The 137,751-nt window shown below is 46.8% G+C and overlaps 9 protein-coding genes across 26 annotated transcripts in view; 5 read left to right on the forward strand and 4 right to left on the reverse strand.

The window, feature by feature from the left end:
- Nucleotides 1-593: 593 nt before the first annotated feature.
- GTPBP1 (GTP binding protein 1) lies at nucleotides 594-20,095 on the reverse strand. Of its 5 annotated transcripts, none has more exons than XM_050323542.1 (13): nucleotides 19,882-20,095; nucleotides 14,358-14,469; nucleotides 11,747-11,927; nucleotides 10,385-10,733; nucleotides 9,818-9,941; nucleotides 7,770-7,884; nucleotides 7,165-7,309; nucleotides 6,840-7,022; nucleotides 5,887-6,022; nucleotides 5,176-5,354; nucleotides 4,496-4,693; nucleotides 3,333-3,374; nucleotides 594-2,899 (listed from the first exon to the last, which is right to left on the reverse strand). In XM_050323542.1, exons 1-13 carry the CDS (start codon nucleotides 20,074-20,076, stop codon nucleotides 2,807-2,809), a joined length of 2,052 nt encoding a protein of 683 aa, XP_050179499.1. In that variant the 5' UTR covers nucleotides 20,077-20,095; the 3' UTR covers nucleotides 594-2,806. The 5 variants fall into 5 exon arrangements, with proteins under 5 accessions (XP_050179499.1, XP_050179501.1, XP_050179503.1 ...); XM_050323544.1 differs by lacking the exon at nucleotides 19,882-20,095 and adding an exon at nucleotides 18,485-19,750 and having other exon boundaries at nucleotides 14,358-17,284; XM_050323546.1 differs by lacking the exon at nucleotides 19,882-20,095 and adding an exon at nucleotides 16,931-19,750.
- Nucleotides 20,096-21,122: 1,027 nt separating this feature from the next.
- JOSD1 (Josephin domain containing 1) lies at nucleotides 21,123-31,144 on the forward strand. Its single transcript, XM_050323579.1, has 5 exons — nucleotides 21,123-21,193; nucleotides 21,563-22,391; nucleotides 27,010-27,138; nucleotides 27,254-27,448; nucleotides 28,734-31,144. Exons 2-5 carry the CDS (start codon nucleotides 22,207-22,209, stop codon nucleotides 28,831-28,833), a joined length of 609 nt encoding a protein of 202 aa, XP_050179536.1. The 5' UTR covers nucleotides 21,123-21,193; nucleotides 21,563-22,206; the 3' UTR covers nucleotides 28,834-31,144.
- Nucleotides 31,145-31,362: 218 nt separating this feature from the next.
- On the reverse strand, nucleotides 31,363-33,260 carry TOMM22 (translocase of outer mitochondrial membrane 22). Its single transcript, XM_050323586.1, has 4 exons — nucleotides 33,096-33,260; nucleotides 32,892-33,010; nucleotides 32,474-32,591; nucleotides 31,363-32,105 (listed from the first exon to the last, which is right to left on the reverse strand). The coding sequence occupies exons 1-4, from the start codon at nucleotides 33,204-33,206 to the stop codon at nucleotides 32,031-32,033; spliced, it is 423 nt and encodes a 140-aa protein (XP_050179543.1). The 5' UTR covers nucleotides 33,207-33,260; the 3' UTR covers nucleotides 31,363-32,030.
- Nucleotides 33,261-33,380: 120 nt separating this feature from the next.
- On the reverse strand, nucleotides 33,381-36,784 carry CBY1 (chibby family member 1, beta catenin antagonist). Of its 3 annotated transcripts, XM_050323585.1 has the most exons (5): nucleotides 36,669-36,784; nucleotides 35,790-35,930; nucleotides 35,016-35,121; nucleotides 34,816-34,931; nucleotides 33,381-33,952 (listed from the first exon to the last, which is right to left on the reverse strand). In XM_050323585.1, exons 2-5 carry the CDS (start codon nucleotides 35,895-35,897, stop codon nucleotides 33,872-33,874), a joined length of 411 nt encoding a protein of 136 aa, XP_050179542.1. In that variant the 5' UTR covers nucleotides 35,898-35,930; nucleotides 36,669-36,784; the 3' UTR covers nucleotides 33,381-33,871. The 3 variants fall into 3 exon arrangements, with proteins under 3 accessions (XP_050179542.1, XP_050179539.1, XP_050179540.1); XM_050323582.1 differs by lacking the exon at nucleotides 36,669-36,784 and having other exon boundaries at nucleotides 35,790-36,120; XM_050323583.1 differs by lacking the exon at nucleotides 36,669-36,784 and having other exon boundaries at nucleotides 35,820-36,064.
- A 3,391-nt stretch (nucleotides 36,785-40,175) lies between these two features.
- Nucleotides 40,176-66,846, forward strand: DMC1 (DNA meiotic recombinase 1). 8 transcript variants are annotated; one of them, XM_050323573.1, is made up of 17 exons: nucleotides 40,176-40,209; nucleotides 41,720-41,755; nucleotides 44,978-45,098; nucleotides 54,718-54,818; nucleotides 56,480-56,570; nucleotides 57,205-57,249; nucleotides 59,462-59,608; nucleotides 59,894-59,976; nucleotides 60,586-60,638; nucleotides 61,525-61,566; nucleotides 62,767-62,839; nucleotides 63,449-63,540; nucleotides 64,052-64,125; nucleotides 64,222-64,336; nucleotides 65,118-65,178; nucleotides 65,725-65,841; nucleotides 66,320-66,846. In XM_050323573.1, exons 5-17 carry the CDS (start codon nucleotides 56,514-56,516, stop codon nucleotides 66,387-66,389), a joined length of 1,029 nt encoding a protein of 342 aa, XP_050179530.1. In that variant the 5' UTR covers nucleotides 40,176-40,209; nucleotides 41,720-41,755; nucleotides 44,978-45,098; nucleotides 54,718-54,818; nucleotides 56,480-56,513; the 3' UTR covers nucleotides 66,390-66,846. The 8 variants fall into 8 exon arrangements, with proteins under 8 accessions (XP_050179530.1, XP_050179528.1, XP_050179531.1 ...); XM_050323571.1 differs by having other exon boundaries at nucleotides 56,483-56,570; XM_050323574.1 differs by having other exon boundaries at nucleotides 44,978-45,078; nucleotides 56,483-56,570.
- A 2,198-nt stretch (nucleotides 66,847-69,044) lies between these two features.
- On the forward strand, nucleotides 69,045-88,312 carry DDX17 (DEAD-box helicase 17). The gene is made up of 13 exons (XM_050323547.1): nucleotides 69,045-69,401; nucleotides 73,337-73,487; nucleotides 75,377-75,476; nucleotides 75,614-75,747; nucleotides 76,395-76,460; nucleotides 76,750-76,891; nucleotides 78,230-78,390; nucleotides 78,479-78,651; nucleotides 78,965-79,075; nucleotides 79,539-79,600; nucleotides 79,994-80,053; nucleotides 84,259-84,498; nucleotides 85,188-88,312. The coding sequence occupies exons 1-13, from the start codon at nucleotides 69,358-69,360 to the stop codon at nucleotides 85,709-85,711; spliced, it is 1,968 nt and encodes a 655-aa protein (XP_050179504.1). The 5' UTR covers nucleotides 69,045-69,357; the 3' UTR covers nucleotides 85,712-88,312.
- Nucleotides 88,313-88,326: 14 nt separating this feature from the next.
- KDELR3 (KDEL endoplasmic reticulum protein retention receptor 3) lies at nucleotides 88,327-104,099 on the reverse strand. The gene is made up of 6 exons (XM_050323589.1): nucleotides 103,964-104,099; nucleotides 94,340-94,475; nucleotides 93,278-93,378; nucleotides 92,582-92,740; nucleotides 92,020-92,272; nucleotides 88,327-89,133 (listed from the first exon to the last, which is right to left on the reverse strand). The coding sequence occupies exons 2-6, from the start codon at nucleotides 94,428-94,430 to the stop codon at nucleotides 89,093-89,095; spliced, it is 645 nt and encodes a 214-aa protein (XP_050179546.1). The 5' UTR covers nucleotides 94,431-94,475; nucleotides 103,964-104,099; the 3' UTR covers nucleotides 88,327-89,092.
- On the forward strand, nucleotides 99,789-116,370 carry KCNJ4 (potassium inwardly rectifying channel subfamily J member 4). 5 transcript variants are annotated; one of them, XM_050323555.1, is made up of 4 exons: nucleotides 99,809-100,278; nucleotides 112,025-112,115; nucleotides 112,681-112,856; nucleotides 114,082-116,370. In XM_050323555.1, exons 3-4 carry the CDS (start codon nucleotides 112,834-112,836, stop codon nucleotides 115,409-115,411), a joined length of 1,353 nt encoding a protein of 450 aa, XP_050179512.1. In that variant the 5' UTR covers nucleotides 99,809-100,278; nucleotides 112,025-112,115; nucleotides 112,681-112,833; the 3' UTR covers nucleotides 115,412-116,370. The 5 variants fall into 5 exon arrangements, 4 of the variants coding, with proteins under 4 accessions (XP_050179512.1, XP_050179516.1, XP_050179513.1 ...); XM_050323556.1 differs by lacking the exon at nucleotides 99,809-100,278 and adding an exon at nucleotides 100,322-103,589; XM_050323558.1 differs by lacking the exon at nucleotides 99,809-100,278 and adding an exon at nucleotides 100,322-103,578.
- A 16,327-nt stretch (nucleotides 116,371-132,697) lies between these two features.
- CSNK1E (casein kinase 1 epsilon) overlaps nucleotides 132,698-137,751 on the forward strand; it is a 23,707-nt gene continuing 18,653 nt past the window's right edge. The window contains exons 1-2 of the mRNA XM_050323564.1: nucleotides 132,698-132,908; nucleotides 137,003-137,090. Coding sequence (XP_050179521.1) covers nucleotides 137,015-137,090 — 76 coding nt within the window. The 5' untranslated portion in view covers nucleotides 132,698-132,908; nucleotides 137,003-137,014. The remainder of the gene's footprint in view (nucleotides 132,909-137,002; nucleotides 137,091-137,751) is intronic.

Here is a 137,751-nt window from a genome sequence, read left to right on the forward strand (position 1 = left end):
GCTGGCCCTGGACCAGCCATCACCAGGAGAAAGGCTGTGTGGGCCTCTGCTCCAGCTACCACCAGCTCCCAGCCCAACACTTACCTGTGAAAGGGCTGTGCAGGGCAGAAAAAGCCTTCATGAACCTCTGAGATAAACTGATGAGGCAGAAAAAATCTCATTCCAAACACTGGGGAGTCTTGCTGTGTTTGCAGAAACAAGTGAGGTGCAAGTCCTAGCGAGGGCCCAGGGAGCACACTATGCAGGCAGTGCAAGTGCTGTGCTAAAGCTGCATCCTGCAGCAGAGGTTCTCTGATGGAGCTGGCCCCAAATGATTTGCTATAGCTGCTTTCCACACGCACTCATACACATCTCACACAGCTCACACCACACTGCTGTTCTCATTTAACCACTCTGCCACCAAGGTGCACTAAATTTTGTTCAGAGTAAAAGCTGTCAGCAGCAGCTCTCTTGTGCCATGCCATGCCCTCCCCTGCCGTCACTGTGAATGCAGCCTCATTTTGTAGCCAGCAAAGGAGGCTGGTGCCAAGCAAACCTCCTTTGTCTGGCTTTCAGCCTGGTTTTCCAGAGTGACAAAAAGCAACAAGACACACTTTTAACTTGGAACAAACTTTTTTAAAATTTATTTTATAGATCACGCCAGCCTGAGTGATCTTTAAATGCTGGTCACAAAAGAGAGATCACACCACCTCCTTTGCACAAATTGAAGTGAACCTTCTTTCAGTCTCGGCAGTCTCCTTCATTTGGAGCACAAGGAATGGAGAAAGAGAAAACCGCCTGGAGCTCCCTGCTCCCCTCAGAAGCAGAGGGCAGTGAAATCAGATGCAGTTTGATGCTGCTACAGGGCCAGAAGACAAACAAACCAGGCCCTCATGCCCTGCTTAGCCACACCTCACACCCCCTCACAATGCGGGTGCTATTAGTGTTGTAGCCGCCTATAGTTCCTCCCTTGCCAGGAGAGTGCTGGTATTTAGGCACATAGCTTGGAAAAAGGACTGTCTGACCTCCCCCTCCCACCCATGCTCAAGTCACTGCAGTCTCTAAGGCAAAGTACCCTCATCTCCAAACTACGTTTCTCACCTCTCCCGTGCCGCTTAATGCTTTTGGAGTGCTGGTGTTGGCATCGGGAGAAGCGCTGTGCCCCCTGATCCTGCTGCCGCTCGGTCGGTGTGAAAGCCTCACCTCGAATCTCAAGGTGAACTGGAATGAACTCCACACAGGGGCCACAGAGTAAGAAACAAGAACAACCCGCTCAGGAGGGACAGAAGCTTTACAGTCTCTCTAATTAAAACACAAGTCCTTCATTGGAGGAGGAAGCCCTCAGAGAAACCGAGGCTGACCACACCTGCTGGGGAGAGCCATGATTTGCTGAGGATGCCACCTCCTCCTCCTCAAAACGCTACCACACTCCCACAGCTCACCACAAGCTGGCAGAGCATAATTCCTATCCTCACCAGAGCCAAGCGAAGAGGCAGGGTTAGAAGGGAGATCAAAATACGTAGGTAATTGATCACTTGCACAGCTCAGGGTTAAAAAAACATTCTAACAGTAATTTGTAGACTATCCTTGCAGGGCCTTCCTGGAGAAGTGAGAATTTGTCGTTAAAATAAAATACAATCTTAAAAAACAATGAAATTAAAAGTCACAAGAATTACTATGTACTTCCAATCCTGAAAGCACTTCTATAAATTTGGTACCAATTCATCACTGCCCTCTTTGGTCAAGAGGAGAGAAGACAAATCCTACCTCTGCCATTGCGAAGTTTGGCCACTGAGTTCCAAGAAAGATTTTGAAAATCTTGTAGTAAAAAAATCAAGGGGAGGTCACGTTAGCCTGGTGTCTCTGTTCCAAAGGTATATTGCCACCTGCGACCTCTGTCCGTCGAGGTGAGAAGGCTTTCTCTGGCTCAAGGGACAGACTGAGTGTTCCTGCACTATATTCTTAATACTGTCAATTGAGATGCTGCAGCCTTGAGAGGCAGGTTAGATTTGCTTCCATGTGCACTGAACAAACACTCGGAGAAGCAGCACAATGGGAAGGGGAACAGGATGGGCATACATCTGCCCACTTAACTCTGTTGCTAATTAAAATCTTAAGTGCTATCAACATTATTTGAGAAGGATATTTAGCATAGGATCCCTGAATTTAACATCAAGAACTGCTTTGCAATTTGTTTCCCTCTTAGATCTCCAACTAAAGAACTTTCTTACCATCTTCTTCAAACTTCAGTCACTACAACATTAAATTAAATCCGCTTAGAAATAGTTCAAGAGGGAGGGAATCCAGAAACATATTTGGCACAGGGCCACAGTGGTGAGGAAACAGTGCCCCATGGAGCCATCCTAAGCAACGTGTTTTAACCTTTGCAAGTCTGAAATTTCAGGCGTTTGATAACCCCTGGATCTGAGACAGCAAACAGGGGGAGAGCAGCAAGTCCTGTGGACAGAAAAGGGTGAGGGAGGAGGGAGGCAACTAACTGGCTCTTTGCAGTTCTATCCAGACTCTCCTCTCATCTTCATGCACACAAAATATAATAAAAACTAATAAGAATAAAAACTAAGCTCATGATGTACAAAAATGTGTCAACAGGTGGAGGAGGAAGGTGTCAGTTACTCAGTTCTCTGTGTCTCATCACCTTCATTAGCTTATAAATTATGCTCCTCTCCATCGCTTCCTTCAGGGAGGAGGGACGATTCTTCTGCAGCCAATCAGCTGGGATGGGTTTTGGTTTAAGCTGCTCTGGATCTTTTGGATAAGAAATGAAGAGAAGGGGAGGAATTCCTCAGAGAGGGGAGGAATAAGAAATTCAGCAGCCACTGGCAGGAGTCACACAGGCTCCCTGAGATTTCACTTTATGGCGCTGACCCCCACGTCGCCGGCCTCCTCCTCCGACTTTTGACTGAAAAACAAGAAGACTGACTTTAGTGCAAAGGGACCCCTTAATCAACACAGCAGGAGCTCAGATGGATCATGCACACATTCAGACAGCGGGAGGGCAGTTGTGACTGGCTGGCTTCCTACCACTGCAGGAAGGAGGTAAGGCAAACAGACACACCATGAGGGAAGGAGGAGAGACAGATGCACCATAAAATTCTGCCTTTCAAGCTGGGAAGGATTTGATTTCCCAATATTTGAGTGCTTCACTCCCAAAGAGAGCCAGCAGGTGGCATGGGCTTCAGCATCCAGGAAATCAAGACCTCAGGCTCCCTTGACTTTGTGCAGAATGGAAGGAGAGCCCCCCGCCCCCCTACCACAGCTCTCTGGTTGATCTGACTGCGTTCCCAACCTCAGGCCAGCAAACCCACTGTTCTTCTTCGAAATCAGCCAAATACCTTATTGCCCTCACGGATATGGGGCTCTTCATCCAGGGCAGGCTGAGTGGAAGCAGCAAGGAGAGAGAGGAAGAGGTAAGCAAGAACAAAAGCAAGAGTCTCAGGGGGAGGGATGAAACAAAACGCAAGCTGGGAGCACTACTTACAACCACAGTGATGCTACAACAAGACAAGGAGGAGATGGAGGACTGGTGTGAAGACCCAGGCACGTGCAGAGGGAGAGAACCCTTGCCAGAGGGCTCTTTCAGTAGCCAGCATGGCTAAAGATTCGACCAATGGCAACTAACATAGTTAGTTAGGAAGTTAAGAAGGGGAACACTTCAAGAGACCAGGTCTCTTAACAGGGTCAGTTCCTGAACCTTTCACTTATTAGGTAAGTACACTAAAAGGAGAAGATCTGTCTTCTATCAGTAATAAAGCTGATAAATAGCTCCCAGAACCTGCAGTTAGAATTGAGTTTCCATTTCTTTCAGGCCAAAAAGGCTAGGTATCCTTCATTAACAAGCTGAGCTGAGAGGTCCTAACCAACAAAACAACCTGGATAAATTTCTCTAGGGAGAGATAAGCCTTTCCTTCTCCTTGGATATCTCCATCCTCCCTCTTTGACAGGGCAGATGACCTGTGACTAATACTCAGCTTCTAACTTTCTAGTGTAGGGATATTCTACATCTCATTCAGACATCAGAGACCCATTCTGTGACTGGCTGTTTGATGCTTCACTAGTTCAGCTACTGGGTATGATGGAGACACATCTTCCCTGTGAGCACAGTCGTACTGACAGGTTGCGAAGAGAGGTTGTGCAGTCTTCCCTTGGAGGGTTTTAAGACATGACTGGATAAAACCCTGAGCAACCTGGTCTGACCTCACAGCTAATCCTACTTGGAGCAAGGGGTTTGACTAGACATTTCCTGAGGTCTAACCTGAATCGTCCTAGGACCTTCAGCAGCTGTCTGCTGAAAGGTCAGCCATAGGGTCAGTCATCAGAGAATTAAAATTTCTGCTGTGAGACTACTTATATTTCTATTTGTTTATGTGGCACACTGAATCCCAAGGAGAGTTCAAGGTATGAGCGCATAATGCCTGTGCTTTAGAGTGCCTTTCCGCCAGCAGGGGGAAATCAGGATGCAAACAGCTAGGACTGACATGGTGTTTTCCTCACTCACCAATGGTTGCAGGGCAGTAGCTGTCAGTGGTGCTGCAGCTGTTGAGGGGGCCTCGTCCCCAGCTGGTGGGCCTCCAGCTGCCATCCCAGCGGCGGGAACACCATCCTCTCGTTTTGTAACAGTTCCCTTCTTGGTCGACTGCATCTTGATCTGCTGTGGCTTGGAGTTCATTGGTGAGTTATTGGTGGTCTGGAGTAACTGCAAATTGCAAATGGAGAGGCCAAAGTCAGCATTAAAACAGCTAGGCTGATCTGGCAAGGTTCAGTGCTGCTTTTTAACAAAAAGCCTCAGGAGAATTTATACCAATAGAATGTAGCAGCTATTCAAAGAAACCTAGGCCTCTAAGATGCCCTCAAGAACTCTTACCAGGAGGAAAAGGCCACTCCACCATCCACAACATGACTCAAAGGGACCAGCTACAAGATGTCTGAAAGAGACTGAGCCTTAAGAACCAGAGGCCTGGTTTACCCCCCACCTTCACATTCCTTCACTCGCACCAGCTAAAGATCCACCACATGACGAAGCACACTGGTCATCCAGAACCCATGTCAGGGCTGATGTTTGTAATTGAAGGACAGCCTCTTCCCTCAGTTTTCCAGAGCTACCCAAATTCTCCTGCTGGCTTCTCAATGTAAGAAGTAGCTAATGGGCAAAACCAAGTTGGACTCTTCAGCCTTTACCTTAGTGATGGTACCCACAGCTTTGGTGCGGCCTTCACGGAAGACCAGCCGCTGGTCTATATGCAAGTATTCCGGGGTTTTGATGAAGCGAAAGTGCACTGTGGCTTTGTCCCCTGTTCGCAGGCAGTCCTTGTCCATGCTGAGAATCGTGGCCGTCTGGCGGATGCTGCCACAATGCACTGCGAATGTAATGCACAAAGGCTTTCAACAGCCAGTGCCATTAGTGGAACGAGCTCCAGACAGACATCGAAGGCAGCTCGTGGCCCTACAGCAAAGACTACTCGAGTCACGCAGCTGCCTTTGTTGAACCCTCAAAATGAAAACACTATGATCTAGAACAGCTGCCTTCGAATGGTGCCTGTCCTGAAGCACCCTAAACAGAATTCTACACACCAAGCAGCTCAGCTAGAGGGCAGGACCCAAAATGAATCTTTCCATCAGCATTTGAAGGTGAAGAATCTTTGCACCATGGAGATCCACCTCAGGCAGGCTCCAAATACACTTGAGGGCAGACATCTCCTTTTTACCTCCTCCACTCTCCTCTGTCAGCTCCCTCCCCTCTCTCTCACACATTGCTGGGAAAGGCAAAACCAGGAACTGTGGCATATATTCATGTTGACAGAGCCTTCAGGAGCAGAATTATCTCAGGCTAGAGCTGATACCAACTGCTACCACCGGGAAACAAAGACGAGACAACACTGAGGCACGTACCCATGGCCTGATATCGTGGGCTGATGGTGGTGGGGTGATGGAGCACCAGAATCTCTGCTTCAAACTCCCACGATGCTTGTGGATTCAGGCGGGGTGACACCATTACCATGCCTTTCCGGATGGAAGAGCGCTTGATCTGGAAAGCAGAGACACAAAAAACTTCAGCATGATTCTCCAGGGAAGAAATTTACTTCTCTGGCTGACTGCATCCAGAAGGGTCCTAAGAGATTTCACAGATATTATCTCACGCTCGCCAAAAGGCAAAACAAGAACTGTTAACAGTATGTTACATATGTGATGTTATGTAAAGGTGGTGAAAATCAAGTTTAGCTGAAGTTTCCAAGGCAGCTTCAGTTAGAGTGCTGGGAATGCTGGACGCTGACACACGTACCTCACTGCTCCTTTAAAAGCAAAACATACATTCTGGTTACACATTACCCAAGCAGATCATCTCTCTAAGAGCACGACGTCTGTTAACACAACACGATAAGCCTGAACACATGAAGTATGGTGTAGTTTAAACTATATCCCCTCAAAATAACTGGAGCCTCTATTGACAGAAACCTTTTCGGAAGGGGAATTTCATCAATTTTTGCTTATTTTTAAATCCCAAATCATGCAGTTGGTCTTACAAGCCAAGAGGAATAGTGTAAATATACTACTCAGGATATTAATGCAGTTCCAGCACAAAAGGAGACTTTTCTTGCAGTACCTTCACTTTGTTAGATATCTCCAACACTATTTGTCATTGCCTAGGGGCACTGCTATGGCCTGGCAGCTCTCAGGAGGAACAACCAGGATGTAGAATCCACAGAAGTTCTATGGGATTTTATTCCACTGCAAAGTGAGGCAGCTGAGGTTTGCAGAAACAGTCTTATTGTAGCTGATCTCTGAGAACACTTGAAAATTAGAGGGTGGTTCCTTTTGTGGGGGTCTAGAGAAGATCATCTCACCTTCTTCAAAGCAAAGGAGGCAGTCTGGCCTCCTCGCACTTCTTTGACAGGCATTCTCTTGCGGTGGATGGACTTGACAGCAATAGGTAGGAAGTTGCCAAGGGGATCTGGCCCCAGCAGAAGGGTGTCATTTAGCTTGATGAGGCCTCTTAGTGTCGTCCCAGAGACAACTGTTCCTACGCCCTATGCCAAAGGAGAAAAAACAGTAATTGGGGTTACTCAGGCAGGCAGACAGAATAGCTCTAGAACTCCCCTCTCTAGAGAAAATACCTTCTTCGACCTGAAAGAGGGAACAGAACATTCCTCCAAAAACCAGGCCCCTTACCGGGACAGAGTAAGTATCATCTATCTGGAATTCTGCTGGCTCTTCTTCCCTGTAACTGGTCCGTGGAGACAAGAGATTAAGAAACATCTTCAGCAAATCTAGGTTCTCCCCGGTAACATTTGAAATCTGGAAAATCGGACACATCCTGTAAAGGAAAATTGATGAAAATGGAGTTAGTTCACCTTCCTACCCAGGTTTCCACACGTAGGGAGACATCCAAAATCTTGGGACTTGAATTCAAAACACAGTGCTAGGAAGGGAGAGCCTGGCAAGCAGTCAGATGCACAACACCCCATGTTTGAACACCTGCAACATTGCCTCTGCCTTCTAATGACATTTGGAATAATGTGTAAGGTTCCAGGACTGAAGGAAGCCGAATGCCCTGCCGTCTTCTGCAGACTGCCCAGAAGCAGCCTCTCACTTCTGTTTCAGAGAGGGGAACACAAGCAGGTCAACCTCAGAATCAACACACTCTTATGGAATCAACACACCACATGGCAGATGCAACCTTCACACATCTAGACAATGGGACTCTCTTTCTGAATCTCCTCACCCAGTCTCCAAATAGGATCGAAAGAGAAATGATTCTCCTCTACTCCCGTTACCTCTCTGAGCTGAAGTTGGAGGCTGTTACAATGACATCATCCTTGCTCTGAACCAGCACGGGAATCTTCCTGCACCCTGGGGACTTCAGCAGTCGCTGTAACAGCTTCAGGGTTTCTTAAAGGGTGAAATGAATATTGTTAGGGCAGCATCTCCCGTCTTTACAAATCACTTTTGTGGGGTCTCTCCCTGAAGGGAGACGGGTGCTCTGGCCACAAATAGACAGGAGAAGATGGCTAAAGGTGAGACTATGAGTTTGCTGCAGCCCAGGTAGGACTTAGGAGCCATTCCATCTTCCATTTCATGCCAGCTAGCCTGCTGCCAAGCGACACCATACACGAACAGACAGACAAGTTTGCATCTGCAAGTGCAATGCTGTGAAGTAGACATTTTATAGCTGTCTATTAGTAGCTTTAAGCAGTTACAAGGTATTTCCTCTTCCTATAAAGGATTTTTCATATTGAATTAAATGAAAACCATCAGGACTCAGGAACAGAAATATTTGAGAACATGTGATTCAGAAATCAATTTTGACCAAACACACCTCAATACATTTTTCCTGGAAGTCAGCTTGCCCTAGGAGGTTGGAGAAGCATGAAAGAGGTAAAGATCACCATTGTAGACCAGAACAGTGTGGGTGGACCAGATTTGGAAATCACTGTTTTGGGGTAAATCTCATGACTCATAACTTTCATCTTTTGCCTCTTTTTCAAGTATTTTCTAAGCCTCGCATCTATGAGCCAGCAGGGGCATTACCTGGTGCACTGGCATCAGCCTCCTGCAAAGTACCTTACAATAAATGAGGAAAAACCAAAAAAGGGTAGTAAGGACTTAAAAGAGCAGGTTATTTATATTCTACAATTGTCATCCAATTAGATGGGTTTTTGTGAACAAATGATTGCCTATGGAAAACTAATGTTTTGGATATTGAAACACAAACATCTAATCATGCCATCTGCTCTTCACAGTTACACTTGAGTCAAATCTTGTGTCTTTACTTTAAACAGAGCCTGTCATGGGAGTGGCTTCTCCCAGGACCAGCTCTTCTCTTCTCACATGGAACCAAATGTTCTTCTTCCTTCCCGGTTATTACCTTATATTCAGGCCTTACATTTATTTGCCAAGTAACTACTCTAGAGATATTTAGATTATCTTCTGTTCACATGCTTGTATTTACCTGAAACATATTTGGGATTTTTACAGTAATGAACTCAGTACTGGGAGCATTCACTTGCCTGATTCTTAGGACTGGTTATCAAAAAAATGAAAACATTCTTCCAATTAACTAAAGAATATTCCTGTGAGGTGTAAGAAATGCTTAAAGAGAATTTCAAAGGTGAGAGTTGGTCACTGCCTGAAAAAATATCAAACATGGGTTAATGGGTCACTGCTGGGGTTAGAGGTGCTGCTTTAACTGCTGCTGAGAAACAAAAAAAATCACTAGCCCCTACTATTCATTGCCATCCCTGCCTGTGTCTAGTCCTGTCTCCCATTCTGCTACCATAGCCCACACATGCAGCTGCTTCAAACCACGATTTATTAAGTGTTGGTTGTTCAGACAGAGGAAGGAGCTGCTGAAGTTACACCAGCATACCTAAGAAGTGCCCAGGTGAGCAGGATGTAACAAGCAGCTGCCCCTTCGTTACCAGCTGCCGGAGAACAAGTCCGGTCACAGCGTCAGATCACACTCAAACTATGGGCAAGGAGGAGAGCAGCTTTCAAAAGAACTTCCAGATTTTTTCTCCAGGTTTAAATACCCAGAGAGAAAGCAAAGCCCCAACCCCAACTGTATGCTGCTCCTCTTAGAGTAGGAAACACTTTCAGGTTGCCCAGCTGAGTCCCCCAACATGGGTATTTTTGACATGGTGACTCCAAGTGAAGCACCTGCAAAACGGGCAAGGGAAAAAGGATAGATTGCTGGAAGGTGTTTAGTATGCAGTCAAAATCAGATAAAGCAGTTTTTCTCCAGCAGTAATTCCTGAACCCAAGCAGAGGACAGCAGCACATACAGAGGTAAGAAACAGCCCTAGAGAGAGCCTAGAGGACTCACCTTGCAGGATGTTGGCCGGGCACATGTCAATCTTGGTCACCACAACAAAGACGGGAACATTAAGCGCAAGCGCCAGGCCCAAGTGCTCCTTGGTCATGCCAACAATCCCAGCGTTACTGCCAACCTATACCAGGGATATAAGACACAGGGATGTAAATGTTCCTCCTGCTGGGTTACAGAGAAGACCTTGTGCCAGATGTGCAGTAGACTGTGATTAGATTGTAGATGTACACTGTGACCGTATGAGCAATCTCAGCTCATCTCAAATGCTGTTGGACGCTGGCAAAGGACTCATTTCTCCCAGTTTTTAACAAGGTTTTCTAGAATTTAGAAATCTTTCCATTTTCAAGAATCACAAACCTTGGGACTGTCTGGGATTGACAGCTTTGTGGCACTTGCCTCAGAGTCCTGGAGAGACACCCACAGAGACTTCTGCTCCCCAGCAATGCGAGATGCTGCCTCCCTCCATAACCCCACAAGGACTTTGCAATAGGAAAGAAGTCGAGGCTGTTAAAGCTGTGAACAGCCCCACTCCAGCTGGTATGGCACATCTTTCTTGCTACCTACCATAAGCATGCAGAAATCAGGTAAGTGGCCAGTCATGCCAAAGACGGTGGTTTTCAGGTACTTTTCATGACCAGCCAGGTCAATGAAAGTAATGACCTTGGTGGATTTCTCACAGATCTTTGTCCATTCCAAGCTGCCACCGTGGCTGTCGGGCTTGTTCACCACGTTGCCCTCGCTGTCGAAGCCCAGGATGTCATTGCCCACGCTGCTGGTGCGGCCTGACTCAATCTCGTGCTTGTGGCGGAAGAGCTTTTGCCGAGCAAAGCCTCGGCCATTGTCTAGCTCACCGTGAGTCAAGACACCCAGCAATGTGCTCTTTCCTGCGTCCACATTGCCAACCACTGCTACCCTGGAGGGGAAAGGAAAAAGAAACCTGGTAAAATACAATACCTGAGGAAACAAACAAGCAAGCAAAAAACCCCAAACATCACTGCTCCTGCGAATAACTGTTTATTTCTCCCTATCCTTTAAACAGAGATTAAAAAACGTTAGGCCTTCACAAGCAGAGCAGAGATTCTTTTACAGTTATTTATTAACAGCAGAGATCATAAACTCTGGGGACTGGGATGCAAAAGACTGTGGAAACATGTCACTGGTGTTCAGCACAAGGTCAACTGAACCTGACATTGCCTGATGCCATACAGAGTGTCTCTCTTCCACCTCCTTGTCTCTGTAATCCAACATATACACTGTGGCAATTCAAAAGGAACACTAAATCCCAACCCGATCTAGAATATCTCTGCCTTTCTGACATTCCTTATGTCGCAATAGCACCAAGTGCTAAGTAGAGCACAAAAATGGAAATTGTTGTTCCCAGAAAAGGAAAAGCTCAAATAATAATGAAATGTTTTAGGAGAAAACCATCTCCTACAGCAAGCTGTTTCTTTGACTCTGATCAAGGTGGCTATTATGGCTGTTGGCAAATGTTGGAAAGCCACTCCATCCAGGTCTGGGCAGACCCTCAAGTCATGTTATATAAGCTAGTACATGTCCATTAAAAGGTGACTTGGATCATCACAGTCTTGGAATAGAACTGATTCCTTAGTCAACAGCATTGTGTTCCAGCAGTGTGCATATGTGCACATGCATAGTGACACATGTGCACATGTGACTCCCTCACCCAGACAGCAACAGCCCTCTGCTAAACACAGGCAAATTTTCACCAACTGTTTGTTCACAAAAGAGACTGCAACAACAAAAAGGCAATTTCATTAGCAAGGAGTGGTCAGGCTCAATTCCCTTTGTTGGGTAGCTACAACACCCAGACTCGAACCGGCATTGCTGGCTCAGCATCACGGACTGCTCACACAGTAAAAATGCAGCTGAGCTGCTGACTAACCCTGGCTCCACCTGGCTCCTCACCTGACCTCCAGGAAGTCGTTGTCACCCACGCGTTTCCGAACGAGGTAGTCGCGCACCTTGCCCCCTGCCTCCTGGTGCTCCCGCAGGAGGATCACGTCTGCCTCGATCTGCTCTGCCATGCTCTTCAACGTGGCATAGGACGCTTCCATGTCTGCCTCACTCAGACCGTATTCAGTCCCATCTAGCGTGGTGTTGAGGAGAAAGAAGAGTCAGTGAGCACCACCTCGCAACAGCCAGCAGCAACATCATCCTGCCTGGGACCTTCACACCGATCAGGATTTATACATGGACTGGAGATGTCAGTCACGTACACAGAACAAGCATCCTTTACTCAAAATAAAAAGAGATGGTTTTCACTCTGAGTCTTAAAAGACGCTAGAAAAGCACCATCTTTCACCTAGAGGAGTTTTCACAATTTTTACAAGCAAATACTTATGGACTGGCAAGAAAGACACATTTTTGTCTAATTCCCTTACTTCACATGCTTGAAGGTACTTTGTGTCCTTCAGTCAGACGAAATATCTCCTCTCGCATTGCAATAAAGGGTAAAGCGTTAACGAAATGAAAGCTCTGACTGAAATATCACCACAATTAACCAGGGAACGTGGGACAAATGTTAACAATCACCTTGTTTTATAAAACCACACCCCAAGTAAACGCTTTCTGCAAGTCTGGCCGGCACAGCAATTTCTTCAGCCCCCACGTACTCCAGTTAAAACAATGTTTTTGGCCTTCATCCTGGTACTTGAAAAAAATGCTGACAGCACATGGGACCAGAAAAAACCAAGGAGGCAGTGCTTCCTCCGAACAGCTCACCCAAGCAAAGAGCCAACAGTCTGATCAAGCCAGTGGCAACTACCTAGACAATGTCAAGGCCACCACAGCCTCTTTCCTAACCCAGATGCTGTGAAGGTACACAGATTTCAGGCCAGAATCTCCTCTGTGGGTAAAAAAAATCCACAAAACAACAAACAAAGTGGAGGGCCACACTGCACCTGAAGGACCAAAGCTACTGGGTGTGTGCGTGTTCATATGCATGGCTGACTCATCACCTGGTAAGCAGTAACTGCAGTTTGCACAAACTAATCAGCATGTTAACTACTACACAGCTCCAAAACTAGCAGTTACTGGGTGATTTCCAACCTAGCTCATAAGCCGGCTGAGAAGCTGTTGAGATGGTGAGGAAAACAAAAAGCATCATGGCTGGAGTTTTGGGTCATAGAAGGGGAACAAGACGTAGGGGACAGGAGAGGGTAAGAGCCAAGGGAGAAATGGAAGAGTTGCCACTGGTGAAGCAGTGAGCTTCCTGGCAGTCTTCATTCACTTCTCAGTCTGCCAAGTTGGTTATCTGGGATGACCAAAATCAAGTGAATTAGAAGGAGAGACAGTGGCAGGGATACCAGGATTCTTTCTCTGTTATATATCCCCATCTTCCTTGACTATGCAGCAACCCAAAATGAAGTCAGAAGTTTAAGCTCATATTTTAGGAAACAAATGCCTACTTCTAAGTACATCATCACAACAACCACCAGTTAACACCCTCACAAGACTATCCTAGAAGAAAAAGAGGGTACTAGCCTGATTAGCTAAATCTCCACTGCAGATGTGGTTATCCCAAACACCAATGAATCAGACTACATGTGGGAAGCTTGCCAGGAGGCAAGAGCATTATTCCTGTGATATTTATTGGCTGCATGACCACTGGCCATCTAATTCTGGCTTCTCTTCTATGTTGGCCTCTTCTCAAGACTCTAAGAAACCCAAAAAGACACAGTTCTGAGGTAACACAGCTCTCTCCCTCCATATTCTCAGCCAAACCTGATACCCACAACCAGATTTCTATATTATTCCTCAAACACAGTGAATGGCTGATCATAACAACTTCATATCCAGCACGTATCTAGTATATTTGAAACATGCCTTTAACCTTATGATAGCCAATTATTTTATATTCAGAAATTTTAATTTCAAAGCAAGGCCACATTCAATATTATTTTACCAGCATCAGATGAAAATATTCAAATTGTCAAAAAGAACAAAAAGGTAATCTGTGCTAACTGCTAAAATCTGCAAAGACAAATGACTGTGGTGACACACAAATTATTGTGGCAATAAAGGCCTCATGCTGAGAAAAGGAAAATCTTCCCCTCCATAGTACAGACACATGCTAACAAAGTCAGCAGCATATATTTTGGCTGTCTGAAGTATCTCTAATACATTCCTGTGGGGTGAAAATATGTTATTTCCAATGGAGCAGTGAACAAAACCAGACAGAATGAGACCTTCGTACACAATGAGGACACCTGTACTAAAACTGTTACTATGTTCTTAGACCTTTAGTCTTTTCCTGGTGTGCTCAAGACAAGACATGCCTTGTTTCCAAAAGAGAACTTGTATGATTTTATACAAAAAATATGTTTAGCTCTGCTACGTAAGACAGCTGCTGGCAGAAATAAAAGAAAAAAATCTATCCCACATACTCTGCTATACTTTATGGAGGTTTCCAAATTATTCTGGAAAAGTAAGCATTACCTTCAGTAGCAGTTAGATAAACTAGGTTTTTCTTATAATTTGATGGGTTTTGTTGTTTTCCTGAAGAAGCTATACTCACCTGATCCTTGCCCAATGACATAGATGGTCTCCCCACATCCCTCATCAATCCTCTCTGACATCTGCTGGAGCAAACTGTCATACTGCTCTGAAGTCGGACTCACCATCACCAGCTGGAAAAAGATTAAATATCCATTTGCAGATGCCAAGCTAACAATTTCAAAACCAGCTTTAGTTACAAGGATAATAAATCCATGTGCTTTATTGAAAGAGAAGGGCTCTTTTTCCAGGACTGCTTTCTGGTGGTTTTGTTTTGTTTTGCTTTTAAACCAGTTTTGCTGTCAGCTATTTCCTTGTGACACTACACAAGGTTGTTTGTCTGAGCTCAGAGTTCATTCATGCTGGAAGACACACTTCAAAGCAAGTAAGAATACCAAGCATCTCATTTTGATGTAACCAATGTTTAAAAGCCACATTTAAATGAACACTCCAGTATGTTTCTATGCAAGGAAAACAGAAAGGGGAGGAGATATTTTCTCCACTGAAATTCCTCAGCTGGGTACTCCACAGTCCCTACTGCACAGAGTGCTGCTGCTCCCACAGAACATGATGGGACAGACAGAGGAAGCCAGCCAGACCTCACTGCAGAGCACACCAAGGCACTAAAATCTAGAACATCTCAAAAGTCTTTCACATATTTAATTTCCTCTTTTGTTTTCTGAGAGGGCAGAGAGAATGAAGAGAACATCAGTAAGTATTATTTTCAAACTCCTAAGAGAATTTTAGCTACTTTACAACTACAGTGCTGAGGGACAGACATACAAAGCAGTTTGCACAAGCACATCTGCAGGTTTCACCAGTGGAGAGCTGCAGTTTTGCAAGTCAGCAGTTGTGCTACCAACAAGCTTTGACTGCAGCTATTGCAATAACCACAACTTCCTTTGCCCTTCCCTGCAGAGGCATCAAGAGAATGAAAAAATAAGACAGAAACAAAGAAGAAAATGAGGCCAATGAGACAGGGCTTCAGAAATGACTTTTCTTAGAACAGAATGGTGTAGCACCCCTTCTGGCAAAAACCCGTATCGCTCACACAGTAAGCTGAGGACGCTGGCACAGAGCAGCCACAATGGTGGCATGGCAGTGACAGACCAAGGAGACCTCACATCACCCAGGCTACTTCCTCTCTGGATGCCTCCATGGTTACAGGTCTGTTGGTGGCCGAGCATCCTGGTACAGTGGCTCAATTGCTGCAGTTCAAAGGCACTTCTATCTAGTAAGAGCTGTAAGGGCTGTCACACACCAACAGTCCTATGGGTAGGCCCACCAGTGCCATGCTACAACACTAAATGACATCCACGCTTTCACCAGCTGTCCCTACACACACGTTCCAAAATCACATCCTAAAAGATGTACTTCCCTTGGCTACACACTAAGGCCAGCCTGAAATCCGTGCTAAGTTTGCCTAAAACACATGGTTTACAGCGGTTCACAGTATCATCTTCAAGTCTGCCCAACATTCTGTAACACAGCCTGACTTATTAGCACAGCTAACACAGCATGTATTCAGGGAGGAACTACCTTTACTAACACTATTACTACTACCACTACATAGCTGATAGAGGCCTTCATTGGAAACCTAGAGTGTAAGGGAACCCCAAAACCCCACAAATAACACTTAAGCAGCATATGGGAAACTGAAGCAGACAGCAGGTGCTGGTTAGAAGGTTTAAGGCAGCCAAAGCAACACTTTCCTCAGATGGTAAGGGTCTGGCAGAGAGCATGGATGTGTCTGCAAGGGCCACATAGCTACAAGAGAGACAATCACCTTCACGTGCCCCTTTTGGACACATGCCCTACCTAAGGCTTTTAACTACTTGGCATGGTCTGCAAATGGTACTAAAACACTCTGATCTGGAAGGCCACATAGTCTTTCTATTTCATGCTACAAATAAACTGAGTTTTGCCTTTATTAGTTTTTCTTTCAGTTTTGTTTTCTTCTTGCAGGAAACCACAGGATGTAAATTTATTGAGAGGGAAATCAGCAACTGTTCAGAGGCTTGATCCAGGCAGGAACGGAAGGCTGTGTTATAATGTCTAGGGTTTGTTTTGCTTTGCAAGTACTTTCAAGAGTTCCTGGAAGCAGAGCAGACAGGCTCGCTGCTTAGACCAGTACACCAGCATAGGTCAGGGACTCAGAAAGATCTATTAAATAGGCTGTCACACAAATAAAGGTCAACAGAATAACAGGGGCCACCAGCGCAGAGGCACAGTTCAGTGTCTTCAAGTCTCATCACCAGCTTTATTTTTCTCTGAGTTCAAGTGCTTCAACAGTGTGAGCAGGCAGGGTGCATAACAAGTACCAAGGGACATTTCCGCTGAGCAGCTTGTTGTACCCTTTCTTCATGTTGCCAGGCAGGAGGGCTGGAGGGCCCAAACAATACCAGCCCACGTACAAAATACTGTTCTCCCACCCTGCTGCTTTCACTGGTATGCAGAGGTGCTGCTAAAGGGTGTTCCATTGGTAGACTGCCTTCAAAGGTTACTCTGGGGCCCATGAAGCTTATGGTTGATATGACATAGGGGAACATCAGGAGAAGTAGGTGTAGATCAAATAGCAGCTTTCATGGATCACACCTTTCCATGCTGTTCAGTATTTCTAACTCCTTCTGCAGCCACAGCCTCAGCCCGTTCTGCAGTTTCCTGGGCCACTGCAAGACTTGATGTGCTGTTTTGAAGGTCTCTTTAGCTTCCTAGGCAGAGAGAGTCTGGTCTTTGCCATCTTCTTGGTTGGAGAGAGGCCCTCCATTTCGGCCCCTCTGCTTTTTTCGCTTTTCACCTTTGAGCAACCCCCTCCATGCTTGCACTACATATTGGTGTGTTTCAGGGATTTGCACAAAGTCAAAAACATTCCGTTTTGTTCCTTCCACTTTGCCAGGCACTGAGCAGTTATCAGTAGGAGCCATGCGGATCTAGCAAACCTCAGATTTCCTACAGGGCAAAAAAGTAAAAACCAGTTATTGTTTTATTCTTAAGACAGCAGAAGCAAACATATCTCACAAGTTTGAGATGCCAGTCTCCAAAGTCCCTTCCCCATCTCTGGGGAGAGGTGGCTTTGACCACCTTTCCTCTGATCGCTTTTGGGATTAACACACACCAGAGGTGGGTAACAGCTACAGCTGCCTGAGCTTACTCCTGGGGAACAGATTGGACTGTGCCATTCTGCACTGCCCAACAGCAAGCAAGAGGCCATAGCATTAATTAACAGCAATTTCAAGAGACCAGCAGGATGGAGCTTGGGTTATCGCAGCACTAATACAGGCAGTCCTTACAAAAAGCATCCTATATCCATAAAGCGGACAAAATATAAACATTGAGGGCAAACCAAATACTATGTGGTAGGTAGTGCTGCTCTTTATTGGAAAAACAGAGCCTGACGTTTTGCATGGCTGGAAGGCCACCACCAGCCATCAGGAGGTCAGGGAAAAGGCACCTTCTGTAACGTCATATTCTGATTTCTATTCCCTGTGGACATACACAGTTCAAGTGCTATTAATGTTCTATTGTCAATGTAGATCTAACAGAAGTATGAGTTTCACTAATAGTGACGTGTGATTTGGTTTTTGACCTAGAAGTTGATTACTGCTGCAGTGTATTGGCACTGATGAGAAAACAAACACCCATTAAGATCAAAACAACAATGAATTTGTGCTGATTAATGGAACTGTTTGCTTGACCAGCTGACAAGGAGCACTTGATAACTGAATCCCAGCGATCCGTTCACCTTACAGTGAACGCACTGGGAGGGGACTGGGAGACAAGTATGTAACAGCCAAGGGGTGGGTCAGACCAGGACAGAAGTAGCAATTAGCAACAAACTGACTGCAGTGGGAGTTCCCATTTTAAGCATGGATTGGAGGGGAGCAATTCAGCTGGGAAGACAGAACAGAAGAGGGTGATCGGGGGACAGATGTTAGCTACTGCATTCTCACGATATGGGATTGCTGTTTTGAGTACACAGTGGGAGATTAACTTGGAGATACAGAGCAGAGCTCACAGTTTTAGCTCTCATACAAGATGAGAATGAATGAAAGGTCCAGGGAAAAGAAAGTAGGTGCACAATGTTGAATGGAAAAGCAAATAATAATAAGTTCAAAAAAAAAAAAAAAAAGGTCAAAAAAAAGTGCTTACCTACCACCTCCATAGTGCCTGCAGATTTCTAATAATGGAAGATGGATTGACACCACAAATGCAGTTCGTGGGAGAAAAGCATTCTTCTCTCTTTGACAGTGTTTTGGTCAGGTTCTTGGCTGTCAAGAACCAGTGATGCGGTCCTCGGCATCCTCCTTGGCCCTCTTCCACATCAGTCACATCCGAGACAAAGCACAGATCAATACTGGCATCCTGTATAAAAATCTTGTCCAGCTCATTAAGGCGTGAACAGGTGGCTTAATAGATACTGCAGGCTTGACTTCTGTTCTTTACTATCTTATAAGACATCTTCATAACATTTGCTTTAAAACAGTCCTACATTATAAAATATGTCCACACACACCACAATTCCTCTCTCTCCAGTTTCCTGGGCACAGAGAGTGAGAAAGTCCAGGACTTTGGAACAACTTCAGTTGAAAGCATGAAGAGGAGGCATGGCAGAAAACTAGGAGGAAACACCAGCTATGCTGACTTCTGGGTCACATAATTACAAGTGGACAAAAACAAGCTTTCAAGAGACTTTAATGTGGGAGACAGTACCACAGTACATCAAACCATAGCAGCAAAAGGTATATAGTTAAAGAGATCGTCCAACTGGGAAAAAAACAGAAGACAGTGTCTAAAGGCAGCTAATGTAGTCTGTGGCAGGCTCAGGCACGCGCGTATTACTACCATGTACCTTCCTGCAAGATGAAAGTGAAAACTGGTTCTGACAGAAATAAGACCATCATACAGTTCTGTCACTGGGACCCTAGAAAGGAACTGCACAAGGTGAACCAAGCTTTTTGTGTTGAACTTAACCCTGTACGCAAGAGCTAGGCACTCCTGTCACCGAGCACTTGCGCTCAAAAGTTAGGAGCTCTGACCTTTTTTTAAGATTGCGCAGAAAGCCCCAGGAACTAGTGCAACTGGCAGCAGAGATAACTACAGCGCACCAGCGCGGAGGAAAACGTCAGCGGGTCGTTGCAGCAGCTGTCAGCTCCACAACCCGCGCTCGCTGAAGATGCTGCACCAGCCGCAGGCCGGCGATGCCCCCGGGTTGCCGCGGGGGGGAAGGCGCCGGGAGGAGCAGCCTGCCAGTAGCCTCCTGTCCCGGCCGGGGCACGCACAACTTTACTGCGCTTCTCCCGGCCGCCTCCACAGGCACCGCGGGCTCTGCCGCTCGCCCGGGTGATGCCGGGGCAGGGGGAACCCTCGGGGGAGCCTCCCGCTCCGGCGGAGCCAGGCGGGCCCCAGTCCCTCGCTCTCCTGACGTGCGGCCAGCGGACAGGCTGGGGGGGCAGTCCTCCGGGCCTCGGCGGCGGCCGGGGAGGAGGGCAGCGGGGGCCCGGCGGGGTGATGGCGCTCGCCGCCGCCCGCCCCCCCGCCGGGCCTACCTTGCTGGTGAGGTCGATCTCGGGCTCGCCGTTGAGCGCCTCGCCGTCCTCGCCGTCGAAGGCGGCGCGGAGGGGGCAGGCAGCCGCTGCCACGCGAGGCCGTCCGCCCGGGGAGCCGGGCTCCGGGGCGAACATACAGGCCGGCACCGGGGAGCCCCCGGGAACCGGGGATCGGCTCCGCTCCGCCGCCGCCATCTTCCCTGCCCGGTCCTCCTCTCCCCCGCCCCGGCCCCGCCCCCAGCCCGCCAAGGCGGTGCCCACCAATCACCGGAGGCCGAGCGGTGCGATTTGCATGTTGCCATGGCTGCGGCGGGCGGGGCCCTGGCTAGTCGTGAGGCGAGGCCACGCCCCCTCGGAGCGCGCGAAGCCAATGGGAGCAGCGGTGCCAGCTCGGCTTGTTTGCTACACGCACGCACACACACACACACACACACATACACATACATACATACATACATACATACAGAGACACAGACACACACACATACACAGACACACACATATACACACACGCATACAGAGACACACAGACACACACATACACACACACACACATACACAGCGCAGCCCGCGCGACGTGCCGGGCCGCTGTCCAGCGGCAGGGCTGGGCCTCGGGACAAACAGCCCCCACAGCCAATCCCGCGACGGGCGGGAGGAAGATGCTGCCACAGGACCCACCCCAGTGGGTGGGCTTTCTCTCGGACTAGCCAATGAGAAAGAGAAGATTTTTCACTGACAGTTGTGTGAGACAATGGCACGGGGAGGGCGCGCCGGTTGTCTTTCTTGCCCGCGGAACCAGCTGTCCCGGCCGGCGTTCCGCCACAGCCCTCGGCGTGGGAAAAGAGCCCCTCTGCCCCTTCCGCCCTGGGCTCCTGACAGAAGGCCTCCATGCCATGCGAGCCCACGGTGTTCAGATCGCTCGCAGTGCCCGCCGGCAGGCAGGACGCCAACGCCCAGGAGAAAACCTCCCTGGCTGAGGCGCTCTGTGGGCCGGCAGGTGAGCCCTACAGAGCGGCGGGGGAAGCCGCCCGTCCTGCTCCTCCCCCGCCGCCAGCTCCAGCCGGCGGCACAGAGCGGGGCCGGGGGCGGACTCGCGTTTGTTTGTTCGCCGGGCGGTGGAACCGCGCTCGGCCGTGTCCCGGCTCTTTCGGGAGTGACGTCAGAGGGGGCGGAGCCGCGTCTGCGCGCGGCGGTCGGCGCGTGCGGTAGGCGGGTGGGTGTTCCGCGCGCGTGTGCGTTCTCGAGAGCGGCGCGAGCGCGGTGCGGCGCGCGCGTGCGCCGGCGCGGGGCGGCCCGAGGGGCCGAGCGGGCGGTGAGGAGGAGGAGGAGGAGGAGGCGGCGGGACCGGCCCGGCCCAGCCACGGCCCGGCCCGGAGGGGCCCCCCCGAGGGGAAGGGCGGGTGCCTCGGCCCGGCCGCGAGCCCCGAGGGACTGGGGAGGGCTCAGGCGGGGGCCTCTCCTCAGCGCGGTGGGCTGCGGGGGTCGCTGGGCCTCGGCAGTGGGAGGCGACCGCTGCCCTTGTTGTTGTGGTAGTGGTTGTGAGGGCGCAGGGTGGGGAGGGCCGAGATGGGAAGGTGCGGGGCAGGCCGTGGGGCTGGTCCGCCTGTGCTCCCCTCCCTCCCACGGGCTTTGTGCCGCCTCCTCCCGTTGCTAACGGAGACTTCCCTTTGTCGGAGCGCAGGGTGACCTGTGAGGAATCGCCTTCCCCGCAGCCTGGACTTGAGCTTCTCCGCCTAGCAAGAAGCGGTTTCCTTTCCCGAGCTGTTGGCATCTTCCTGCCTGGATTCCGTCGTTCCCGAAGGAATGGAGGAATGCAGCTGATAAGTGCTTAACCACGCTGTGCCCCCATAGGCAGCACCCGGCGCTGGCTTTCTTCTCCACTTTGGCACTTTGGGGTGGGCCTCTCCTTACCTGCGCTGAGTAGCCTTTTACTGTCACTGTAGACCAAAGGAGATGGAAGAAAAGGAACGATGTGATAAATTTCAGCTGGTACCTAGACACTAAGGGGAATCGGTTTTGGTTTTTTTTCCTTTTTTTTTTCTTTTTTTTTTTTTGTTGTTTTCTGTGAAGGGGAGGCGAAGTACTACATTTTATGGGGTATGGGAGGAGGGAGGAAAAATATGTTGCAGATCTTCATGTGGTTTCTAAAACCAGCTGTCAGAGGGAATTACTGAATAAACTGAAGCACAAGAGGAGGGTTTGTGAGCTGGAAGCAGCACTAGCTCACCAAAGAAAGGGGCAGTGGGCTACTGTTTTGACTGTGGAGGCAGAAACTTCAGCCTCCTTCATTTCTCACCAACTACTCCACATCCACCCATCGAGAAAATGAGTTGCGTGCCATGGAAAGGTGACAAGACCAAATCAGAATCACCAGAGCCACCCCAGCCACCGCCACTGCACATTTACCATGAGAAGCAGCGCAGGGAGCTGTGCGCCCTCCATGCCCTCAACAATGTCTTCCAGGACAGCAACGCCTTCACCAGGGAAACCCTGCAGGAGATTTTCCAGAGGTAGGATACTCTCTGTATTGGTGGTAGCTCCCCTTTTCCTCTGTTAATTGGAGGAATTTTCAGGTCTTATTTGGGGAAATGCAGAGAAAAGGAGGGGTTCAGACTATGCCACTGCTTTGAGATGAATGTATTTTCTTTTTTATACCCAGTCCTTTTTCTTTTCCTCCGTTCAGAAATTCTTTTTTTTTTTTACTTGTTTCTTAACTTACTCTGGCTGCCAGTTTTGGGTCCAAGAGCTTTATTGCAGATGCTGTCATGGATACCGTTGGACTGCTGTCTTCTTCCCTACCCACCTTAATGCCTCTTTTACCCATCCTCCATGGTTTTGCCCCTGACTTGTATATGTTATCTTGATGATAATAACAGATTTGGGGATTCCCTTGGGAGAATGAAGGCAGCAGAAATGACTAATGGGTCATCATAAAAATTCACTTAGTATCACAACACTTCTAAGATTTTTGGAAATTAGGAGCTTTGCCAAATGAGTGACTCCTTATTTAAGTGGTTCAGTGAAGGTCTTCAAATATTATGTCTTTTTTTCCATGCAGCAAGACCCTGATTTAATTTCAGTAGCTGGATCCCCATTTTCTGTGGCATTGCTAAATGTTTCCCAACAGCTTCCAGTAATTAATAAAGTGGTTTTGAGTTTTACAAGGATGAATGTAAATTATTAATGTAGCCTGTGCCATAGCTCATACTTTGCTCAGTGTTTATTTTATGCTGTTTCAATGCTTTGTGGAAATTGTCCTCTGTGTGCCTTTAAAAATTCTAGTGATCTTTCATTGGTGGAGCTAAGTAATCACAGAGGAGAAGGGTTCTTTGATGCTCAACCTGCAGATGCTGTAAGTCGCATAGGCTATGCTCAGCAGTTGACAGCATCTTGTGTTTGGGACAGGTAGGAAATCCCACGTCATGGCAGTGGTTACGTAGGTACTGTGGGACAAGGCAGTTGTCGCACCCTGTGCTGATGAGCTGGGAGCTGTGCACCTGTCACCGCTCTCCTGAAAACTGGCAGATTTATGGAACTGGTGCTTGACTCATGCCTGTCTTTGGCAAAAGAAATGTGGGAATGGACAGTAGCAAACATCAGATTGAAATGCTATTTACAACAGTGTTGTAGATAAAATTCCTGCTGGTCCATGGCAGGGTCAAGGCACTCTTTGTCCAGTGTAAAGACACTGTGGTTTTGTTCCAGAGCAGCAATTGTCAGAATCTTAATCACAGCTGGATTGCTCTTGGCCTGAAGCAAACAAGGCAGTTCCTTTTGTAGGAGTGTGATGATCTAATTAGTTGGCTTTTGTTGGGCTTGGTGAGACAGAATTAGTGTACAGCATGAAACCTCTTAGAAAGAAATGGGATGTTAATCTTGGTCGACCTCTTGCCATAGAAGGGAGAGTTTGTTTTTGAGTCCAACCTGGTGGTGTTCCTTCCTAATATTCAGATGAAGATAGACAGATTGATTCAGCCCTGTGGCGGTATGGAGATATATGTGGATTTCCTGTTGGAAATGGATGAGCTGTAAGCTATGTGTAAGAATTGCCACTGCCTTTCCATTTCTGTTGGGTTACTGCTTTATGTATAGCACTCTGATTTGCCTGTAAGAAGAGTGGATTTAGTTGCCTTTGATATGTCTCTTTTCTTCTCTGGGTCTTATCATATTCTGTATGTTGATAAAGGACTGATGAATATTTTTAGTAAGCTACAAAAATGTTGCAGTTTGATTTTTAAACCCAGTGTTGGCAAGGTAATGAAATCACAAGTAAACTTAAGCTTTCTGTAGCTTTTACCACATCCCTTGGAGAATGATTGAACCACATCGCTTAATCATTAGCTTCCCTTTTGCTGCATCCTATTGTGGAAGGCCAGGCTTGATGATTATCATCTCAAGAGCCTGCCAAAACTTGCTCCAGGCACCCCTCTGATTTTGTAGTCCTTCCCTTTTCTTTCATACAAGAAATACCTTCTTGATGTTCCTCTGGCTTTTATTGCAGGAAATAAGTTGCCTGTTACAAGTGTTGCGTGGAGATACAAACAAAATCTCTTCGCTTCACTGCAGTCTGTGTATTGAGACCTGATTAGGAAAGACAGCTGCATACAGGAATCTTGAAGCCCCTTGTGTTAAGACAATATGTTGATGAAAGTTTCTGACTGACATTACCTGGATTTATGTCCAGATTTGTCAGTCTTTCTCAGCTCAGTGTCTAGATTAAAAAAACCCACCAAAAAACCCCACCAAAAAACCCCACAAAACAACAACAACAACAAAACCCCACCAAAACCAACCAACCAACCAACCAAAACCCCAACCAAAACAAACGCCACCCCCTCCCCCCACAAAAAAACCCTGAAAAACCCCAAACAACAATTTTGAGGGAGGCAAATTAATTCCTTATGTAATAGAATACTTCACCTGATGAGTGTGGACCCTACTTAGGTGTGTGTGTGGGTAGTGATCTTGAGGCAATTCTTGGTGCAGGTTTGCTCACAGGTGCCACTTCTTTGAGAGTGTCACCTCTCCTGGTCTCTTCTCATTTCTGGGGCTCTGCAAGTTATATGAAGGAGCAAAGATAAATGTGTTCTTTCGGCTCTCAAACTTTTATCTGGAATACGGTGCAAGGAGAGGACGCTCCTGTAACCCAAAGGGCTTTCGTAATTGTAAGGCTTTCCTAGCTCGCTGGTGCTCATGAGTTAGGGTGAAGCAATGATCTTGAGGAATTAGTTGTAGTGAAGTGATCTTGCCTTATGGAGATGCTGGAAGAGCTCTGACAAGCTACAGTTGCATCTCTGACCAGTAAAATTCAGCACAGCTTTGGAGACTGGAGACCATGAATCTCTGAAAATGTCACTGCCTTACTCGGAAATGCCCCATGGTGGATATTAACAGCTTTTCCTCTTGCCATGGTGTTGTGGGCTTTTCTCCCTTCTATAGTCAAGTCCTCCCCACCCTCCTGTGGGGAGAATGCTGTTTTGCTGCAGTCTGCTCCAGTGAAGGAAAACACAGCTGAAGCCAAAAGCTACCTGTCTTCAGACCTTGAAAGCCACTGCTTTCTTCTTCTTCTTGTCAAATGCCTTATGCTGTCAGGGCAGGAATGCAGAAGGGCTGAGGGATTTTCACTGGATGAAATATGCCTGCAGAATGTGCACTGTGCTAAAGGCCTAGAGAAAAACGTGCAAGAACATTAGGAGTTTTGGGGGGTGGAGCTGACAGGAGGGAGAGGCAGGTAAAATGTGGGTGTTTGGATGATGTGAAATCTGAACCTTGCACCAGCAGAACTAAGGAAGTCCTTACCAATCAAATGAGCAACTCATTACAACAGAACTGATCTCAGGCTTGACTTTCTTTGGATTGGCATTGCATGACCTTGCTGTTCTTTGCTCCCAGTTTCTCCTGTGCTTGGTTTTCCAGCTGTCATCTTCATCATAATACATCCCATCATCATTTTCCCTCCTTACAAAATTTCTTGGAGGGGGGTACATAAAACAATAAAAGTGGATAATGGGTTTTTTTGCCACCCATCTCCATATTTTGTGTCTCACATCCATTATCTGAAGCTGTGGAAAGGCCGTCTTCTATTTTTGCATGTAACCTCATGGCAGTCCACATCTTCCTCGTAAGGGGAAGTGGAGGGGCAGGCACTGATCTCTCCTCTCTGGTGACTAGTGACAGGACCTAAGGGAATGGCATGAAGCTGTGGCAGGGGAGATTTCGGTTGGATATTAGGAAAGGGTTCTTCAACCAGAGTGTGATTAGGCACTGGAATAGGCTCCCCAGGGAAGTGGCCACAGCGCCAAGCCTGACAGTTGAAGCAGCATTCGGAAAATGCTCTCAATGACATGGTGTGATTCTTGGGGCAGTCCTATGGGGGCCAGGACTTGGACTTGATGATCCCTGTGGATCCCTTCCAGCTCAGGATATTCTATGATTAGATGAACATGATAGACTGTGGTTCTGCATTTTTAGATGCTGTAGTAATGGAAGTGATGTCTAAGCAAGCTTATAGGTCAAAGCTGAAGAGATTTGTTCACAACAGGATTATCTGTTTAGTTACCTACAGCAACAGATATTTTTTTACCATCTAGTAAAAGCAGTGCTTTAGAAAGCTCCCAGCCGCAAATGTCTGCACAGCTTTGTGTCTGAATACTTCTTTCATTTACCAGTGGGAGGGTGGGGAGAACAACCTTTTCTACATCCAACTTCCCCTGTCTCTTTTTCTCATCCGGTCTTCAAGACTGGTGTTGACTGTTGAACTCTCAGAATTGTAATAGCCATTGTCCTAAAAGGCAAACTGGCATTTACTCCAGCGGTGAATTGAGGAAAAATCATAATTGAAGCATCCTTCAGAAGTACCAGTTCAAGGGAGTGTGGGGGGGGAAAGCTTTGTGATCTCTTTTGCATCAAAGGTAGGACCTTTGGAAGCTTTGTACACCAAAGTTATTTTTAATTCATTACTTAGTCCCCTCAGCCCCTTTGATGAATGAAAAGGGGGAATGGAACAGTTTGTGTTTAAACACCACCCCCGAAAATGGCCTTCAGGTTGTACAGCAAGTAGCCGTTTTGTGGCTGTAGAATACAGGTTCGGCAAACACCTGCTAGAGTAGCCCCCTGTTCTGTTTGCAGGCTGTCTCCCAACACCATGGTGACCCCCCACAAGAAGAGCATGCTGGGAAACGGGAACTATGATGTGAACGTGATCATGGCAGCCCTTCAGACCAAAGGCTACGAGGCGGTTTGGTGGGACAAGCGCAGGTACTGACAACTTGTGTAATTCTGGAGGTGGCTGCTGTTTGTGAAAATGAGAAAGATTGAACTGAAAGCACCAGAACATAATCTTACTGCTGTCTTGTTATCTGCACTCTTTCAGGGATGTTAATGCCATTGCCCTGTCTAACGTGATGGGCTTCATCATGAATCTGCCCTCCAGCCTTTGCTGGGGCCCCTTGAAGCTTCCCCTCAAGCGACAGCACTGGATCTGTGTCCGGGAGGTGGGAGGCACCTACTACAACCTTGACTCCAAGCTCAAGGTGCCCGAGTGGATTGGAGGTGAAAGTGAGCTCAGGTAGGATTTCCTCAAAGCTTTCCCTGTTGGAGGTGAGAAATGTGTCCTTAAACAGTTAGCGATTGAAACATGTATGGTTGACCTTCAGTAGTAAATATTTGAGAGTAATAACTTTCTTGTGCCTCCAGCTTGGATTTATGCCCTGTTTGGGCAGAGCTAGGGAAATGCTTTCAGCAGTGGCAATCTCTGTGAGCTCAGGAGGGCCTGACTTGGCCTCTTAGGTGTCTGGCTCTGTCATTACTGGTAAAGGTAGACGCCAAGTCTGGTATTAGTGGGTGACCCCTGCAACAAGATGTGCTGTGCCCTACTGCCTCCTCGAATGTGAGAGTCAGCATTCTTTGCCTCTTTAGTAACAATCTGTATGTTCCCAATAAAAGGCTTTCCAGACTAAAGGTGCAGCCTTATCCCTGACAGCAGTGAGAGCTGTTTTTTAGAAATCACTTTCTTATGTAAGCATATATTGCCCTTCTGGCTTGGCTCCTCTTCCCTCTTTAATCTTAACATGAGATAGTTGCTGTAAATGCTTTATAAAGTCTCACCTGCTCTTGGTTGTTGTTTAGCTTACATTCCATCATGTTGTGAATCCTACTGGCAGCCTTCCTGTCCTGATCAGACTTGTTGTAAAATAGGGATTGCACATCAGCAGTATTTGCAGAACTGACTGTGCCACTGAAGTCTTGGTAAAGGGAATGTCAGCCTTCTGTGAATTTCTGGGATAAAGAAAGACTGGAGTGTTTTTATGGAACTACTGTGCAGAGGTTCTGGTGGATTTTATTCTGGGTGTATTGTTCTTCAGCAGTAAATATGGGCTTTCTATATTGGGAGTTTTGGAAAACTGGAACAAAAGGTATCAGAGAAAACATTGATTTGACTTTCAGATTTATTGGAAGTAATCCAAGTTTGGTATTAGAAAAAGCTGAGGGGCAGAAAGGGGCTAACAAATCATGTCAGATGACCAGGTGGTACACTTCTGCTATGATCTGTGATAAGGACATCTAAATGATGGGCTGTTTTTTATTGCAAGTGTTCCCAGATATGTTGGAATTATTTTAAATTACAGTGGGATTCTTGATCTTGGAAATCTGAAGAAATTGAACTTGGTTTTAATTCTATTTTTGCTACCTTGGAAAGTGACATCTATATAGACTTCTCTCTTCTGAGATTAAGATAATGTCTGTCTGATTCTGAGATAGTTTTCTGGGCAGAGGTGGTTGCATTTAGTTGTTGTAGAAGATGATAGAGTTCTATATTCAGTAGCACTTATTTCTATTTCTCTTCACAATAGGAAATTTTTGAAACACCAGCTGAGAGGAAAGAACTGTGAACTCCTACTGGTGGTGCCAGAGGAGGTGGAAGCACATCAGACCTGGAGAGCTGACGTGTGACCTGGACCGACTCTGTCCTCCCACTACAGCTCTTCCCCTTTACCAAACTCCTGATGTCCTAAAACCTGGATAATGGGTGCCCCGACTCTTCTTGCCTGGAATTTCCTTTGTTAGGCTCTTCTCTTCCTTCCTTGGTGCAATAGGGCAATGGCGCAGGACGTTGGGGGTGGTGGGTGGGGAAGAATTAAGGCCAGAGTGGAGGAAACTGGAAGCCAATCACTTCAATTACAAGGTGGATGAGCTGTGTGCCCTTTGGCCAGCGGGAAGGCATCGTGCTCTTTAAAACTGGGCTGGGGGCGAGGGTGCCTGGAAACCTCTGGCCTCCCTTTCCCCACGTGGCTCAGGGCTGTGTATGGTGGGGCCCAGCCCTGTCCAGGGCTTGCCAGGGAGGAGCAGGGGCCGAGCATGCTGCCATCTCTTCACAAGTCTCTCCCTCCAAAACAAGTCACCATGAAGACATTTGCAATTCCTAAGGGTCTCTCAGGACACTCAAAACACTAGGAATGGTACGGTGCTCAGCACGACCCTCTGCTTCTTAGGGCTGGTTTGTGCCAGAAATTAGGAAACAATAATAAAAGCAGTGTCATCTTCCAAGAAATTCTTCGGGTAGCTAGAGGATTCTTCCCCAGTGTCTCCAGGGATTTATGTATGTGGTGAGCGGTTGTTTGGCAGCGTGTGGCTGGCTAAGGTGACATGGAAACAGCAGGCACAGGCTGAGGAGTATCAAGTTTCTGGACTGGAGAGAAGCCATAGTCTGCTTGGGTTTCTTCATGCTGTGGTGGTGGGGGGAGGGGGGAAGTTATTTTGTTTTATTTTTTAACACATATTTTGGTTTTCTGCATGGTCACTCAGTAGTTTAGAGGCTGGTTGGAGAGAGGAATAAAGCTGAAGAGAAATTTCATTCCCATTTATTTCCCTCTTCAGAAGCCTAGCCCACAGTCAGGAATGTCACGTGAAATGTGCCAGAAACAGGTCAAGTTATAAAAATGGGCTGAGGAGGGAAGCCTTCTTAACAGTCAGTTTTGCCCTTTCACAGTAGCCACTTGTGTGAGAGCTGCAGAGGGTCCACCAGAACTCTCAGGCATTAGAGACACCCCAGCTTGGTAATTGAACCAATCGCCCCTTTAGCGTTGGCTGACAAACATTCCATTAATGGATTAATTGCTTTTTCCTGTGTTCTGTGGGAGTGACTAAACATGAAGACTCTTAAGTGGAATCCTGGCTGGTTCCCAGTCACCCAGGCGAGCTGCAGCTCAGCCATGCCTTCCACAGCAGGAGGTGTTAATGCTGAATTTGGAATGGACTTCATTGTGTTTAGCACTTCCTGTCTGAGCTGCTGTTTGCTTCCCTCTTTTGAGGGAACAGCAACCTCTGGGACCTGATGGAGCTCAAAGGATCCTGCTCCATCGTGCTGGAAGGTCTCATTACTGATGTTTGAGCTGGTGAAAGGAGGGTTTGTAATGATCTTTTCTCAGTTATTTTTCTCTTTAGAGCTCTGCAAGTGCATGAGTGGGTGCTTGAAACCGAGACCACCAAAATGGCACCTTCCCAACAGAGAGGCCACATGAGGATGGGACGATGGTGTTCACTGCCCCCTGGACATCTGGCAAGCACTGTTTTGCAGTCCTTTGAGCACAGCCCCCCACAGTAAAGGGCAAACGGCTCTTACCGTTTTAAAAAGTCCTATTTCGTAACACATTCCAATGACCAATACCAGCTGGCAGAGTTTTTAAACACTTTCCAGGCAGGATGTGCAGCCTGCAGGCATTCTGCTCCTGACTTGAAGCCATTTCTTCAAGAGGGGAAAAATTAAATCTCAACAGCAACGTTTTCTGTGCTGATATAAGTTGCACTTTGGAGAAAAACCCTGTTTGCATGGAAACTGCAAGCCAATGGATCAGTGCACAATATGCAAAGATGTTTTAAAGTACTTTGGGGCTACTTTCCTCTCCTTGTACGTCAGCTGCTTTCCCAGGGCGGGGAAACAGTGTGATCCAGCTGCTCAGGTAAAGGGAGTGTACGATCACACCCCTGCGGGAGGTGAGGCTGCCATGCCCAAGGGTGGGTGAGCTGGTCCAGTCCCACCACTCAGGAGTGGGGAAGCCCCTGTTTGTTTTTTTTGCTTGTTTGGTTTTGTTAGAGCCTTGTCTTGGGTTTGTTTACAGAGATGTATTTTGTTTAACCAAATATTAAAAATGGAAAAAAAAAATGTTTCCATATAAATGTCCTATCACCTCTGTATGTTCAACTGAATTGTTCTGTAACAAAGTATGTAAAGGATAAATAAATTTTTTTCTTTGGTTATAAAACCACCACCTTTCTGTGAGTTAAGAACCTTGACCGTCGGTCACTAGTGCTGAGCACCTCCCTGACACCTCCCTTAACCCATGCAAGGCTTCCCCACCCCTCTGAGGGTGACAGAGCCATGTCAGCCCCTTCCCCGTTGCCAGAATGTGTGTGAAAATGAGGTCCCTACCCACAAAGCCCCCAGCAGCTCTGAAAGAACTGAGCCTCCCTCAAGGACATCTATTAAAATCACACTGCTCAGGTCGGATTTATTTAATATTCCATACAAAAAAATACGCAGCTGATATCTGAAGTTCTACTTTATGAGGCAGAGAATCTGCGTGGATGTGATCGTCTCAAACCTGGCCTGCTGCTCCCTCCGTTCTCACACACACACAGAGCTACAGTGAAAGTGTTTCTGCAGACACATCTTCCCAAAGAGTGTTTTCCATGGGGTATGGATTGCCATCTGCACCCCTCCTTCCTCTGCTGCGAAAGTCACTCCTCCTGCCACCGGTGTCCTTCAGCTCCGAATCAGGCAGAAAAGAATTTGTTCTCTGCTGCTTTTCAAAGCCTGACCTGTGCCCCAGGGTGGTTTTGGTGGGGGCAGGGGCAAGGAAGCTGGCAGAGGAGCTCCCCCAGTCCAAGTCTGTACCTGGTTATGGCATAGTGATTGAATAAAAGGAAATACTCATGATTTCTACAGGAGCGGGGGATGCAGACAGGAACCGTCATCAGGTCCAAAGGAGGGGCTTCCCCCCCTCGTTATGAACAGGTCAATGTCCCAACGGAGAACAAAAACCAAAAACAAACAAAAGGAAAAAATGCCCTGACCCAACAAATCAACAGTTCAATATATCATAATCGCGAGGTCTTCCCACTTGATATGAATCCAACTCAGCTTCCGCAACTTAGATTTTTCCAGACAGTGGAGGCAGGGCCCCTGGCATTCCCCCTGAGAGCCCTGTGTTGGGTCCAAGGAGGATCTGGAAGGAAAACAATTGGTTGGGTGGCTTCAAGGACACATGAAGGATACCCACCATGTCCCCCCTCCCACGAGTACTGGTGGTGCCACAGCCAAGGTCAGTGCCTGACCACAGCCCCTATTTCAGCTATTCCAGGGCCTGTCTCAGCTGGAGAAAGCCAGGTTGTGCTTGCCAGAGACTGCCATCAGCCTGATGCTGGGAATTGGCAGGAATGTCCCACTGGAACATCCAGATGGAGAATCTGGAGGGATGAGGCCACAGTGTGTAACAGTGCACTCCTCTCCCCAGCAGCTGGTCACCGGGAGGCACCAGCACCCCCAGCCGACTCTGCAGGGCCAGGAGAGAGGGCTGGGCCATTCTTGCCTCACCTGTCGCTGCTGCAGCTGCTGCTGTTGCTCCATCTGCAGTTTTTCAGTTTCAAAGACGACAGGAAGAACCAGAATCATGAAGGAGGTGGTCCCAATCCACAGAGCTGCCCTAGAGATTCTAGCAAGGAGAAAGAACATTAGGATTTAGAATCAGCTCTTTAGCCACTTCTTACCCACTTCCCTTCCCACGCTTCCCTTCCCAAGCTTCCCTTCTGTGTCTAGGGCAAAAGCCTTCCCCCAGATCCACCCCTGAGCTCCGGGTGGCCCCCTACCCCCGCCCTCCCGCGCCGCTCAGAAACAAAAAGCGCGGTCCTGCCGCTGCCTGCCGGCCCCGCACTGCGCCACCCGCGGCCAAAGCCGCCCTGCGCCCCGCTGCGCCCGCCGGGCCCGCTCCGAGGGGCTCCCGCCGCCCCCTCACCTGTACATCTTCTGCGCTACCATCAGCGACAGGTCGAACGTGGCCCCGGCCGCCGATCGCACGCTCTCGGGGAACATTTCCGTGAGCCCCCACAGCCGCTCCGCCAGCGTCTCGTCCAGCTGCGGGCGGCAACAGCGCGTCAGGCCCCGCCGCCCGGCCCCGCGGGGTCACCGCGCCCGCCCGGCCCGCCGCCCGCCCCGATACCTCCTCGTCGTCCTCCTCCTCCTCTTCCAGCTCGTCCTCCAGCTCCTCGGCCTTGCCCGCGCCGCCCTTGGGCAGCAGCTCCTCCGGGGACAGGGACGCCGCGGCCGCCATCGCCACCACACAGGACGGAGGGGGCGGCGGGCGCAGCGCCTCCGGAAGGGGGCGGCCCTTTCGCCGCCCGGCCCGGGCGAGGCAGCGGCCCCTGGCGGCGCGGAGGAACGATGGCCGCCCCCCCGCCCGGCCCCCAGCGCAGCGAGACCCGACACAGACACCCACACAGCCGGGTTTTAAAGGCGAGGTTTTATGTAAAATATGCAAAACCCTCGAGAACGAGCAACTCCAGCATCCTGCTCGCCCAAGGCAGGCGGTGAGGCTTGTACGACCCTCCGCGGGCTCTCCGTGGGGGGACAGGCTAGAGGGGGCAGGGGTTTCCCTGCCTTCTTAAGGCAAGGAGGAGCCCGCGTGGAGAGGGATCTTCTCCACTGCCCTTGTCCGGCTGCCTTGGAGAGGAGAGTACCTATGCTGGGCTGCGGTGAGGAAACGCAGCAAGGTAAAGTGCTCTGAGAAAAAACATGTTAAGTTTAACAGTGGTGTGGTGCCAAACCACCCATCAGCAGCATCTTGGCACTGCACAACACTGGAGGCATCTCGTCACTCGTGGTCTCATGAAACAAAGTACCTACACACAGTATCAATGTGGCTGGGAGGCCCAAGCCAGCCCTGGCATCCTGTGGGCCAAGACCCAGAGCCAGCCCCACTCTCCAGCCACCTCTTCTTCACTTCCTCCTCCGGCTGTGCTGCTTCAGCTCCTCCAGCTCCTTCTCCATCAGGTGGGACTCAGCGGTGGTCTCGGAGAGCTGCAACGCACAGCAAATGATGACATGAGTGAGCTAAAAGCTTGTGAGGCTTCTCTGAGTTCACAGCACAGCTGAGATTTACCACTGCAAGCCAGGACCTGCAGAAGGGAATTTGTTCCTGTTGAGCAAAGGGGAAGCTGCCATGCCACACTTCACTGAGATTGCCTAGAAAACCTGGACGGCAGCTAGGGTTTCTGCTAAGTGCTCCAGCCACAAAAACCACTTGCCAGTTTCAAAACGTGAAGAGTAAGGAAGGAAAAATAAAGGAACGAGTATTTGTCCGGACTGACAAAAAGGCTAAATCAGTTAATAGACTGAGAATACACGTGTTCTTTTTCACTGAAAGTCTCTCCAGATTTTAAGCACAAAAGTTGTGATCTTAAGATAGGGCTGAATGTGGTTCATTTAGGGCTTGGGAATTCTTTCATCCACAGGTTTAAACACAGCACAGATGTCATGCCCCTCGTGACAGCAGATGGAAGCTTTAATCCTCTGTGACCAGAGAGGGTGGCTACAAATCAGTTTCATGGTTAGGGTAGAGGCCAGAGTGGCAAGAAAAATGCCCTACTCTGTGCAGAAAGGGAAAGAGGAGACATGGCACTTGCAGGGGCTCCCCTCTTTTCAGCTTCAGCATTCACAACAAGCTCTGGTGCAGGGGGAACCTTTCCCTCTCCTCACAGAGCCAGATCAGGCTCTACTCCCACAGTCACTTCACTGTTACATGAGTGTTGCACAGCAGAGTAAGGCAGAAAGCAAGGTGCAGTGGGAGCATCCTCCTTCAGCAGTCCCAGCACCCTTCACTTGGGCCCTTCACCTGGCCATCTCCACTGCTATGGGCAGGCAGGAATAGGGTGAAGACTCACCATGTCCAGCAGAATATCCACTTTCAGCCGAAGGAGGTTGTTTTCTTCCTCTAGCTGCTGATTTCGTTTGCGCAAGCGCTGCAATTCCCTGCGATCCCCCGTGAAGCTTCCTGATTCTGGGAGGAAAGAAAGAGGTCAAAATATGGATTGTCAGCCAACCGTGGCTACTTCAGACCAAAACAAGCTGAGCTGCACTCTACCTGACACCCACTGGCCGTTTTCAAACTTCAGGCTCTGGCCAGCAAGGTTCATGGAGGGGGTGCCATACTCCAGGCCCAGTTCAACCTCACGGGTGGATCTATCCATCTGCAGGGAGAAGATCACACTCAGTATTCCATAGAATTCCAAAACTAACCCCTGCTCTCCCATTTTTTAGTGATTGGCATTCCAATGGAAGATGCTGGTCCAAATGGCCCTGGATCCTGGAATCCTGCTTTGGTCATGTACTGCTGCAGTAGAGAACCGGCTTCTCTCACTACCATCCCTGCCCTTTCTCCCACCCAAACACACACTCATCTCCCTGGGCTTGGAGAACACTGGTGAGAAGTTTTCAGTGAAACAGTTCTGGATTCCGTGTGGGGTAACAATGATCCTTCCCTGAGCTATTCCTAGTTTCATATATAGTCATATAGTTCATATATGATGATCAGAAATGGTGCTGCACTGCAGGAAGAGGGCAGTACAGCAAGAATCAGAGAATATCCTGAGTTGGAAGGATCCCACAGGGATCGAGTCCAACTCCTGCTCCTGCACAGGGCAGCCCCAAGAATCACACTACATGCCTGACAGTGTTGTCCAAACGCTTCTTGAACTCTGTCAGGCTTGGTGCCATGACCACTTCCCTGGGGAGCCTGTTCCAGTGCCTGACCCCCTCTGGGTGAAGAACCTTTTCCTCTCCCACAAGCTGTGAGCTCTTGTAAGGGTGATGGTACTCACAGCAGGAGCCACCCACCCCGGTCACCAAGCAAGCGCACCTGCAGCAAACCACAGGCAGTGGGACTCACAAAGTGCAGGTTGGTGAGCGAGGCCCATTTCCTAGGGGGGGTCTTCTTCGGGCTGAAGGAGTTCCCAAACAGGGGCATCCCGCGCTGCTGGCCAGGCTTGCACGGGGCTCCCTGAAAGAGCGGGAGGGACTTGGCTGGTCTGAGGCTGTGGGACAGGAGAACCGACGTGACAAGGAGGCTGCGTTGGCACGGGCGAAGTTTCCTCCGGCCGCCCATTTTCTACCTCTGATGCTGTCCGGTTTCCACCCAACACCAGCCCCCACACCCTTTCTCCCCAGGCAGTGTCCCCCTGGCTCTCAGGGAGGCCGAGATGGCGGTTTGGGTGGGTACCTAAAACTGCCCACCCGCCACCGCTGCCCGGTAGCACCGGCCCTCCACGGGCCCCTCCCTCGCACCTCTGCTGCACGTGAACAAGCCGGGATGGGGGATGGAGGGTGCAAAGCGTCACAGCCCCCCCAGCCCTCACCTGTGCCCCCTCCCAACCTGTGTCCTCTCCTCACCTGTGTCCCCTCCCCTCCCCTCCTGCGCCCCCTCCCCTCGGCCGGTATCCCCCGCGCCGCGCGGTGTCCCCCGGCACTGGCTGGGCACGGGCCGTACCACCCTACGGGCACGCCGAGGAGCTGCGAGGGGAGCACCGCAGGGCGTTATTCCCCGCATGGGCCGCCACCGGGATGCTCCTTTGTTCTGTTTTCCCTCCCGGCATCTCACTAGCGAAAGCAACAAGCTCGGCGAGAGCAGAACCGATGAGGAACACCCCCGCCCAGCAGTGGTAGGGTCAGCCCCGCGCTGCGGGGGCGGTTGGGCCGGCCTGTTCCATCGGGCTGCGCCTCAGTGGCGGGGGGGCCGCACCTCTCCGCTGTGCCGCGCCGGGTCCCGGCGCTCCCCGTCCGTCCCCGGTGGGATCCGCCGCGTGTCCCGGGAGCGGTTTGCGGCCGCCGCGTTGCCGTGGCGACGGGATCCGCCGGCCCGCTCCGCCTCCCGTGGTGGGGGGAGACGGGGGCGGAGTGGCCGGCGCGGAGGGACTGGGGCTCTTCTAGCTTCAAAGTTGTGGTGTGCTGTCCGCGCTCTCCCTAACACTCCCTCCCGAAAACGCTTGAGTCAGTTGGAAGACTTTCTAAAATGGTTTGGGGTGGTTTGTTTTTCAGATAAATACCTATACGCCATTAGGCAGAGAACCCCTCCTTGCTTGGGAACATGGGGAAAAAGCGGAGGAGGTCTGGAGTCATGGACTGCGTGGGTTCAGGGGATGATGGGTGAGGAGCTGGAGAGGGAAGGATCACACAGAACCACAGAATCAATTAGGTTGGAAAAGACCTCTGAGATCATCGAGTCCAGCCCGTGACTGAACTCCATTGTGTCAACCAGACCATGGCACCAAGTGCCACGTCCAGTCTTTTCTTACCTCCAGGCACAGTGACTTCACAGCAGCAGCTCCTCACATGCCTTTCTCTGAAGCAGTCCCAGCGTCCCGATTTTCTGCACGCATTGCAAAGTCCTCCCTTTTCAGCACATGATGGAATACATTTAGTTTTATTGTGTTACTTGCTGGCTTGTATTCCATGGGAGGTGTCTGTGGCAGTTGGTTTGGGTAATATTTTAAATGAACTGCAGGGGTATGTAGCAGATATCACCAGTACTTTTTATACTGCAGGGGCAAAATGCCATTCCTAAATCATAAAATAATTCTCTGATATGTTAGAATTTAGTAATCTGAATTTACTTGTTTCATTGTTAGAAAAGCTTCTGTTGAGGACTTCCTGGGGCTTTCCTGAGAATTTTAGATTAATGAGATACTAAGATGCTAACTTTAGTTAAAAGGGAACAATAAAGAAAAGAAGAAAAAAAAAAGGAGGGGGAGCAGGCAGATAAAAGGAGGAGAGACGAAGAAAATCACCAACCTTTTACTTTGGTTTGTACATGTATTAATACTCCAGGAAAAAAAAATCTAACACTCTTTCATTCTCAGAGTGCTTAATTGGCACCCTGCCTGAAGTGAACCAGAAAATGACTCGCTTGGAATGAAAATTGGAAAGATAGCACAATTAAACCTGGTATCTAGAGACAAGAAAAATCTCTGGTGCTGCACTATCTTCTGGTAGTCCAGTTAAGCAATGTCTGTTTCTTGCAGGACATGTTATAAAAACAATGGCCTTCTGACCCAGTGTAACAGAGTCTGTGCACTGGAAATCAGTGATTTTTGCAATAAGAGAAGCAATTATATTGTGTGGGGGGAAACCAACACCCTTAGAAGTAGAATAAAAACTTGCCATTCTGAGCAAGGTCTTTCTGAAGTAGTCATGGATTCTATCAGCATTTAATGCCCATATATGTGTGCATACACTGGATAAGAAAGATGAAAGTCCAGATAAATGAGGGCAAGAGCCTTGGAAGAAAAGCCGAGGGAATGTGGAATTAGAAATTTGAACTGAAAAAAAATGCAGCTATCCTGAGCGCTTTTAAGAGCCAAAGACCACACAGGATTGTGAGGGATTGAGATCTTAACGCTCACTTTCGGTTTTTTCCATTTGTTATAAGCACTGAAAATTTCTGAGTTTCTCAGAAACAAATACTCAGACCTGAAGAGCTCCAGGTGAGAGATACATCTCCCTGAGATACTCAAAGACAAAGGCACATATGTTTTCTTTGTAAATACTTAAGGGATTTCTTATTGTGGGGGCGGGAGGGGGAGAAATGACAGATATCAAGAAGCTCTGGTCAGGACATGCCCTGCCAATAACACAGGGGGAGTAAGGTTCACCTTCCTAGAAGAAACCTCTGTGTTTCAGCCCACTTGTTGCCTGAGTTCTCCTTGCACTGAGCAGGATGAGTATTGAAGGAATACATTATAGTTACTGTAAAACTAAACTGTCTCATGTATCCAGGGTCTCACTGTGATTCCCTGACAGCCTCATTCTCTGGAGCAGAGGCTCGGAAAGGGCCGGGCAGCCAACCCCACCACTTTGGCACATGGGATGAATGCTTCCTTCTGTGTGTGCCTGATGGCTGTGTGCGTGGTGGGTAATACCTGAGTGAATAATCTCACCGTTGGTAGGGCTTGTGAACAAGAGTTCAGAAAGCTTCTCCTGGAGACTGAGAGAAAGAGGCTCAGTGTCTGATTTCCGCTGTGATTTGCTTAAGGAATCTTTCTTCTTTGGCATGGCTTTACTAAGTTTCACTTCTTGCCAGACTCCATTTCCTTGAAAAATGCTGTGGAATTTCCTTGCTGCACTAACCTCCTGGGCTATTCTGGCAGCAGCTTTTCATAGCTGTTTCTCTGCTCACATCAGGTAGATACTGAGACAAGAGCTGACCATTGCTGTTTCAAGCACTGCCTCTCGATGTATCGCCATTGTTCTCCTGTCAGCGGGTAGTTTGACGTATTATTTTGAACGATGTTAAAAGCATTGTGGCATGGCACTGTGCATCCTTTTGTGCCTGTTGCTTTGTGGGGAAGTGAATGCCTAGCACACACACTCTCTGCTGGGACAATAACTAGAGATCACTTAGTTCCTGCAAAAGCTCATTAAATGGCGAAGAAACTGCATATCACAGTCATTGTGCAAGGAAGCTGTGTATGCTCTCATGAAGACATCTTTGGGAACGCTGGTGGAAGGCTGGGAGATTGACAGGATGAAGATAGGGCTGCAGCACATGGCAGTGTGGAAATTTTGGAATAGACCCAAGCTGTTCTTCGTAGCCTAATTTGGAGCATCTTCTTTGGCTTTTTTGGTCCACAAGTGATAGAGAATCTACAGCTTAGGTGGTCTCAGAGCTGCTTTTAACTCCATAGTGTTTCTCTTGCCTTTTTTTGCATACACTGTGGGATTGTTATTGTTCTCTGTTATATCAATAATTTTAGGGACCCCCCCCAGAATGGTGAGTTTAGTAGGCTTACTCTAGGCTTACTCTGATGTGAAAAAGAATAGTTGTTGTAATTATTGCTGCTTGAAACTTGCTACATTGCCCGGTGGGCTAAATTAGACTGATTTTGAAACCTATAAAATTAAATTTTTTTGGCATATTGAAATTAATTCCCTGCCCAAAGAAATTTTTCAGTAGTGAGGTAATTCCTGTTGCCTCAGTGCTCTGCAATGAATACCTTCTTTTAGTATCCTACATACTAAGTCTATGATGTATATCCTACATATACATCACCTATATTTTATTGAAACAGCAGACACATCTTTTTCTCTCTGTGTTTCTTCTTTTCATTACAGCCAACTCAAGAGATAAAACAACAGCCATTTCACTGCTTTGTGAAGAACTGTGCTTTCCTTCTGCTTGACTGCCGCCGATTCCACCACCAGGAGGCTCTCATTCCAGTGCTTACGGGTAGGTGAAGAAAACACAAGGACAGCAAAAAGAAGTGGAGAAACCCATCCCCACAGAAGTAAGCTGAAATTAATACTTATCCTATAAACATAGATTTTTGGAGTGCTGTGCAGGCATCTATTAATTATTGCAGGAATCCTAATATCCAACTATTAGTTGTACTGTAACTTTTGGGAGTAATGAAGCGTCACAGATAATATCCCTGCATTGAATCCCTCAGTGACAGCCAGGAAAGTTCATGCCTTTGTCTTCTGGATAGTAAAGCTCTTAGTGTCCTAAGTAAAATAATAAAATGGAGTAAAGCACAGGTTTGACTTCTAGTCACTCTCATCTGCCCTCTGTCACCCAACAAATATGCCTTCTCCTTCTTTGCCTCTGCCTTCTCTCTTTTAGTTACTTATTCCTGGGTTTTTAATTTTCTTCCACTTTTCACAGCTGGCTTTTATTGTCTCCTAAATATCTGCACTAACAGTCTATCTGATTGTTCTATTTTGCAAGCATGACCTTTAAAGAAAAGGGGAAGAAGAAATGTTTTCATCGTTTCTTTTTTACCAAATCATATACTTCTTTCCTTAATTATTGGCTCTTCAAAGCTGCAGTCATTGCTTTGGCTGAAATGTAGTTTTTGTTATTCAAATGAACAATGTGTCCTTGATCTCTTAACTGAAAAGTATTTAGAGTTGCCTTTTTTTTTCCTTAAACCCTACTTTTTTCTCTTCATTGCTGAGTCAAGCCTTGTATATCTGCTTCTGTGCTGGTTTCCCAGGATCATGTTTCAGTGCTGATGAGTCCAAGACACAGCTTTGTAATGCAATTTCAGAATGGATGATAGGGGAGAATAGTTTTGCTCCTTGTAGGAAATGCAGCTCCTGCAAGCGGTAGCCTGCAAACTGAGTTACCCCTTCTCTTTCAAACCCAGTTCCTGCCCTCCTTTCCTGAATTCACACATACACATTTTACATGTTTACATTTGTTTATTCGGGCCTTTTCTTATATGTACCAATGTGTAAAATACATATCCTCTGCTCTAAGAGGCAGAGAAAGTGTAAATGAAGCCATGATGTTGTATGCAAAGAATGCTTTTTTTTCAGCTTTTGAGGAATGCAGATGACTGGTCACCAATAGTCTGCACCACCCAAGGGACAGCAATTTAGAACCCATTCCTATGAGGCCTGGGAAGGCCAAGTATAGTAGTATTTACAGCAGTAAATGGGAGATCTGGTTGGTTTTCTTTTTCTGTCTTAATTCTGGGTTGTTCCCTGGCATAGCAAGGGATGCAAATATGAGACATACTAGGATCAGGTATAAGGTGGTCTTGATAGCTCAGCAGTTGTCATGTAAGTAGCTGTACCGTGTCAATGTGTTCAGCAGCAGTAAATCAGGATCTTCATTAATTCACAAGGGAAAACAAACCGTGAAAATATAAATTTTGAATTTGCATTCAATGCCCAAGCAAAGTGAGCCTTAATGGAGGGTGCTCTCTCTGCATAAACTTAAAATAAAACATAAACTAAGTCTTGGATTCTAAACTTAGGAACTGTGTTTTTCACTCTGCCTCCCTTCCCCAGATTCCTTCAAGATGACAAGCAGTCCAGAGAAGACTGGTAAGCACTCTGTACAAGAATGCAGGATAAAAATATATTCACAAATATGTGCAGCCAGCAATGTGGATGTGTCACAGAAGCTAAGGCTTTCATTAGAAGGAGTCATTATTCTTAAGGAAACTTTCCAGTCTGACCATTCAGAACCTACTCTGTCAGTCACACTCAGACCAAAGCCCTTTTGCAGCTGGCGGCTCCAAGGAGTCAAGGGGTGCCTCGCCTGACTCCCTACACCTCCCACACTCACACAGTCAGACCAGGTTTCCTTACTGGCTAAAGCCGGAGTTTCCCATAGCTTTGGCTCAGACATCTGGATCCTTAAAATAATTTAATCTTCATGCAATAACAGAATGACAGCTTGAGCGTGGTGCCTCCGAGGAGGGACCCTGAACAAAGGAAGCCCTGGGTTTTTATGCCCTCACAGTCTTCACAGAAAAGTCTGGAGTCATTGGCTCCTGCCGTGTCTCTGAGTGTCTGGTCACCTGAATGGGCCACAGGTCCCCAGGCACTTTGTTGTGCAAGGGGTCGGCACAGTGGCCAGTTCATGTCCTCTTGCCAGGGGCTCTCACCACCCAGAGCTCAACCTGCAGCTCCCCCTGCAGCTGTACACTGAGCTACCTGCACTAAATCTACTTCATCTTGTTCCTATTATTGACAAGTTTATGAGTTTGGAAGGTTTTTTTAATCAGTAATTTGTCAGATGATGTGAAACAGGAGTAGTTCCTTAACCATTCAGAAAGAATTTCTTGAAGTCCTCAGGTGTTTAATCATCTTAATTTCAAACACATGCCCCACAAGCACCTTTTAAACTTCACTTACTGTTCAGGGATTTTTGCTCATTGAAGGTCATCATTTCCCCAGACAACACTTGCTGTCTATATTGTACTCTCCAGCCAAGACCCAAGATAGAGCAGATATTTCCTTTAGAAAAGAAGTAAGATAAGAATATGGTATAGGGAAATTAATACTTAACTTTGACTATGCACCAAGTGCTTAAATATTGCAAAGAATCTCATCTTTTTAATGGGAGGGAAGGCATGTCATATTTAGAAAGTGGCTCCCAGCTCACACATCTGTGTAATTTGATTCATTTTGGAAATAAAAGCAGATGAAAATCTGAGTCTCCAAAGATTTAAATCTTGTCAGCCTGAAAGAAAGCGAAATTGTTTTCATGGGTCAGCAGACAGTCTGTTCTCACAATTCATTCATTCATTTACTGCTGAAGTAATGTGCTACTTCAGTTCCAAGATCAAACAACTGGTAGTGATAACTTGTTGTCAGGGATTGTGTCAGGATGTCAAGCCTTGTGTGGAACACAGGAAAGCTTGTAATGGAAATTGAGACAGGTGAGCCAGTGTGTAATGGGCTGCAAATGGGGATAATCATTAAAAAACATAGGGATAGTCAGTAAAAAATGAGGATTGCAGCATCCAAAACAAATATCCGAATCTGATATTTAGTCACCTAGATAAGTAGTGACACTATCCAAAATGCTCCACAATAAGCATTTATCTTGCAGGCAATCAGAACTGCAGGTGCCTGGCACTTAAGCTTTGGTTTTTAATTATGAGCATCTAATTTAATTTCTGGTTTGATTTCTTGGGACCTGAATGACCTAGATGATGGACTATAATGCAACAGGATTACCACTATACTTGGATAGAGAATAGCAAAATACTTTGAAATGTCTAATAGAAATTCACTGGATCTTTAGACATGGTTTTTGTTAGTGGTTTAGGAGAAAGGAAATAATGCTTGCTTGTCACACAAAGAAAGGAAAGGTTGTAAGCATAGAGAGCAAAGAAAGTAAGGGAGAAGAAAATAAAAAGCCAAGAGAAGGATAGTTGGTCAAAGTGGCATGGAAAAAATATGAATGGTGGAAAGAATGGTAGTGGATAATGTACACAGAGGCTGCATTGAATCAGAGGCTGGAAACACTGAACTGGATACAGAAGCCAGTGAGATATTCAAAGCCAGTGCTGATAGAGTCAGTAATTTATTTCTCTACAAATGCTTTGGAAATAAACTGAATTATATTGCTCTTAAACTGAAGTTAAGAACAATGCCAATATTGTTGAGCACTTTGTGGTTTTCTGGTATTGTACATGTAAATGAGTAGGGAAGGTGGGGTGGGGAGAAAAAACAGGTGATCACTCAGAAGGCTGTCTGTTCTGTTAAAATCTAGAACCTTTGAAAACAAGCTGTCAGGAGATTATTCTCCTTAAAGTCTGAAATTATGTATAGTAAATATTTTCTTCTGTATTTACTCACTCTGCAGATGACTTCTCTCCGCATAACACAATTTACTCAGTTTGCAACTTGCTAATTTCTACACAATTTTGTAATGAAAGTTTGTGCTGTCACATCTGTCAACAAGTGGAAGCAACATCTTCCGCTTCTCTTGACCAAGCTAAATTGAACTTGGTTTATTTTTTGTTTTAATAGACATTATTAGAGCAATGCTGTTAGGATCCAGGTAGCTTTTTATTCTTCGGAATCCCTGTCTTTGCTTATATTTAAGTATAATGACAGTGATACTGCCATGCTGCCAGTCACATTCCTCCTGCCACAGTCATGGTCTTGACATGGGGGGGTTAGAAAACACACACCCCCCCTTACCAGTGCTGCTTTGTCACTGTGGAGTGGCAAGAGGAAAACATATTTCACTGAGGAATTATGGGAGGGGATATTTGGGAGAGATTAGTTTGCTTATAAAATTGGCTTAGAAAAATTCAGTAACCATGTGATGTTAGAACCATTTTTTACCCAGATCCACAGACTGAAACACACAAGTGTGTTGTGCTTTGTTAATTTTTTTAGAGCAGTTTATGGAGTCAATAAATCTTGAGGGAAGAAATGTTCCAAAATTGTTTCTGTTGGAGACAGCTGACTTGGCTGAGTTTTATGAAGTAGTTCTATCAGTTCCTTTTCACTAGATAAGGGCATTACCCTGGTGTCACTGCTATTTTGGAAGCCTACAATTGCCTTCTATGACCCTGAAATTTCTCCAGCCATTTCAGCAGGAGAGGATGTTTTTACTCCTTTTCCCGTGACTGCAGTGTGGTTCTGCTAGCACTAGCGGCTGCTATATTTTCCCCTAGAAACAGCTATATTTCACTTGGAGATGGGCTAGACTTTTTAAAGGGAATACATGACAATTAAGGTATTAATCCTACTAACATGGTAAATTACTGACTTTTTTTCTGCTTTTCATTTTTCTTTAAGAAACTGAGACATGGAGAAGCTTCTAGCAAGTACCAACCTCATCAAACAAGCAAAGTCTTCCAAGTCCAAACAGGTTAAATACAAACCAGTGACTTTTCCAGGTACAGAGTGGTGAAAAAAGGTAAAATACTATTTCTTTTACCAAAAATTTGCAGGCTTGTTGTGAAGACCTTTGCTATGCTATAATATGTGCTCACCATTTGAGTGTGTGTACATAGATGTGTATGTGTTTGTCAATCCTAGACAGCTGGAACCATCACAGCTGCTTGTGTGCACATGTTCTTTTGTGTGTCCAGTTAGTGCAAATAACTTCCTTAGGTACTCCTTGGATTCACTGACGTGTACTAGGCAAAGGGAATATGGACTGCTGATATTTAATATTTCAGAGCTCCACACCCAAGATGCAAAGCTTGAAAAGGGTAAGAAGAAAAGCATTTGGAAGCAGTCTCAACATATGCTTGAAAGTAGAAGACTAAAAATAGCACCTCATTCTAGAGAGGTGATACAGTGTTTGGAGAAGGAGATGATGTCATAGATGGAGTTAATTTATCTCTCTCCAGCGGACATAGCTGATCTTGTTGGCACCCACATATGCCCTACAATACAAAAAACCCCAAACCAACCAACCAAACAAACAAACAAAAAATTCTTAAGGGCAGTTGCTCATATAAAGGCAATGTGGAAGTAGGATTGCTTTGCACATCTTAGTTTTTGTCAGTTTTTCTGCATGGATTCTGTCCCTAAGCCACTAAGATCCCTCGCCTGTGCCCCCTTAAAACCTTTTGTCTTACTGAGAAGAATGGGTGAGAGGACTTTACTCCTTTTGCTGGAAGCAGGTCCTCTAAGAGAGATGAAACAACTTCTGTTGCACTGAATTATGGGCAAATACAGCTTCCGAACCTTAGTGCTTTGGATATATTTTTAGTCTCTTAATTATGACAGTTCTGAAGACTGTAGTTTATTTGCTTCTCAACAGGCTTCCTTCACCAGTTGTTCTTGGGAGTTTCAATATATTGTTGGTGACAAACTATATACTACATATTTATTGTGTCTCTATCTGGAATTTCCTTCCCTGCCTTTTTTTTCCCCTATCAAATATACTTGAATTCCCCCTGAAGCAACATCCAAAAGAATCCTCCACCCAGACAGTTCAGACTCCTGAGCCGATTTGCAGGTGCTTTAACTTTAGAGAGAGTTCTTCAAGGCCACTCAGTCATTTCTTGCAAATGACTGGGATGCAAGTTTGTTGTTGCTCTCTTCAGATTCTTACCTCCAATTTGCTTTTGCTGCATAAGCATTGTAATAGTTGAGGGTGGGGAATAGTGGCTGGTCAGTTGGGAACATCTCATGACTACAGTTCAGTACTGAATACCATTTTGAAATGGAGTATTTGAGTGTCCTGTGGTTTTCTTCTTGTCTGGTACTCATTGCCCTAAGAAGAGAGGTCGTGTGTGAAATTTGGTAATTTGGAAATTTGGTAAAATAAGAAAAGAAACTCTGACCTATTCCTCTGTCTTGGATTGCCTGACTGTTAAAACAGGAAGTGGTGCCTCAACAATCCAGTGGAAAAACAACAGTGAGGGGCAGACAAAACAGGAAGAAAGATTGCAGTAGGAAGTCCTGGGGTATATTGAACCCCAGTGGGAGTTGTTACTGAGTGGGAGTTGTGCATCTGCACAGAGTTTCAAAGAACGGATACATCATTTATAATCACCAATTCAGCAAAAACATGAGGAGGAGAGACTAAAAGCCTTTTTTTTCAGATATGGACAAAGAAATGTTTAAAAAAGAAACTCAGTTCCAGTAAGGCTGATAAAGAAACCATGGTAATCAAAGGAAAGGAGAATAAGGGATTAAACAAGAATAATCAGACTAATGAATCTCTGAAGTTTAAAGGTTCGAGATTGAAAAAATTATTAGCTCAACCATTACTGAAAATTAACATTCTATGTGTAGAAAAATCGAGGAAACACAGTATTTTAAAGCCAATTACAATTCCTGAGACCTTTAAATATTATTATAAGGTAAAAATAACTATATGATGATGCACTCAATACCTATCCAAGTTTTAGGATTTGAAAAACTTTCTGCTTATGATCTCTTCTGGCCACCAGCCTGACAAACTTGTGGAATACAAATGGAGCAAGACTGGGTTTTTCCTGTAGTTTACACACAAACTCACTTGCAGAAGCAGCAGGCAAAGCCAAGACTAGAAAACTGGCCAAATAAGAGCATGTCCAGTTCTGAAATACGATTGGCTTAAAAGAAAAGCTGATACAAACTGAGAGGCTGAACTAGAAAACCTTAGCTTTTCCAAACTCATAAGGAATGTGGAAACACTGTGAAAATGATTCATTTTTCAAGTAGAAGCTCTTCAAAGTTTGGAGCTTTTTTTTTAAACGAAGAAATGTCTCAAATACTAGTGCTGAACCTCTTCTAAATGTGAATTTAAAAATGTTTTTTTCCTGTAAAATGCCATTTTTGATGTGACCAGTGAATTCCGCTGTGACCTAGAAATTAAAAATTTTCTATCAGCTGCACTTTAAATGCATTCTTCTTTCTGAAGCATGCCAGTGAAAAAGCTGTCCTGAGTACAAAACAGAGCAGTGTACTCAAAGTCATTATTCAGCCTATTTGAGACAGAAGCACTCAGTTTCTGTGAGCTGGAATGCATTAAAGGGGGAAAAAAAAACATTCAATGATTTATGCTTTTTTTAGCTGTAACACTGAAAACTCTGATGTCCTATGTTTGGTGGACAAAGCTTCTTTGCTTCATGTCTTTTTCAAATGGTTTTCAATTCTGGTGTGGGAATAAGTTAGAGAAGCTTTGATGCTTTTGGCCATAACAATTAAGACAGTATTTGTAGTACTTCCGACTTGTTTGTATTAGAAGTCAGAATTTCTTTGGTGTCAAGATTACACACATAGTCCTGCATTCTGCAGCATGGCAGATGAATCTGAGAGCAATTTTCTTGTTTTAACTCCCTTTCTGATGAGTTATTGCAGTTAAGTCAAGTTTTCTGACTCAGCTTCCTGCCAGAGCAATAACCTCTGTTGCTGCTCTCATGTTCTCTCATGCACTGTGTTCAGCTGCCACCAGGCAAATTCTAACCCCTGTATTTGCATTCAGTCCCAGAGAAATCCCTCTAAGGGGATGGTGACAGTCCACTAAATGGCAAAACTGATCCAATACTGTCTCTCTTTCCCATCTCCCAGCAGCCTGATCTCATCTTTTCTTCTTTATTGTTGAGATAAGCACCTGAGGGAATACAAATAAGGAAAATGCAAAGCATAATGCCCTGCTGGGTTAAAGCAAAGCTCTGGCTGACTCTGAGAGCTGGAATGTAGGGTGTTAGGGCAGAGTGGGAGCCTGGCCATGCTCTGTAGTCTGATCAGGCCTAGCCCTGGTGCCAGACTGGCCATGTGATGTACTTCATTCCCTTGGGGGATGGCTTCCCATTTAATCTGCGAGCAGAGGAATATTTAGCTAATTCTTCTGGTTTACTTAGTGAAATGAAGATATTCACCCGTGAACTTTAACCAGGCCTGTGACTGAGCTTTAATTCAAATGCAAGCTTGTCACCAAACTTGAGGACTGATAAGAGTTTCAGATCAAATAAATTTTACTGTTTCTTTCTTCATCCTACTTTTATGTGATCTTTGAGGTCAATTCAAATGAAAAAAGATATATGTAACTGCAATTACTACTCCCACTTAGCTATATATGTGGACAGTCTTATTTCATAATCAGTCTGTTACTTCTGTTTATCATGAAGTTAATATTAAGCTGAAGTAGAACAAGGTGCACTTATTCCAAAACAAAAATCTATGTATGTGGAGTTAGTCAAGAGCAGTTATTTTGGAATTTGCAACAGCTGTTTAGAAAGCTCTCACAGTTTAAAAAAAGACCTGCACTTCTGAAAGTATACATTTCATGATTCAGACTAATATATTTTACTGACTGCATTTCATTTTTTTCAGTAGAGATTTTTGTGCAGAGATTGATAAACTGTAGAAGGTCACGGCACCACCCTCTCAAGCAGAAAAAAATGTTAAACATTTAAAAGCTGCTTTAAAAAGATGTACTTTTAAAATAAGTATAAGCATAGGTCAGAAATATGCTCAGTGATAGGATTTTTAAAGGACTGAATTTTAGCTGGGACATGCACTTAATCCATGTCTGTCCATTTTGCTAATGATCTGTTTGTTACCTCAGGAAATCCTTGAGTTTCCTCTAATTTATCAGCTAATAGTGAAAATTAGAAGTGAGTATGTCAGCCACTAGGTAGTGACATGATGCTACACTCAACAGCTTGCTCATGGGCAAAGAGGAAGCACACCTTATGTATAATAAAGTCAGAAATTTATTGTTAGTATAAATGAAATCTTGATAATTGAAATCTGGATGATTATTGACCCAGATATAACTTACAGAAAGAATAACAATGCAGTTAGAGTACTTCTATAAAACGGTAACACATTACACTTCTTGGATTCTACCTCTTTTCCTTGTATTTCACTCATCTGTCCACTGCTCCTGTGAGTCATAGGGTTGGTGGTTTCTTTCTGGTGTGTGGGTGATATGGGGAGTTGTCAGCACCTGGAGTCCTTTGCTGCGAGACTATGATCTTCATGTTGGTGGTTTCTCCTTCCTTGCTCTAGGATACTCTTGGTGTCATTTTTTGCATGCTTGCTAGCACACATTTACAGCTTTCTTCAATGGTCTGCAGTACCACACTACGTCTGATTTTATGGCATGTGGTGCTCATTACATATGTTAGCTGTTATTTTTTTGTTCTCTTTATTACCCCTAAATCCAGCTCCATGTCAGCATTTCTTTGACTGATCACTGGTGAGTTGTTCATAGCCATCCTGTCTGCAGGGCCAAGCCTGTTCCTCACCTGTTACATTTACATCCCCGTATTCCTCTGCCCACCTTGTGTCCCCACTTTTCAAGGCCCCTGCTATTGCACAACGCCTGTATTTCTCTACACTGCATGCTTGTGCTAGTCCTAACTCTCTTTCAACACAGAATAACTGTTACTTCTATTTATATAAAATGATGGCTGTACCACACACAGATAAACAGAAGTAAAACAAATTAGCCATAGACCTTGTTAGTTATGGAAACTGCTGTCACAGCTAACCAAGTAAAAAATAAAAAAGGGTCAAGAGAAGTTCAAACAAAAGCAAACCTGACAAGCCTCAGTCCTGAGGCCTTGCAAATTCACTACAAAGGTTATGGCAAACTACTGTATTACAGGGTTGCATCATTACAGGGTTTTAGCCTCAAAAGTCATGAGAAAGTAAGAGCAAGCTGTGCACACTACCACATCATCCATCAGGTTAGGGCATTTTTTTCTTTAGAAGTGTTTAGAACTGGACATGCTGGGGTTTTTTCTCTTTTGGGGTAGAAAAAAACATGAATGCAAGAGTTAGAATGTCAGTTATCTGAAATTTTAAAACTAGAGCTTAGCTCAAAGAATACTGCATATTTTTACAGATAAAACTGCATGGCATATTGAAGTGGAGAAAACAAGGGTAATGGCAAGGATAGCCAAGCACCGAAATTGTCTGATTCTTTCTCTAAAGATGAAAGAAAACCCACAGCCTCCCCAGGCAAACAAACATCTGATTCAGCTTTGAGCTAGATAATCTCTTGATGTCCCTTTCAATTCTATTTTTTCCTATTACTAGTCTGCTTTTTTTACCTTAAATAAAAAACTCCTTGTGCATTCTCAGAAGGGACAGCTTTTTATGTCCTTTGTCTTTTTGATAGACTGTATGTGATATACTGATGCATGTCTCCATAAATCCTCTAACTTGGCTTAGGTTTTGCAAAGCTTAGAAGTGGCCTTGTTTTTCTTAGTTCGCTTTTTTTTTTTTTTTTTAAAGAAAGAATTGCTAAGGTCATAATCTTCTGTTAAAATAGTGAATTTTATGGTGCTTGGACTGCTATGACTTAGTGTGTACAGCTGACATATAGGTTATTCTTTTTCATTTAGAAAAATACCCATTCCTGAATTCTCTGGTTGGTGTTTTGATATTAATGTTATCTTTGGCATCTTTTCTTCTCCGGTCACATATAATTTGTTGTGGTCCTGACTTGACCTGGCACCTCTTTAATATCGATGGGCACAGCCCTCTAATTCATCATTTCCTCCATAGCTGCAATTCTGAACCATGGTCTGGACAGGACATCTTGATAAACAGAAGGGAGATCTCTAATCCTATAACATATCCTTAGTGATTAACTCAAAGTAAATTAGAGGCAGCAAAATCTGTGTCTTTTTAATGCAGGATCACTCCCAACACTGTAGTATTGAGTACTTTTTCAAGGCTTTTCTAAGGATCTCAAGACTGCAATAGAGACATAACTCAGTCTCCCACTACCATCTCTATTTCTTCCAGTAATTCCATTTTAACAACAGAGCTCTCCTGTTACTCCAGTCTGAACAGTGAAGCTTGGCTAATCTCTTATTTTTGCCAATCCCACTGAGACCCATTGTATGCATGTACAGCTTTTGCAGTTCATCTTAAATCTGACCAAAGAGAAGGACAACATAGACAGGGTTGTGTCCTTCATGTAAAATCTCAGTGTCTACCCCAACATATATGCAGGCAGAGTTTCAGTCATATTCCCAAGATGGACATGGAATTCAAGGAACTGTGCCAGAGAGACTGCAGATAAATGAGGGATTTGGACATGAAGTGGCAGAAAGATAAGCAAGAATTGCATAAGTACAAAAAATGGTGTGGATTCATCCTACTGTGTTCTGATAACCTGAATTCAATTCTGCTATTCTTCTCTTTTGCTAGTCTGGTATGCTTTTAGACTATGCTAGTCTAGTATACTTTTGCTAGTATAACCCATTAGATAACGGGCTTTCAGAAGAGGTTTCAGGTGTGAAGAAAGAGGAGCAAGTTGTGATGTACGGTGTGATATAGTATAAATTCCATGGGGCACATTTAAACAATGTGGTGTTTCCCTGAGACTGACCTAGATGGAATCTATGTCTGCGCTTCCTCACAGAAAGTTTTTGGCAGATTTTGTTTTGGAAGCAGTGATTGTTCACTATGATATGACTAGGGGAGTAGATAAAGTGAGACAGCATTGCATGGCTATCATGATTGCTGGATTTGGGTAGTTTTGGGAATATAAGAGCTAACATAACTTCCAAAGTGGTGCTGCCATTTACTCTGTATATTCCTTTCTTGTAAGAGACACTAGAAAATTTTTTTGCCTTGTTAATATTTGGATTGTCTTTGAAATATTCAGTATTCTTTCTCTCTTCTGCTTGCCCTCTCCACCTCCCGCCCCCAACATGCATTTTCAACTTTACAGGGGAAAAAATAATCCAAACAATGGCTGCTAGAGAAGGGAGAGCTGCAGAATATGAAGAAATTGCTGCACCATTGCCCGGAAGCATTCTGCAATTCTGGGAAGACTTCAGATATTGTATTATTTTATCCTGGTTAGGAACAGGCAAACTGCCAACTTGAAAGTTCAGAGAAGGCATTAGCTCCTATATTTGACTTTAGTCCTTTTGAGCAACATAAATATGGATCAAACCCAGGTAATCAAAAAAAAAACCCACAACAAACCAAAACCTCAAACCCAAACAAAACACAACAAAACCAAAAAAGTCCTCATGATTTCCCTGTTCTGGATACTTAATACTTTTATGGTAATGGTTTGACTTGGGTCTTATCTTGTCCAAACTACTACAAGATCTTGTGTGAGAGGAAATGCAGATTACAGTGGTGTGTCTCATTGCCAGCACTTCACTCCCAGCTGGAGATGCACTGGTCAGCAGCAGAACATGTAAAAGGAAAGGAGCAGATTCCAGCACACCTCCACTCACTTGGCCAGTGTGTGGGATGGGGTATATAGGGTTATTGCACAACACTAGCTGGAAGCCAAATGAACAGTTAATGATCATACAACATTTTGAAGCTGTAGAATGGAATTTATTGCCCAAAGTAGCATTTTGGAGTGGGAAATAATCTTCAGATTCTGTGCATTCGTTGACCTTTCTGAGAACTATTTTCCGAACTAAAAGGATAATGAAGGGAAGGTTGTTTACAGAGGCATTAGCTGCAGCAGAGGTGCTCAGTAAGACCAGAAGGGTCACTCTCTGCATGTGCATTCTGTCCTGGAATAATAGCATACTTTGTGAAGGAATTCGCCTTTAAAGGGCTGTCTGCCTAAGTGCTCTTCTGGAATAGCTCTTGTGGAATAATGCAGTTTTCAAAAGCAATGCCAGCCGGTTCCTCAGTATAGACAAAGCCTCAGGGCTCCCAGGATTAGACTTTTGGTACTCATGTAAATTGCTTAATGTCTCAAATGGGGGCCCTTCGAGCACTCCTGTGGTGTGCTGATGATGGCCGAGGGCCATGGGGTTTGTTGCTTGGTTTCCTGACTTGGCTAAGAAACAGCTTGGAAAAAGTGCCCTTAACCTCCCACAGACAAAGGGTGCACAAACACCTTGAAACAGGCTGAGAATGTTGCTCCCATCCCTTCTGCCATTTCAAACCTACACAAGGGGCGGCCAGGAACTCCTCCTGCTCACAGGAATCCGCGGATGTCTCCTTGACATGCGGTCCTGTACTGACTGTGCTACCAGAGGCAAGCTAAAACGGGTAATTGCTTTCCACATACTGCCTCCAAGAAGACTGCAGATGTCTCAAAGTGATCATATCCTAAAAAGCACCTTTTCCATCCTTTTAAAATGGCAGATTAAGTCATGTGTGTGACTCAGCCTCATTTTCTTGTCCTGTGACTTCAGGCAAGTCACTTCTTTTCCAGCTCTCTGACGGGTTTTGGGCATCCAATCCAAAAACGCCGTGTGCCTTGTTTAGGAAGATGCGTGAGTGGCACCCTCGAAAAACAAAGGCAGAGCGTGTTGAATCGAACACCCTCCTAAGCAATGCCATTCCATGTTTTTACCTAAGGCTGCCTTTCCCAGCTGTAAAACAAGGGCAATGCCATATTCCTTAGATACAGCGAGTATAGTATTTCATAAAGCATAGATGATGCAGTGATTAAAGACAGCGATTAAAATGTATTTCAGCGCGGGACGGGGTGAGGGAAGGGACGGCCGCCGTTCCTGCCAGGAGCCCGTGCCCGCCCTCATGGCTCCGCCTCTCGGCGCCGGCGGGAAGGCGGTGGGTCCGTGCCCTCAGGAGGAGGAGGGTGGGAGACTGTGGCGAGTTTGGAGCCTTGCCCTGAGTACTGTACCCACCCGCTCCCGGAGCTGCCCGGGCATGAGCTGGGGTTTCATTACTGTTGTAATTTTCTTAGGGAATTACGGTGCTCCGCGGGGGAGGGAAATTCTGTGGTGCCTCACCCCCTTGGGAACAGAAATGTACATCCCATGCAAAGGCAGCTGGCAAGGAAAAACCAAATAAATCCGTGTGTTGATAGGCGATTAATCAGTCATATTCCTCTGAGTCAACACAGGTGAGATCACACCATGTTGCCCCTTGGGGCAGGTCAGATCCCCTCCTGCCCCTGGCCCAGGGGGTCGAGCTCTGCTCCAGCCATTTTCTGTCGGTACAAAAACCCAGTGGGAACTGCTGGGACCAGGCCCCTGTCACATCCGCAGCCTGGAAGGGGTGCAGCATCCAGGTCTTCATCACCACTCTTGGGCTCCTGAGGTGGCACAAGATTGTTGGTGTTTCTTCATAGATTTGCTCTTTTGTCTCAGACTTTCATCCTTTTATGTGCTTCGTTGCAGGCTGTGGTGACTGAAATCCTTCGAGTGTGCCAACACACCAGCAGCAGGAGGACCCTCCACTGAGCAAGAGGATTTTGTTCATACCTAAATTTTTTAGTAGGGTGAGGTATAATTTCTTAAGTTTCCCTTGTAGCCTGCAGGAAGGCACAGGTCTGGGTCTGCCTCATTTTTCTGCCATGAAATGCCAATTGCCTCAGAATGGGGAGAAGGAGAACGATTCCATGACCTGCTGAACGTTATTGAAGTGCAGGATTATATGCATTTCAGGAGGATGTTTCTAATGAAGAAGGGGATTGTAATATAGTTTTAATACCTTTTGCATTACTTGTTATTCTTCCTTCAGTATTTGAAGTTAAGGATTTCTTTAAAATCTCTTATTTTATAATTAATGTTTTACTGTAATTATGCAAAGGCATGATTTGTCATTCCATAATTGTCAGGGTTCTGAAATATAAATGAAATATAACCTGACACTATCAGAAACAACTGATTTTGTAAGAATATTTCCATTAAATATTAACAGAAAATAATACTAAAATGTTGGTATTTTGTTTCTCCCTTTCCCAGCCTCTGTATACAGAAGATTCTTGCAAGCAAATTAGGCATACCTTAAGTATCCATTTAGAAGCTGAAAAAAAAGGCACTTTGCAGATGTTTAGCCTAAACTATCCTGACCTCTCTTAGACTCCCAAATCTTACAATTTGTGGATTCTGTTAGAAAGGATGAGCAAGTAAATATATACACACATCTGGGTGAGATGGTTTACAAAACTTTTGATCAGCCATAGCTAGAACAGCAAAGGAAAACTCACAATTAAAACAGAAGCAACTTAGCCATTTACAAACCCACAAAAATGATTACAGGTTATAAGATCGTGTTTCTAAGGAACTACTTTGTATTCATTTTTTTTTTGCACTCATACAATTTAAGGAGGTCATATTTTGCTTCCTGTTTAACCATGCTATCACTAAGTGCCTGTTCCAGTTCTAGGCCTTGTTTATAAGAAGTCACATAGAGAGGGCAGGGAAACAGTGGTGAAGTACAGACATGGCAAGTTAACCATGAAAAAACTTGAAATGAGCTCTCTGTATATGATTTTGCATAGTAAAAGCCTCATATTTTTATTACCCTTCCTTTATTCTCTTTATGCAGGCATACTCCTTAGAGGCATTACTTGCATGTCTTCAGCATTTACTGGTCATTCTGAACCTCAGCAAGAACTTCAAAACAAATACAGCTTTAATAGTCTACTCTCAAGATATATCACTAAGAAGTTGTAGCCTTCTCAGTAGCACTGTTTTGTGGGTTTTCTTTCACATAAAGATGGGGAAGCTGAGCTGTTGCACAGCTTTTCTGTTAACCGTTCTGTCTGTAACTATGCTGACTTTTGCTATAAAAATACAGACTGCCTTTAGCATTCTTACCAGAATAAATTCCAATAATGATAAATCATTTTAAGTGTTCCCACCTCCAAAAACTTGTCTCTGACCCAAGATTCTCACAAAGGAATGAGATCTCTTTTCCTAATACCCATGAAGCCCCTTTCTAGCCAAACCGGTTCATCTTAAAGTAAAGCAGTAGATTTTTTCCTTTTGGTCTGGTATATCACATAATGAAGAGCTGGAAGCAGAATCTAAGTTTAAATCCATATACGATGACATACTGACAAGTTTCTGCAGTTCAAGGATTTCTTAAAAGTACTTTTACAGTCATTTACTCATTTATTGCCTCCCCAGTACTGTCTTTGTTTGCATTTCCCAGCAGTGATCAATACTTTATTGCCTGCTCTTTCACAATGAAGGCCATGGAGGATCAAGTAGTTCAAGAAGAACCAGGATACCAGGATGATGAGGTGAATTTAAGGCTGGTTGGAAAATATGAGCAGCAAATGTTGTTTGAAAGTAATTTAATAGTGTTAAGAACTCAGTGGAGAGACAGGAGATCCCCAAAGACCATCAGGGAGTTCAATGCGTTTAAAATTTTGCTCCAATCTATTACCAAAAAAATCTCCTTCTCTTTGTCCCTGTACAACCTGGCTCTTCAAGTACTCTTCGTTAACGTTTCAAAAGCTATGCACAATTTTTAATGGGGTTATCATCATTTCTTTATATTTTGTGCTTCTATATTAAATGAAAGGGAACTATCAGTTAATTTTGTGCTTCCGAGGAATGGTCATTGCATGAAAAGACTAAGAAACTGTGGCAGAAAAGCTCCAGATGACAATGATGATAACACAGGTTTTATTAGCACAGCGGAGGATTAATTGCCTGTGAAGTTACACTTCATGGAGAAGGTGATAGGAAATGTTAAGGCCTTTTTGGTTCACTATGGCTTTGCTTATTTCAGTTGCCCAAGAAGTTTAAGTATTATTGGGGAAAATCAATAAATGTTTACAAATTTGAAACAGACACATAATGAGATACACATAATAACAAGAAAATAACAAGAAAAAGCAAAATCTATTTTTTTTCCTGCTATTTTTTTAGGAATCCTTTTTTCAGGATATTGACCTGCTACAGAAGCATGGAATTGTAAGTATTAGCAATCACTTGACCACACAGAGTTTGTGTATGTAAAGATGTTGTAAGGTTGTTTCCAAAACTGTATGCACGTTGATGCAAATAGCTGAAATTCCTCCTTGCAATACATTCTAACTCATTCATGTGGAGACAAATTTTGCCTCTGGTGATAAGACAAATTTTTAGAAAATCTCATGCACATCAGATTCCTAAATAAAGTGGCAAGACACTCAAAGTATTTAGCACCTAGCACTCTTGAAAAACCAACTGCTTGCTAATTTATTTGAAAACTGTGTGGTAGATTATTTCCTGTTCCTGCCAATCTTTGTAATTACTCCTGCATTTTTGGTGCCTGTGAGATTACACTGTGACAATTGTTGCTATACTATTTTCAGCCTGCTGGTGAAGGGGGTAGAGTAGGAGTGAGGAAAATATTAGTAGCTAGAGAAGTAAGTGCTTAGTTTTCTTCATAAAATATGAATTCCTATCATTGTTATCATCATCATTATCACATAAACATCACCTATTTATTTGAATTACTATTATTATATGTTTATCTAGGAGTCTGGCTCATGGATTGGAGTCCTATTATATTCAGTTATAGGAGCAGAATAAAAGGTTGGGTTGACTGAAGTAACATAAGATTTAACTCTAAATGACTACAGGCAGATACAGATGGGAAGGACACAGACACAATGAGTCATCATTAGTCAGCACTGTAGCTACTGGGCTGAGCATGTCAGCAGTGTAATTGTTGACAACTTTTTTTATTGGCAGTTTTAGAGTTCTGAAGAAGGATCACATGATTGTGAGCTCTACCTATGGGGCAACCCAGCAAAAATACACAAATTATTGCATTAAAAATTTAACAAGTTGATCAAAGAGGCTAACCTGAGCTGGAAGGGAGCTGTACTAGCCTGTCAGTGTTAAATAAGGCACAGCATTCACAGAATTATATGAATGTATGAAAGATCTTGAAAATAAAGAATAATGACTTAGGCTGTTTTCTTGTTTCATAGGGCTGTTCTGCTCCTTTTCATTTTTTTCTTTCCTCCAGGTGGTTATTCCCACACCCCAGGGGAAGGTTTTGTTCTCAGCTCTGCCAGTTAAAAGCTTTGTGTGAACATGTGATGACCCATATCTGCTAAATTAATTTACTTGAAGAAATAATTTTTGTGGATTTAGATTTTTTCTCTGAGGAGCAGAGAGAAAAATACTTACTAGATCTGACAGTGTGGCCACAAAGAGAGTCAGAATAGCACAACTGAGGTTGTGGTTCGATGATCAAAGGTGCTTGGTAGGAATTAAGGTGCTGTGACCCCCAGCCTTTGCTGAGTATCATACATATATCACAGGATGAGAAATAAGCTTCCAAATGAACATGACTAATTTCTCACACAACCCCTTCCCTTCTTATGCTCTATGCACTCACACACTCGAGATAAATAGATGATACGTCCAGTTCATTGTTTTTTTTCAAAGGAAAATCTTGTCTGGAAATGGTAAATTGATGTATTATCCCACACCTTTCACATGGTATGTTTTTTTGTGAGTACACTGTTTGTGCTTTTAAATTCCCAGTAATGTCAACATCATAAAATGAGGTGAGAGGAGGCAAAATGTGTCAGGGGGGTGCTGTCTGAAGTCGTGCTGTTCCCAATTTACAAAAAACTCTAGTAGCTTATTCCATCCCAAACTATCAGTCAGATCTAGAGATACATGTGTTTTAAACTGGACATAACTGTGAACATGCCAAACCAGCACAGCAGTTAGATCCCGATGATCCTTGTGTATCGGCTCACAACTATCCACTCTCAGATTATACGGTTTACAGATTATCTGTGCTAAGGGACCAAGGACAGACTTGAGTGTTATGTGGTTTCTCAGGATGGGCTCCATGCTGTTTGTAATGATCCATACTGTTTTTTCACTACCAGCTTGGATCTAGAAAAACTGACACCGAAGAGGGACAAGTAAATACAACCGGACCCAGACACCTTTCTCTCAAAACCACCAGGAGCTGCTCTCTGCGCCACGGTCCCTCACACCAGTCATACTCAAAATTTTCTTTTGTTGGTGTCACAAACTACACAATGAAGAGTTTACTGTATAAATCTGTTTATTTATTTCTTAGTGAAAACATGCATGCATATGAATGTATAGCAAAATATGTTTCAAAGTTGTTAACTGCCTGAGTACTCACAGAAGGGAAATTTCTTTACAGAATGTAGCAGATATTAAAAAGCTGAAGTCAGTTGGGATCTGTACAATCAAAGGAATCCAGATGACCACAAGACGTGCGCTGTGCAATGTAAAAGGGCTTTCAGAGGCCAAAGTGGACAAGATTAAAGAAGCTGCAAACAAGCTTATTGTAAGTCACTTTCCTGAGAGTTTAAACCTATGCTGGCCTCTCCAAAATGCTCTGCAACATTTCTCTTAACAGATTTTCCACCACATCATTAAGGTAATTTTGAAAATTACTCTGTTACTGTAAAGGGATAATACTTTATACTCCACAACAGCCAGATAGTGTTTTTCATACCTAACCCATGTGAATGAGGCTAGAGTGGAGAGAAGATATTTATGTACGATATTGCACTTTAACTCCAGGATAAAGCTAAAGTAAACCTCTCATGTTGTCTCTGGTCTTCCTTAGGAGCCAGGCTTCCTGACTGCCTTTGAGTACAGTGAAAAACGGAAGATGGTATTTCATATTTCTACTGGCAGCCAGGAATTTGAGTAAGCTTATCTCTAAAATCCCTCCTTCACCCAAATATTTCCAATGATTATATTTATTGTCCGTAATGAGACACTGAAATATAAGGGAATAAATACTCAGCTAGGACAAGTAGGTGCCTTTGCATTTGGAGCTAGTGCTGGCTCAAAGATTCCTGCATCAGTAATCAACAAAGCAAACTCCTTTTCTGAGGGAAACTGAACTTTGTACAGTCACTGTAAATAAACATCCAGAGTTTGCATCCAAAAATCATGAATGTATCATTTTTTACTTAGTCAAAACAACCTGCAGGTCTCAGGTCAAAATTACAGGTGTTCAAGACCTCCCCTGAGATATTTTTATGGAATGTTATCTTTTCAAATGTTATTTTTATTCTTCTTTCTTTCCAGTTATAATTTCTATAGATCTTATTCTTGCACGTAAAAAGAGAGGTGAAGACAGAGTTACTTCTTTATGAATCAGGGATCATTTAGTGCCCTGCACTTAATGCACCAAGTGAGGGGCTTTAGGGCAGAAATTACTTTTCTTAAAGTAGCAAAAATGTCTCATTTTTACTTTCCTCTTCTGATCTTGTGGGTTTAACTATATCATAATCCTCTCCCTTCCTCCAGTAAACTTCTAGGTGGTGGGATTGAAAGCATGGCAATCACTGAGGCCTTTGGAGGTGAGAGAACCACATTAAATGAGTATTACCAAACAAAGAACTGAAACTTAATTTAGATTTTAATTCATAAAAAATTGATTACTTCAATCAAATTTATCACATTGTTCTCACAAAGATGAGGACCTGCACAAGTGCAAGAAGAAAGAATCCACTTCTTTTAGTGTTTTCTCATTTTCCCTCCTCATTTGCTTTCAGACTAAGTTTGAGCTCAGTAATCATTAGACTTGGTACATACTGATTCAGTAAAATATATCAGTGTTAACACTATTACTATGGTGCCAAAGTTCTGATGCAAAATGTCCCTTTCCAGTAACACAACTGCCACAAAAGGTATGCACATTTAGTGTACATTGTATTTCATGTAAGATTCTGAAATTACAATTAAGCTACTATTATAGTACACTTGATTAGTTTGTGCTTAACACTTCAACAACAAGAGTTCATAAAACACAGTACTCTCCCCTTTAGAAAAGATAAGCTGGAGACTAACATAATTTGATGTAGTGAGATGGTAAGCTTCTCCTTGATCATTTTACTGAAAATGAAAGTGTCCCAGGTCAACAGAATCAACCATTTCTTACCCCACCCATCCTCAGTTAACACTTTTCCACAGGTGCCATGTGGTTTTGACTTCTACACACAAGGGAATAAATGACCTTAGCAATCAAGTGCGATCAAATTAGAGCATTTCAGATTTTGGTTTTCACGTGACGCATTTCTCCTGCGCAGAATATGATTTATAAATTGAGGTTAAATGATTTAAAAAGATAGAGATAGAGGTGAGTTTTGTAAGTAAGAGTATTTCTAACTGCAGTAATGCCTGAATCTGGCAAACTTGGAAAAAAAGACCCTGACTTTTTTTTTTTTCCTTTTCTTTATTTAACAGAGTTTCGGACAGGCAAAACCCAGCTATCTCACACTCTTTGTGGTAAGTGTAATACTTGAGATGTTTTTTCTCAGTGAATCCATTCTTTACCCCTATATCAGAATTAAACACATAGAGACAACTCGGAATCTTTTATGTCTAGAAATACAGTGTAACAGACCTTGGTGACTCTTACCTCCATTAGCTGTGTTTAAGTAGAGAACTCATATAAATGATTACTTTTAATACTGCCCACACCCATGTAAATTTTGCCATAAGAGCCCAGAAGATAATAGACTGCCTTAGGTAAACCAGTATAACACACCATCTGGAAAAGCAGAGCACAAATATGAGTCACACGTAGATGGGGGGGCATTGCTCAGAAAAGGGCAAAGGCAAAGATTCTATCTCAGTATCTCTTTTACTTTCCTGGTTTCCAGAGGTTTTGCTGAATATGACATTCTGAAAGGGCACCAAGGGGATACTACTGGCTGTCAGTAACTGGATAAACAAATACTTTGGCGGTTACGGTATTCGGGCAGAGCCAAATACAGCAGGACTCTGATTTCCCAGAGATACCTCTCGATGTGTAAAGAGGAGTAAACAATAACTAATATAACTACTAATGCTGCTGGAATTACCAGACACTGGGTAGGCAATAAACCCTAAATAAACCCTACATTGTATAGTGAAATATGGCATGTTCTGGAAAAATAAGGCCTCTTCTGGTTAGTACAGTCTGATGGCCAGCAGAGTCATACCCTTTTGCATGAATGATTACAACTGGATTGAATATTTTAGCTTATTCACTCCAAAGAGACTAAACCCACAATCAGTAACTATTCATGTATCAGGAAAAATTCATATCCAAAGAATTTTTGATCAGATGAGTTACAGCTGGAAAAAAATCCTACTAAAACAATACAATTAACTTGGGCAGAGGATTAAGATGATGCATTGTGTATAAGAACTTATTAATAATATTCCTAAAATATACAGATTTACTTATGGTACTCAGTAAAACACAGTTTTGACACTGTTTATTAAATCTCATCTGATCTCCACTCGAGAAAAGGGGCTTGAGTATAAACTCAAGATGGCAGGAAGACTTGAGATACTTCTGATTTCCACACTGATTAAAACTGATGGTTCTTTGTGATATGAATAAGCAGTTGTATTTTATTTTTAAAAATAGTAATAATAGATGAAGCAAAAAAGTATTTTTCCCACTTTCTCATGGTGATCTTCTATGATTCTCTGCAGTGACAGCTCAGCTCCCAGGACCAAATGGCTACACAGGTGGAAAGATTATCTTCATTGATACTGAAAACACTTTGTATCTTTTTGACTGTTAAAGCTACAGGTATGATGAACTGAAAGACAGTTCATTTTATTGTATGGACGCAGGAGTCTCCTGATACCTTCGTGTATGTAAAACATTATGACTGGCACAGAAATCTTGAAGAGCACAGTGTGTAGTGGCCCACAAGGAAGTGACTTTTTCCTCTGTCATTTCATGTAATTCAACCTGGAAAAATTAGAGTTAGGATTCAGATTTCGTTTTGGGGTTTTTTTGAGATCTAATAGGCCTCCTACAGGTGATAGCAGCTTTTCTGTTCAAGATAAATTTATCTAAGTACTAAACACTATTTTTAACACTTCACATCTGTGATAGACTGTGTATAAACAGGTTTTGCTCACAGCTAAATTCCTAGAGCACAGACATCCATATGCCAGCCCCACTCCCGACCTCAAAGCCTAAACACAAAACAATTATCATTGTAGCCTTAAACTATCTTTAGGGTACGTGGGACAGTATTAAGAGAAAAAGTCAGTCTTCTTCTTTCCCCCCTGCCCTACCCCTAATTCTATTTTGGAATGGAGTTTTATTATTTTCAGGGCATGGTTTGTACAAAGAGAAATCCTTAACTCTGACTAATGTCAGCCGACCAGACCGTCTTCGTGACATTGCCGATCGCTTCAGTGTTGACCACGAGGCAGTGCTTGACAATGTGCTGTATGCACGTGCATATACTAGTAAGAACAGTATTGCAACTGGCATGATATTTAAGTTTTTTCTCTAAGGTACCCGTTTTAATATTCTCAGTTTATCGACAGCTCCAACACAATCTGTCACAAGACACTGCTTTAAAACTTAAGAAAGTTTTAAATGGGACTTTTACTTTGAGAGTGCAATATAAACATGAATAATATGATTAAAACAATTTCTGTGTGTCATTTAATTCAACATTAAGTTGGAATGTTTATATTGCTTTTCAGTTCTTAACACGAGAAAAAAAGTTGTCTTCTTGCATAGTTTCATCGTGAAGCTTTTCACAAGGAAGTGTTGTGAGATGGGCAAGTGGAAACTGGAGCCTGCAGAAGCACAGGCACTGTTGGGTATTGTTACTGGGCATAACAGTAAAACTGCTGGCAGTGAAACTATAAACAGTGCAAACATTTAAAGTGGAATTTTAAAATTCACACTTTTGTTCCTTCAGAGCTCTTTCTGGTCCTAATTTCGTTTGGCAACTCTACCTCCCACCAGGTGAACATCAGATGGAATTGCTTGACTATGTAGCAGCCAAGTTCCATGAGGAAGCTGGTATCTTCAAGCTATTGGTACAAGACTTTTTGGTTTTGTATGCTTACTGTTTCAGAATAAGTTTTCCTGTTTTCTTTCACTATATTTACTTATCTAGCATAATTGCAATGCAGATCATTGACTCCATAATGGCACTTTTCCGTGTGGATTTCAGTGGCCGTGGAGAGTTGGCCGAACGACAACAGAAACTAGCTCAGATGCTGTCAAGGCTCCAAAAAATATCAGAAGGTTGGTAGCACAACCACCTAGTAGTGCAGGTGTATTATCAGTCAGGTACTGGCCCAGGAATCTTTCCTCACTTTACACCTCTGTCTGTTACCAAAAAGATCAAACTGAAAATATATTAATTCAAGATGACAGATTGAGAAAACTTTAGAACTTTTCAGCGCTTAGAGTTTTTCTAGAAATATTGTCAAGTCCTAAATGAGAGAATAGGTTGTCGATCTGGACAAATATCCAGTAAGACAAATTATCTTCCCCAGATTTCTACAATCTAAATACAAAAGAAATACAAAGAATAGAAAAAAGGATGAAGGCACAGAGAGATAAAAAAGCCGTGCCCATTGCTGCTTTCCCAGGACTTTGCAATGCTCTGAGGGATGATGACAGGATGAATAGAATTTCTTCTCTTTGGAATGTCTTAGAAATGTTGATGAGGAATTAGTAAATGCTTTTTTTCTGTGCAGTAAAAAAAAAAGGCAAACAGAGAAAGGGAGGGAGAGGATGCTGAGGGCAGGGTGCCAAGAGAGAAGATGGGAACCGAGAAAGACTTTTCCACTGGAATTCTGAAAAGTGCTCGTTTTTGGTGTATTACAGCTGAAGCCATGCAGGAGCAAATTCAGGCTGACTCCTGCTTAACTGCAGCCATCAGCCATAAAAAATATTTGCTGCTCATTCATTTGAAATTTGAAATGCTTTAGCAGCAGCCCTGCTTTTACCATGGATGGGAGAATATTCTGTAATTCTAATTGGATGTAGTCTACCCTCTTTGCATTGTTTTCCATTACAGAATATAACGTGGCTGTGTTTGTGACCAACCAGATGACTGCTGACCCAGGAGCAACTATGACGTAAGATAATTTTTCTCTCTCTTTTTAAAAAATGTCTTCTATTTTGTAATACATATTTAACAGAGATGAGAACTGAGATTATATCTGGCAAGTGGCACTGAAATGAAGGTTCAGATTGTTTATTGGTTCTTGTGGTATGAGGAATCGTTCATGGATGACACCTCTAAGTTTCTCTCAGTCTTTGTAATGACTGTTTTTCACGTTTATCTGCTGCTTGGTATGATGGTCTGATTTCACTGTGACTTGAATGAAGAGAACGAGCTACAAAAAGTATTGGAAAAGCATCCCATTTTCCTTAGGAGAAGCTCATATATGATGTTTAAATTGTGCATTTCTTGAGCCTCTTGAATTTAATGAGAGGCAAATGATGCCAGCATTGACCATTTGAACATCCTATCTTGAGGCAAGTGTGTTAAAGTATTTTTTCAATGTATTGACCTATTTATCATTCATTACTGAGTTGAATAGGCCTTGCCTGACAGTTAATCACAGTATTAACCTCTGGAATTTGCACAGTGAATCACCACCATTTTCTTGCTAATTCAGTTTTCAGGCAGACCCAAAAAAGCCCATTGGGGGCCACATCCTTGCTCATGCTTCGACTACCAGGATCAGTTTGAGGAAGGGGAGAGGGGAGCTGCGTATTGCAAAGATATATGACAGGTAAATGACCTTTCCCTCACAGCAAGGGTCCTGCATCACGAGCAACCACAAGGTGACAAAGTTCAAGGTACTGAAACTTTCTGCATGGTAAGTTGGGAGAAAACCTGAAAGGACAAACTAATTAACAAATTAAACAACTAATTAAAGTTGTCTTGCATATTGCACACATTAAATTACGTGATCTTTCATCTTAAATCCTGCTAAGATGCTCGGCTCTTAAAGAAGACCATCCAGTAATTTGGTAAGACTGGTGCTCCCTTGGCAGGAAAACTCCAGAGCTGTTAAATTACTAAGTTTTCCTGACACAATGACTTCACATTTTCTATCTTGATGATATTGATCACGTTTTCACATAGGTATAAAGGCACTGAAGTATTCCAGGTCACTTACACCTGCAACGTTTTGGGGACTGTTTCACAACTACATTTAACATGGAGAAACCCACAAGTTTCTTGGTTGTTTGTTTTTTTTCCTCCAGCCCTGAGATGCCTGAAAATGAAGCTACATTTGCAATAACCACAGGAGGGATTGGGGATGCCAAAGAATAGGTAAAAAAACAGTGTAAATGTACTGCTGGGCAAGTTGGGATGAAGATTTGTGCATGGCCACCAACTGCCTGGCTGCATTTCTAGCTTTTGGGAACTATTTGAGATATTTTGGGAGAACACTGGGATGAACTCTGTACAGTTCAGTTTTACTGAATTTGGTTCATTTAAGGTCTTTGTTTTTCAACTGAACTTTCAGCAGAGAAAGATTCAAGAAATAAGCTTGTGAATTGTTCTCTGAGTCCCTTTCCTATGTTTTGTGAAAATCAAAGCTGTTCTTTCACATGAGATTAAATATACTCTTTCTTAGTTTATTTCAAAGAGAATGTCTAAGTGGTAGAATTTAATGGAGCGAAATGAAGAAGAACTGGAATAAACTCAGTTATGAAATTACCATAAATAGATGGAAAAGGCAGTGGGAGGAGCAACAGCCCAGGAACTTGATGGATTCTCATGTACTGTAGAAGAAAAAGTAATTTTGAAAATATGTTCTTAAGCATTTTTATCTTGATTGGATAAAGCTTACATTTTTATTTAGCATTTTTTTCTTTTTGAAGAGAATGTTTTAAAACTGTTCTTATTAAATTTAAAAATAAAGACTGAATTAGAACAGAGATCTGATTATGTTTGGGTGCTTTGAATTAAACCCTCCTCTCAATAATCCCATTGATCTTTCATGAGAGAAATAATCCGGGTGCAACCCAACATTTTAAACCTTTTTTCTAGCTCTCTAAAGGAACAAACTTTACCTAATTTGCTTGGCATTCTTCTAACAGAAGGAAGATTACTAAAGATTGCTATGAATTATTGTTATCATCATCATTATTAAAGGGAATAAAACAATTCCAGTGGCTACATAGGAGAGAGGGAGGCTGGCACTGTTGCTTACACTGAGGGAAAGGCATTTAGGATTCAGTTTGCTGAGGGAACACAGCTCCAAACTAGCCACAGATGTAGGTCATGGAAGACAAAAGAAGCTGGGAATAAAGAGAGTAACAGGGCATTGAGGGATAAAATAATAATTCAGTTTGCAATACCTCTGATGCTCATGGAATGGCTTGTTTTAAAATAAACTAAACAATTTATGTATTTCTATCTATAAGGGAAGGTCTTACTTTATCCTCTGGTAATGAGAACGGTCTAACTTTGGTCAGGGAGCTTGTCCTCACTGGCACAAGAATTTTTTCATTTAGATTAACAAATGCCTGTACAGTAACATGAAGTAAAAAGGCAGTGATGACCAGAAACTCATCCAAGAGAAGCCTGATGCCGTAGCCAGGCTTTTCCTTGTGAAAGACCTAGAGGGCTTGCCTTCCTTAAGTGATTTCTTTACAGAGTTGGTATTCTTCTTGAGGTAAAGCACTATTTTTCACAGTGGAGAAAAGTCTTGAGAGACAAAGACAGGGAGGCTGGCTGATCTGGGAGAGCCAGGAATGGATCAGCTACTGTCATTTAATGCAATGTCTAGTCCTTTGCATGTGTCGGTCCCGTACCAGGCATTCATATCCAGTGGCCGAGTACCAGGTGTCAGTGGGAGCATGCAGGGTCACTTGACTCCCTCCCACCTAGAAAGGCCCAAGTTTCTTCCAATACTTTATTTTAGGCACCAAGATCGCTTTTTGCTCTCTCACACGTGCCATACGTACAAATATACAGCACATAAAACTAAACCAGTAATTTGTGTGCTATTCCAGGCTGTTACTTTTATTCAAGGGTCTGGAACTAAAGGGGACTCACTTTCTCTTCTGCCAATATACCCGGTTTTTAATAACCTGACGGCCCAGAAAACACCAGTGATAGTGCAGCTGCGGTTTGGGCCAGGGCTGGGTCTGGTGTGACCCCATCATCCACCCGACACGGCCCCTGCTGCCAAGACACGCTGACCTGCCCCTTGGCCATAGCACATGCACGGCACAAAAGAATTTATGGCCTGTGCCACGTAATCGCCTCATGGATTATTCTTTCATTCGGCGAGGTTGATCTGGGGAGTTCTTTCTCGGCCTAGTGGTGCTCTGGCGACACCAAACATCATGGCCGCTGTCACTCTGCTCCTGCCCCAGCGCCGCGCCAAGATCCCCCTACTAATCTAGTATGGAAAAACCTGGAGCCGCCACGGAGGCCCGTAGGGCCGCTCCTGCCCCACCGCCCCTCGCCCCGTTATTGTCCCGCCACTGCACGCCCAGCTCCGCCGCCACCTCCCCGGGGCCCGCGGGCGCGTGGGCGACGGGTCGTATTCTTGAAACCCGCTGCGCAATCAGCGTAGCCCTCCGGCTCTGCCTGCGCGCTCCGCCAAAGAATGTTACGCCGAGCGCACGGGCTCTTCCCGCCCTACGCCGGCCTCGGTTACGCACCTTGCGTACGCCGTGCGCTTACGTAACGTGCGCCCCGGCCCGGGTTTTGCCCGCCGGGCCGAAGGCGCCGCGGGGCGCGCTCTTGGCGCAGCAGACTTTGGGGAGCAGCGTCTCCCTCCTTCTCCCGCCCGCCTTCCCCGCGCGGGGCGCCGGCTCTAAGCAAAGAACCCCACGCACCTTTCGCAGCCCGCCCGCTGCCGCGCGGGGCGGCGCTTCGCCGCGCGCGCCTCGTGCGTAGCTGCGTTCCGTGAATAGGCGTAGGCGTCTCGGGGCGCCGCGGTTTGCGCAGCGCTGCGCCGCCCGTAGCGTAAGCGGAGCGGGCCGGGGCGGCGGCCGCCATTTTGTGCCGGGAGCGCGGAGGAAGAAGACGCTTGTGTCTCCACACCGCCCGGGCCCTGGAGCCGACCGAGAGCCCCGCCGTCCCGGCCGCTGAAGCCCAGCGGGTCTCGGACCCACTGACCACCTCTTCTCCTTTTGTGTCCCACCAAAGAGGCGAGGTGGCGCAAAGCGAGTCCTCCGAGGCACAGCCGCCCCTGGCTGGACCCTCTCCCCGTACCCCCAGCCCGTCGCCGTCCCCACGGCCGGCGTTCCGCTGCCTCTCGCCCACCCCTCCGGGGGCGATGAGAGGCTTCGGGGACCGGGGCCGCGACCGAGACCGCGGCGGGTAAGGGGGGGGGGGTGGGCTTCGTCACGGCCGGGAGGCGATGGGGAGAGCTGAACCACCGCGCTGGGGGCCTGGGGAAGGGGGAAAGCCGGAGAGGGGGGACGTGCGCTGTAGTAGCGGTTTTGGGAGAGCGAAAATCCCATTTGTGGGGATTTTCCCCGCGTATTCTCGTGTGGGGGTGGGGGGAGCTGGAGACTGAGCTGACAACAACGTGGGGTGGTGGGCTTTAAGGTGGGCTTTTAAAATTTTTTATTCAGCTTTTCTGTCGTTCGTGTTTAACTGTGAGCCGTGCTTACAGTCTTAAAGCCTGCATCCACAGCCCCCCGCCCCCAATTATTTTCTGCCAGCCCTCTTCTTCACCTTGCGACCCCCGTGCCCTCCACACACACCCCCTCCCCGCAAGCTACGAAGGTCTTGGTGTTCCTGTCAGGGCTGGTTGGTTCCTCTGCCCTTCTGGTTGTCATTGTTCCTGCTGGACTTTCTGGAAAGATGTCATTGGGGGGGAAGGTCTCTCTCAGCTGCGCTCCCAGGCTTATCGTGAGAGGAAGTGGGATTGGAAACTGCTGCCATGCGGGGGACTTGGATACTGGGGTTCACGGTGAACGTGGCCCTGGACCACACTTGCCAAGCTTATGTAGCGCAACAGGAATTGTTCATGTGGCACTTGATACTCTTGAATGTATTATTTAAAGGAAGTTTGGCTTGGAACAGGCTTTTGCAGGTTTGATTTGGTGTGATTTCTTGTGTCTGAGAATGACAGCAGTAAATAAATACAGCGGCATTATACTACCTAACTGGATTGAGGCTCGAGTTTTTTTAAGAGCTGAAAGTAATAAGGCATTTGTGCCAGGCCTTTTTAAAGAGAAAGTTAGAAATGATTTTGGAGAGTGGCATTTTCTGTCGTTCAGCTCACTAGTACTTAGGCCTCGGTTCTCAAGGATTAGCAATAAACATCATGTGGGTTCTGTTATTCTTAATATGGCAGACTAGATCTCAGTTAATAAGTCTTCTCTCCGTTTTTTTTTTCTTCTGGTTTTTTTCCTCCTACTTCCTTTTCTTCTTGTTTTCCCTCTCCACAGAGAGATTAAAGAATATTTTGCTGTATGTTGCAATGCACTTTAACATTTAGTTTCTGGTCGTCTGTGGAGGGAGATAGTTGTATCATTGCTTTATCTTACACCCACATTTCATGTTCTGAAATTAAAAGATACTTCCTTTTTTTTTTTATTTTTTTTTTTCCACAGAGAGGAGGGTTCTGGTGTTTTTCCGCTATGAGATTTCCAGCTCAGTGTAACACAAGGACATTGGAGTAAGCGCTTTGGCAAGTCTGAGATAGATCAGACCCCAGCTGTTTTTGGAGTTTAGTCAGTGAGTTTGAGTATGCAGTTTTATTTACAGTTACTTAAAAGAACACTGGCCAAAGCGTTGACACAACACTTGATGTGCCTTAAAATTAGTGTAGTCTCATTTTGAGTAAAGTCTTTGATTATAGTGGATGGTTCTCTTTGATCAGGGACTTTGCATGAGTAAAAGGAGTGCCTACATGCTTTTTTGTGAAGGTTTTGGGCATTTGCATGAAAAATCTTGGAGTTTTTTGGCATATTATCCTAGAAGTTTTAATACATTGGGATTCATTTTTTATATATGTCCTTTTAAGGTGTAAAATATTTGTAACCACTAATAACCATCATACTTCATAAATAAGCTGTATAAAGTTTCAGACCACACAGTGTGCTGGTTCAACACCATTTGAAAGTTTATCACCAGTTCTTTTGTAGGCTTATGAAATACAAGTTTCTGGTTTCTTCTTGTCAGGAACGAGTTGTAGGTGACTACTTAGGATGAAAAATTACAATGTTTTACTCTGGAATGTATCAAATTTAATCGATTCTGTCCCAGAAATGATGGCATCAGTAATATGTCAGAAGAATGTTTTGAGCCAGAATGAATTTACACTTTAAAGAGAGCTGCTGGCAAATCAGGGTAATATTCCTAGATTCAAATCAGTTTACCTAGAATTGAAACCTCATTTTTCTTGTACTGAGAATGTAAAGTGTCAGTTACTGCCAGTTCAGTAGATAAACCTCAACGTGCAGGTTGAAGGGCTGCTGTAGGGCTCACATCTTTCAGGGCAGTATTTGGGCATATTAAGGATGGAAATCTGAAACTGTGTGACTTCAGTGTAAAATACATCGTTTTTTCCGTCTGGGTAGCTGCGGGGCAAATACTCACGGTACCAGCTGTTCCACTGTCCAGTCTTGCAATCAGCCCTGTCATGTTTCCTGTCATAAGGGAACTCATTGACATTTGAACCTCCAGTGGACTTCAGTGAGACTGTGGGGTTTTTAGGGACTACTTGGATACAGAAATAGTCACCGCTTTGACCAGTTAGCAAATAAGGGATATTTATACAAATGGAAGATGCTTAATGCACAGTTGCAACAAAGCAAACATTTTAAAACTAACTTAGTAGGTTTTAAGTTAGATTATATCTACCATACTTAGCTTTTCCAACAATTTAACCCCTTCTTCTTGTTAAAATGTCTATTTAGAGTTCTGTTTTTTCAGTCTCTTAGTCACTATAATTTGTAGTTTCCATTGTGAAGTGATTTAAAGAACAAATGCCCTTAACGTTTGAGCAGATAGTCTTGTGCTTAAGATAATTCAGGTCTTGTTTAATTTTTAGCAACTCTTCCTCCCCTTCCTTCCCCCACAAGTTATTCCTGTAAGAAGGTTGCTTTGGGATTTTTGTTGCTTTCAGTTTGTTTCATTAAGAGTTTTTTATTTACTAGTGGACTACCTGGGAAGGATGCAGACACTTTGGATTTAATATCTAAATAAGAATTGTTTCAAATGCACATGTCTCATGAATTCATGTTTAACAGAAAACTGTAACTTTAGGACAAAATTTGACCTGAGAGCATTTGAAAAAGTACCTTCTGCTGATAGAAATAGAAAATAATAGGAATAATTACAGCTAATAGAAAAGCTATAACTTTTTTTTTTGTGTGTGTGGAATTTTAAAATATAATTCATGTTATTTACACTACATAACCATTTCATGCCACTGGGTTTTCAGTTACTCTCACAACTTACTGCCATGAGCTCGTTTTGCTTATTGCGTTAACCAGTCATTACAGTTAGTTCTTTACCTCTTGAAGTATATAAAGTAACTTGGATTAAAAAAACTTACAGCAATAACATTTTAATTGTTCTGCTGGTTAGAAATGTTTTTGTAAACATGAGCTTCTTACTCTTTTAAATCTTCATCAAAATGCATTTGAGAGGGGATGTGGTTTTCCCCAGGTACTTTTTTGGCTTTTTTATTCCTGTTAGACTGTTTTAAACATAATTTTTAATATTTTTTAATTATTTATTTCATTGGTTCCAGAATTACAGATGGACTTGCAGGCTTGGCTGGACTTCCTGTTCTTTACTCTGTTTTTCATTTGAGACATACTTTTTGATAAGAAAGGAGAGGAGATAGAGAGGGGGAGATAATGAAGTAGCTGTTTTGTGTAAAACTAACTTGAGAGAGATAGAAGGAGCTTGCAATTAGAGGTTTTTCTCATCTCATTTGATCTAACCATGTTGTTAGTGCACTGTCACTTTCAGGACAACCTAAGTTCTATAGGTAGTGCAAGTGCTGTAGTGTACCCACAGCCATGTCCTCGAGACAGGAACTTTAAAGGGGTGATGTACAATAAGATGGTTTGGGGTTCAGAACTGACTTAAAGCAGTTTTATGTTATTTCAAGAAGTTTTATACCATCATAGTGAATTGAGGGGGGTGACTTTTGCTAAATACTGTGCTCGTGTGTCAGCTTGGGGAAAAGAGAATGGAAAATGGTTAAGAAACCTGCAAATTTCAGAGTAATTCTTAAATAGTTTTTAAATATTAATTATTATTTTAATAACTAACATTCACATTCCCAGGTTTGGAGCAAGTCGCGGAGGTCCTCTTCCTCCAAAGAAATTTGGGAATCCAGGAGAACGTTTGCGTAAGAAAAAATGGGATTTGAATGAACTGCCCAAGTTTGAGAAGAATTTTTATGTGGAACACCCGGAGGTGGCCAGGCTTACCCCAGTAAGTTCTCAGATTCTGTCTGTTCCATGTTGCCAACAACAGAAAATGTCACAAGTTGAAATACTTGTCCTAGGAAGTCTGGAACAGCATGTAATAGAACTGCCTCTTCATTAGGCTTATTTGATGCGTGTACTCTGTAGGATACCAGTTCTTGTTGCCTTCAGTATTTAACGTTAGCAGAGGTGATGCTTCTGCTCTTAGTTGTTTTTATACAAGACATTCTGTATTTTTGTTGTTTGTAACTCATCATCATAATGCTTGTCTGTTCTTGCAATTTGTCTGTGGAGACAAGACTTAAAGAAATGGAGTTACAGTATTGGAGAGGCCTTGAGGTGACGTAAAACAATGAACTAAAAATGGCAGAAATACATGAGAAACGTTTACAATTAATATTTTATCATAGAAATAGTTTAGGCTGAAAGAGGCCATGGAGAGATCTCTAGTCTAAGCCTCTGCTCAGAGCAGGGCAAACTGCAGGACTGGAGCAGCACCTTGTCCTTTTATGTTTGAATATCCCTGGGGATGGGAAGAATTTATATCCTTTCTGGGTGGCTGTCTCAGGGCTTAATGTTTCTCATGGTATTTCTTTTCCCCCCTAATAATTATCTGCAGCATCTTCTCTACAGTGACCCATTTGGTCGGAAGTGGTTGAAAATAGCAGTTAAACTGAAGGTTGAAAATGGTTGAAAGTAGCAGTTAAAAGGTTGCTGTAAGCCCGCTCTTTCCCAAGCTAAACAAATCCAGCACTCCCAGTCTTTGTTCATACAGCCTGTAGTCCAGCCTCCAGCTTTTCCCCTGTAATTGGACATGACCTGTTAAAACAATGTCCTATTTACACTGGGGGCTCAAAACTGTGTGCAGTACTTTGTGTTTATTCTGTATTTACAGTAATCTTCTCTTCCTATCTGACTTCAGTCTAGGGACTTTTATTCTGTCTGTAATGCATTTTTATAATTAGAAATTTAGAGATTTGTTCTTAACACAAGCTAACAAACAATCATTTTCCCCGGAAGTCATTTTCTTTCTTTAACTTTTCATTCAAGCTCAAGAGATTCTTATAAGTAGTCAGTCTATTGCTGTGAATAAAGTACCTGTTACTGATGTGTGTCTCTCTATTGATTTCTAATGAGCATTAGAATAAGGTCATGAATTATAGAAACATGTTGCAAAAGGCAGTTGAACTTGGAAGATAAAGTGTTTTTTTTTGTCTAGGTTTTCTAATACTAAAATGAGGCTTATCTGGATACACATTTCAGAACTATTACAAGGAGTTCCATTATTTAGAAAAATGGTGAGGTCTTAGGGTATCATTATGATGCTTGGGCTTCTTTCACACAGAAGTAAGTGTTGGCTCCAAAAGAATTCCAAGCAACATTTCTGAGTTGCAAGTTGTCCGGCAAGTACACTGTATTTGGCCACCTGTGGAACGTGTTAATTAAGGAGGACTCTTCTGCCTTCTGTTTGTAGTATATTAGGTCCTGTTTAGTTTGTTTAATTCTTAGCATTGCCACATAAAACATGTTCCTTATCCTCTGTTTCTAATGGCTTTTGAAGCTGTTGGTCATTTCTGGCCTCTGGAAACAGTGTAATTCCTAAAAATAATCTGTTAATATACTTTTCATCAAGAAGCGCTGGTTGTAAGAAGACAGAGACAGTAGTCCTTCTAGGCTGCATAGAGAGCTCATACCTCTAAATGTTACAGAAACTGTATGATAACTCAGTCTTACAATAAAATCTTAAGGAAAGTGATTTTTTTAGATCTCTGTTTCAATTCAGTTCTCTAACAAAGCTGTTATCCAGAGGTGTGAAGAGAGTTAGCAGTTAGAATCGTAATTTAAGTCCCTGCTGACATTTGGCATTTTCCTTTTTTTTTTCCCCACCATAAATAGTATGAAGTTGAAGAATTGCGAAGGAAGAAAGAGATAACAATTCGAGGAATGGAGGGCTGCCCCAAACCGGTGTTTGCCTTCCACCAGTGCAGCTTTCCCCGTAAGTATTTTGCTGTTCGTTAAGATCATGAGGATTACTCAGAACATGCCTAAACAGTTACTGGGTCTGTTTTCTGAAAGGTCTTGTAAAACCTCAGTAATCTTTTAAAATCTTTTTTCTTTTCTGAAATTCTGAAGAATATGTGATGGATGCCTTGATGGACCAGAACTTCACAGAACCCACTCCAATTCAGTGCCAAGGCTTTCCACTCGCCCTCAGCGGTCGTGATATGGTGGGCATTGCACAGACCGGCTCTGGGAAGACTCTGGCAGTGCGTATTCTTTCCTTCATTTAGCTAATTTTCCTGATCTCTTTGCTGGAATTCCCTATGTGTTAGTAGGTTTTGGGCTCGTCAGTACTACTTGCATGATGGGAGATGATTATAGGTTTTTTAAGCTTGCTTTATTGCATCATGGGGGAGACTTATATTTCAGCTCGGCTAGCCTGTCGTATTCTCAGGCTGTTGTGACACAGCACATGTATCAGAGGTTATACACACGGTATTTTGTGTGTGTCTTCTGTTTTTGATGCTTAGTCACTTCTCTTTGGTCTATACTTGCTTTGCAGTTTGAAAAACAGGATGTTCTCTTTAACATGTGTTTCATTAACTATGCAAGTTAGAAGTCTTCAAGGTATACATCAATTTAAACTGCAGTGCTCAAAAGGATTTTTTTATCCTTTATGTAAAGCAATTGTTATAGGGCCAAGATTGCTTGGTTTGGCTAACTTAGACTCCAAATTGAAATGAGCCTTCCTTTCAGTGGTGCTGAGCAGCTATATTTTGTGCTCATGTCAAAGCAACTGTAATTGGTCGACAGCTCTGAAAATCATCTGCTCTGCTGAATAAATGCAAGTATATTTTTTTTTGCAGAATCCTGATTTTTAGATATTATGTAATACTGTTTTCTTGTCTTTCAGTACTTGCTGCCTGCAATTGTTCACATCAACCATCAGCCATATTTGGAGAGAGGGGATGGCCCAATTGTAAGTGTTTGTTGATTCTCTTCCTTTTTGTGCGTATGGCATGGCATCGTTAATGAGATGTGTGCTTTATTTAATTGGTGTATCAGCATAGTAAGTGGAAGAATGTTTACCGTCGCAGTGTGAACATCCCACTCAGTTGAAATTCTGTGCAATTGCTAAAGACTCTGTGCATGTTCTAAAGATATTTAAATGCTTTAGCTAATAAAGAGCAGATGGTCCAACTTTGCTTATGGTTTTAAGTTAGGGCTGTGTATGCAGCTTGACTGTCCTGAATCAATTCCTTTTGCAGTGTCTCGTTCTAGCACCTACTAGAGAGTTGGCCCAGCAAGTGCAGCAGGTGGCTGATGATTATGGCAAGTGTTCAAGACTGAAGAGTACTTGCATATATGGAGGAGCACCCAAAGGTCCCCAGATCAGAGATCTGGAAAGAGGTAATTTTAAAGTGGATGTTTGCAGATTCTGTGTTTCTTTTTTTGGTTGTGATTTTTAAATTATTGTTTGATTTTTTTTTTTGTTATTGTGCTTAAGTGCTAAGCCCTGTTTCTCTTCATATACCCTGTAGTGTTCTGTAACTGCCTTTCTGTGCATAGCAAGGGACTGGAGTTGGGAATGGTGAGGAACCATGGTTGTGCAGCAGCCACTGTAGCACAGTAGTGCTGAAGTGGCCTAGACCTCATTTCAAGGGCTAGTTGCATAAAATTTCAAATGCAGGAACATGATGGTGGCTTTCATCTTCACCAGATTAAAAAAATGTAATAGAACTTGGTGAAAAGATTTAAGAAGTATTACCAAGGTAAGCTTATATATACAGATCTATTCAAGAAAACAGAAAATTTCACTTACCACTGCAATTTGCAGTCATTATTGAAAACTGCAGTAATGGGATAAAGGCGTGCATGGTGGAAGTCTGTGGGGTAGCTCTGAGAAAACAATAGTGCATTCCAATTCAAAAGTAGCATCTTAATGGAAGAGTCTGAAGTTACGTGAAGAGTTCTTGGGAGGATCAGCTTGGTGGGTTTTTGCATACATTTCTGAAGTGCTGTAAAATAAGGAAAACCTTTTTCATTCCCCCTACTTTCCTAAACTTGCCTTCTGTGGACCTTTCAGTAACACTGACATACTAACCTGAAAGATTTGGGAATTGGTGGAAACCAGACCCTCCTTTTAAGGAATGTGTGAATTGCCAAACCTGATATTAGTTTATGAATATTTAAACTCTGGTTTTATGCTCACGAATACGGGCAGGATGGTGTTCTTGCACTATTGGTGCAGAATTGCTCAGTATTGAAGCCCATGCTTTGGCTTTATATATTTTTAAAAGATGTGGAAGTACTTTAACCCATAGAGCTGGAGGAGCACTTCATGTTTGATTAACATGGGAAGTTTAGCTAGAGTTTACTCTAATTTTTCTAGACACCTCTCTAGACTGCATAATTCTGGATGAAGGTGGGCCAGGATTGAATAGAATTTTATTTTACTTCTGATTTTTGGACAGCTCTTCACTGGTGTTTTTCTGACAGTAAGCTTTTAGCTTCTGTACTGCATTTATTATTCTAATAGCACTGTAACAGTAATTTCAGAATGGAAAAAAATATTAAAAGAAACTGGGGCTTCTACTGAAATGACTCAATCTTGGGTACGAATGAGGGTGGTGCTTTTTTTTTTTTTTTTTAAACAATTTTGCTCTGGAAGGTGATTCATTCTGACTAAAAATACCCGTTGACATTCAAATGAAGAACCTTACTCTTTTTCCCTATTCTGTTCTGAAGGTGTGGAGATCTGCATTGCTACACCAGGTCGCCTGATTGACTTCCTTGAGGCTGGAAAGACCAACCTTCGTCGGTGTACATACCTGGTGTTGGATGAAGCAGACAGAATGTTGGACATGGGGTTTGAGCCCCAAATTCGTAAAATTGTTGACCAGATCAGGGTACGTGACTGTTGTAAAAGCACAGCCTCCTGTGTTTTCCTATTCCAAGCCCAGGACCTTAAATAAATCCGCTTTGCTTTTTTCTTAGCCTGACCGACAGACTCTGATGTGGAGTGCCACCTGGCCAAAAGAAGTGCGCCAGCTTGCTGAGGACTTCCTGCAGGACTATGTTCAGATCAATGTGGGAAACTTGGAGCTGAGTGCCAACCACAATATCCTGCAGATAGTGGATGTATGCATGGAAAGTGAGAAAGACCATAAGTAAGCTAATTTTCCTACCGTTTTACTTTCTTTGGTTATACTTAAAAATGCACGTTGCTTTGTAAGTCAACTAGAAGTTTCAAATAGTACTTGTAATATTATTCAACCTTAGAGTGTTACGAAATAAGTAAGCCCTTTGATTGACTAATCTCTTGTGTATATTCTGACCATACCATTGTACAGCCGACTGAAATTCTGTGTGATACTGACTTACGTGGATGTATGTTGTATATGTCCTCAATGTCAGCTGGGACAGAGCTCCTGTATTCTGGTACGTGTGAACATATATCTTAGTTCTCAATGTCTGTTTTAGGCTGATACAACTGATGGAAGAAATCATGGCAGAGAAGGAAAACAAGACTATCATCTTTGTGGAGACAAAGAGGCGATGTGATGATCTCACTCGAAGGATGCGCAGAGATGGGTGATTAGCTCCCTCCCTTTCTCTACTTTTTTCTAGTGAGAAACAGAAATTGTAATCAAAAGCAGTAATGCTTAAGTGTTCATGATGCTATTGTTGGGAACAACTTGTCCATTATTTTCTTGGCTGAATTCAGTCATTGTTTCCCAGAAGATTGCAGTCCATCAAAGCATTAGTGCAAGAGAGAGTATTTGTAAGCAGTGCAGGTTTTTTAGTGTATTGGAATCCTGATAGGCTGTTTGGGAGTGTATCAATATGGCAAAAGTGATTTGGCTTAGATGGTTGTTTATGTTGGTAATGGGTTTACAGTACACATGCTGGGTAGATAGAGGTCAAAGGAGGATAGGGAATAAAATATTTCTTAAATCTTACAGTTTTGCATTTTAAACAAAATACCAGTAAAGCTTCCTGTTGCCTTTAATGTCTATACTTTCTATCCCTACTAATGTACATTTCTGTTTGGCAGTTGGCCAGCTATGTGTATCCATGGAGACAAGAGTCAACCAGAAAGAGATTGGGTGCTTAATGGTGAGTCCGTAACAGAGGGGAGAATAACTTGGGCTGCTGTACCTAATTTACGGAGACAAATTTCAGTCTTTCTTCAGTCTTTTTTTTTTTTTTTTAATCTCCAGACCCAGTAGATGCATTTAAAAGAACTTCCTTTGCTTTTGTACCCTTAATTTCAGTACTTGTATTTGCCTTTGTTTGTTTGTTTGTTTTGACAAAACACAATAGGAAAATTTGTTAACCCAGAGAGCTGGATTTTGAAAAATAATTGAGGTATTATATTGTGACTTACTGGGGTTTCTGGGATTGACCCATCTTACCTAGCTTCTGGAAAACAAGCGTTTAGTGTAAATCAAGTTCAGGTAACTTTATCTTTTTGAAAAATCTTACTTCATAGCATGCTTTGTTTTACAGAGTTTCGTTCTGGAAAGGCTCCTATCCTCATTGCTACCGACGTTGCATCTCGTGGGCTAGGTTTGTACACATAGACCACTCTTGCCTACTGCTGCATATTTTTCTTCTTTGGACTGAAAAATGTTTTCTTTAAAAAGAAAAAAAATAATTCAAAGCGTGATTTTCCCCCACATGTGAAATACGTTTTTTAACATTAATCTTTTTTTTTTCTTTCATATTCAAAGTCTCTTCCTGCTCCTAATGAACAGGCTTTGGTCTGCAGCAAGGCCTAGGCATGACCAATCGATCGCCAAGAGGGAGAAGAGACGTCCAATTATGCAACCCAACCCTTCCACCACACTCACTTCTTCCCCAAATCCAGCTTTTGTTGCTGGATAGTAGGGATGGATTGCTCTCAGTTCAGAGCGTGTCAGATAAAGTCCAAGTAGGAAGTTGTGGGAGAGCATTTCGACAGCAAATAGCTAATATTCTCCCCGTATGACACACCACAGATTTGAACATACCAACCCCAGTGTACATGCATGTTTTACCCTGCAGATGTGTTCACATCTGAGAAAGCACTGCTCCAGATCTTTGGTCTTGACATGTAACCTTCCCTCCTCTGTGTTCCTTCTAGGCAGGACCACTGAGATGATATATGGCCTTTAACAGACGTGTAGCTGAATCAAAATAGCACAGCTCTATTCTGGTGGTATGAAAATGATCTGTCTGGATGCATCAGCTGTGCCCCCTTTTAAAATAAGCATGTTTGTATTGTGAAACACAGTGTACTGAGCACAGTCCTTATACATCTGCCCACCACAGAAGACGAGGATGGCTTCTGAAGTGCTCTGAGTTTTAATAACAGACATTGAATACTCTGCCCACTCTGAGTTTGGTAGAGGATAAACTACTTGGGGATCAATGTCTCATTGTAGTGAATTTTATACGTAATTACTGCAAATCGGTGCAGATTAACTCGGAGAATCTAGATTGTTAAAAGCCTCAGTTACCTGAGCGTTCTTCATGTGCTGAAAGGGTGGCTGTGCTGTGCATCATATGGTCACTTTAATACAGGCAGACCACTACTTAGACTTGGCAGCCTTTGTTCACACAACCTTCACCCCTCCTTCCCCTCCCCCCTCAAAAAACATCCAGCACTTCCTCAGGAAGTGATTATATGGACTTCAGTCTCTGCCCTCTAGGGTCATGTCTGGACCTGTGCAGTTAGAACTTGGGCCTGTTGGGAGAAGGGACTGAGGCCTGAAACCAGTTTGTATGAAAGAGAGCTGCTTTCTCTAGCAGCATTTTTTAAACAGGCTTGCTATGTGCTGGTAGCTTCTTTGTGCATCTTGCCTAGACATTTAAAACAGCCTCACCCCCCTCAAAAAAAACCAAACCACTCCCCCCAAAACGACTCAATTGGATAACACTTCAGAAAACAGTCTTCCCACTTCCCATCCTCCACTTCACCTGAGCGAAGGGGGAAAGGTCTCAGTCTGTTTCTTGTTACTGAACAACATCTCTGCTTGTTTTGGGGCCCTGAGTTTGCTGCTTAAAATAAGTCACTTAACTGGCAAACTTCTGGACGACTTCCTCCAAGATCCTGGAAAGTGAAGGCTTCTACCTAAATAACATAAAACAGGGGCGCGCGCCTTTTGGCTGAGTCACCAGGGCTTTCCCTCTTCCTAATGGAACATTGATTTCAAAAAAGCTTCTTCCAGGTAAGTTCTGAGTCCCGTAATAACTTCTTTGTGATAATTCCCTGGAGTGAGGTCCTCTCTCTGCACTGATTTTTTTTTTTTTAATTTATTTTTACTTTTTTTTGGTTCAGTCTATTAAACTAAAAACATTGAATTTGTTTTGTTTTGTTTTCTTTAACAGAAGCTTTGATATCAGCTGCAGATCATTCTCAGTGCAGGGGTGGGGGCACATCTACAGTGATGGTCTAAACAGCTTTCTAGACTAGCATGTTTGCTAGTTTATGTCTGTCCCGATTAATAATTGGAGACTGTCCGTGCCATAGGGTGTTCTGATGGTCTGACAAAGAGAATGTTTCTGAGGTAGCTGTCAAAAATGATTTACAGTCTCAATTCTTGATCCTGCTGCATTATCTTGTAAAAGTGCAGGAAGATTGTGAGTGTGTGCAAACAGTTTGGAGCACGCTTGACTGGAGAAGCCGAGTCTTGTACGTGCTCTGGTCTTTTCTTCAGTGAGCTGTGTGCTCTACCAGGACCACTTTCTAGTCTGGAAAACACCCTTGCATCTTCCTCTTCCTGCCTTCCCATTCTTCCTGCTCCTCCCTAGTCAAGTCAGTTCTGTCTGCATTGGTAGCTACAATTCCCTGTGCTTTCTGTCGGGAAAGCACGTCCTTGTATCCTCTCTGGTAATTGAAGTCACTTGCTACTGGATGTGCAAAACGGGACTGACTGAGGACCGTGTAGCCGGGAACTTGTCAGTCTAGTTACACTCTGGCTATGAAGATGCAATCTGTCACAAGTGCTCCTCTCTTTACTTCACTTTCCTTTTTTAAAAAAACCTGTTGCATCAAGGACCCTAGCTGGAGACTCGCGCAGCCCCCTGTGAAACCTGCCTTCTCACTCCCTTTTTTTGGTGTGATTCAGGACTTTGGAGTCAGCAAAGACTGAGGAGCCCCCACCTTTGCTGTAATAAGAAACAGACATAAAGTCCCCCTCTTGTAACTACAACCCTCATGTTTTTATTTTTCCTACAACCCCTTTGAAATTGATGCAGTCTGGGCAATAGATGCAGTCTGACCCTTTGGATGTAATTTTTGTATCTTCATTTTTTTGACAATTGCCCCTAAAAACCCCAAATAGGGGACAAAAAGCGTTGGAGGACCTGAAACTTACCTGAACCCAGGTTCTCTGGCGCTTCACAACCAAATGGGGCTGCAGAGAAGCGTCTAAGCCAGTTCACAGAGCGAGCGTGTGTGGGGACTTCTCGCTGCAACGGACCCTTGATGCATGCTCCCCGCGCTCCAGTGGTCCCGTGTCAGAGGGCGGAGTTTTCGAAAGGAGGCCGCCAAAAATAAAAGGCAAAGAGACGGGATCGGCTGCAGCGGTTTCCCACAGGAGGAGGGAGTGTGCATCGGTCTGGTAACAAACAGAGAATGTTTCTCTCTTTAAAACCAAAAAAAAAAAAAGGAAAGGAAATCACAAAAATCTGTGTTTTATCTTGGATATTTTCAGAATATTCTTGTTAAAATGCAGATTTTAAATATTTTTTTTATGAGCTGTTAGGGCACTTACTGTAAAACTGCATTTGAAAATATTGTATACTATAGTAAATAGGTGCTTTTGGTACTTAAGGTGCTTTCACTGAAGCGTTACACTAACATTCGCTTGGTTTCTGTCCCGCAAGTTTACAAAGTCTGTCTTTTTGTAAAGCACACAATTCTGATCTCCCAAATTTTAATACTGTTTTGCGTACAAAACCATTTTGATCATTCTGTTTCCTGCTTCCATCTGACGCTGGAAGTAGGGAATTGCTAACGGAATTCAGGATTGTCCAAATTATGCAAGCTTGCCAGAATGACAGAACAGCACAGTGAAATGTTAGTGCAATGCATTCTGGCAATAACTACAAAGCTGAGTTAAGGTGTTCTAGGTCTGCGTAATTTTTAATGAGTTGGCTGAATAATACTAATGTAATTGGAGTGTCTTAAGCTTTAGGTTAGGGAAATTAGTTCACTGTATTTTATTAGGACTGTAAAAGTAAATATTTTTAAAAGTGCCTTTTATTTCATGTTACCGAGTGGAAGGTAAGTGATCTCATTACAGTTATTTTTTGTTAGACTTCTCCCAACAGAGTAAAAGCTTTACCATGGCAGTTCTGCCCTTCCTCCACCCCAGTTTGCTCTGTCTGTTGGTGACATTTTCACTTTACAGATTGTGTTTAAAAAGAAAAACAAACCCAAAATTCAATCAACTTATTCACAAACACTGATGTCTTTGATACAGGAAGACAGAGAAATGCATTCTGGGGAGGATAACTTTGAGTGCAGGGCAAAGCTGCTTTAAAATTATTTCTCTCTTTCAGGACATTGACCTTTCTTCCTGATGGTCTTAAATTTGAGTCTTCTACTCTTTTGGGATGAGTCTGTCTTGTATTTATTCCATGCAATTACTAACTTTGCATTTTTTTTTTCTTATTACTGTCACCTGCATTCGTGCTCCCCACCTTTCGTTGGCACGTCCTCTCTTCTTCTCCCCTTTCCTCAACCCCACCCCTTCACTGTGCTTCGCTCCTGGGCACTTCACAAGATGTGGAAGATGTTAAATTTGTGATAAACTACGACTATCCGAACAGCTCCGAAGATTACGTGCACCGTATTGGCCGTACCGCACGTAGTACCAACAAAGGTACTGCCTACACCTTCTTCACACCAGGAAACCTGAAACAAGCCAGAGAGCTTATCAAAGTGTTGGAAGAAGCCAATCAAGCCATCAATCCAAAGCTGATGCAGCTTGTGGACCACAGAGGAGGAGGAGGTGGTGGTGGAGGTAAAGGCATATGGGAGAAGGGCCACACAGAGAATAGGTTCCCCATATTTGAGGGAGGGAAGATTAAAGAAGGGTAGGGAAGTAGTAAGTGCAAGTCTAAGATAGCAAACGGATTAGTAAGGTGTTCCGTACTCAGGGTCATAACATGTTGTCTAGATGTAGTACATCTACATAATGTTCCAACAGAGAGGCAGTCCCCTGTTTTACCTGAGCTGTAGAATTTTTTTTTTTTATCCTGATAAGGTCATAACAGGGCTGATTTAGTTTGAAGTAAGTAATTCCTTACAGCTCCTACCTAAGGACATGCAACACTATGCATGCGGATGCGTATGCAAAATTGAAATCAGGCAAGGGATACACTGGCTTATCTTCAGGGACTGAGACTATTTTTGCTCCCATTCCTTGAAGGAATAAGAAGTTTCCTTATATTTCAAAGTAAGCCCTGAATTTATTTAATTTCTTTTGTCTCCAAACTTGTGCATAAAGAATCCTTGTTGAACCTCATGTTTACACCTTGAACAAAATGACGGGACATATGCACAGCTATACGGGGAAGTTACAGTCAAAAGAACGTGCTCCTTGTGGGCAAAATTGGGGATGTAGAAGGGGTAAAACGGGGGCGCAGTTGTACCGGAATTCATTGTTTAAGACTTGTTCATGGTACTAAATCTTAATATATCCATCGCCAGGAGGTCGTTCTCGTTACCGAACGAGCAGTTCAGTAAACAACCCTAACCTGATGTACCAGGAAGAGTGTGACAGGAGGCTCCGGGGAGTGAAAGAGGGCCGGAGAGACTCAGGTGGCTTCAGAGACCGTGAGCGTGCTGACAGTTATGCCAACGGAGCCAACAAGACCTATGGCAGTGCCTACGGGAGCCCAAATTCTGCTTTTGGGGCAGCACAGAGCCAGTATGGGTACACTCAAGGGAGCTATGGAGCAGCTGCCTATGGCACGAGTGGCTATGGCACTGCAGAGTACAGTGCTAGTGGCTATGGTGCCAGCACCACAGCTGCCACCGCTGGGAGAACCTCACAGAGCACTACCCAACAGCAGTATGCAGGGATGGTGGGGCGCTCGGGCCAGCAGCCACAGCCGCTCATGTCACAACAGTTTCCGCAGCCCCCTGCCACTAACGTGATGGGCTATATGGGACAGACTGCCACCTACCAGTACCCACCCCCTCCCCCACCCCCGCCCCCCTCTCGCAAATGAGACCACTTGGTGACCAGTGTAGGCCTCTTGCATTTAAAGGAACCTTTTCTTCTCTTCTTTCCCATTGTGATGTCTCTCATGCAGGTTAGACTTAGAATTCACCATTCAAATCCCTTGAGCCCATCAAAAATGGCCCCCAGTCCACATTAATGACCCTGTCCTCTTTGGAGGTTTTTTTCCTTTTTTTTTCTTTTTTTTTTTTAAAGAGATATATATAGTTGACTGGAAAATTTATTATTTTTATCTTGCATGTTGATGAATTTGGAAATTTTATTTTCTCTAAAGGAAATGGGTATAAGGCAGATAGGTCCCAGCTCAATCATCTTGGTGTCTAAGGTTTGTGTGAAAACTTGCTTTTGAGAGGAAGAAGTTTCTATTCTGTAACACATTAATTTCAGGAAGTATCAAGAGAGGTGGGAAACTTTGGGGAGCCAAAAAGCACTTCATTTAAAATATAAATGCAAGGGAGCAATGCTCACGTCTCCTAATCTTTTTTTTTTTTTTTTAAGTAGCTCACTATTATTGCTTGTAATCTTATCGCAGATGACTTTCTATAGGAAAACTCTGCTCATTTGTCTGAGCTGGCAGTGTTCAGAGTAATGCCTTTATTGTTGGCATTTTCTGCAGCTCTGGAAGCCCCATCTTCTCATACCTGTAGCAACCAACAGTAGGGAGGTTGGAATTGAAAATCCAGTGTCTGAGACCAAACCTGCCTTGGATTTGATACCTGAAAACCTGGTAGTTGCTGTGGGTACCACTGCTAAAATAGTCAAGTAAGTTCTTTCATGCGGAGCCTGGTTATTGTTAAATTAGTTTCTGCTCTTAAATTCCTGTTGTTGGGTTTATTGAGAGAAGTCTTACTTGAGAGCCCGGAAACTAAACAAATGATGAAGAACCGATCTTGTTCATCTGTCCTTCACTCCCTCCCTTTTACCATGGGGAATGTTCTGAATGCCACTACGCTCAATAAAATGTGACAGAGTTTTCCACACTTAAATTTAAGAGACTTGAATAGAGTGGGCTGGGGGGGAGGGCAAGGTGCGGAGGAAGAGAGGAGGAGGAGGAGGAGATTGACTGGGATCTCCTTTCCATGAGGTAAGCAGTGAGCTGGTTAGTGCATCTTGATTCTGAAGCTTTATTTCTTTTGTACCTTGCTCTGACTATTGCTTTCTTTGGCTTTTGAGTGCATTTCCCTGCTCCATTGGTCCCTTTGAGCTGAGCTCTTGCAGGTAGGTAGTATTTTAGAAAATGTTAGAGAAGAGTGAAATTTTAGTAAATACGTAAATAAAACTTGTTTATTTTACAGGCTAAGGTGGGTGTGAGGGGAGTTCCCCTCTTTAGTAAAGCATGTTGTTGACTTGTTATTTCTAATACCAGACGGTTCAGAGACAGTAGATGATAATAGGAGTTGGCTGCTCTTGATCTGATAATATGACAAAAGAATGGATACGTCTCCTGGTTTGAGGCATGCTCTTTGCATTATGAGGGTGCAGGGGGTTGTGGGTTTCTTCTGTTGGCATTCTTGCATATGGATGAACAAGGCAGCCCACTCCTTCTGCAACAGAGTGGAACTTCTTATAGCCCTGGAAAAGAGCTTGCTTATACAGAAATGATTTCTTTTTAAATTTAATTTCTTCCCAGAGTAAAATTTTGTGGGTTGAATGTGCTTTTTTTTTTTTTTTTTTTTTTTGAGTGCAGTGCACAGGTAGGTTGCTGACAGGGAGAAGGGAGGGATCTTCCAGAACCTCAGTTCCCTCATCCCATTTTATAATTCCAGTGCATGAGTGGAAGTTCCTTTGCCTGTGTTAAGTGAAAGCCAGAAACATTTTGTTTATCCAGGCACTGACTGATTTGTCTTTGGCCTCCCTCACAAGCAAATGTAGAGCTTTTTTTTTTTTTTTTTTTAATTTCTTTGTTTTAAATTTGAGAGTTGAATGCAGAAATGTGTTTGAGGGGTGTAGGAGTAGAACTGGCTTTAAAAAGGGTCTCTGGACTGCCAAAGCTGCCTTACAGTCTGTTAGAGCTTTCACTTCTTTTGGGGGGGACTTGTGCACATGTAAACATCAGTGCCAAGTCTTGCTTTATTGCCATTGAGGTCAGCTGAAGTCCAGGGTCTCGGTTCAGTTCAGAGTGTCAACCAGACTGCTGAGTGCATAAATGCACCGTGGCATGTGCTGCCCCTGTCCCACCTGGTGCTCGCTGCTCTGTTCCATATACCAGCTGGAGGGCCCTTGTCGATAAAGCATTAGTCTCTAGTGTTGTTTGCATTGTTTTCAATCTGTAAAAAGTTTGTGGGAGGGTCAGATGAGTTGGGTGTCTCCTCCCCTCCCACTTCCTGAAGCAATTTACTGTTTGGACTTCTCTGAACAATGGAAGGGTTAGTGGCTTTGTGTGGGATCAGCATCTTGTTTCACACACCTGCTGGTCTCTGAACACATTCCTGTTGTATTAATGAAGACTTGAATTGAGAGATTCATAGATCTGTGGTGTTCAGGCACAGGATACTAAGAGCTATGTTACTATTCTTAGTTTGTAAATTGTCCTTTTGATACCATCTTGTTTTCTTTTGTAGGTATAAATAAAAACACTGTTGTCAATAAATTGTGAACTTCGTCTTTATTTGTGAAATGTAAACCCATCTTTGCCCCTGTTCTTCCCAGTTCTTAAAGTCAAATTCAAGGAGATGGAAACACCTCTTGGCAGCCCACTGAATTTTAATTGAAATCGTCCCCATCTGTAGGATATGAGGAACTGAAAGTGAGTGAGCGGGGAGGATGTTTGAATACTTGTGGAACTGGAAGATTCATGTCATTCAAAGGGAATGTGTTTTTCTTGAATGTTGCAGGACGTGAATAGGGAGACAGTCAAGCAGAGTTAATTTAGAAGAAGGTGTTAGTTCATACGGAGTTACAGTAAGAGGTTGTAGCATCTCCTGTGTCAGATGTGGCCACCTGTAAATAGGTCAGTGGCTTTTGTCTATGCTATCAGACTTAATAGTACCATGGTCCCTTTACCATGGGGACTTGCCAAAGGACTAAAGGGAATGACAAATTCCCTTATACTCCTTGTGCTGCCTCATGTTCAAGGTAGAGGTGTGTTTTGGAGGTAGATGCTGGGAAGAGCCAGGAGAGAATAATTTGCACTACTTCAGTATTGGCCAGCATTACTTAGACTAGCACCAAATTCATGTGAGAAGAAATAAAAACATGGAGGGGAAGAGTCTTGTGGATGAAAAGCATTTCAGCTTTCCAAGCCTCATCTTCCTAGCACCGGGTTGAAAGTTGGCTGAGCCATCCATTAGTCAAAAAGGGCCAGGGAAGGAAAGCTGTGATCTTAAAAAGCTTCGTCTTCAGAATTCCTTGCGTTGTCTGTGGAATATCTTCAAACAGGCATGGGGAGGCTTAGCTTCTTTCCCTTTAGGACTGTGCAGAGACAAAAGGTAATGAATGAACTTTGGAGAATTTGACTTGTTTTATTGTTTCAACAATTTTATTTTTTCTAAATTGCTGTTTAGAGCACAGGGTAGTGGGGGACCAGCTTTGCAAACTGCAAGTGGGAGTCAACCACTACAAAATCACTGCTAAGAGCGGAAACTCCACAAGCTAGCTATTCTCCTTTATGCTGAAGGAAAAGGTTCCTGTTTTCCGTGGTTACTTGCTCTCCCATATGGACCCTTTTAATTTTTTTTCTAATGATGTGCTATCCTTAGTGCTTTCTCCTTTTGATGTAGACCATGGCCTGAATAAATGGTCTGTGGCCAGGCCCTCCTGAGCCTGCCCCATCCTGTCTGATCTGAAACTTGGGATGGCAGGGATGCCTCTGGTGGGGGTGCATGGAGCGGCAGCTGCCCTGACTGCGTGGTGGTTGGCAGGGCACAGGGGCTGTCAGCCTGGTGCAGGGGTGCATCCTGGGGGTGGGTGCTGCGACCTGTTTGTTGGGTGCCAGAGGGAAGGGCAGTAATGTGCTGACAATGGACCTCAGAGGGCAGTGAGGGCCTGATGCACCAGGTGGGGGCACAGGGACTGTGCCAGGCTGGAGAAATGGGCTGGGGGGAACTTGTGAGGGTTGGTGAATGCAAATAGATGTCCTGCCCCTGGGGTGGAACAACCCCAGGCACCAGAATGTGCTGGGGGCTGCCCAGCTGGAAGGTGGCTTGGCAGAAAAGGCCCTGGTGTGTGCTGGTGGACACCAAGTTGAACAGGAGCCATCAGTGTGCCCTTGTGGCAAAGAAGCTGCAGGGCTAGTGTGTGTGTGTGGGGGTCCTTCCTCTCTCTGTCTCAGCCTTGGGGAGGCCACAGCTGGAGTGGTGGATTCAGCTCTGGATTCCCAGAACAAGAGACAAGGACATACTGGAGCAAGTCACAAAGGACTACAGGAGTACCTCACGTAAGAGCACAGGCTGCAAGGTGAGACTGTTCAGCCTTGAGAAGGCTGAGAGGGATGTCACCCATGTGTACAAATGCCTGATGGAACAATAAAGGAGACAGACTCAGACTCTGCTGAGTGGTGCCCAGTGACAGGGCATGGGGCAATGGGAAATTCCACTTTAACAATCAGAAAATAACATTTTACAGAGGGTGGTCAGACATCAGCACAGGTTGCCCAGAGAGGCTGCATCCTGTGTATAATCGAAACCTGATGGGACAGGACCTTGAACAATGTGCTATGAGTGGGGGCATGGGCTAGATTATTCCCCTTCTCCTTCCCCTGCCTGTTTCCAACCCCAGCCATTCAGTGAAATACAAGCTTTGGGGAGCTGAAAGCTTCCTCAGGATATCTTTCATGTCCTTGTGTTAAACAGAAAGGAGCTCATCTAGTTTTGAAAACAAGATAAAAAGAAGTAGCATTCTATAAAAATCCCTTTGCAATGCTTTGGTATAGGCTCTGAAGTCTTATTTAATACATTTCTTTATATAATGCCTTTTTTTTTTTTTTTTTGCTGCCCTTTTGTCTGAGTTCTTCAGTGTTAGAAATGTTTTGAAAAGTTGGGGTTTTTGAAAGAATGTAAGAGAGATGCAACCTGCTATAATATTACTGGCTCTCATAAATGACTGCTAAGCATTTGCATATCTTCAGACACTGTTTCTCTCCCATGATCCAGAACATTTGTGTAAAAGAAAAGAGGGGGGAAAAAGCAATTCTCTTCCTGCTGTGATGTTCCAGGGACAAGTGTTTTTTCTTCTGCCTCCTGTATCATCTAAATTTTGCAGCTCTATCACCAGCAGTGTGAGACTGAAAGCTAGCAGTTGAGGTTTTTCCCCCTTTTGTTCCACCATCACAACTACAAAGGGTATCGATTTCTCACAATAATACAAAAAGACACAGGACACATGAATGGAGCGAAACTAAAATGGGAATTAGTTTAGAAAAGGAAAAAAAAAAAAAGGAATTGGCGTGGAGCACCTTGATGGCAGTTTTACAAAGTAATTTTCTGGCAACAAAAATACTGAATGACAGAAGGAAGTCTTAATCTGCCAAGGCCAGCCACATGCTCAGTGCTCCTGTCACCTCTCTATCAGCAGGCACAGTGCATGAAGCTACTAAAAATCCATCCCTTGAAATATCAAATGTAGGCCATCACTACTGCTCTTGGCAGACTAGAAAATGATTGTCCACTCAGGCAATTTCATCTAATTCTGTCCTCAACAGAGAGGTGTTTTAAAGTGTGCTTCAGCCTCGGCAAACCACAGTGTGTTCTACCAGGACTTATGCCCTCGGTGTACTTGTTAGCTCTGGTATGTAGCTGTTTACCAAAACATGGCACTGAAATGGAAGGGGCATCTGATTTTGGAAAGTGTCTCTTCTGTGCAGATGCCCATCTTCCTACAGAATTAGTTCTTGACAATGTTACATCTTTCCCATCAAAGGAAAAGTAGGCTTAATAATATCTCCGTATGTCTGCAGTTGCCTTCTCAGGTACATTGTCTGCCTGCAGCTATTTTTTCCCCCTCAGAGTTGGTTTTCTTTTTTTTTTTTTCTTTTTTTGTGTGATTCATAATCTTTCAGAATGTATGTAGAATTGAAATGTACCTCAGTTGTTAACTTCCCAAGGTGGGGTTAAACTAGGCTTAGCTCTAGTTTAATTTCTGCTATGTTTCACAGGCACTTTTAGAGCTTTGTGAGCAGTGATGCCCACTTGCATTCAACAAATAGGTTTTTCAAACTGGACTTGAGGTGCACAATGTACATCACAAATACAGCGAAGAAGGAAGTCATGGAAGGATTGACGCATGGCAGGCTGCAGCTCCACCGTGCATTGCAAGAGTGTTGAATGAACATTTTAGATTCATACCAACCTATTTACCTACCTTTGGTGACGTAGAGATAGAAGAAGTCACAGTAGAAGATGGTTTGTACCACCCCAGAAACTACAGCGATCTGGTCATAGAAGTTCTCCGTGTGGTAGCGCCAGACCCAGTTGGCAATGTAGAGAGCACGGTAGAGGCCCAGGAAGAAAAGGTAGTGTGTCGTGATGGTCTCTGCTTCCCCTGTCTTGCTGATCATGAAGAGCTGAGGAAGGATAGCCACGGACTCCAGGTAGATGGAGAAGGTCCAGAGTATCTGTGAGGTGCAAAATGAAGGCGGTGGGGAGTCGGTGCTGGTTAACACGTGTTAAGACCCAAAGCTTTTCCTTTGGCAAAGCACTGATGTGTGAGTGCTACGAGTAGTGCTGCTGAAGTTGGGGGAAAATGAGCCTGCTGTGCTGGGACTGAGAGGAGACAGTGCTGAGCATCTTCAAGGCCTGCCAACTTTGCCTTTCCTGCCTGCTTTCACTGTTAAAAATCTCAGTTATTTAACATGGTTCTCTCTCTGCTGCCTGGTGTCAGGCTGCTGCTTCCCCTCCCTTCTCCTACCTCAGCTTTTCCTTACCTCCAAGGGGGTGAAGCTGTGGTTCTCCAGAAATGACAGGCCTGTGACAGGGACCAGCAGGAACTCAAGGCGAAAAGAGTCATTCTCGCTGTCAAATGTTTTCCGGAATTTCACATAGATCATGTACACGGTGACGTAGGCACATATCAAAAAAATGACCTGCAGGAGAGAAGGGAAATGGCAAGACCTCACCTGCAATTGCACCTTCCGTGCTTAGAGGACGGCTTTGCCGAAGGTCTGTAAACCTGGTTCTGGTGCGGCCGTGCCAGGGTGAGATAGTAGTGAATGCTTTTCCTGTGCTGGCTTATGGATTGACTTTTGCTGGAGATACTCCAGTGGTCAAGTAAAGCTTGCCCCATCATGAAGATCACACTTGTTTGAGCCCCTCTGGGGCTCTGTGTGAAGAGGTTGGCTTGGTAGCAGCCTTCTGTTAACATTCCCGCTGTGCAAGGCCAGCCAGACTTGGTTCACAGCATCTCATTCTAGTTTTAGTGGTACTAAATGTGGCTCAGCTCCCCCACTGACTCTGGTGAGGGATTTTTTTTTTTGTCAGTGGAGGGCCAGTGACACCAAAGGAAGCATCTTTACACCCTCTTCCTGGCTGAAAAATTCTCTTAGTGACCATGTACCCTCACCTCCCTGAAAAACCATGGCGAGCTGAGGGCAACCTCTGATGCTGCACTGTCCTCTCCTTACCTTCATCACAGTGTTATAGACAGAGATGAAGTTTGTGAACAGGTCCAGATAGCGGGTTGTGAAGACAAGGGCAAAAAGAATCTGACTCTTCCCAGAGATTCCTACATGGCAGGGAAACAAAAGGAAGGTAAAGCAGATGAAGGGAAGGACCCATAGGGTCCCCTTACACCTTCTTTGGAAGCATTTGTATATATTCATGTTGTTTTGTGAGCCAGGTCTGGTGTCCAGGTGCTGATGTAGCTTGAGTCCTACCCCAGGACTGGCTGGAGTCTCCCAAGTAACAGGGCAGGCTCCTGCTGATGCCACTGAGCCCTGCTTGTAGGGAGTGGCGCCCAGTGGTCATGTTCACTGCTTTGGCCAATTTGGTCCTTACTGTCACCAAAAGACCTTTCTCCCACCTCCTTTCTGCCCCTTTGCTGCCCACCTCACCAGGGATTGTGTGATGTGACATCTGACATAGGAGAGAAGAGGTGTGGGACCAGCCCAGGGACGCTGATGGAGCTTGGTCACCGCTGGCAGGGAGATGCAGTCAGGCCCACCCATTTCTCTACCAGCGATAATGGTCACAGCCCCAGCAGCCCAGCCCCAAAATCTATCACTAGGGAAACTATGAACTCAGCAAAATCCTGCAGGAAGCTGTTGTCCTAATTTCCTTATCTCAGGATGGGGCAGCCTCTGGCAGCTGTCCACCACTGGCAGGACCTCCAACCTAAAGCAGCTCTCTCTCTGGGTTGTTGGTGTTGGTGCTGCCACAACTTCTTACTCTCATTTTCTACCTCCCTCTGGCCTTGCTGCGCTCCCCTTCACTTTACCAACCCAAGACCAACACCTGCCCGAGGCTGTGTGCCTTGCCACATCACATCCTTCCAACGCAGCACTCTCCTTCTGCCAGGGACACCTTCCAGAGGAGGAGGATGATTTCCCTGCGAGAGCCCAGTGGGGAGGGCTTCCAGTCTGTGTGGGCTATCACTTGTCTTTCCAGCACCCATTTTGGTTGCACACTTCATCAAGCTGCCCTCCAAGAAAGACCACCCTCCTTCCCTGGGGCATGGGAGCACTCACCGGCACAGGACTTGGATTTCAGGATCTTCAGCAGGAGAATAATGATGGCCAGCAAGTGGGAGATATCCCCCAGGATGCGGAAGATGTTCATGGTGCCGGCGGGGGCTCCTCTGGGGTGACGGGAGTGTGGCGCTTTCTGCAGGCAAGGAAGGCGAGGACAGGGAGCTTTTCTTCCTTGAGCCTCAACTGAGTGAACGGTCTCCTCCGGCTCAACTTTCCTTTTTCCCTGAGCACAGAGCCCTCCCTTCTTGTGGAGCAAAGTTCAGGCTCTCCTCTCCCCTGGTTGTGAGTGCCTTTCCCCTTCCAGGCTGGATGTCTGCCTTATTTACTTTTCCACCAAGGTGGATTTTCCCTCTCCCAGGCTAGGGCCTTCCTCTCCCTGCTTTAGGCTGAGAGTTGGGGTTTGTCCCCTGGAGAGCCCCAGGCTGAGCAGCCCTGAAGCCAGCGCTGGGTGACGGTGACGTGGCTCCTGGCTGGCCGGGGAGGAGAGAGAGGAGGAGGCAGAGGCGGGAATAACTGCGCTATTTTTCCCTTTTTCTTTTTTTTCTTTCCTCTTTTTTCTTCCCCAGCCTGTCTCAAGTTACACACGGAAGTGTGGTTAAAGGGGAAAAGGCAGAGGGAACGGGATTCCCATCCTCTGGCCTTGAGGACACACCCTCCCGCGAGGGCCAGGCTTCCCAGGGAAGTTCACCATGGGTGCATTAACCTCTGTCCTGCTCCCAGCCGGCAGCCCTCTGCCCTCTGCCTTTGCTGGCCTCAGCACCTTCTCCCCAGTGCTCCACCTTGTCTCCCCGAGCAAAAGAAGTGGGGAGAGATTTGAATTACCAAGCCAGCGCAGCTCTTCCACGGCAGTTCATGCACAGGCATTGCCTGGCGACTGGCCCACCAGGAAACCTTGCCTTCAGGTGCTCCACCTGGAGCAGCATGGATCCCAGACCCCAGCCCAGGAGCAAAGAAAAGATCCTCCCAAGGGCTGGTTTGAAACAAACTTCACTGAAAATATTAATCCTGGATTCCTGCGAGTGTGTTACAAACAAAGTAGTTCATGTGTTGAGTGAAAAGCGCATGGGTGCTGCTGGTTTTGTAGATTTCACAGAAAGGAGCTCAGTAGCGACTGTTAGAAAGTTCTAATATATTTGAAAGCAGCTCTGGCTGACCAGCCTGGTTCAGGTAATCCTTGTCCTTGGAGAAGTGGTTACACAGGGAGATCTCATGGTGGCAGTGGGTGGACCTCTGCCTCAAGAGCCAGCAATTAGATATTCAATACCTAATCACTTTGTATTAGGTGCCTTAATTTTAAAAATATAATATGAATAAATATAATAAATAAATTAAATAAATGTGTTTAACTTGATATTAAGTTGCTTTAATGCAAGCAAATGCATGTTTCAATTTGTCACCTCATCCCTGAGCAAATCACTGACTGTGGGTCTAATTTGGTTACCCTTGGGTTGTGTGATCCTGCCTGCTCTTGCCCCAGAGTTGGCTCTGGCTGCTGCCCTCCCTGTCTCCAACCATCACCCATGGCTGTCTCTTACACATATCTCTCTGCCCTTATGAACTTGCTTGGAGTAAAATCCTTAAAGATTAAAGTGTAAAAATATTATTCCTGGTGCTTTCTGAGAGGATTAACAAGCCTATTAGCATCACCGGATCCCTTGTCTGAATATATTTGCATATATTTCCTCCCTGCCCATTAGGCTGGCAGTTGTGTTTTCCCTCTCTGACGCTCCAGCACCTGCATCATCGGGCTTTTCCAGATGGATTCACTGGCTGTGTTGGAAAACACCTGCTCAGCTCCATGAAACTGGGGATGGCCCTGCCAGGGCACCAAAGCAGATGCTGGTGCAGTGGGAGAAGAGCAGGAGAAGACCAAAGGAGAGCACTGGCAAAGGAGTGACAGGGTAGGGACTGGCTGAAATTGGGTTTCCAACCATCAGAGCGGTGCTGCCTGGGATTTCAGCAGGGCCATGTGGGTGCTGGTGAAAGCCAAGCCCCAGCTGTGGTGGCCCTGCAGGGCCCTAGTATCCCAGATCCTTTTGCAGGTGGGCAAAGAGAGGTCTGAGCCGTGGAGCAGGGATGGAAGGTTTAGGGGAAGGAACAGATTTGGGATCTTCTCTTCCACTTGATCCCCTTCCAAGCTTCTGGAGTGCAATGTCTGAGAGCCCTCGTCTTTCTCTTGTCCCTGCACTGCTCTTTGCAGCTTCTTGTCTCACCCAGGGAAAGAAGCCCCCTGCAGAGGGGTAACACGTTGTGGGTGGCAAAGGTTTATGCTCTTAATCTTGCGCCTTCCCAAGAAAAACTGATCAGCTCCAAGTCCCAGCATTATCTCCTGCTGTGGCAGCAGGAATCACCAGCTGAGGTGACCATCAGAGGACCTTCCTGGGAGCAGCCCAATTGAGCTCACCCAGCTGGGACGCGGTGGTGGGGCTGGGGTCTCCCCATGGGACATCCCTGTGTGGCACGCATGAGGGCCATGGGAAAGTTGCCAGGAGGCCAAGGGGCAGCCAGGCCCTAAGAGATGAAGTATTGGGCACATGAAGTGGGAACAAGTAAAAATAAACCTTCCCTCCTCCCTCCCTGCCACAACGCAAAGTGCCTTGTGCCGGGTGTCTCCCTGCCTCCCGAAATAATGCCGGGTGCTGCCACCACCCTGCACGGCGATGCTCTCTCCATGCCTCCCGTTTCCATGGTGACCACAAGGAATGTCGCCAGGGTGACAGGGAGGCAAGTGAGCTGGGATTTGGCATTAAAACCAAGAATTTGGGGTTGTTGGGTTTATTTTTCTCCCCCCTCTCCCCCTCCCCCTTTAGTTCTATTTTTGGGGTTTCCCTCTCTGCTAGTCTGGAAGGCTCCTCCTGCAGAGCCTCTGGGCCAGGCAGCAGCAGCTCCACCCAGTGCTGTTCCCCATCTCTGCCTGTCCTGCAAGGCAATGGTGTTGGGATGAGAAAAGGGACAAAGGGGGTTTCCTTCTTACTAAAACATTTGTTTCCTGCTACCAGGAAGGCTTCTGTGCTTTTGCCACAGAGGTGCTCGTCTTGGTGTCCCCCTCCATTTCTGCTGCAGGATGTGGCTCAAGCTGCATCCAGACCGCCTGGGAGAGTGGGCAGCCTCAGGGATTCATCCAAGAGAGGGAAATGATTCAGTGTACCTGGAGGGGCTGGGAAACATGGTGGGGTTGAAGAACACGCGCCACCTCTGTGTCTCACCATCTCTGTCCCCCATGACCAGGTCAGTTTGGCTGGGGCAGTCCTAGAGCACTGGTGGGGGACAAGGATGGGATGATTGCAGGAGAATCGTAGAGGGAGCCTTGCAGGTGCTAAGGAGTCCAAAACATTGTTGTCTGGTTTAAACACTCTAAGTCAGAACTTCCCAGGGCAGAGAGCACTTGAAGGTTTGTGCTGGCTTAGCTGGTATCACAGGAACGTGGGACCATAGGTGTTCAAGCAGGGGCTGCTGTCACGAAGGTAGCACTTGTCTTCGTCCCCAGGCAGGAGAGGGGTCAGGCAGCAGTCGTTCACCTTCCCAGGAGCTCTTGTTTCTCCCTTCCTCCTTTCCTGCCTGCCTGCCTCCCTCCTTCCCTCTGTCTTTCTCCATTCATCCCTCCATTCATCCCTCCAAACTTTCCTCCATTCATCCCTCCAAACATTCCTCCATCCCTCTTTCCATCTCTCTTTCTCTCCTTTCATCTAGTCCTCTATCCATCCTTCCCACCACCCTTCCATCCCTCCATCCTTCTATCCCTTTGCCTCCCTCAGTCCCCACAGCAGCACTGGGAAAGGTTGGCGGAGTGGGGCTATTTTTGGGAGCGTCTCCCTGGCAACGGCTGCCACCACCGTCTGTGGTGGCTTTTCCATAGGTGCTAAAATATTCCACGCTTCTTATTAAAGACGGTGCTGGTGGAGACGGGCGGGGGTGGTGAGTGTGAGCCACCCCGCTGCTGGGGCCGGTGGCCATGGGGCGGTCAGGGCGTGGCACCTCGGGGGGCACAAAGACAGAGAGGGGCCAGTGGCATCCTCGGTGTGACATCCCCGTGTCCCTCTCAATGGCTCCAGCAGTGCCAGCTGCCTCTTGGCCATGCCGGGCTGCCACACCATGCACGAGGTGTAGCTGTTCATTGTCTCGCTGCACAGGTGAGGGAAACACGGCGAGGTCTTGTGGGGAGCCAGCAATGAGGAGCAAAAGGCAGAGAAGAAGAAACCCAACCCGAAGCTGAGGCTACCACAGGGTTGTGCAGGTATTTGGTGGCTTTGCCTACTCCAGGAAGGAGCAAGATGTCTCAACAGCATCTTCCTCCATTTACTGCACGGAGGAGAAAGGCCTGTCAGTGCCACCAGGCACATGGGCAGCTACTGCCTTGTAGCTCTTGGGAAGAAGCCCCATGGGCCCCAAGGACAGGGCTTTTGGGAAAGCAGGTACCCCTAGAAACCTGCACAAGGTTCCCATAGGGATGGCTACAGAGGGCATGGACAGACTGGTCCCATTCCATCCAGTCACAGCAGCTCCCTCGGATCCCCCACTGGGGTAGGATGGGGGAGCCATGGGTGCACTGAGATGAGTTGGCTCGTGCAGGAGGCTGATGAGCTCCTGGTTTGCAGCTGCTCATCTGCATGGAGCTACCAAACTCACCCTCTGCTTCCCTGGTGGTGGCTTTGCCAGGTGGGAGTAGGCTGTGCTCACCACGGCAGTGCTCGCTGATGCCAGTGGGGGACAGGAGGCCCCACAGCATCTTGGGATGATTTTGGGAGGGAAGGTTGAGATTCTTGCAGGATTGGAGCCCAGGGGAGACTCAAAACGGGGTTTTTTTGATATTTTTTGACTTTTCAGCACAGGCCTTAACACTGGGGACAGCAGATGATGGAACCCATGTCCTCAAACCACGCTGTCCTGGAGTAGGGCTGTCCCCCGGCTTCTCATCTTGTCACCAAGAAGTGACCTCTGCAAAGCCTCTGAGATGCTGCTGCCCTTGGAGACCCAGAGGAGATTGCCTGGGCATGTTTCCTGGCAGGGCGGCTGTGAATTATCCTGGAGCCCTGAGGGCTGGTCCCTCTGAGCCCACGCTCCTGTCCCCAGCGTTACTCATCCCAGAAGGAAATCTCCAGCTCTGTAGGGTGGGGAGGCAATGCCCCACAACAAACACTCTGCATCAGCTGGGAGAGCCTGACCCTTCCTCAGAGCGAGGTGTCAGCCCAGCACCCCAAATCCAGGTGGGGAAAAAAACCCTGACAGTGGATAATTCGTCCCTGTGCACCAGCCCAGCAGGAGGATTCACCTCTTTGGGGGCATCTGGTGGTCCCGCCACCCCTTCCCCTCTGCCGATGGTTGCTCTCGTCTCCCCCATGGCGGTTCCACAGCTCTGAGCTCACATGCGAGGATGGGCTAAGGGAGCGGAAAGCTGTTGGATCCTACCACAGAGTTACCGACTTCTCAGCTACAGACTGCATAGCAATCAGCGAGGGGGAGAGGCAGCCAGGGAAAGGGAGCGGAGCGCAAAGGGAGGCAGAGTGGAAGGCAGAGGGGGGATTTGGGGACTATTGCAGGGAGGCAGCGAGAGGCACAGGCAAATAATGCCAGAGAAGGAGGGAACTGGGCAGGAGGGGGAGACCTGAACCCACCGCCGAGCCACGGAGGCACATCAGCACTCCGTGGGATGGACGCTCCTGGGAGCAAAAAATTCTGAGAGGCAGAGGCAGGAGGAGAGCTCTGGCGTGGGCAGGGCAGAGTTAGTAGAGGAGCAGGTCGCAGCAGAGAAGTAGCTCTTCTAGGAGGGAAAAAATAAACCTAAGCTGGAGGTGAGCGAGGGCTGCAGAGAGACTTCCCTGATTCCTCCGGTCCGGCTGAGACATTTCATGGTGAGATGGAGAAACCGTCCGCTTTCCCCTTCCTCTGATGTTGGCTCGGCACGGCTGGAGCAGGCAGCAGCCCTCGGCAGGACCCGGGTAAGAGGCGGTGCCGGGGCGCGCTGCTCCCCTCACCGGCATGAGATCGGGGAGGGTTTTTTTCCTCTTAGGAAAATAGTGTATTGTTTCATTTGCGTTCGCTCTGAGCAACAGCTATAAATATAACTTAGGGAGAGATGTGTGGCTTCGTGTGAGTGTGCCAGTGAATAATAAAGTTGCCTGTGTGCACGGTACATGCACGTACAGCTACCAGGGTGGCCACGGGCCAAGGGGCAGGGGTGGGCACCTGCCTGTAAACCTCCCCAACTTCCCTCTCCGCCCCTTGCCACCCTGACTTTGGTTGCTTTGCAAGTAACTTCATTTTTACGGCTCCCCATGTTTCCTTAGTGTCTTTTTGCCCTGGGCTGGGTCTTGCTCACCTTTTTCCCCTGCTCCATGCAGGCAATGGTCCCAGACAGTTCACAGGGAAGAATGCAGCTGGAGATCCGTTTTCCAAGTGCTTGGGGCTGAAGTGGATGTGTTCTCTTACTGCCTGTGGAGCTTTTTGGGCTCCAGACCTGCCCCTCCTTCCCCTGCCTTCCACCATTCCTAGTCCCAGCATGGCTGATCCTGCTGCTGGTGGTCCAATAGCCCCCGGGTAGGCACGATGCAAAGGGTCTTCTGTATACTGGGTTTGAGTGAAAGGAGTTCAGAAGGAAGCCATGAGCAAACTGCCAGAGAAACTCTGTCTCTGCTCCCTGTTGGCAAGGTCAGCATCCCCACCGGGGCTTGAATGGGCAGGCAGGTTTGTGTGGTGCTGGCAGGTCGCTTCGGATATCCCTGGTGCCACCTTCAGCCTGCAAGGCCCTCTCTTGTGAGCAAAACACCTGGAGTCAGTCAAATCCCTCTGCCAAGAACCTGGAGATCCTGTCCCCACTGCCCCATCCAGACTCCATCCGTGGCAAAGCAAACAGAGGCTCTGAGGCCTCTACCTGTTCCCATTCATCTTTTTGGGGGGTTGTGCTGTGAAGGGCAGACAGTGACAGCACACACGGGGGATGCATGGTGAAGGTGATGTGGCTCCAAGACTACCCTCTACCCCTGCTCTGTGCTCTCCTTGGCTTCTCAGGAGTAGGTATCCACGGAGGGTGGGAGGTGTGGAGGTGAGCTAAGGGTCTGGGGGCACCCAGAGCCTGGGAGAGGACAGGTGGGTGCATGGGGAACACATCTTGATGGAGACATGCAAATATGCCCCTTCTCCATTCACCATCAAAAGTGGCACCCACAGAAGCTTGAGACATCCTGGTATGTGATCACCCCTGTTTGTGGTCACTGACAATAATAATAAGTACAAAGGAAATATGTGCCTTAGGATGGAAATATGAGTCTGATGGGGACAGTGGGTGGTGGGGAAGAGGAGGCATGATGAGGAATGACCACAGACAGGGTAAGCTGGAGAGGGCTGGTCCGGAGCAAAGTGGGGTTCCGTCTTCTCCACCTTTCTCCTCTTCTGTCTCTCCCCCTATTTGGGTGCCAAGATCAAGTGCCCCAATGTGTAGTGCTGACAGGGGGCTGGCAGTGGTCCGTGCCCCTGGCAGCCCACCACCACGGTTTTCAAGGAAAGCCGGAAAGTGAGGACATGGCGGGAAGGATGGAGTTGTCTGGCAGGATGGATCCTCACTGGTCCCTCTGGCCACTTGGCCACCCCAGGCTCAGCCACTGGCCACCACCCTGGGAACAGCTGCATTCCTGGGGTGGTATCACCAATGGGAGGGTGGCAACAATGGGGAGGAGGACGTGGTGATGGATACCTGTGCCTGCCGCGCGCTGACATCAGTGCAGACCATAAGCGGAGCAGTTAATGGCAATCTGCCCTCAGCATGTTCCCCTGTCCTGTCTCATTATTGCACTGGGTTGGCTTAACCCGACAGTGCAGCCAGGAATCAATAGATGGATGCTGGCGTCTTAGCAATCGATCCCTTACTCATGCACGCGGCTCCCAGCCTCCCGCTGGCGCTCGTTTTTCTGTGAATGGCAAGGGCTGAGTGAAGCTGCCTGTGCTTGCCTCGCAGCACCGCGAAACCGAGTCAGGTGAAATTCCTGCTCCTTCACAGCACTGCCTCTGTGCCTGAGGGCAGAGGGGACTCACATGGAGCCCTGGGAGGCACTGGCACTGGTTTTCCTCCCCAAACAAGGTGGCTTTAGTGGGAATGGTTGGGCTTGAAGACTCTTCTTGTGAAAGACGTTGATTCTCTGTCTTGGGGCAGATGGGGGATGCCTTTGAGCTGGTTCTGACCCTCAGACCTCTCAGGCTTGTTCTCCAGCAGTGAAGATGGTGCCAAGGACCAGGCAGATTAGGGATGTGGGCTGGCTGCCATGTAACCCTGCCCCAACGGTCCCAGAGACCCATGCACCTCCATGCCTGTCCTTCTGGGAGCCTGGAAGCAGGCAGCTTGCTTCAGGGTCAGTTTTGGCATTCACGCACTGGTTTATCTGGGGAGAAGATGACCACCGTGTCCTGGCACCAGCACCACTGCTGCTGTCATTGGATAGTAGGGAGCAGAGAGTGGAGAACGAGGTATCCTCCAACCTGGCACTGCCTCACGCTGCCAGCCAGGGACTCCTGCAGCTGCTTTGCCCATGTCTGCACCAGCCCCTACCACCATGGCAGAGGGTTTGCCTCTCACGATCTGGATGGCTGTTTTATTTCTATGGCAACATTTCTCTCAAAACACTTCATAGGGAGCCTGGTGCTGTGTGAAAACATGGGAGGCAGCGTCCCCCATTCTGTCCCCTGCGAAAAGTTCAGAAAAAGGACCTGACACTTCCCCTTGCCTCTCTCCTCACCTCCTTCCCTCCCTGGTGAGTGGCACCAGCACTGGTACAATGAGCTGCTGGCGTTGTCCCGGCTACCTCTCCACTGCCTGTTCTCCTTTCTCCTGCCTTCTGCTTCACTCTCCCCTTTCCTCTCGCTTGCTCCCTTTCTGCTGGCAGCCTGCCTCAGCACCCGCGCAGAGGGACCAGCTGAAAGTAGTCTTGTAGAAAGTGCATGTCAAAAATTACTCTGCTAGAGAGGAGGGTAAAGCCCCACGAGAGCTGTATAGATCGGCCCTGCCAGCAGCACGGTGAGTACAGGGGCTGAAGGGCACCCAGGATCCCAGAGGCTGGACAGACAGGCACTTCATCCCTCTGAAAAGCTCGATGGCATTATGAAGAGGCGGTGCCTGCCACGGGAGTAGGCACAGTGGCCCCAGAAGTCCTCTCCTCTCCTGTCTCCATTGTTCCCACTACCAAGAAAGAGCCTCGTGTCTGGGTGGAGGTGACCAGGCAGAAGCTGTGAGCAGCACCGAATGCCAGCAGGTGAGAGGCAGGTGAGCAGGCAGGATGCCAGCGGGAGCAACTATTGCAGGCTGGAGGAGCAGGGGTCTGACAGCAACCTGTAGAGATGGGGGGGGATATTGCAGTCATAGTAGTGTGCAAATGCAGCCGCTGTGTCCCACTCTGCACTGCTCTCCCTGGTCTGATCCTGTCTGTGATGGCAGCCCCTGCCCTGTTGGGCAGCTGGGGGGCAGGTGAAGGAAGGGGCAATGGTCCTCCATATGGCATGAAGCGGGCAGTGCTTGGGCTTGACATCTTCTAGATGCATTTGTTAAACAAGACTGATCAAGCTGCAGCAATACAGGTCAACAAATCTGTAGTGAAATAATTGATCCGCTTGCTGCGGGAATGCAGTTTTCCAGCTTACCTGGGATGCTCCCTCCGCTCTGTTTCTGGTGCCTTGCAGGCATGGCTGAAAGGGAGAAGCTGGGACCCTCTCATGAGAATCGTGACTCTGCTGGGCTCCTTGGGCTTCTTAGCATAGCAATGAAGGGTTTGGGGGGAGGTTGTTTTTTGTCTATAGCTGATGGGTTAGTGCTCAGCAGCCATGCCAGGCTGGGAACTCAGCTCTCGTGCAGCAGCTGGGTGTGGAGCAGTGGCTGTCACCTCTCTTGATCAGGGTCTTGGTGCAGAGCAGGCTGTGCCCTGGTTATTGCTCACCCTTTGCTGCTGTCACTGTTGTTGTCATCATCCATAACCCATTTGCAGGCACCTGCCTTGCTGGGTGCTTGGCAGAGGTACTGCCCTGTCAGGAGTGCAACCCCAGCAGGCAGGCAGATGACGTCAGCCACCCTTGGCCGCCTTTTCCTGAGCACTAATAATGATCCCTTTCCCTTGAACAAGCTAAAAACCATCAAGAGGCCCTGTGTGGGCAGCTCTTCTGTCCAGGGACTCTGTGTTGCAGAAATACCAAGGCACAGGGATGCTGCTGGGAATGGCCTTTCACCAAGGCTCCTGCAAGGCAGGGTGCTCAGTGAAGGGAGTTCCTGGAATGGGGGCTTAGAGGAGATGTCCTTTTCACTGATGCAGTTATGTTGGAAAGATGGAGGAGGCAACCTGAGCACACTGAAGCCACCTGGGACGTGAGGACCTCAGGGACACCCCAGCACCTTCAGTTTTTCAGTTCTTGTGGATTTTGCACCAAGGCTTTGGAGTCTAGTTTGTGATTTAGGCAGGCAGGGTGCTGGGGCATGCATCAGTCCTCACATTTCCTCAGGAGCAGGTGGGATGCGGTCTGTGCCTTGGCTGCCATAAAAACTCTGCTCCTTTTGGCCAAAAAACCATCCAGGGAAGGCCAGGGGCCTTCTGAGCATTTAATTTTCTCTATGACGCCAGCTACAAAGAAAATACCCACCTACCTCACTCATCAAGAAGGAACTTCTCCCCAGCTGCTGCACCAGCAGCATCCTCTCCTTACAATCCTGCTCAGCCAATCCCCAGCCTCTGTATCTTGTCCTCTCCAGACCCGTTTTGGCTAGAGAAGAGTGGGTGAAGACCAGTGCCAGTCCTACCAGCCCCACCATGGGGTATCCCCCATCTAGTCCGAGATCCTGGGGAGCAGGCAGCTGTTCCTGCAGTGCCGTTGCCTGGACGGTGCAACCGGAGCAGGGATCACTGGGGTGGTGTGGGAGCAGGCAGGAGGTGATGCTGTCACCTCTCTGTGCCTCTTCCTGACTTTGTCATCCTGGGGACCTTTGTGTGGTTCCCATTTTTATCTGTTTTTTCTCCCTCTCACTCTTTCTCTCCTTCTCTCTTCGCTTTCTTCTCTCCCCCTCCCATCAGCATGTGGGCTGATCACTGCTCAAACTTTTAATTCAGATGGTAATTGGAATAATAATACGGGCAGAATCCTTCTGGCTCCGTTGCTGCAGCTGGCTTCAGGGAGCTATGAATAGCTCTGAGTCACACACTGAGATGGTTTAACTTCAAATCATTTTGTTTTGTTTTCATATTACCCATCCTCAGGCTCCAGAGCTTCACAGGGGGGTAAAAATATCCCCCCTTCTCACTCCATCCCAAAATGTAAACCAGGCAGAGATACATTACTAAAATCCTCTTTTGGAGAGGAAACTGGTCAGCGGATCATGCCTTGAGGGGCAGATGGGGACTGTTGGCACTTAATCTATTTATAATTATTGAACGAAAAGGCAGAAGTGTGTATATAAAAATGGTATAGAGTTGATTACAGCTTCCTCCCCTCACCTTCCATATGTCACTTGCCTTTTTAATATGGTAAAACTCTCCTGCGCGGTGACTGTGCCTTCGTGTGTGCCCATACAGTGCCTGGCACCCAGCCCTGCTGGCACGGAGGAGCGGGAGCTCGGCCACTGACTCTTGTGGCAGGACAGCCCCACGGCACTGAGCTGCCTTATGAGCCCTGGCATGAACCTTGGGAATATTTGTGAGGAATAGGAGAAGAGATGGAGTTACAAGGATAATGAAGAGGACAAACGGAATGCTCTGGGTCTGCGAAGCTCTGCAAAAAGGCAAAGAGATCCCCTCTCAGCTGCAAATGTTTCCATCCTGACCCCCCAAGAGGCAAGAGGCTCATCTGCTGTGTTGTCACCGTGCCTGAGCTGGCAGGCTGAGTCTGTGGATGCCGATCTCAAAGCCAGCCAGAGATACACAGCCTGTAATGGGGATAAAGGCACAAAGCGGAGCGCAACCAGCGGCTGCGGTATTGACCACAGACAGGAGGGAAGCATTTGCCAGACAACTCCAGATAAAGAAAGCAAAGACTAAGAGTGTAAAAATACCCTGGGATTTTTCCATCGTTGTCGTTCACAGTGTACGTCCCAGAGCACCAGATATGGTTGTTATAAAAAGAGAAGTGGGGGAGTGCTTCAGCATGGACTTTTCTGTTCTGTTTCATGAGACTCTTCCACTGCAAATTTAAGGAAGGATTGACAGTATATGATCCACTCTGGCAGGGGCTGAAGGAAGACTGGGATGTGCGAGGCACTGCACTGTGTACTGGGAATGGAGAAATGGAGGCATTGCGTCAGCACCAAGTGCCTTGACATTATTGGCACACGGATCCCCTGGAAAAGGACAGCAACAACCCATCCCCCTGTGCCTGCTCAGGGTCAGAGCAGAAGCGGGGTGGCAGTGTGGGCTGGTGTGATGGTTTGTGCTGCTGGAGCACAGTGTCACACGGGAAGGTGGAGATGACTGCAGCACCACGGTGGTGTCCCCAGCACTGCTCAATCTAGGACACAGGAGGGGAAAAGTGGTTGGGAAGGAAGGCAGGGCAGCCCACACTGTGGGGCTGGAGGTGGATGTTGGCCCCTGGAGCCCCACCTGGCTGACAGCTTCAATGCCACAGGACAGTGGCTGTGATGCCTGTGCTGCAGCAGCTTTCCACAGAAATACCCATAGAATATGTGGGTATAGAAATACATGGGTATTCCCACACACCAGGGACAGGGTAGCAGAGGGATGGAGAGGCATCTCTCTGGACTGCAGTATCCTGCATCTCCCAGGGTGCCTCATGCTGCACCCACCAATGTGGTTTCATCCCTCTCCCCAGAAGTCACCACTGACCCCACAGCTTCCTCCTCCATGTTGTGGGTCCCAGGCAGCAGAGCAAGCTCCAAGAAAGACCCTTGGACATGCTCTAGGACTTCCATCTCTGTCCTCAGCTAGGCTCTCCTCCCCCTTGTCCATGTGACAGGCAGCACTTGTTCAGAATGTGAATGTCACCCCCTTTTTCTGGAGATGTCTCTGAGCATTCCCCTCTCATCCAGTTTGTGTTTCAGATTTTCAAGCTGCAATGAAACCATTTCACAGGCATTTGAACTGTGTTTGCGTAGGTTTTGGGCTCCTGGTAGGGCCTCTGGCCTTGTTGAGCTGGCAGCATCTATTTTGCAGGCAGAGATGTCAGTGGTGGCCCTGGGCCACCAGCTGCTGAGGAGGGACAGTGACATCTCCAGGGGGCTAATGCAAATGTCAGCACCAGTGTGATAGCAGTCCCCAGCCCAGGGCTTCTTGCCTGCCTGTCTGTCCTTCCCATGGTGGCACCACGCACTGTGTGGGTGTGTTGAGGTGGGAGTGGGAAGTGTGTTTATTTTCGTCTGTCTACTGGCTCGTGCCGCTCTGAGTTTGTGACACTCGATATTACTAACACTTCCCCGTGCCAGCTGGCAGCAGGAGATGAATCAGATTGGCAGCACCACTATGTGGACCCCTTAGTGTCCATCCAGCTTGGAGTGATGTCTCTGGCCAAAGAACTGGTGATATCTCTCGCCCCTGCCCAGGGTGAGCCCTGGCACCAAAATGCCAGTGGCCTGAACTTGCTGCTGGTAATCTCTCAGTACCCTGTAGACAGGGTTGTCCCCTCTGACCCATGCTGCCTGCCAGGCCCTGTCCCTCCTTCATGCTGGAGGTCTCAGGTGGCTTCGTGACGTGCTCTCTGCCCACTGGCGGCATCCCCAAGTTGGGGTCGGCTCTGCAGCCAGCAGGATAGTTCATCCACCTGCTGCCAAAAAGAGGTGTGGCGGTTGTTGTGGTTTAATCTCAGCTGGCAACTAAGTATCACTCAGCTTCTGGCTCCCTCCCCCTGTCCTCAGCCCCTGCCAGGAGGACAATCAGAAAGAGAAGGTAAACCTTGCAGGTTGAGAGAAGAACAATTTAATAATTGGAACAATAACAAACTAATAATAGGAATTGTAATAATAACTAGTGGGAGAGAGACTAACAGGATCTAAGAGAAATTAGTGATACACAACCCAGTTGCTCACCACCCACTGATGGATGCCCAGCCCATCCCTGAGCAGTGATTGGCCCCTTTAGATAAATCCCCCAGTTTATCTACTGGGCATGATGCTCTCTGGCATGGAATATCCCTTTGGCCAGTTTGGATCAGCTGTCCTGGCCACGGTCCCTCCTGGATTCTTGTGCAGCTCCTCACTGGCAGAACATGGGAAATTGAAAAATCCTCGGCACTACTTAACAACTCTAACACCCATGGGTTATCAGCATTATTTCATACTGAATCCAACACACAGCACTGTATTTGGCTACAAGGGGGAAAATTAACTCAGTCCCAGGACAGCAGCTGATTATTTACCCCCCCCCCAACTCCTGACCACTCAGCACCCATGGAACTCGATGACATCACAGACCTTGGAATGTTGGTTGCTCCAGCTGTTGCCCAGAGCCAAGACGTAGAGGTGTCTGGTCCTCCACTCCCTCCTGAACACCCTGCTGTTACAGACGGAGGGATTTTGGTGGCTGCCTCTTCCCCCACAAGCATCAGTGAGGCTGCAGAAGCTGGCACACTGCTTGTCAGTGTCACCGGCCTGCGTGATCTGGGCTCCAGGAGGATAATTTGGATTCTCCCACTTGCTGCAGCCCAGAGCACCTTGAAAAATGTCGTGGCCACTTGGCATCTCTGGACCAATGGTGAGCGTCTTACCAGAGTCTCAAGGCTTGGAAGATGATGATGATGATGACAGGGACGAATTCAGGTACTCCTGCCACTCTGCGCATTCTTCACCCCCAAGCAAGAGCAATGACAGCTTATATGACAGTCAGACAGAGGATCTGGGAGAACCCATCCCATATTTCCTAACTCCCAGCCACTCTAAGATGGTGGAAGGTGAACAAGTGGAGCTTGAGGAGGAGGGTCAGAAGTTTCAGGAACCATTTTACAAAGACCATTTTAAAAAGTCTGACAACTTGTCTGGAGATAAAGAGCCCAGCCAGACCCAAGATTTTCCTGGGCATCAGGGGTCGCCTGCTCTCCAAAGGTCCAGTATGGCACCATGTGTCTCCCAAGACTCTTTCCAGAGTAACACAGACCAGCAGTCGCAGACAGAGGCTGCTGCCCCACAGGCCCATGCCAGTGACCCCTCTGTGGGGGCTCCACAGTGCACCACGGGAGCAGAGCCCCGCACACTGCACAAGGAGGCCATCGGGGAGAGGGATTTCCCATCTCTGCAGCTGACCTACAGCATCCTAAGGGAGGAGAACAGCGTGATCAGGGATGAAAATGAGGCACTCAAGGAGAGGTATCTCGCACTCCAGGAGGAGAACTGTGTGCTCACGGAGATGTTCTATGGGCTCAGGGAGGACAACGTTGTGCTCAAGGAGGAGAATGTCTTGCTCAATGGGGAATACAGCATGTTCAGGGAGCAGTACGACAGGCTCAAGGATGAGAATGACACACTCAGAGAGGACAATGCCACTATCAGGAGAATGTTTAAGAACTTCCAGAACAGCTTGGAGACCCAGGCGTGCATGGTGTCAAGCCTGCAGGAGCAGCTGAAAACCAACCTGGCCGAGCGGAAGAAGGAAGCCCGAGAGCTCCAGTCCTTAGTCCAGCAGACTAAGTGTCATCTCCAGCTAATGACCCAGCGGGCTCTGGATGCAGAAGGAAACATGGAGAGGCTGAAGCAGAAGATCTTTATTCTCCAAGGACAGCTGGAGAGATATAAGCTGGAGAACGAAAACCTGAGAGCAGACCTGCCTGGGAGCAGCGAAGCACGACTTGGATTTCGTGTGGCAAAACCCCCACAAGCTCCTAACGGGCGCAAATGGCTCCATCAGGCAACTCCTACCTCAGGAATGAAGGTTCTTCCTGTTATTGCTGAGGTCCTTGAATCTACCAGCAAAATTCTCAAATTGTAAGCAGAAAAAACCTGTGAGTGCAATTCTGTGTGACTTCTGTGGATGAGTGTACAGACTGAGACCATGGGTCTTCCACTCACAGCTATTTGCTGTAAATAAAAGCATTTGTTTTTCCATTCTCAAATGTGTGTGCTCAGACTGGTAGCCTTAATCCTTTGTGGAAGTAATTTCCTTGTGATTAAGTATCAGTTGCAGGTACTGGTGTGGCCTTAGCTGCTGATAACTCTGTTCAGGCACGGTGGAACCAGCAGCAAACATTGTCCAGGCTCTGAGCTGCACAGTCCAGCTGTGGTGGGCTCTGCGCAAGAGGCTGTGCCACAGTTGTGGCTGACACGAACCCCTGTGTGGGAGCCAGGAGGAAGCATAACAGCACAGGATGCAGTGCTCTTAAACAGTGTGCTCATCCCTTCCCATAGCTGTACCAGCCACAATCAGAGATGAGCAAAGCCCTTGTATTTCATCCTGCTTCCTTTGCCTCTTCTTGGAGAGGTGGGAAGGGTGAGGAGCAGAGATCCAGATACTGTTGCACATGGTTTCAGTGAACAGAAGCTCCTTTCTTCCTCTTTCTTTGGAGCTGGCTGCTTCCCGGGCCACAAATCCAGTCTCTAGAAATTGTGCACCTGTTTCTGCAGCTGGGGAAAAAACCTCTGGGAAGCTGTGAAGTATTCATATATGCGAGCTGCGGGAGTGCCTTCTCTCCTGTACTGGTGTCAGTGCTGGATAAGAATGACCTTGGTGTATGCAGGCTACCTAAGGGAGCTGCCAGTTGGAGAGGATGCCCTTCCTCTCCTGGCTGGGCCTGGCATAGAAAGGTGTACCTAAACTGCCTGCCTTTGTCACCTCCCAGAGTCACATGGGAGCCTGTGGCTCAAACTCACCATGTAATCACTAGAGTTACATTATAGCTTTATCCTAGCAGGACCATCTGTGGGCATGAGGTGACCTTTCTTAATCACATCAACATTTCTGATTAATTCAGGTTACCGGCCCAGGTTCTGCCATTGGTTTACCCAGCTACACAGCAAAAGTTCCTGTATCCAGCCAAACTGACCCTTCTTAAAGACTTGGATGCTGTAGGGTAGTGAGGGGGTGGGAGCTGGCAGAGTTCAGTGCCAAAGTGCTTTTTCCTGATGGGAATTTTTGGGCAACTGTTTAACCTCTGTGTGGTGAGTTGTGGATTACAAGGTTGTTGTCTTCTCCTGGTCCCATAATACCCTTGATCTGAACAACCATGTTCATGTTGCCACAGAGCTTAAACTGCCTCAGTAACCAGGAGGAGAAACTGCTGGTTAAACTTCATCCCATCAGAGGTGATGTCTGAAGCTCCTTACTTGCTGCTTTCCAGTCTGTGCTCCTAACTGGGGAAAGCTGGTGGGCTTCCACAGACACATGAAGCCCCATTCTGCAGCACTGATGACTGAGGCAAGGATGGTTCTCACCAGCTTTTCCATCCTAGACATCACTTGCTGTTCCTCTCTCCTATCCGTGCATGACCACTTGCAAGCAGCCCTAAACCTTAGATTTGACCCCCAAATCCTTGTATTTGTCACATATCTGGCAACCAGTGGTTGCTCACCAGTGAGGTTGGGAGTAAGCAAATTAGCTGGCTCTGTCTGCATCCCGCACTCTGCACTGGCTGCTGTAATCCGAAGGCTACAGAGCAGGATTAGCATGGGTGTACAAAGCCCTTCCTAATCTGTGAGTCATTACCCCTTCACTGCATTTCACTTCTCAGCGGCTCTGGGCAGACAGATAGGTGAGCTCTTGAGTTTTTGGCTTCCTCGTTCTTCCTTTCCAGGAGGACTGGATCGAGACATAACATCTGCTGCACCTCCTTCCAAGACTCTGCTGAGCTGCTCCTTGGACGCTGTACACAGGGCATGTGCAAGGTTTGTTTGCTCTAACTGGCTTCCCCTTGGCTACTCCTAAACCCTTCCTTTCCATCAGTTCTTGGTTTTGGCTCTACCCCTTAATATTCTTCTTTTCTTCAAAGCAAGGGTGATGTTATGTGGACCCTGGAAATAAATCTCCTCTGGGTCAGGCTGGGCTGACGGGGGCTGCTGTGCATGCCCATGCTTTGTTAGCCCTTGTGTGTGAGGTATTTAGCCTAGTTGAGCTCTCCTCTTGGTATAAGCTCTGATATTAATATAATGGCTCAGGGTGAGGGCCCTCTGAGCTGATCAGCTCTTGTGCCCTTGGTCTGGAGAGCAGTGACCAGCCAGCCCTGCTCCCCTGCTGGCAGTAGATGTTGGGGAGGGCGGGGGCTGTGGGCTGTGTGACCCAGTCTGCATCCACCAGCTCCTCAGCTGCCTGAGCCAGACTGTGGCACTGTGCCCGTGGAGACCTCCAGACCCGTCCTGAGCACGTTGTGAGCCCTGTGCCTGCCGCTCTGGGCTGTGATGGGTGCTGCCAGGGGAGGCTCTGACTGGGCTTTGCTTTGTCCTTCTCTGCCAGGCACATGCCCAGGAGCACTTGCAATGGCAGTGCCAGTCCCAGCTCATCAGAGGTGAAACCCGGAGCCACCCAGTCCCATGTGAGTGCTGTTCCATGAGTTCCCGTGCCATTCCAGCTCCCGTGGCCCCCTGACATCTGACGATACAGTGAGCCATGGGCAGCATCCGAGTCAACAGGTGAGTAACCCTCCTGTCAAGGACTGCTGCTGCCCTGGGTGGCCTGGTCCTCATCATCTGCCTCCCCCTGGCCCCTACCTTCAGCCTACCTTCTGGTATATTCTTCTCAAATTACTTGTCAGGGTCTTTCCCTTTCTTGTTCCAAGGTATGACTCCTCTCTCCTTCTCCAAGCCAAAACTTGCCGTACATAGGGGCAGTGCTTGGAGGAGTACTGCTGAGGAGAAGCAAAGCACTGCATGGTGCTGGACCAGAAATTGCAGATTCCAGCAGTGCTGCAGAAGTCACATGTCCCCAGGAATCACAACTCTAGGCACTAGATCTTCCCTTGCTTTGAGATGTGGATGGGCGTCTTGAAGCCCATACTGGTGGACTCCAGCTGACATGTTAACACTATGGGGTGGTAGGGAGACACTCCCAGGGTCCTGTGAGGCTGCAGCTCAGCAGGCATGAGGGCAAAGTGGTCTTGGCGGTTCAATGCACCCTCTCGATTTCCTCAGTGGTCAGAGCATCTTCTGCCATCACATCTTTAAGCAGTATCTGCAACTGTCACAGCATCACATGAGGGCAGCGTCAGAGCAACCTGCAAGGGAGGGGAGCCAGAGGGGCAAACATCTCCCAGAAAGTGTGTGTAGTTTCTGCCAAGGAAACTGCCAGCACTTCAGCTGTTGATCTCCAAATTACACCTTTGGCCTTGGATGCAGGATGCTGGAAGCCACGCATGTTGCTGTGGCAACAGAATTGTCCTGAGTGCAGGAAATGTATAAACATTGTGAGCACACACCATGAAATCAGTGAGCAGAGCAGAGGAGAAAATAGAAACTCCCAGCCTTGTGTAATATCAGGGCCAAAATGTGGTCAGGCTGTCGGTGCTTGCTCCCAGGCTTCCCAGCTATCCCAGCTGCTGTCAAGTTCCAAAGATTTGTTCCTCTCCTGACCACAAGGGCTGGAAGGTACCACAGAGCTACAAGCTTCTGCTGCTTTGCTGCCTTGTCAGGACTTTGTTAGATACAACCTCCTGGTAGCGAGACTCAGCAAATATTGCAGCTGACCTCCACCAGTTTGGTCAGAGAGGCTCCATGCTGCAATAACCAGTGAAATATGCTGTTGTGAAATTCCACAGTGTTACTCTAGCCCTGCGATCCACCTGCATGTCTCCTGCCTTTGCTGTCTCAGTGATTGCTGTTACTCTTCACATATGGAAATGCCTGTTTCTCCTCTTCCCAGGTACAGCATTGTCTCAACTGAAGAGGATGGACACAAGGTCTCTGCGCTGGGCAGCATGAACGGGCACAGCCGGAACGGGAAGGGCCATGCTCCACGGCGGAAGCACCGCAACCGTTTTGTGAAGAAGAACGGCCAGTGCAACGTCTACTTTGCCAACCTGAGCAACAAGTCTCAGCGCTACATGGCCGACATCTTCACCACCTGTGTGGACACGCGCTGGCGGTACATGCTTATGATCTTCTCAGCTGCCTTCCTGGCCTCCTGGCTCTTCTTTGGCTTCCTCTTCTGGTGCATCGCTTTCTTCCATGGCGACCTCAATGCACCGGCGGTGGGAGGTGGTCCCTCTCTCCTCAAGCCCTGCATCATGCATGTGAACAGCTTCCTAGGGGCTTTTCTTTTCTCGGTGGAGACACAGACAACCATTGGGTATGGCTTCCGCTGCGTGACCGAGGAGTGCCCGCTGGCTATCATGGCAGTTGTGGTCCAGTCCATCGTTGGCTGTGTTATTGACTCCTTCATGATTGGCACTATCATGGCCAAGATGGCAAGGCCCAAGAAGCGGGCCCAGACCCTCCTCTTCAGCCATCATGCGGTCATCTCCGTGCGGGATGGCAAACTGTGCCTCATGTGGAGGGTGGGCAACCTGAGGAGGAGTCACATCGTGGAGGCCCATGTCCGAGCCCAGCTCATCAAGCCCTACATGACAGAGGAAGGGGAATATCTTCCCCTGGACCAGCGGGACCTAAATGTGGGCTATGATGTGGGTCTTGATCGTATATTTTTGGTCTCACCCATTATTATTGTTCATGAGATTGATGAGGAGAGCCCACTCTATGGGATTGGCAAGGAGGAGCTGGAGACGGAGAACTTTGAGATTGTGGTTATTCTGGAGGGGATGGTGGAAGCCACAGCCATGACCACACAGGCACGAAGCTCTTACCTCGCTAGTGAAATCCTTTGGGGTCATCGTTTTGAACCAGTAGTGTTTGAGGAGAAGAACCACTACAAAGTGGATTATTCACGTTTTCACAAGACCTACGAGGTAGCTGGCACACCTTGCTGCTCAGCCCGGGAGCTGCAGGAAAGCAAGATGACTATCCTACCTTCTCCACCACCTCCCAGTGCCTTCTGCTATGAGAATGAGCTGGCACTTGTCAGTCAAGATGAAGATGAAGATGACGACGAAGTGGGTGTGGTGTTAGGGGGCAGCACCAAGGAGGAGGGAGGTATCATCCAGATGATGGATTTTGGAAGCCACCTGGACCTGGAGCGGCTCCAGGCAACTCTGCCTCTAGATACAATCTCATACCGCAGGGAGTCAGCCATCTAATTCCTCCAGTCTCCCCGTTCCATTCCTATTGCCCAGTCTCCTCTGTTCTGCACCCATACACTGGATAAGTCCCTTGACCACCAAACAATGCCTCCCGTGACTGCCTCTCAGCCCCTGAGTACATCAAGGTCTGGAGCTGCTCTGATATGTTCCCTTTCCCATGAAGTCATACTACCTGGAAGAGAAGTGAGGATACACTACTCTTCCCGGGTATGCAGCTTATACTAGCATCCCTTTCCTGCCCAGAGACAGGAGAGCAGCAGGCCTGGTTTCTTGTCTCTGGAGAGGTGACAGGAGTCCCTGCCTTCAAATGACAGACTGGGACCTGCAGCAAGTGTATCTGCTGCTGAGGCAACAGCAGACTTTCTGTCCCCTCTTGGTATGAGTGGGCCCCATGGCTGTTAGGAGTCATGGCCACCTCTAAGAGAGGAGTAATTCCTAAGCACTGACAAGATGAGGATGGAAGGGAGAGTTCAGGACTCCTGGAGGGAGTGGGGAAGGATCTCAAGGGACGAGTTTACTTGCATGTTTGTTGCTTGTTGCACATGACTCTCTCTTTGTATATAAAACAGAAGAAGAAATGACATCCATATTCTTCCACTGCAAATGTGAAGGTAGGAGACAAGGACGTTCTACACAGCCTGCTCTTGACTTTTGGTATCTGTCACCTCCAGAAGCAGCTCAGCTCCATGGACTCAGACCCAGTTCTCCCAGTCCTCTTGAAAAACACATCCTGCTCCTCTCCTGAAACACCTGGTGGAGGAGGCAGGGCCCATTTCTTGCCACACTCAGACTGCTCCCTGGCACGGCACAGCCAGGATGACAGACAACTGACCTGACTGGACAGCAGACCCTCCACTTTCTCCTTTCACCTCCTCTGTTCTTTTCCCTGCTGCCATCAGCTGTAAAACTGAATTTGTAACTATTTATTTTTAATAAAGTCTAATATCCCAAGGGGAGGTTTGGAAGCAAAGGACAGACCCCACGGCTGCAGCCTGGTATAGAGACTAATGGGGGTTATTAGCACTGGTGTTTGCTGTTTGCATGGTGTTGGAACCTGAAAGCTCCAGCACAAGGGCTCCCTTGTTCTGGGCCATTCTGGTAAAGACCCACAATAAGACACTCAGAGAACTTGTTAGGGGAAGAAGGTCATACAAAATGTATGAACAGGGAAAATCATTTGCATTAAAATTACCAGCAGGATGGGTCAAAAAATCCTGCTTGCTTCGGAGATAAAAGTTTTTCCCAGGGAAGGGTTCTAGATATACTTGATAAAGAGGCAGAGATGCACAAGACACTGGTCTAGATGGAAGGCCCAAAAAACCCATTAAAAAAAAAAATCAAAGCCTCTCTTTTTGCTAGAGGCAAGTAGAGGGGAAACTAGGGAGGACATCAACCAAAGCTAGACTTGTAACATTACTTTGCTGTCATTTCACAAAAGAAGTGAAAACCTGATGAGCCTTTTCCTTCAGGAGCAGCAGAATCACCCCTTCAAAACTGCAGATGAGATGAGAGCAGAAAGACAAACAGGGAGCTCAGGAACCTGCTCTGGGCACCCAACAGATGTGCTATGGGGGGAATGGCTGAGGAAATTATGTCCCACCTAACCCCTGACCTAAAAACTGAAAAACAGCATCCTCAATGTCTGTTTGGAACTGGTTTAAGAAGCAATAGGAAGAGGGGAAGGAGAGGGATAAGGAAGGAAATAGCAGGACTGAGAGGAAGAAGCAGACACAGCAGGCAGGTGGCACAGGAGGAAGGAGAAAAGAGGAAGAGAAAGTGAGGTAATATGGAAGTGCATTTGAGAAAGAGCATGGATAGACTAACAAGACATGTCCAGACATGGTCATTTCTCATCCCAGGATGTAGGTTCTGTGGGGGACCAGCTCTCCTGCCTGGGTTGCTCCATTTGCTGGAGTAACTCCATTCAGCACCACTCTCTGGGCCCGGCCATGCAGCCAGCCTTCTACCCAGTGAACAGTGCACCCATCCAAGCCAGACAGTTTCTCTAGGAGAATGCTGTGGGAGACAGTGCCAAAGGCTTTACTGAATTTCAGGTGGACTATATCCACAGCCTTTCCCTCATCCACTAAGCACGTTACCTTGTCATAGAAGGAGATCAGGTTGCTCAAGCAGGACCTGCCTTTCCCAAACTCATACTGGCTGGACCTGATTCCCTGGTACTGTGTGATGGCAAGGTGATTTGCTCCATGACCTTTCCTGGCACTGAGGTCAGGTTAACAGGCCTGGAGTTGCCTGGATTCTCTTTCTGGCCCTTCTTGTAGATGAGCATAACGTTGGCCAACCTCCAGTCACCCAGGGCCTCTCTGATTAGCCAGGACTGCTGGTAAATGATGGGGAGTGGTTTGGTGAGCTCTTCTGCCAGCTCTCTCAGTACCCTTGGGTGAATCCCATCCAGCCCCATAGACTTGAGAGTGTCTAAGTGGTGTAGCAGGTCACTGAGCCTTCCCTAATGGGTCATGGGGCTCTGTTCTGCTCCCTGTCTTCCAGCTCAGGGGGCTGGGTACCCTGAGGACAACTTGTCTCACTATTAAAGACTGAGGCAAAGAAGGCATCCTTCCTTACTCTGTAGCAATCCTCAGCTCCAGAGTCTATCTGCCAGAGCAGTTTGTCTCAGAGCCTTCATTGAAATGATGGATATACTGGGTTTTGAACAGCCACCGTCCCTCCCAGCTCTGCCAGTGCTGAGGCAGAGCTGCGTCTCCTCAGAGCTCCAACATTCCCCACTCGGGGGCTGGGGTGCCTCTCTCTGTGCTAATTTCAAAGGTTTGCTGGTTTAGGAAATGAAGTCACTCCCTCCTTTCATTATTTACTTACTTTCCCCCGAGGGAATAAGCAGGGGCTGGTATTGACCTGGCTTTTAATACAGCTTTCAGAGTCGGGTGCCTGCCACTGGCCACGGCAGTGGAAACAAACTAATGGACCGAGAGAGAAGGACTTCGCGTGCAAGGACACGGACATTCAGGACACAGGCTGGGGTGGTGGCCTCCAGGAGAGGGGGAACCCTCATGCCTGGGCACTCTCCTCACTGACATACAGCATCCATTGGAGACAGATGGCAGTGCTTGGTGGGACAAAGTGCCTACTGCCCATTGGCTCTCGGGAGGCTCATCGCCAAGGAGTGAGTGTCCAGAGATGCCAGGCAAGGATGATGCACCAGGGCCACGAGTATGCACAGCTGGACTGGTCGAGGCAACAAAGAGGTCAGTACTGCTGCTCCTCACTTCAGCTGGTGTGGCTCTTGGGGGAAAAATGGGAAAAGGTTGAAGTAAAACTGAGGGAACAAGTATCATGCAACCGTGCTGGTGTTCCAGCCCCCTCCATGTGCCTGAACCTGCTGACCGTTTTCATGTCATGTTTGGCATCACGGTGGAGAAGACACTGAGACACTGAGGAATATTCAGCTACCTGCTGTTCACAATAAAATTGTGAGAAAGCTTTCAATGCTGTCAGATGGTTAGAGAGGGAAAAGAAAAGGGGGCTGAGGGGAGGGGAGCAGAGGGAAGGAGAGGAACAGCCAGAGCACAGGAGAACAGAGATGACAGGTAAGTCTCTGCCCACCAGACACTCCTCACGCAGCTGTGCTGATGTTGCCTCACACAGTCCCTCCAATGACGTGGTGCAGTCACTCCAAGGACTGTTCCTGCAAGTTGCACACATGTCCACAGGCCTTGCTGATACACAGCTTCTGCACAGGAACTTCTATACCCGCACACTAAAATCACAGAGTGCTCGTGTCCAAGCACACACTGCACATACCTACGTGTGTGTGCCACACAATGGGGCATAATCCATCCTACACCACAACTGCATCCCATATACACCCAAGGCCATACACAAAAATGCCACACAGCAGTAGCATCTCAACAAAAGTCTTCTCTTGCTGTATGCTGGGGATTCTTTTACGCAGCCTGTGAAGAGCTACCAGGATAATCCATCCTGGAAGTCTGTCTGCTATAGAGGAGACTCAACATTTTTAAGGATTCTTCAAATCATCACTCTATGACATTCATAATCATAAACGCGTGAAGTATTTTATCTTTTGCATACAGTATGTGGAGCATCATCTTTCAGGTGGAGCACCATCTTTCAGGTAGATGACATCTCCTTGCCCGGTTCTTTCCAGAGAAGATACCTCTACTGTATGAGAGAGCATGATGGCCCCTGGCTTCCTCCCTCCTCCAGGATCTGAATGGAGGGATGACTTTCTCAGGACCTGCCTCTAACCCCGAGGGGCTGGCAGCTTGCTTTTCAGGAGGAAGACACTGCTTCTTTGTTTATTCAGCCACAATCTATATTTCTTTCCTGTCTTCTGAACTTCTTACTTGGCTCATTATTGAAAGCTATTCAAATACCAGAAATATAATGGGGAGAGGAAGGACTTTTTCCTATGAATAAGATCCAGGCACTGGTTCAGTTCCTCTACCCCATGACAACTAACCATGCTGTTGTCACTCCTGCCAGCTTTCAAGTGAATGTTGTTGTTTGAAATGACACTTGAGAAGCTTGTTTCATGTTTTATTTTTGGTGACACTTTTGGACAACCCTTTTACAAAGAAATCATCATTGGCACATTTCAACTCACACAGAACTTGCTCAGTGAAACATTTTGATACACACTGCAACTAAAAATATTTTCAAGAAACACAACAGCAATCTCAACTGGGGAGAAAATGGGTTTGGATTTCCAAGGTTAGGGCATGATGGTGAAAATGTCTGTGCTACTGAAAAACATGTTAGTTTTCAAACAGCTCGGTTTCATCCACGTTTGGTCCAGGAGTGGAGCAGGGCACATGTCACTGCCCCAGTAGCTGTGTGCAGGTTTGTGTCCTCTGCCTCCTCTGTTTCCTCTGAGCCTTAGCACCTCTTCTCGGCCTTTGCAGGAGAGCCTGAGGTCTCTCCCAGCTTTTGGACAGCGTCCACGGTTTTAAATATCACCAAATCCCCCGTCCAACCCAGTGAAAAAAAGCCTTGCCTTCCCAGGCCATTAAGGGCTTGCTCTTGCCCCCGTGAAGTCAATGGGACTTTGGCATTGCCTGTGGTAAGAGCAGAGCTGGGCCCTAATGGAGCACCACTATCGGAAAACCCCGCGGGCGCCGGCCCTGTGCTAAATCCGCAAATGCGGGACGGACTATTGCTGCACGCGCAGGAGCGGGAGAGGAGGGAAAGCAGCTTGCCGGGATGCTGAACGCATGGGGTGGGGTGGGGCCGGCTGGGGCAGCCTCGCTGGGGCAGATCGAGGGGACAGCAAAGAGACGAGGAGGCAGGGGGGGCAGTCTGTCTACGCAGCCACCCGCGACACGGGATCCAACGGCCCGCGATGTCACACTAGCAGGAGATGGGATGGCAGCCAGTTCTTGGAAGGGCTACACAGGCTTCTCCTCTCGCCATGGTCAGCAGAGTGGGGGTCCTGCCCTACCGAGCCCCGGTGTGTTTCTGCCTGCAGGACGCAGCACAAGGAGGGTGAGTGGCACTGAGAGACTGGGGAAGCCCGGGCATTGCCTGGCCTCAGAGCACCATCTAGAGCTGAAAGCAAGGCTGGCACCCCCGCGGGTCCCGGCGTCATAGAATCATATCATTGCTTAGGCTGGAAAAGACCTCTAAGGTCACCGAGTGCAACCGTTAACCCAGCACTGCCATGTCCACCACTAAACCATGTCCCTAAGTGCCACATCTACACATCTTTTAAATACTTCTGGGGATGGTGACTCCACCGCTTCCCTAAACAGCATGTTCCAGTGCTTGACAACCCTTTCAGAGAAGAAATTTTTCCTAATATCCAAACTAAACCTTCCCTGGTGCAACTTGAGGCCATTTCTTCTTGTCTTATTGCTTGTTACCTAGGAGAAGAGACTGACCCCCAGCTGGCTACAACCTCCTTTTAGGTAGTTGTACAGAGTGATAAGGTCACCCCTGAGCCTCCTCTTCTCCAGGCTAAACAACCAACCCCAGCTCTTTCAGCTGCTCCTCATAAGACTCGCGGTCCTCTCCACAGGTCCCAATATCCTCACAGCTCCTGACTACCCCGGGGGCTACTGGCCCCAGCACTGGGTGAGCCCGGGGAGCTGTGGGGCCAGGCTGGGCTGGGGCTGAGGCTGACTCCCCAGGCAGTCCTGTGGGTCACAGGTGGGGGTCAGGGGAGGAAATGCTTGATCTGGAGGGAAAGTAGTCTCTGAGAGGACCAGCAGTCACCACCAGTGCTGCACCCATAACCCGCAATAAGGGTCAGCCCACCTGACAGCCAGGCCATGGCTTTCACGGAGCAGCCACTTACTCTGAAAACAGTTTAGATATGGGCTACCGCTTTGATTTCTTCTTTGGGAGAAGCCTACAAAGCTGTGTCAGCCCTGTGAAGTTAGGTAGAGATGACCTTTGTTCAGAGTCAGGTCCTTCTGGTTACCACCTTGCCTTGTCCTTCAGCTGTCTCTCAGCCCTGCTTGGTTGTATGTGCTCAGTGTATGAGGCTTGCACCTCTTTTTGCTATTATTCAGTCCCCTGATGGGACATGTAGCAGGGTGCTGCTGCCTCTCCCATACCCCAGGCCAGGATGCTCCTGTGGCAGAAGAGGGGCAGTGAAACTGCATGGAAGTGGCAGCGTGAGGGCTGTCAGATAGAGGGTTTGCAGTGCCCTGAGAGCTCTTCGGGCAACCAAACTTTTCATACCCCCTTGGGATATTCAATAACAACAGCCTGGCTTGCAAACTGTAAGGAGTCTCAGCTCCTGGGCTTCTTCCAGTTCCCGGGAAAAGCGACACCAGCAGAGCAGTCAGTGGGCTATCAGCATAAAGCTAACCTTTGATCATGTCCCCTCCAGAAGGGTGCATTTAGTTTAGGAAATGCCTCTGCCTTCTGGGAAGCCTGGGCACACAGACCCCAAGTGACTCACTGTCAAAGTCAAGTCAGCCTGAAAAGAAGTAAAGTGGAGTGATGTGATTTCACTGCCCCGATGCCTGCAAAGAAATTCAGGATGAACACAAACACCATCCCGAAATAGTCTGAGAGATACAGGATATTTGAGCTTTAAAAGTTTTTTTTTTTTTTTGCCTCTGAAATTAGCAGGATTATTTTGGTGCCGGCCCCAGATTTGAAATAGCACGTCTTGAAACCTGGGACCTGGTAATATTTGGGTCCCTGGCTGTAGCACATTGATAGAGTTGTTTGAATGTCGCAGCGCTACCGTCACTTAAAGAGTCAGCTGAGGGCCTGTAAAGCACAGAGCCTCGTTACAGAAACTGTGCGACCAAGAGAATGAGCAGCTTGAAATTGCTCCTGACAGGTGATTAGATGCTCACCCAGCAACAGCCTCTGTGTGTCTATCAGGGACCCAACACAGGCCTGCGCACTGCTCCTGGGGTATCGAACAGAGGAGGACAGGCTGATGCAGGAACTCCAGAGAAGATTTTGAAGATATATATAATGTGACCTGCAGCCTGCACGTGCTTCTCTCAGGGATGAAATAATGAATCAGTAGGAGAGTGGTTGGGAGCACATGACAGGCGAGGCAGACCTATAGCAGAACACTTGGTACCACACAGAAGGATCTGATTAAATGTAAGCAGATCAGAGTCATCATTTAGCTCCAGGCTTCTGTGTTATATGGTGTGCCTTTTGCTTTCCAGGATACAGTGTTGGGCTCACTAGCAGTGAGGCTGCCTTGAATAGAGAAGCTTATATGACCCTTCCATTGTTGCATGAGGCTGTGGGGAAAGGAGGGAAGAGCAGTGATGAAAACAGCTGTGGAGTGGAATAGCTGCAGACACAGGGTGACAGGCTGCACCCATCGTGGCAGGGTTAAATAGTAGGGTGCCCTGGAGTGCCCAAGGAGCCAGCAGTGCTCAGCAAGCTGATGGTTACCGATGGGACAGGGCAGTCTGAGGTCAGTGGAAGAGGCAAGTCAGGGTGAGAACAGCTGGCAGTGGTTGCTGCAGAGGAGGTACAAGGTGCACTGGTGGAGTTGTACTGGCTGGATGAAGCTGAATGTTCCCTGCTGCTCTGTTTGATACACAGCTCTCCTGTGGCAGTCAGATGGTCTCATGAACTCAAAACGCATTCTTCGTTGTTAAAATGCAAGAGTAATTTGTTAAAAACATGGGCTTTTCTGAGTCCTTGCAATTATTTGATGATTTGCCTCATGGAGAAGCCTCCTGTGTCCTCATGTTTTTTGTCTCCATTCTGCTTGCTGCTGCAGCCACAAGAGAAAGCAAGCAAAGGGGAACCAAAGTGGCTGACAGCTAGGCAAAGTGACTTATCCAAGATCACGAAGCAGTCAGTGGCAGAGGGACAAATTTAACCTTCTACTGTAGGTTTAACCTGTCTCCTCCCTGTACAGCTGAGGACACTGCGAGTGATAAATGAACTGGGAGTAGTTCCTAGACTAGGTCTCTACTCATCCTGCATCTGCAGCTTTGGTGAGGCCGTTGCCAGGACATTGCACTTCTCTGGGTGCATACACAACACCCACTGCCTTTGTACCACTGCCCACAATTCCAAGCAGCAGTTCTGATGGACCAAGTGCCATGCATATTCCCTGCTCAGACATCCCTGGCCTCTAGACGTCCAGATGTAGGAACTGGGAGCCATTGGGCCACAGAGCTTCCCCAAATATAGCCTATATGGGGCCTTACAGATACAAATCACAACCTCCAAATCACAGCCAGAAGTGAATAGGAGGCCATGGCAGGCTCAGATGAGCACGTCTTTCGGTCCCTGATGAGAAACAGCACAATGTGAGGCAGAAACGAAAATCCACAACCTCAGTCCTCACAGGGAATGAGTCCCAGCTGCCTCTCACCCTTCCCTGTGTAGGACGAGTGGTGAGATGGCCTTTTGTTAATTGGTGCCCTGTGCCTGGTGTTCAGCTGGCGAGGACAGACTGTCCCTTCCAGAGAAACCCCTTGCATAAGAATTAAAGAGGAGCTGGGCTGAGATGCTGAACTAATCCACCAGGGCATGTCGGGAAGATGCATTTTAAGCCGTTCTCCCTGCCCTCCCGTCTTCCAGTGCATTGTTTATCTCTCCTGTCCCTCCCACAGCAGTTTGTGAATTATTCTCATGGGGCCAGCTGGTTTCATAACCGCCTGTGTTACGTCCCGTCCCCAGAGTCCGCATGGGAGATGCTCATACGCGGGAGGCTTTTTAGTTACTACCGGTTTGTGCTGCTGTGAATAACAAGCCCACACAAACACTGCTCCCCCCCAGCCCGCAGTGGCTGCATGCTGCACACACGTTTCACTACTCTGTGGCCACATGTTCTCTCCCCTGGCACTTGCATGCATGCTCCCACCACGCTCTTACATGACAAGCTCCTTGCAAGCTCACTTTGCACATGTGATGCCCGGTGAGCTCACTGGAGCCCACAAAAGTGGCACAGTTGTCACAGGTATTTGGAGCTACTGCCCCAGCTGCTTCCCTGCCATGGTGTGCTCCTCACTCATCACCCATCATATCTGTGATACCTTCTCCACCATCAGCTACTCCCTTCACATGGGATTCAGGCATGCAACCGCCACTTGCCACGGACACGTGTGTGTAGCACATACATACTGGGCACATGCCAAACACGCACTGTACACAAATGGATCACTGCACATCATATAATTGAAGGATAATTCAGTTTGAAAGAGACCCCAGAACATCTCTAGTCCAGCTTCCTCCTCAAAGCAGGGTCAGGAAAGAGGTCATATGAGGTTTCTCAGAGCTTTATTTGGTCTTCTTAAAGTACTAGGATGGAGACTGTACAGCCTCTCTGGGCAACTTTTTCGCACACTTCCCGCACTGCCTTTGAGGACAGAAAGATCTTCCTTTATTCAAGTTGTACCTCTCTTCTTTCAACTCATGTTTGTTGTCTCTCATCCTCCCACCACGCACCAGTGTGAAGAGCTTGGCTCTGTGTTTACAGGTCCTTTCCCATACAGCTGCTCTGCATCTATCAGGTCCCCAGCTGTATTGTGGCCAGGGCCTCTTCCTTCCCAGGTACAGGGCTGTGCATTTGTCCTTGCTGAACTCCCAGCGTACCTGCAGGCGCATCCCTCTAGTCTGTTTATGTCTCTCTGACAGCAGTCTTGCCCTCAGGCATGTTGACTTGTTTCCCATCCAACTGCCACCTGAAAGCTTAGTGGAAGTGCACCACATCACCTTCTCCAGGTCATCAATAACCATGTTAAACACGACAGGTCCCAGGACAGCCCCTTGAGGCACCCCACTTACCCAGCCTCTAGGTAGAGTACAACCCATTAATTACTCCTTGTGCCTGACCAGTCAAACATTTTTTTTTGCCCATCTGCTTGCCCACCTAAGGAGAAACACCACCTCTACTTGGATATCAGAACATTGTGGGAGACAGTAATTAGAGATAACTTTCATTACTCTCCCCTCACCCATAAATCCCATTCCGTTAGCAAAGAAGGTGAGCAGGTTGTTCAGGTATGATTTACCCTTGGTAAGCTCACTCTGACAGTTGTCAGTCACCATCTTCTCCTTCATGTGCCCAGAATGTGTTTCAAGAGGACCCCCTCCAGGGCTCAAATGACTCTGACCTGCCTGTAGTTCCCACTGTCAACATTTTGGCCTTTTTTGAGAAGAATGGGGGACCTCCTCTGATTCATACTTCTGTATCCAGCATCTCCTCCAGCCAACCTCCCAAACACAAGTGATTTCACAGCAGCATTGCCTCCCACCTGACCAGTCCTGTATTTCATTTGGTCTGACCTGCAAATCTCCCCAAAGGGGTGACTGTTCCTAAAAGAGACAGAGAGAGGGCTGTGGCTCTGAGCCTCAAGGTTGTTTCTCTTTTCCTTGGGTTGCACATCCTCTCACTAGAGGCTTTGAGAAGCTCTCAGTGCTGCCTAAAGCCATCCCCAGTGCCTGGCAGAAAGAGAGAAGGGTACAGAGCAGCCTGGTCCCACCCCTTCAGGAAGATGGGGCGGGGCTACCCTAGCTGATGGCTCTGCCACATGATGTTGCCATGGGGCAAAAGCCTGCAAAGAGAGAGGGACCAGTTCAGCTCCTTTTCTCAAAAAAAACCACCCCCCCCCCCAAAAAAAAAACAAACAAAAAACAAAAAACCCAAGGGTTGGAGTATTTTAGAGGGAGATGTGCTGCTTTTAAGGTGAGGAGGAATCCACAAGACTTGGCAAGGCAGACGTGGTGCCTTCCCTGTGACCCTTCATCCTTCCCAGACTGCTGGGCTAGGTTCTTCCACCACACCCTAGGCACTCAGGTACCATGACCATGGTGCCCACGGAGCACTCAGCATGCAGGTGAGCAGGATGAGGTTACATGTCTTCAAGCAAGATCCTGCTGATTCAGCCTTGAGTGCAGTTCCTCCCAAAGAACCTTGGCCCCGTCCTGTGGTTCTCTGCTACGTCTGCCCTGGCCTGACACAGCTGTGAAGGCGCACCAAATATCCCTTTTCTTTTCCCATTAGGTTCACCTTTTTTTTTATTTCCTCTTTTTCTTTTCTTTTTTCTTTTTTTTTTTTCTTTTTTTTTTTTACCACAGCAAGCCAGTAAAGGTGTAATAAACAGAGTTGATTGCAAAGTGATGGAAGGTGGGAATACCATGAGGATAAAAAAGGCAAGGTATATGGAAAAAAAGCAATAAATACCCTTAATTACAGGTGTGGCCAGGAACAGCTCCTGTAATTAAGGTTGCTGATACTTCCCCTTATAAGACCCTATTCTCACTTGCTTATATCTTTGTCAAAGTTTCACTGTTGGAGCAGAAATTTTCCATAAAGTGATTGCCTCAATTGGAATTGGGCACATTTATTTAGTTCTTTTTGAAAACGTGGGCCCACCACTAGGTTTCCTGGGCTGGAGGAAGTATATGTGAGGCCCAGGGGATGAAAGCTGTGGAACTTCTGGGCTTTCAAGCAGGGGCTTGGCCTTGGGCAGAATGTTGGTTTTTGTGTCACAGACGCTGTGTTTTGCCAGCTCCCTGAAACACCACTGCTGTCCCCCACCAGTGTGGACAAATTACATGGTTTTGTTAAACGTGGAAAGAAGACTTGTCACAGCTACAAACTTTTCAACCTCTACTAACCTGCCCACTCCTTTCTTGGCTTCTGAGGCTGGCATCACAGCATATGGGCTTTCCCAGGGAGGAGCAGTGATGAAGAAAAGTGGGAGGGCTTTCCCTTCTAGGGAAGGGACAGTCATGCACTATCTGAATGTCCCAATGCTTTCCCTTGCTCTGTACTTCTGGCCATCTCTCTTGTGCCTTCTGGGAAGCCTAGTGGAGAAAAGTCCCTGATTTGAATAAGGAAGGGAATCCCAAAATCTGGGGAAAAGCAAATGAGACTGGGAGGCAGATGAGACCACAAGCTGCGGGGAAATGCCAGGTCTGGTTTGCAAAGGGGTTATCGTGTGAGAGCTGCTGGGGTGACTAGGGATGGCTGACCAGGAAAACTGGGAGCAGGAAGCAAGGCTGGCTGGGGCAGTGAGATGGGAAATGGGAAGAGCAAAGTTGTGGTAACTGGAGATGTGGAATGGGAAGAGCAGAGGAGGGGTGATTGTCAGTTCAATGGAAAGAGGGGATGGAAGGGAGATGGGCAGCACTCAGACTGTTTGCCTGCGGAGTGGGAGTTTCTGGTAACAGATGGGGACTGCTGATGGAGGGGAACTCCCACCAACCATATACGCAGGAAGGCTTGGACTAGTGATAGGGAGCAGCTTGTGTGGAGGGGGACAGCATGTGGTGGGAAGGCTGAGGTTGACTGGCCAAGGACACACAGCTGAGCCAGCCTGGTATGTCTGGGCAGGAGACTTGGCCTGGGCATACAGTAGGGGAAGAAACAGGGAAGGGCAGGTGAGGTGGATCTAGGAGGGGGCAGCAGCTGAGCCCAGAGCCTAGGGCTTTGTGACAAGCCTTAAGAAAGGAAACCAAAAATGGGAAAGCTTAGATGGGACGAGGGAACCAGGAGGGATGGCCATATCAGCTTGTTTTTCTCTGACCCCAGACTTTTCCAGTGCCCTAACAAGGTTCTTCTCCCAAGTCTTCCTCCCAAGCCTTACAGTTCCTGTACTGTTGCCCTAAATGCCACCCGACAGCACGTCTCACGTCTTTGTAGTACTGCTCCTTGCAGCAGCAACAGGCAATTGCTGCTTTCTATCAGAATACACATTTCTCATCACTGAGAAATGTCAGCACCAAGGCTGGCTGTACAACTGCCCTTCAATGTCCTCATGCGTATGAATTATGGTTGAGTCTTTAATTATGTGGCCACAGATTTATTTTCCATGGGACACCTGTAGCACACAGGTTAGATGGTGCTCTGGATGAGTCTGGGCTGTGTCATGAAAAAGGTTCTTTGCATGGACTCAGCATCATTTGCTTTTTTGTTGTTGTTGTTGGGTTTTTTCCCCCTAAAAGTGTGAAGAAAAAGGAGTGACTCATTGCTGAACCAGTTGTGTGTTGGCCTGGATCCCTGCCCCTGCTGCGGATTTCCTACCTGATGCTGAGAGAGTCAGTCACAGCAATCTTTTCAGAGGTAGCTATTAGCTATGTTTTATTTATTTTGGCATTTTGTTTTGTTTTTAGCCTTGTGCTATCCTAGGATCCTGATGGCTCATTTGCAGGAGTATTTATTTGTCCCTGCTGCATGAGAATGGGGACTTGTACTTGACTCTAGAAAAGGCTTTAAAATGCAGAGCGCTCCAGCAAAGCACTCGGATCAGCATCCCCACCTTGCAGGCTGCATTTGACCTTCCCTCCAGGAGTGTTGGGTCTTCTCTAAAATGCTACTCTCTTGCTTGGCAAGAGTATTGAAAAGACAAATTGATCATTATTTGGGAAGTACTGAGAAACTACAGCGTGTATTGTGTAAAAAAGACCCTATGTACATTGATCATTGGTTTTGGAGTGGGGGGCTGCATATTCTGAATGAACTGTGACTTAACGTTTTGAAGAACTCTATCAGCCCTGTTGGATGTGTCAAGCCACAGGTACCTGCCTCCTCAGGTACCTTTGCTCTCGAATTGCAGGTGGCAATACGTTTGTTCTCACTTCTCGTCTTTTCTTGCTTTCACCGGCCTTGCAGCAGTAGAACTTCAGCACAATGTCAAAGTTTTCTCTGCTCTTTCCCTAATTACTCACACTTCCCTAGAACAGGCAAGTCTCTCTGTGGTGAAATGACTTTGGTCTTCAGAGCAGTGTGTCCTTCTCCAGATAGTGGGTGAAATGGGATTCTGCTCACTGTGGATCAGGCAGAGCTGCCAAATGCGACCTGGCAGTTAGTTGAGGTCTGCTAGGTCGCTGGAGCTCAGCTTTCCCACGAGTTTTACTAGGTACTATGAATATCATTTACCGTGACTCTGGAAGGCCACCCAGCCATGACGCTGTGACTAAACAGGGCAACTCTAGCCCTTCTTTTCCTTTCCTACCTGAGGAGTGACATGGTGGGCAGTGGTGAGTCTGGCTGGGTGCACAGTGAGGTATAGCCCCCCTGGATACACCAGCCCACAAGAGTCAGCTCGAGACACAGTGCCGTGGGTTCCCTCTACAGTGCTGCAGCCTGAGCACTGGGGACAGCCAAGGAACTTCCCATGTGAAAAGAACAGCAGCCAAATGTAGTCTCATATAGTCCATCTTCCACTTGCCTGCCTTCAGAAGCAGCACTCCCTGTATCACCTAGGGATGTTTTGACCATGTCTGAACCCTGGTAAATGTAGACATGAGGTGTCCCAGGTGCAGGTCCCCCAGTTTCTGAGCTGAGGGCCTTGGACTCTCTTCTGCACTCTTACAAAGACCCTTTCCAGGCAAACCAGGGAGACAGGATGAGGTAAGGCCTCCAGGGTTTTCATCCTGGTATAGGGTTTTGAGTGCAGCTGCGTCTCACTGCTGGGTCTGGGAGGTTAGACAGCCTTCCAGGTGCTGTTATTCGAACAGAATCATATTGTAAATTGGTTGTTGTAATGTGGTGCCTCATATAGGGCTAAACCTGAAGGGGTGTTCATCTCTGGAGAAGTGTACAGAGGAGAAAAGATGCTTGTGACTGCAGCTGCACACCAGTTTAATTACTGGAGAGGAATGGAGATGAGCCGGCACAGATTGTGAGCATGGATTCTGCTTGTCCCACAAATTTCTTCCCTCTCCAACCGAACCCCAACCTCTCTCTAGTTGAGGTCCTGCTGCTTGTGTTGTATTTAAGCACCTTCCTTTTTCAGGCACTGGGGCAGGAGTTATCTGTTGCATCACTGGAGCACTGACATCCCTGACGTAGACAGGGTCCCCACAGTACTGGCTGCTACACACGTAGCCAAAATCAGCAGCACCTGGATCAGGCTCCCTAATAAAAATTACTCCATAAGAAGAGGTGTAACTAGGCAATGCTTGAGGAAAGGTGGGTGTTATTAGATCATGTGGTTAGCCAGCACTAAAAACTTGATTACAATTCAATTAAGGGAATGTTTCTAATTAAAGACTTCTTATTTTAAGCTGTAAATGATTAAAATAAAGGTAACCGAAGTGTCCATGCGCACACTCCAATTTCATCCCCAAGGGCTGTATCTACATTTGGGATTCTTTCAAATTCCCTCCTGCTGTCTCAGCCAGCAACAGGGGGAAAGCTGGCATGGTCACTGTCCTCACAGACATTGCACCTGCCTGCCAGTCAGTGTCACCCCAAACTCCACTCCCACCAGCCATACGGAGAGCTGCCTCTCCTGGATTCTGATTCAGATCTATCCTTCCCGGCTCTCTGTCAGAGTTCACCTCACTCAGTGCCGGTATGAGCCTGCCATACCGGCAAGCAGCAAAGTCATGAGTGATGCTGGGCTCCAGCAAATCCCCTCTCGACTGATGTGCACCCACCCAGGGAAGGAGGGCAACCCAACCCTCGGCTGGATCTGGCAGTGGCTGCATACTTTATTACCTGCCTTCCCATCTGCTCACTGTTACATAAGCTGTGAAACGGCAGAGGTTCAATGGAGCATGTGTAAGGAAATGTCATTACTACGAAAAACTCAATTAAATTTTAACTTCTCCAAGTGGAGGCAAAGTTCTGCGATAAAACTGGCCCAGCAGTGAGAGGGAAACAGCACTGGTTCCCAAAGGCTTGCATAAGTGAGGAACTATCCCCAGGTCTCAATGGCCCAACAACTCAGTGTGGGTACAAATTGGCAGCGGGACTCAGGTTGTTGCAGTCCACCATCTTGGTATGGCTTGAGGCAGAGACTGCTTTCTGTAGTGCAAGGTGCCACCACAGCTGCAGCTTGGGCCTCTTGGAGCCAACAGCCCATGCTTATGTTGTGTATTTGGAAGTTGACATTGGGGCTTAGATGCATTCGAAGGGCTGTACTGGTATGGAGGCTCCTGAGCTCTTCCCTATCATGCTTATCTCCTCCTGTCGGAACCATGGTTCTTGGCTTTGGGATGACTGAGGTGAAGCAGCTCCTGTACCCTGATGAGGTATCCCTGCCTGTAAAACTGGGCATCATCTGGCTCTAGCTACAGGTCCTACTGCTGTTCCCTTCCCAATCACCCTACACTGGCCTCCAGCCTCTCCTACAGTCCTCGCTCCCAGAGCTTACAACAGCACTTCCATTCTCCTTTGTCCGTCCAGTCCCAATCTCCCAGGAGCCTGCAAATGCTTCTGTGCCCTTGGGTCTGCTCCTACACCCCCATACAGGTCTGATGAATGGCTGCTCCCCTAAATCAGCAGGCTTTCAGAGATGCTCAGGGCTTGCTGTGGCCACCTGGCCCCCAAACACTCTGGGTTCTGGGGGTGCACCTATCTTTGCACCTATCTGCTGATGGGGTGGGTGTCCCATGGACTGTGTCTGTCTGCTTTAGGGTTTGTGTGCCTGCTTCATTATTCATGTGGATTTGCAAGTGCTGCACCCAAGGTGTGTTTCTGCTCCTGAGGGACGCAGACTGAGGAGCCCTGACCCTCTCTGTCTGGTAGGGGTGGTTCTGATGCCTCACTGGCCCTCCTGCTGGACCCCCGCTTGGCATCCGCCGCCAATGCGATGGCACCCAGCACCCATGTTTGACCATCCTCATGTGGGGCTACCCTGCTGTTGCCCCACTGAAGCGAAACCTTCGGCGGGGTCGCGCCCCCCAAGCCCCATCCCGTGTGTGTGTGTGTGTGTGTGTGGCCCCCTCGCCGAGGCTGAGGGCGGCGGGCGGGAAGGCAGCAGCGGCGGCGGCGGTTGCGCCTTTAACGGCGGGCGGAGGAGGAGGCGGAGGAGGAGGAGGGCCGGGGCTGCGCTGGGTGACATCAGTGGGTTTGGCTCCGGGGCTCAATGGAAACTGGGTGAGCGCCGGGCTGTGCCGAGCACACGCCGGCTGGAGGGGACGGCGAGCGGGCGGGAGGCGGCAGGCAGCGCCGCGCCGCGCCGAGCCGAGCGAAGGAGGGACGCGCCGGGCACGGCCGCCACCAGCCCTCCCCAATCCTCCGTCATCCTCCCCGCCGCGGCCGCCTGGCCCCCTGACAGCCGGCGGAGCAGCATCCCCACACGGCCCCCTTCCCGTCAGGGTGGGTATGGGGGGCGCCCGCCCGCATCTTGGGGCGCAAACCCCGGGGGAAAGGCGGCCCCTCCGGCTCTTTGTGTGCGAGGAGGGAGGGGGAGGGGGCGGGGAGGGGAGGGCAGGGCGCGATGCGCCGGGCCGGGGGCGGCGGGGACAAAAGCCCCTTTGTGGGGGCGCGGGGGGAGGTCGCCCCCTCCGCCACCGGCAGATTTGAGGGGGGGGGCTCCCCCCCTTTTCCCTTTCGCCGCCTGCCGGGGCCCTGCCTGGCTGCCGGCGGGGCCGATCGGGGAGGAGGGTGCTGTGTGTGCTCGGCGGGTACTGCGGGGGTCCCGGGAGGGGGCCGCCCCCCGGATGATTTAAACCCCCCACCCCTTCCGTTCACTGATGCTCCTTGTCTCCCTCCCCAGCCCCCGTCTTTGCCTGTTTCGGGGGAGAAGGGGTGTCTGCGTTGTGGGGGGAGGTTGTAGGGGTCGACGTTTCGTCTTGTGGAGCTCGGTAGGGCGGGGGTCGATGGCCGCGGCCGGGGCCGAGCTGGGGGGGACGAGGAGAAGTTCAGCGCCGTTCCCGGGGGTGGCAGCTTTTTGTTACCTACCCGGAAAAATAACAGCCCGGGTACTGCTGTCTTCGCGTAGTGTTTTGCCTGTAGGGGGTGGGGGTGTAAGGGACATATTTATTTTATTTTTTTTTTGTGTGTGTGTCCCCCTCCCTGTTTTCCTGTTGCGGCTGTTTCTTCCTCAAATGTAGTCCAAATGCTCTGTGCATGGGGTTTCTTCTCTCCCCCCACCTTATTTGCTGCCTTCCTTATTGTAAGTGTGAAAGGGTCTGGAGGGGTTTGATGTTTTGCATTTCAATCAAAACGTCTTTTTTTTTTTCTTCTTTTTTTCCATCCCATTTTTAAGCCAGTTCAAATTACTGTTTTGCCAACCTCTTCCTTTATTTCCTTCATATACCCTCCCCCCTCGCCAAAAAAAAAAAAAAAAAAAAAGGAAAGCAAGCCGTGTAAAGCCTCCATGGTCTATGAGCAAAGCAGCCCCCACTCCCCAGACTTCCACTGAAAGCCTGAGCGGTGCTGGGATCGGCAGCCTCCATTATGGAACCGTGGGTTTGGTTTTGTGTGGCCTTTGCTAGACAGGGCGTCTTCTCATTCCTGACCCCCTCGGGTGGGACAGAGGTGGCCTTCCTATCCCCCAGCCCCCTCCCCCCGCCCAAGATGGTCCCTGCATCTTTGGTCGCCATCGTATCTGGCACAGCAGTGTGGTATCAACTCTTATCGTGTTTATATAATGGCCTTTGTGCCTGTACGTGGGTATTTTATATTATATAAAAGGGGCTGGTGCAAAATGGTGTGTGTGTGTGTGTAAGCAGCGCTGACGGCTGGATAGTATTATTATTTTTCTGAGGCTGTGTAGTATTGGATATTCACGTATGCAAACGCTCATGCAGAGCACACACTCGCTTTGAGGTTGTATGTGTGTTAATCCCTTATGGAAAACTAAATGGTTTAACTAAATGATTGCCTTGCAGCCCCTGGGAATGCTGCATTGGCTGTAGAGTGCAGGAAGGGTGGCAGGGCTGGGGGGGGGTTAAGCCTGCTGGGGGGAAGGGTAGGAGGCATGTCTTAAATTTTACATGTATAAACAATATATAGGGAATAATATAAATGTCACATATAAGAATATATATTTTATATGTAAAATTTTCTTTCTTTTTATAACAGTAGACCTGAAGATCAGATTATATGGGTGGAAGCTGTAGATGGTGGGGGGATGTGTGTGAAGTAGAAGCAAATGTGATAGGTGTTTGAACTCCTGGAGCAGTTGTTGAGGGGGTGGGATGTGTGTCCTGCCCCATGACCATGAATCCAGGCTGTTGCTCCCTGGCTATCCTCCACCCAGGTTTTCTACGCACACTTGTATGTGTGTGCTGGGGGGGGAGATAAGGCAAAATGACAGCTGTGCGAGACCATGATTTTTTTACTCCATTATCCTGCTTCCCGCTTCCACCCCCGCGCCCCAGAGCATTTTTTAGATTCCCCTTTGGAGCCTGTTGCTTAATCAGCTAGAAGGGCTGCTGCCTCCATGTGTGAGAAACTCTTCTTAACCTGGCTCCTGCCTGTCCCAGAAGGGTGGGACTGAATTTAGGCTTGGGGCTGTGGTGTTGCAGAGCAGTACCCACTGTGCCCTGGTGCAGAGGAGACCCCTCAGGGACCTATTGCCCAGCCTTTGCTGTGTGCTTGGTTGTGCTCACCCCACCTGGGAGCTGGACTCAAGTGGAAGTGTTCAGGGTTCACAGGCCTGGGTAAACACACCATGAAGGAAGGAGGTTCGAGAGCTGTCTTCTTGACAGTGGTGTGACGGGTTCCCGGGGACACAGACCTTTGATCGTTTATTGGAGTAGGAGTGTAAGCAAGTCAGATGTATGTTAATGTGGTTATACAGAACAGCAGGCAGCGGATAAAAATCATGTCTGTTTGCTGTGCCCTCGCCCAGGTACGCCTGCCTCCTGGTTTGGTTCCCAAGGCTCTGCCTACATTCCTTGTAGTAAGAAAGTCAGAAATAGCCACAGGGTTTTGTCGACTTTGGATGCACAGAAACCCACATGCATAAGTAAATACTAGGTGAGGGGACTCCACCTCTAAGTGTTTTGTGTGTGGTTTCTGGTGACTGGAGCTCTACTTTCAGGGTTCACGATGTCCCCTGAATGCCTTGATAGGATTATTTCCCTGTACATCTCTACAGTCCGTCCATTCTTCTTTCTGTAATCCCATCTCCTGGGGCAGGAGAAGCAGCTCTGGGTTTATAGTATGCCTGGAATCCTGTAGCTGGGATTATTTTTTTTGTACTTATGTCTCACAAGGCCGTTCCTCCCTTCTTTCCTTCAGTGATGCTTCCTTCCCACCAAGCTCCAGCAAGGGAAAGTTCCTCTCACCCACTTGTGAAAACATGAATCATTCCTCACCTTTCCTGTCCCCAACAGGCTCTGTGTCTGCATTTTGTACGCTAATAATGTGGCATTGCATAAATTAGGACTGTGGCAAATCTCTCTGAAAGGAGACGCACTGGCTGTCTTGTGAAGAGATATGGTTCCTAGAATAAGTTGGTGGCATAAGAAGGGGTGAGGGAAAGTGGTCTGCTAAGGGTGAACTGGTGGAACTGTGTTTGGTAGAGGTGTTTGCAGCAGAACTTGAGGTTGGCAGGGAGAACAATTTTTGGCTGTGGTCCTTCCACCTAGTTGGTTTTCTGTGGAAGGGTGAGGAGGCTAAGCCTGGGCATGTTGATGGGGTATATCAGGTCAAAGGGTTAGCTAATCACCTCAGGTAAAGGGATGAGGAAAGGCCCAAGCTGCTAAAAACAAACAGCCGGCACACCTAGGTAGGCAACAGAGATGGAGAGGCTCACGTAGACCAAAGGAGGCTGTGATCCCTTCAGCAGAAACCTGTGGAGATAAGCAAGTGCTGTTCCTAGTCAGTGGCGTGCCTCGAAGGGTTCAGTTCAGCGAGATGTCTCCTCCCTGTCCCCTGTGCCAGCCTCTGCCTACGAGGGATGGAGTCGCTTGCTCCTGGCAGTCTGTCTGTCTTGCAGTTCTTGGGTCCCATACTTCACCACCACCAAGGTGTTGGACTAGGGCTGGGCCAGAGAGCAACTCCTTCTCGTAGGGTTTATTATGCCTGTCCTTTCTGGTGTCTCATGAGGTTACTTCTGTCCTGGTGCCAGGTACTGTAGGGTGCAAGGAGCAGTACCTCTTTGCAGTGGTGTGGCATGGTCACCCACTGAAACCTTCTTAGGAGAGATTTCCTGACCCCCTCCCCAGTCTCTGAACAAAACGATGGGGAAGAGATTCAATCCTTCTTCATTCTAATAATGGGAACATGGAAAACATGCTTGAGAGGGTTGTGTTCCTACAGCGTTTCTAGCTCATGCCGTCCCTGGATGTTCAGGAGATAGGAGAGGTGATAGAGGCTGTGTAGAAAGTGACATATTTCAAGATTTAAAACTGTACTACTCAGCCTCTGGGTGAAGTGGGGAGGATTCTTCTGTAGTGTTACATGATTCACTTCCTGTTTCTGCTCTGACTCTGTGCTTTCTGTGCTTCTTTCCTCAGCACGACTGAACCATGGAGCTTCGAGTAGGGAACAAATACCGGCTGGGCAGAAAGATTGGCAGCGGTTCGTTTGGAGACATTTACCTAGGTGAGTGTGAGAGTCTGTCCTTCCACCTGCCAGGTTGTTTTTCTCAATTGCATCATTGTTTCAGAGTTGTTTTTCTTGCCTGTTGGTATTTGTGGGCACCATGTAAGGTTGGAGGGGGTGGAGAAGAGAAAAAGAGCTTCAAGGAATACTGCTAGTTGCTGCCAGTCTTCTGATGGCAAAGAAAGTGGGATGAGCTCAGCTTTGCCTTGCAGTTACTGGAGACACAGTGGTAGTTGATAAAACCGATTTAGATCTGGACTGTTTGGGACATATTTGCCATATATGCTACTCCAGCATTCTCACTTCCTTTTCTTGAGCTTGGGTGTGTGGGTGTAAACTCTGTACAAAGAGTGGGTGGTGGAAAGGGAGGGCATAGCTGAAGGAATAAAGTTTTGGGAAGATTAGTAGTGAAAAAAGTGGTCCAGACCTTTAAGAGAGAGGTGTGAGACCTGGAGGTGTAAAACAGGTCGGAGAGCCTGGTGTGGTTGAAGTCCTGGGGTTTAGATCTGTTAGATCTGTAATGGGATTTAGAGTTAATGTCTGGAATGACCTGAGCTGGGAGCTCAGTGGACAGAGCCTATGAGGCACTGGGTTTCCTGTTACCACAGCAGGTTAGCTGGGTAGAAGTTTTTCCAAGCCAGTGTGCTGATGTACCCTGATG

Source organism: Myiozetetes cayanensis, unplaced genomic scaffold (assembly GCF_022539395.1).
Source record: "Myiozetetes cayanensis isolate MyiCay16 unplaced genomic scaffold, myiCay2020 scf3, whole genome shotgun sequence".
In the NCBI taxonomy this organism is placed as follows: Eukaryota; Metazoa; Chordata; class Aves; order Passeriformes; family Tyrannidae; genus Myiozetetes; species Myiozetetes cayanensis.

Excerpts from the sequence above, each read along its gene's own strand:
- GTPBP1 (XM_050323542.1), bottom strand. The coding sequence starts at position 20,076 with ATGGCGGCGGCGGAGCGGAGCCGATCCCCGGTTCCCGGGGGCTCCCCG. Across the intron at positions 10,734-11,746 it reads AACGACTTCCTGGAGGTCAG|GGTAGCAGTGGTTGGCAATG; the intron begins GTGAGGAGCCAG and ends TTTCCCCTCCAG. Across the intron at positions 3,375-4,495 it reads CTACTGCCCTGCAACCATTG|CCTGCCCTGGATGAAGAGCC; the intron begins GTGAGTGAGGAA and ends GCTTCCACTCAG.
- JOSD1 (XM_050323579.1), top strand. The coding sequence starts at position 22,207 with ATGAGTTGCGTGCCATGGAAAGGTGACAAGACCAAATCAGAATCACCA. Across the intron at positions 22,392-27,009 it reads CTGCAGGAGATTTTCCAGAG|GCTGTCTCCCAACACCATGG; the intron begins GTAGGATACTCT and ends TTCTGTTTGCAG. Across the intron at positions 27,139-27,253 it reads GTTTGGTGGGACAAGCGCAG|GGATGTTAATGCCATTGCCC; the intron begins GTACTGACAACT and ends GCACTCTTTCAG.
- TOMM22 (XM_050323586.1), bottom strand. The coding sequence starts at position 33,206 with ATGGCGGCCGCGGCGTCCCTGTCCCCGGAGGAGCTGCTGCCCAAGGGC. Across the intron at positions 33,011-33,095 it reads AGGAGGAGGACGACGAGGAG|CTGGACGAGACGCTGGCGGA; the intron begins GTATCGGGGCGG and ends TGCCGCCCGCAG. Across the intron at positions 32,592-32,891 it reads GTAGCGCAGAAGATGTACAG|AATCTCTAGGGCAGCTCTGT; the intron begins GTGAGGGGGCGG and ends TCTCCTTGCTAG.
- CBY1 (XM_050323582.1), bottom strand. The coding sequence starts at position 36,035 with ATGGGCGGCCGGAGGAAACTTCGCCCGTGCCAACGCAGCCTCCTTGTC. Across the intron at positions 34,932-35,015 it reads AAACGGCCAGTGGGTGTCAG|AATCAGGAAGCTTCACGGGG; the intron begins GTAGAGTGCAGC and ends CTTTCCTCCCAG. Across the intron at positions 33,953-34,815 it reads TGGATATTCTGCTGGACATG|CTCTCCGAGACCACCGCTGA; the intron begins GTGAGTCTTCAC and ends TGTGCGTTGCAG.
- DMC1 (XM_050323573.1), top strand. The coding sequence starts at position 56,514 with ATGAAGGCCATGGAGGATCAAGTAGTTCAAGAAGAACCAGGATACCAG. Across the intron at positions 60,639-61,524 it reads AATCACTGAGGCCTTTGGAG|AGTTTCGGACAGGCAAAACC; the intron begins GTGAGAGAACCA and ends TTTATTTAACAG. Across the intron at positions 61,567-62,766 it reads GCTATCTCACACTCTTTGTG|TGACAGCTCAGCTCCCAGGA; the intron begins GTAAGTGTAATA and ends GATTCTCTGCAG.
- DDX17 (XM_050323547.1), top strand. The coding sequence starts at position 69,358 with ATGAGAGGCTTCGGGGACCGGGGCCGCGACCGAGACCGCGGCGG. Across the intron at positions 78,391-78,478 it reads AAATTGTTGACCAGATCAGG|CCTGACCGACAGACTCTGAT; the intron begins GTACGTGACTGT and ends CTTTTTTCTTAG. Across the intron at positions 84,499-85,187 it reads AGGAGGAGGTGGTGGTGGAG|GAGGTCGTTCTCGTTACCGA; the intron begins GTAAAGGCATAT and ends ATCCATCGCCAG.
- KDELR3 (XM_050323589.1), bottom strand. The coding sequence starts at position 94,430 with ATGAACATCTTCCGCATCCTGGGGGATATCTCCCACTTGCTGGCCATC. Across the intron at positions 92,741-93,277 it reads TCTATAACACTGTGATGAAG|GTCATTTTTTTGATATGTGC; the intron begins GTAAGGAGAGGA and ends TCTCTCCTGCAG. Across the intron at positions 92,273-92,581 it reads ACAGCTTCACCCCCTTGGAG|ATACTCTGGACCTTCTCCAT; the intron begins GTAAGGAAAAGC and ends TGCACCTCACAG.
- KCNJ4 (XM_050323555.1), top strand. The coding sequence starts at position 112,834 with ATGGGCAGCATCCGAGTCAACAG. Across the intron at positions 112,857-114,081 it reads GGCAGCATCCGAGTCAACAG|GTACAGCATTGTCTCAACTG; the intron begins GTGAGTAACCCT and ends TCCTCTTCCCAG.